The sequence below is a fragment of the Lathyrus oleraceus genome, chromosome 2, assembly GCF_024323335.1.
Source record: "Lathyrus oleraceus cultivar Zhongwan6 chromosome 2, CAAS_Psat_ZW6_1.0, whole genome shotgun sequence".
Classification (NCBI taxonomy): domain Eukaryota; kingdom Viridiplantae; phylum Streptophyta; class Magnoliopsida; order Fabales; family Fabaceae; genus Lathyrus; species Lathyrus oleraceus.
In genome coordinates this window covers 238,826,509-238,970,687 of record NC_066580.1, presented here as the reverse complement: position 1 = coordinate 238,970,687, position 144,179 = coordinate 238,826,509, and the positions used below count along the sequence as shown (strand labels likewise).

The following is a 144,179-nucleotide window of genomic DNA, read 5'->3' as shown; positions in this document are numbered from 1 at the left end:
CTCACAGGTTCAACATAGTCAAACAAACTTTGACTAATTTTTCCATAAATTTTTGAAATCAGAAAGTAATTCAAACCAATTAAAAACAACCAAAAATAGCATGATATGAATTAAAATCTCAAATAATCTCAAAACAAACAAGAAATTGTTAAGACTATTTTTTATTGACTTATCATGATCTATAGATGCTATAAAAATATTTTTTGTATTTTTTAAAAGTCAGAAAATATTTTAAAATGAATTAAAATCATTAAAAAACAAGTAATTCATAAAAAAAATATCAAATGAAGTCACAAAAATAATTAAAAATCATAATATGAAACTATATTTTTCAAGAAAAATTTTGGAGTTGGTCTCATATTTTTTTGACTTCAAATGAATTTTTAATGAACTTTTGAAAATAGAATGAATTAACAGAAAATAAAAAGAAAATGAAAATAAGCGAAAAAGCCTGAGCCACATGATGCAATTCATTAATTGACATGGCACTTGTGGATGGCTTAGATCTGATGGCACACGCTACACATAAGTCAAACGCGACACATGGAGAACTAAATGAAGTATTTAAAACGGATGCACACGATTAGATCCTGAGAAGGAGATCCAAGGGCCCTGGTCAGAACACGTGGTGGAGGTGGTGGTGGAAACCACCATCTTCTCCGGCCAGACACATAAACTCCGGCCACATTTGCAGAGAAATGAAACTTAATGAAAATTAAAAACAAGGTCATGGAAATAAAGCTCTCGTGATGTAGATCATCACTGTACCAATGGATTTATCTCACTCTTCCTATATTGAGAGAAAGGTAAAGGAGAAAATCATGGTGTCCACACGGATTGCTCATGAAATGGAAAATTGAATGCATCAACAGAAACACAAGCAAACTACATTGAATTAAGAGATTCAGATCCAAAAAGTTTAAGATTATACCTTTGAATTGATGAACTTCTGGCCACGAATTCTCCAAGATCTTTGCTCCTTCTTGATCTATGAATGTAAGGGAAGTGATAGGCTAAGGAATCTGGCTTTAAAACTCAGCTAATGATACTGAATTTCAAGCTTGAAAGTATGAAAAATTATGAGTGATTCCTTTGGTGAGGGTTATGGTATCAGTTCTGCAGCACTTGGGATCTCCAAAAGGTCTTTCAAATGAAGCTCATGAAGTGTTTATTTATAGTTGAATATGGTTGAGTTCACACTTCTTTCATGTGCATGGAATTTGAATTTTTGATTGCATGGGCCTTTATGGACGTGTGAAAGGCCCATGGATGGCTGAAGCAACTTGCTGATATCACATGAAAGGCATTTGGTCGTGTTCATTGGACTGAAGAATGCTTGCAATTCAAGTTTCACCATAAAATACCAAAATGCACCTAAATGAAAAGAAATTCGAATCTCCTAAATGGTTAATCCAAAAGACAATTGTGAGTAATGGTTGGAAAGCTCTTGAAATAAGGAACAAAAGTCATGTTGGGCAAAAAAAATCATTTGGCATGTGCAAATTGATCAAAACTGGATGGGAAAATTCAAGTAAAAAACATATTCAAATCACTTTGAAAAATTAACCCAAAAGTAAGCTTGATCAAACCCTTCTGTCCTCGTGATACAAGCTTCAAATGAAAAAATCTCCAACATCAAAGTTGTATATCTTTTCAATATGGTCAATATAGACTCAAATTTTGCATCATTTGTATTTTCTATGACAAGGTTATGGGCATCTGAAGTTGGGTACATTTTCAAATTCAATGAATTAGGTCCAAGATGACCTATAATTTTTTGCATTATCACATGTATTTCTTTTAGGATTATGAAATTTTGTCCAACATAACATTTGAATTATACGTCTGAAGCTTTCCAATGCCTTTGTTCTCACCTCAAAGTCATAAAAATTAAGGAAGTTATGCCCTTGGTAAGTTGACCCAAAATTAGGGTTTCAGTCAAAATGACCTACAATGTTTTCAAATTAATGATGACCTTCCAAGATTTAAATGGATTTTATATGAACATTAAAGTTGTTCATATGGTTCTTAGGAATATTTTTTCTCTTGGGGTCATCTTCATTTTACAAATACATCAAAAGTTATATTTCATTTATCCTTAGTTTAGTCAGATGACCTTACTAGTCAACTTTTCAAGGCCAAACATCCAATCTTGATGAATAAATGATTGAGGGGCCTCAAATAGGCTCAAACATGAATAAAATGATAAATTAAATAACTTCCCTTGATTAAATTTGATCATAGGTTGAGATTGCTTCATGGGCAAGGCACAGTCAAAGCACAGTGAAATTAGGGTTTCCTTGGGAAACAATCTTTAAGCCCTTTGGGTATCTTGATGAAATTGGCAAATTGAGATACTTGGGAGACATATATGATGATTAGGAACTTTGTGGACCATTATCATGCTTTTTCTCATCTTCGTCTAGCCATTGCATTGGGCTTAGGAGCATTGTAGAGCACATGATCACTTGAGCTTCAAAACAAAAAGAGTTAGTGATATATTTGTGTGCTTTTGGTTAGTAATCAAATAAGAAAAGAAATAATATACAATACAAGCATGCTTGGTGATCTCAAACCACTCAAACAAGTCCCAACCCTAGGGTTAAGGAGCCAAACATACTATGATCCTTGAGGCAATGCACTTGTGCAATAACATGATGCCATGAGGGATCTTAGGGTCAAAATTAGGGTCTTACAAATGCCCCTATTTAAGGTCGTTCTAGCCGGAGATATGAAGGTTAAAATTTTCGTCTCGACGAGATAGAATGAGCTTAAATAATAACAAAGAGACGAATTTTGGTCCCTAAGAGACCTCGTGATGCAAATGTATGCATGCAAAATAAAATATTCATGGTGAATAATTGCCACAAAGAAAAAGAAATCAGGTGAAACTGAATATCCATAGGAGTAACACACTCACTAGGGAGACAGAGACTCTGGGGGGAAATAAGGTAAAATGCGTGAGCAGGTCACGACTTGAAAACTTGCTGGGAGACACGAAGGGATTCCACGAAAAATAAATCGATGGAAAGACTCGAGCTGACGCAAAGATGCATGTATTGGGGAATATGCCAATACAACAAACCTATCCACAAAGGATACATCGGATAAAAAATCTAGACTCAGACGGGGATGTCCACAAAGGACTTAACTGAGGAAGGAATAACGAGATATTACTGGTTACTGGGTAATAAACTCAAAGAGAGACATGTTATCAAAACACCGGTTACTGGGTGTGAGAACAACACGCTCAGGGAGAAAGAATATCTAAGACCGGTATAAGGGTGAAAGATATCAATCATCTGAAACATCTGAGGAGGACCCAAAAGGCACATCTCAACTCAGGAAAATCTGATTCCATAGGGGACGAAAAGTCATAATAGGAAGCTGAAGGAAGGAACACCAAGGATACCGGTTACTAGGTGTATAATAGGTGACCAACCAGACGTGAATTGGGAACATATCCAAGACACTCATCATCCGAAAGGAGGGCTGAAAAGCAAACTCGACTTACAGGATGGACATTCGATTCCACAAGGAAATACGAATCTTACTCGATTGGGGAAGAAAAAGACTTAGACTGAAGAACGCATGAGATATATTATCTACTATCGTTATATGGGTAAAAACGTAGACAACATACTCGCATGGAAGATTATCCACAACCGGTTACTGGGTTAATAAAGGATAAATCGACCGAAAAGAAAGGACATCGGGATACCGGTTACTGGGTATAAAATGATGACCAATCAGAAGGAGAAACAATCATTACCAAACAAAGGTAAATGAAAAATGACTTGCTAGGGACAAATTGTCTGACAAAAGCAATTATCCAAGAGATATATCACCGGTTACTGGGTGGTATACTAAAAAAAGAAGGAATATCAATACCGAATACTGGGTAGAGATAACCAACAAAGAGGGGATTACATCTACCGGTTACTGGGTAGAAAACCACAGAAATAGGACTTACAACTACCGGTTACTGGGTAGAAGGCCACAAAATCCGTTGGGGAAAGGATGAACAATTACTGGTTACTGAGTAATTGAACAGCTGAACCACAGGGAACTGCAGGGGATAACAAGAAAGGAAATCAATCTAGGAACAAACTAGAAAGACACCATCAAATAAGACTCAACCCGATGAGGATATAACTCAGGGGAGTAATTCCATCCCGATACACAACTGGGGAGGAAACTGAAACAATAATCATCCACGAGAAGATAACTCAGTGGGGAAGGAAGAAGGAAAGATAGACACTTTTTGCCTATGGGGCTGACTCTATATGGAGAGATCAGACTCAAACATTTGCTTGGGGAAGAACATTTCACCAATAGCAGGAGATAGCAAGCAAAGATATATGGCAAAGAATGCTTCATGAATATCTTAATGCTATGATTATGCATGTATATGCATGATTTGTGTATGATTAATGCTGACAAACAGACATATTTAACTCAAACAAGTCCAAGAATCACGAGCAGACACTCGGCCAACGTCTTGACAAGAAGGGCGAAGCCTACTGGAGAATTCAGCTTAGGAATAACCCGAGAAGGATGAAAATAAATCATCAGGGATATCACACTCTATCCCAAAAGCTACACTCGCTGAGGATACAAAGAAGACGTATTCAGGAGCAGCGGAAGAAGATGATCGAACAGAGAACTCAACTCTGGCGGGGAATCATCTTTAAAATAAGAGTAATCAAGGGAAGACTTTAACCACAACTAGGAATAGGCAAATCAAAGCTTCCAACTGCAGGAGGCAACACTCTGCACAGGAGAAGTCTTCCAAGAGCAAATAATCCTGTCGTGCAGAAAAATCCATCGGGGGGTTTCCATCAACTCTCGCAGGGACAGGTGGTCAAATAACAATAAGATCCGTCGGAGAAGAAACTCTACTGGGGAAACTTAGCAAGGGATGATGTAAAACTCCATGGGGAACAACCACCAATCAGATATACATCAATTGAAACACTCCATTCTATCCTCCGGAGAGGAAACTCTGCAAAGGGGGGAAATAGCATTTTACTCTACTGGGGAAGGAAATAAACATTTTCACCACCAGCTCTAAATGCTAGAAGAAATCTCCAGACTCGGAGGAGATACAAACATCAACTCTGATCTGGCAACCCTACTGGGGACAAGCTGCAAATGCTCTTGAGGAAACTACCCTTGTTGGAGAAACTGGAAATGGATCCATCATCAACAAGCAACATACCAGGGATACCTCTTTTCAACATAAATGAAAAGGGAAACAAGCCCTTCATCAACTACACTAGGAAACTTCCTGCTGAGGAAACAATTATCTGAAAAGGTAGCTCTGCAGGGAACACATGCTTACTCCGCTGGAGACTCTTACTCAGGCTAGGGAAAGACAAACTTCCTCGTGAGTAGACAATCAGGATAGTGAGACCAGGAATATTCAAAAACTTAAAGCATATCAACTTTTATCAATCTATAAGGGATTTTAGGTCAGTCCATACAAGGGATGACAACCATACAAATGATAAAAAAAACAAATGCTAGTGCCTGATAAAGAGGGATACACATCTCTAAAGTATTGAGGAAAAAATTAGAACAGAAGGGATCATTCATAGATCAAACATATACCAAATCATGGATTGCTAAAAACTCCACGGGAGAAACAAGTATGCATACACAACAAACTACCAGGAATGCATTGGATGAACATCCAAAAAATCCTGCTAGGGAAAAGTAATCCAACAAGACCGATCAAACCACTGCCATCAAGGAAAACTTCTCATACCAGACTCTCTGTGAAGTTGATGATGGATCATTCTTTCTGCGCTCACTGGGGAGACAACTTGAAAGCTGATGAAGAGGATATAAGGAGCAAGAATTCAAGAAGATGCACAAATGTCTTACCCTTTGGTAATCATACTATCCTTGGGAAAGCACTAAGGACATCCCACTTATCCTTTCAGTCATTATGAATGTTCACTTTGTTTAAAACAGTTTATTTATGAAAACTTTATTTGTTTAAAATAATGATATTCATTAATTAAAACATGCAAACGTTTGTTAAATAGAAACAAATAAGAGTGCAAAGAATTAGATAAAGGCTCAAATTTATTTAAGAGAATGGTAGTCCTCAAATGGCGAGACTCCATGGATCTTTACAAATTTGAAATTGGTGATATACATGGAAAAAGGGATACATTGAACATAATTACCGTTTCTCCACCAACTCTGAATCCACTGTATTTGAAACTTCAATTGATGATGACTGAGCGAGAATCTTTGATAGACGACAATTGTAGAACAGAGTCTTGTCAGGATGCAGTTACTTGCGAAATCCCTAATTTTTGCCTAGATTGCCCCAGGGTGAGGTACTCAATCTAGCGGGATATATATTCATTTTTTCATGTCTCTAACTTTTGCCTGGGTCGCCCTTTCGGGTTTTCAATCCACCGAGATGCTCATTTTTGCCTAAGCTGCCCTTTCAGGTTTTCAACTTAGCGAGTTATTCTGTTTTTATTTTTAGGCGAAGTATTTCTTGACTGCATCTGAATTCATAGGACAAGTGAAATCCTCCCCATCCATAGTTGTGAGCAACAGAGCACCGCCTGAAAAACCTCTCTTAACAACGGATGGACCTTCATAGTTTGGAGTCCACTTGCCCCTGGAATCGGGCGCGAAAGACAAGACTTTCTTGAGTACGAGGTCACCTTCTCGGAAAACACGAGGCTTGACCTTCTTATCAAAGGCTTTCTTCATCCTTTGTTGATATAACTGACCATGGCACCTGGCAATTAATCTCTTCTCTTCAATTAAATTCAGCTGGTCATAACGACTCTGAACCCATTCAGCCTCAGTCAACTTGGCTTCCATCAAGACTCTCATTGATGGGATCTCGACCTCTACGGGGAGCACAGCCTCCATGCCATATACAAGAGAGAAAGGGGTTGCCCCTGTTGAAGTGCGGACGGATGTACGATATCCATGCAAAGCAAATAGCAGCATCTCGTGCCAATCTTTGTATGTAACAACCATCTTCTGAATAATCTTCGTAATGTTCTTGTTAGCAGCTTCAACAGCCCCATTCATCTTGGGTCTATAGGGAGAAGAAATATGATGTGCAATCTTGAACTCGCTACACAGCTCTTTCATCATCTTATTGTTCAAATTAGATCCATTATCAGTAATGATCTTGTCTGGCACACCATATCGGCATATGAGTTGGTTCTTGATAAACCTCACAACCACCTGCCTGGTCACATTTGCATACGATGCCGCTTCAACCCACTTGGTGAAGTAATCAATGGCTACGACAATAAAATGGTGACCGTTTGACGCATTAGGCTCAACCATGCTAATCATGTCAATTCCCTACATGGAGAAAGTCCATGGTGAGGAAATAACATTCAGAAGCGTCGGGGGAACATGAATCTTATCTGCATAAATCTGACACTTGTGGCATTTCTTCACAAACTTGCAGCAGCCAGACTCCATTGTCAGCCAGTAGTAGCCTGCTCTCAACATCTTTCTTGCCATGGCATGTCCATTGGAATGAGTACCAAATGAACCCTCATGGACTTCAGTCATCAACAGGTCTGCTTCGTGTCTATCCACGTATCTGAGCAGAACCATGTCAAAATTCCTCTTGTAAAGCACATCACCATTAAGGTAGAAACTGCCAGATAATCTCCTCAAAGTCTTTTTGTCTTTAACAGATGCCCCGGGCGGGTAAGTCTGACTTTGGAGAAAGCACTTGATATCATAATACCATGGCTTATCATCTTTCACCTCCTCAACTGCAAACACGTGAGTTGGTCTATCCAAGCGCATCACAGTAATATTTGGGACTTCATTCCAATAATTGACAACAATCACTGAAGCAAGCATAGCGAGAGCATCCGCCATCCGATTCTCATCTCGAGGAATATGATGAAATTCAACTTTAGTAAAGAAAGTTGAAATCTTCCTCGCATAATCTCTATATATCGGATGAGGCCAGGCTGATTCGTCTCCCATTCACCCTTAATCTGATTAACAACAAGGGCCGAATCACCATAAACATCAAGATGTTTGATCCTAAGATCAATACATTCTTCCAAACCCATAATACAAGCCTCATACTCCGCCATATTATTCGTGCATTTGAAAGTTAGCCTTGCTGTAAAAGGAAAATGTGTGCCTTGAGGAGTAATAATCACTGCCCTAATACCATTTCCATACTGATTGACAGCGCCATCGAACACCATACCCCATGGGAAACCAGGCTTTGGCCCTTCATCGAGCGTAGGCTCATCACAATCTTTCATTTTCAAATACAGAATGTCCTTATCAGAGAAGTCATATTGCACAAACTGATAATCTTCAATTGGTTGATGCGCCAAATGGTCAGCCAAGATACTACCTTTAATAGCTTTTTGAGCTCGATATACTCAGATAACAACATCTGCCAACGGGCAATCCTCCCAGTTAAAGCAGGCTTCTCAAATATATACTTGATCGGATCCATTTTGGATATCAACCAAGTTGTATGATTCAACATATACTAGCGTAAACGCTTAGCAGCCCAAGCCAAAGCACAACATGTCTTCTCAAGCATTGAGTACCGAGACTCACAGTCGGTGAACTTCTTACTCAAGTAGTATAATGCATATTCTTTCTTTCCTGATTCATCTTGCTGACCAAGGACACAACCCATGGAATCATCAAGCACAGTTAAGTACATAATCAATGGTCTCCCTTCAACAGGCGGTAATAGAATCGGAGGCTCAGACAGATACTCTTTGATATTGTCAAAGGCCTTTTGGCAATCTTTGGTCCAATCATGATGCTGATCTTTCTGGAGGAGCTTGAATATAGGCGCACATGTGGCAGTCATGTGGGATATAAATCTCGAAATGTAATTCAAGCGGCCAAGAAAACCTCGGACTTGCTTCTCTGTTTTGGGCGCAAGCATCTCTTGTATTGATTTGACCTTGGCAGGATCAACTTCAATACCTCTCTCGCTGACGATAAAGCCCAATAACTTGCCGGAACGGACTCCAAATGTACACTTGTTCGGATTTAAGCGGAGTTTGTACTTCCTCAAACGCTAGAAAAGCTTCAGCAAGTGTTCTACATGTTCAACTTCTGCTTTTGACTTTGCAATCATATCATCGACATACACCTCAATCTACTTGTGCATCATGTCATGAAACAAGGTATTCATAGCACGCTGATACGTGGCTCCGGCGTTCTTCAAACCGAAGGGCATCACTCAATAACAGAATGTTCCCCAAGGTGTGATGAATGTTGTCTTCTCCATATCCTCGGGTGCCATTTTAATTTGATTATAACCGGAAAATCCTTCCATAAATGAAAAGACATTGAATTTAGCCCTATTGTCTACCAATATATCAATGTGTGGTAGAGGAAAATCATCTTTTCGACTAGCTTTATTCAAATCACGGTAATCCACGCACATTTGGACTTTTCCGTCTTTTTTAGGTACAGGCACAATATTGGCCACCCATTGAGGATATGTAGAAGTCACCAGAAACCCCGCATCAATTTTCTTCTGAACTTCTTCTTTAATCTTCACTGGCATATCAGGATGAGTTCTTTTGAGTTTTTGCTTCACAGGCACACACTCAGGCTTCAACAGCAAGAAATGTTGCACGATATCAGTATCTAGACCAGGCATGTCTTCATACGACCAGGAAAAGACGTCGACATATTCTCGTAGCAACTCAATCAACCCCTTCTTAACAGACTCTTCAAGGAGTGCCCCAATCTTCACTTCACGAATGCAGTCTTCAGACCCCAAGTTGACTGTTTCCAGATTCTCAAGATATGGCTGAATGATCTTCTCCTCGTACTCAAGTAGACGGGTAATCTCATCGGGAATCTCTTCAACATCATCTTCTTCTGCCTCAAATACAGGGAACTCAAAGTTGGGAGATGGTGTTAGATCATTATGTTCAATGGGTTTGATCAAACTGTATAATGATTTTAAGTATAAAAGAGACTTCAGAATTCAAACAAGGCAAATCATTATGCAGATGAAAAGATTGATTTTATTTTCTTTTTTAGGGTTTTATAGTGATCACCAATTTCATGCAAAAAGCAAAAATGAAAAATAATTTGACAAACAAACATTTAACATGCGATTACTGAATGAATATCATTGTATTAATCAATTATGCCAACAATGTCTTCACTTCTCCTTTTGGCATGGGAGAAGGGTTTTTAAACAAAATGAACATATTACGTTGACTTATGGATAACTGTTGGAACATCAACAGCGACCCAATTATTGCAGATCCCTCCAGGTATGACAAAGTTATCGAGGTCTTCCTCTTCATCTTCTTCAACGATGGAAGCAACTTCTTGATCTCCCTCGGTGTGGATGAAACCTCCACTCTGGAACAGCCCAAGATCATTAGAAACACCGGAAGAATACCCTATACCATCCCGGGATTTATTATCTTCCATCTTTATCATTTTCCCCAAACCATTAGTTGCACCATGCTCAATGGCCAACTTCGCGTCATTATAGGAGACAAATGAAGAAAGTCTTTTCCTAGAAGGCTCGACAATAGACAAGGCTTGGAACGGAGTTCCAACCTCATCCTCAGCATTAATGTAGGAAAAGGAAGATAAATGGATGACCAAGAGAGCCTTCTCTCCCCCTATCACCACCAACTTCTTGTTCTTGACGAACTTCAACTTTTGGTGTAGGGTGGATGTCACGGCACCTGCCTCGTGAATCCATGGTCTACCAAGTAAACAGTTGTACGACGGATGTATGTCCATAACTTGGAAAGTGATCTAAAAAAATCACTAGGTCCAATCTTGATCGGGAGGTCTAATTCACCGATCACGGTCTTGCGCGATCCATCAAACGATTTTACTACCACTCCACTCTGCCTCATGGGAGGCCCTTGGTATGAAAGTTTGGCGAGAGTGGACTTTGGCAAAACATTAAGTGATGACCCTGTGTCCACCAACACATTGGACAGGGCATCGTCTTTACAATTCATAGAGATATGTAAGGCCAAATTATGGTCTTTTCCCTCCTCGGGAAGATCATCATCGCAGAAGCTCAAATTGTTGCAGGCAGTTATATTTGCAACAATGCTATCAAACTGTTCAATTGTCACATCGTGATCCATGTATGCCACGTCCAACACCCTTTGCAATGCTTCACGGTGCGGTTCTGAATTCATCAACAAAGATAGGACAAATATCTTTGATGGAGTTTGAAGCAACTGCTCCACAACGTTGTACTCGCTCCTCTTGATGAGCCTCAGCATCTCATCACCATCCTCTCTCAATATGCCAGACTGGCCAACCAGGATAGGAGCTTTATCAGCTTTGACAACAACAGGGTCAACACCCTTCACAATAGGAATAGATTGATTTGAAGAAGTCCCCACATGACCGACAGAACTGAGAACATCTCTCTTCACGACGTCTTCATGGGATTTCGGCTGAGCCGAGAAAACACGACCACTACGGGTCACTCCACTAACGTCGGATATGCTTACAACAGAGGTTGAGGGAAACGGAACCTCCTTCCCATCTTCCAGCATAACGACATTGTAACGGTACGGGACCGTTCTATCTGACACATACGGGACAGGGCCCGCTGGCTTATTCACAAGAGTGGGCACCACCTTCTTTTTGCTACCATCATACTTGATGACAACAGGATCAGGAATTGTGAACACTAGAGTGATAACATCAACTTCATCCTCATTACGATTTTTAAGTATCTCAATCATTCCTTGGTCTAGCATCTCTTAGATGTCCCTCTTATCTTGCGGCATCCTCTTTCATTGACAGTGCACTCATGGCACCTATCGTGATCGTGCTCATAGTGATTGTGCTCACACAACAGCCTATGCATCTCTACCAAGGCTTGCCTTATGTCATTCATATAAAGGACTTTATACTTGCCAGGGCAACCCTGAACCATATTGACAGCTGCCTTCCCATGCTCGGGCAATGGGTTCTTCTTGACATTCGGGCCTACATCCTCAAAGAATAGCATCCCACTCCTCACAAGGTCTTGCACCTTGGTCTGCAACGGAAAACAATTCTCCACATCATGTCTGGGAGCACCGGAATGATACACACAATGAAGTTCAGGCTTGTACCACCATTGAGGATTGGCTGGCACAGCAGGAGGATCACGTGGAGTGATCAACTTCCTATCAATCAAGGAAGGATACAATTCAGCATAGGTCATAGGAATTGGGTCAAAAGTCACCCTCTTCCTCTCATAGTTATTGGTGGTGTTATTGTTATTGTTGCGAGGCTAGTAAGCCTGTTGTTGTTGACGAGGTTGTTGTTGTGGTTGTTGAGCTTCTCTAAAATTAGGTGCTATATGAGCCACCTGGTGTTGGTTGACAGCTGGTCGGACTTCCTTCCTCCTCACAAAGGGTCTTCTCTTATTATGGGAAGAAACAACATGAGTCTCCCCTTCCTTCTTCCTGGCAAATCCTCCATACTTCTTTGTCAAAGAATCATCACGGGACAGACGTCCTTCGCGGACTCCCTCTTCTAGCATCATCCCTATATTTACCATTTCGGTAAAGTCTGAGGGAGCACTAGCAATCTTGCGCTCATAATATAAAGAGCTCAAAGTCTTCAAAAAAATCTTTGTCATCTCCTTCTCCTCCAAGGGTGGCACTATCTAAGCTGCCAATTCTCGCCACCTCTAGGCATATTCCTTGAAGGTTTCCTTATCTTTTTGGGACATCACCCTCAGCTGATCTCTGTCCGGAGCCATGTCCATGTTGTATTTATATTGTTTCACGAAAGCCTCTCCTAGATCATTGAAAGTGTGGATGCTTGCACTCTCTAGCCCCATATACCAACGGAGTGCAACACCTGTCAGGCTATCCTGGAAATAGTGAATCAGCAGTTGATCATTATCTGTCTGGGTCGACATCTTACGGGCATACATCACAAGATGACTGAGTGGACACGTGTTTCCCTTGTACTTCTCAAAGTCAGGCACTTTGAATTTGACTGGGATTTTCATATTGGGCTCTAAGCACAGTTCAGCAGCACTCTTCCCAAACAGATCTTTGCCTCTCAGCGTTTTCAGTTCCTTCCGCAGCTCAAGGAATTGGTTCTTCATCTCATCCATCTTCTCATAAACGTCCGGGTCCTCAGATGGCTCGGAATGATAGATGGTGTCTTCAACACGCGGCAAAGTATGCACAATGGGAGGTGGCACAGACATGAACAGGCTAGATGTCGGCATGGAGGCAAAAGTGGGAGCGAAACCCTCTGGTACGAAATTAGGTGGCATTCCCCAAGGGAATCCAGCAGGCAGAGTCGGAGCAAAGTGGGCGGTGGCAGCAGCCACTGTTGAGGTAACCACTTCAGAAATGACTGTCCTCGCGGGAGGAGTTGCAGGAGTTGGAGAAGCTTGACTCTGAGCAGCAAGAACTGACTCCATCATGGCGGTCAGTCGAGCAATCTACTCTTTCAAATCTCGGTTCTCTTGCTCAAGGTGTTCCGTGATCTTAGAATGATTTGCTCGAGTGTTGTACCGGTGCGTCAGCTTGTATTCAAAATAAATGAAGAGCAAAGAGTTAGACCACTATATCAAGGGCTCGGAACCAAAACCTGCTTATGCATATGATGCATGCAATGCTCATGCATATGATTTGTTTTTTATCTGAGGAACTTTATAAAGATCTATTTGCAAATGTTTTGAAAATATTGAACTTTTTTAAGACATGTGTGGAATACTCATAGCAATATAATATTTGGAAACTTTTTACACCAAAGAAGTAGTACAGTCTCGGTAACCAAATACAATACAAGAGAAAAGGAGAATAAACATCCTATGGAGCCCTAGAAACAGTCGTCCAAAGCTTTCGAGATCGGAAGATACGTTGCACGAAGCCTCTTCACCTCTCTCTCATAAGCTGCTTCCATGTCGGCCTTCTCCTTGGCGAGCTGATCGTATCTCTTCTTCCAAAACCTATACGAGTGAGGCAGGAGAGAAGTAACCACATCATCGGGCTCATCAATAACCCTATTCTCTATAAACTCGATCATTGCATCCTTATCCTTAAGCTGCTGAAGAAGCTCCTCACGCTCTCGAACCCAAGCACGCGAACAGTCTTTGTCTCTCAACTCCTCTACTCCTTGATTAGGGAGGGTTGAAGGCCCAACCATAACCATAGGGGTAGGTCTCAGATACTCGTACGGCATGCGGTACTCGAGGGCTCTCTTCCTTACCCAAGAGGTGTAAGGCTCCAAAGCAACATAATTCTTCGGACCAAGCTCATTCCTCCCTTTCCTATGAACCCTGCGCCAGGCGCGGACCATCCTATCCTTGAAGTTTTGGGGATCTTTAACCTCTTGAAATAATAATCATTCCAACAAAATGTTGTTAGGTTTATCCTTTAAGGGGAACCCAAGCTGACGGCGAGCCAAAGCAGGGTTGTAGTTAATTCCACCACATGTACCAAGAAGAGGTACATTGGAGAACTCACCACAAGAATCAATAATCTTAACACCATCATAAACACGATTATACCAAGAGATATCATCATTAGTGAGAGACATAAGTCTCGTGGACAACCGTAGACATCCCTTGTTCTCCTTGAAGGCGAGCGTCTGAGGCAAGTGCGAAATAAACCACTTGTACAACAGAGGAAAACAGCATACAATGGAACCACCACCCTTCGCATTCCTCATATGCAAAGAGAAATAAGTGTCACCCTACAGAGTCAGAACGGGATTAAGAGAAGAGAAAATCCTAATAGCGTTCACATCCACGAAGTTGTCGATGTTGGGAAATAACACTAGCCCATAGATGAGGAGTACAAATATGGCTTCAAAAGCTTCCTTAGTCATGGCCTTCCCAAACAAGGTAGCTTTGGCAATCAGAAAATTAGACGGGAGACCTTGAATTCCACCCTTGGTAGTCATATTGGCAACAATGTCAGATACCTCCACATGAAGCATGTCAGCAATCTCTTGAGAAGATGGAATCTTCTCCAAACCACTGAACGGCAATCAGCCAAGAATAGGTATACCCACATGATAAGCATACTCCTCCAATGTAGGCAAAAGCTGGAAATCCGGAAAAGTGAAGCACCGATATAGAGGATCGTAGAACTGCACCAATACACTCATCAGACCTTCATCCACCTTGGTAGAGAGAATAGCTAGAAGCTTCCCATGGCGAGCTTTGAATTCCAAGGGCTCTAATACATAAGATGTCATACGCCTTAACTCTCTCAAGTCGGGTTGTCTGAAAATGTACTTCTTCGTATTCCTTCTTTGCTTATCCATGTCTGAAAATTTGCAAATAGACCCTTTAAGTTCCTTGTAAAATCCTTATTTGTTGATGACATGAATGCAAATGAATGCATGGATGCAACAAACACACTCAAGGATCAAGCAAGTCACACCACACAAAGGTCACGAGATGGCTCAAGTCATCGTCAATATCAATCATCCATTTTGGTGGATTATGGTTTACACCTTATCAACGCCCAAGTTCCATTGATTTTGAGGATATACGAGAGCGGATCAACCGCGAATCACGGGTTTGTTGTGAGTCACGAGCATGGAGTCTCGGTTAAGAACCACCCAACAGGAGTGTATTATGGTTAAACCTGAAAATCATGTTCTAAAAGGTTCCCATAGTCATCATCCCATCTTTCGAATATTATCGGATAAAACGACTACTCGTCCTCCAAAAATATTCTCAAGAGGAACTCTTATGAGTGTAGTGTCGCGTAACAAACGTATCAAGTCTTACACGTGAATGACCTTCGCACTACGTCCTAAAATAGGCCAAGATGGGCTAGGTATCTAAGGTCTTTGGCTTCTAAGGTCCCTATTGGGAAGAGTAATGCCTAACCACGACTACTCGTGTGACATTAGTGATCCCAACAAGACCTCCACCAAGTGAATGGACTTGCAAGTTAACTTGTTAAGGAATAACTCCACACAAGTCAACAAGACTATGCCATTCTCCTATCATAAGTGCACTCGAGTTTGGGTATAGAACTCATCTCACAAGAAACCACCAAGCATACAAACGATTAATATATCAAGCAATTCATGCATTACAAACAATACATTCATCCCAAATTTGCACAAAAATATGCCACAAATAAATATAAACACACAACACATACAAGCAAAAAGTAGGCTAACCCACTAGAGATTTTCTTCCCCAGCAGAGTCGCCACTTTCTGTAGCGGGGTTTTCGTTACCTTTAGGTTTATTGACTAAACCAAAAGTCAACATATAATTCGAGTCGCCACTGCACTTTTATTTGTCCAAAGGAAAGGCTAAAAAGCGAACAAAAGCCAAGTAAGAAGTTTTTCAAATCAAAAACTAATAAAAATGTCAGAGATCTATGTAAGGGGGTTGGTTATGAAATGGGAAGGTTTTACGCACCTAAAACATCCTTAGTACTCTAAGGGAATCCTTTTTGCAAATATGTGTTGTAGGTTGGTATTTGTGAAAAGATTTATGCAAAATATTGGGGGGATGAGAAGAGAATAGATTATATTTACAAATTTTGTTGTTTGAATGGATGAACCCATTGTCTACGTACCATCACAAAGGAGGATCAAAACCTCGTAGTTCGGGGTAAAAATCTCAAAGATTGGTGAATTGATTTTAATCAAAAGCCTTAAGGTCTTTTGTTATCAAAGGGAGAAAACTCAACCTAAACCAACAATCCACCATGTGAGGAAGGCTTCAACATGCTAGTGAGGAGTTAACCCTATAATAAGCATGGAAGACTTATAATCCAACACTAAGGATGAGGTGAGATTTACATAAACCACTATGATAACTCAAACCTATGACTAATGTTTCTGAAAAGATTTTAACAAAGTGGCCATTGGAACCACAAAACAACTTGAAATGGGTTATATTTACAAGTTAAATTTATTTACAAAATGAAGTCAAAGTGGGATTAAAGTTTATTCACAATAGTATTTATGAAAATGGTTTTGAAAAGTCAAAGGCTTAAGGCCTAGGTTTCTAATTTGAAATAAAGTCAAAGCTTTGAAAAATTATTTTGGCTTGGTTAGAGTGGGGAAAAGAGAGAAGGGCTATTCCTAAAGTATACAAAGATAAGAGGGGAGAGAAAACCCTTGGAGTTCCTTTTCTTGGAGTCATAGAGGTGACTTAAGATGCTCCTTTCCTTTGGACTTAGCACACAAACAAGCAATCAATAATTTGAATTCAAGCTCCTAGTCTCTCCATTTGGCTTGACTCTTAACTTGGCTACTCATGACAATGGTCCTCTTTCACAATCTTAAGATGGGATCCCTATCACACAATAGCAAACATCAAAAATCTCACAACACAATAAAGGGAATGGACAAAGAATAAGTTTGAGGAGAAGTCCTTTGAAGTCAACATTGAATTTTAGCATTCTAAAGGCATGAGGCCTAGTTGCTCTTCAACAAATTTTGCATTCTAAAGGCATGAGGCCTAGTTGCTCTTGAACTCCTTTAAGCATGGGTAAATCCTAATTCTAAGTCCTTTCTCCTTTTTCATTTGGTTCACATCAAAACAAACACAAAACAACACAAAATAGCAATATATTTATATACATTAATGGGCTCAAGTGAGCAAAAGAAAAATGACATAAACATAAAATATGTGCTCAAGTGAGCAAAGATAAAAATCAAGATGAATAATGAACAAGAAATAAATGACATTAAAAGTAAATGACAAGAATTTAAAAGATCAAATTAAAGTTAGTAGTTAGTAACGTTATGTTAGCTTGTCATAAGACAATGTAGCGCCATGTTAAGCAATCGTAAATGGACTAATGTAGTAGTCACACCTATCTGAGGTCGGTCAATAAGAATATAGGCAAGGAACACAAGTTAGAGGTCATGACTAGTAAGCCAAGCTCCATAAACTTGCCATGCCAAACAAAAGGGGAAGGGCTTTGTATTTACTTTTGGATATTTGCTTGACCAAGAAGCAACCTATCTTTGACACAAAATAACTAAATTGATCATGGATCAAGTTGAATTTGGTTTGTATCAAAGAAGATTAAACCTCCATATTTGTCAAGATCAACCTTAAGACTTTAACTCATTGGCCTTTGAAGGGAAGAAAAGGATGAAGATGAAAGGGAGTGGGGTAATAAATCAACAACCAAACCCAATTGATCAAGGGATGACTCATCCTTGATCAAATTCATTCATCTTTCTAGGTGATGATCCTTAAGGATTTCAAACCACAAGATTCAATGAATTTGATCAAAGTTGAATCAATTCAACCTCAACCAACACCAAACAGAAGAGAAATGAATATAACAAGTCAAGAAGTCAACAATATTTTTTTGGTATTTTTTGAATTAAAAGAAAATACAAATAAAAAATAAACAAACCAAATGGAACCTCAAATTCAATTCAAAGTAACTTCAAAAAGTCCAAATAAATTCTCATAGGTTCAACATAGTCAAACAAACTTTGACTAATTTTTCCACAAATTTTTGAAATCAGAAAGTAATTAAAATCAATTAAAAACAACCAAAAATAGAATGATATGAATTAAAATTGTTGGTTCTAAGTGTTGGCAGTAATTTTGGTAAAACAAAGAGTGTTCACAAGATGTTGCATGTGATGTCTTAACATAAGATATCTAGTACCCGATGGAGTTTAAAAACATAATTATGCAGGATTGTTTCAGGATGTAATACACGATGTCATGACATCTGATATTATGTACCTGCTGGATAATTAAAATGGAATTATGCAGGATTGTTCCAGGATGTCAGACCCGATGTCATGACATCTGTACACAGAACATTCAGGGTGAATGTTATGTGTTGTCTGATTGCACATTTAATGGCAATCTATGTATGATTGAAGATCTGATTTACAAACACATTCAATCATTAATTACAACCTGATTTACTTATTTTCCAAAGAGATCTAATCAGCTGTCATGAGAAGATTTGAATGGAAAATAGTTTTAGGGTTTCAAGATGTCCAAGCCCAGCTGAATGCTTCTATAAATAGGACATGGAAAACCTGATTTGATACACAACCAATACAGAGCGAAATATTGAGAGAGAGCAAGGGTTTGTGTCTTGTGTGGTCGTGTGACTTGTAAGCCATTCAATTCATCCATAGATGATTGAATTGGTCTGATTTGTGAGTTGTAATTTGTCACTCAATGTTTTTATGCATGAGTGTGTGTCTACTTGATTGAAGCTGTTAAGTAAGATCAAGTGTGTGTCTACTTGATTGAAGCTGCTAAGCAAAATCAAATGTGTGTCTACTTGATTGAAGCTGCTAAGCAAAATCAAGTGTGTGTCATTGAAGAGTGTCTTCTTGTCATAAGTAATTGTTGTTTAAAATCACAGGTGTGAATTAGGGAGAGTGAGTGGGTTCTCATATCTAAGAGTGCTTAGGTAGAAATCACACGGGTAGAGATTAGGTGAAAAAGACTGTAACTTGTGGAGTGTACTAAGAGTCTTTGAACTGATTCTATTTAGTGGATTTCCTTCCTGGCTTGGTAGCCCCCAGACGTAGGTGAGTTGCACCGAACTGGGTTAACAATTGTTGTGTCTCTTGCATTACTATTCTTTATCTTTATCCTGTTTGTTTTACTCAGATATTAGTGTCGTGACATTACCTTCGACATCTCATATCTAATACCAGAATTTCAATTGGTATCAGAGCAGGCATCCTGCTCTGGTTTTGGGTGAGATCTAGGGACAATACTTTCTGGTACTATGGAGAGAGATGGAGGATCTGTTCACAGGCCACCAATTTTGGATGGATCTAACTATGACTATTGGAAACCTCGAATGGTAGGTTTCCTAAAATCTCTTTATAATAAGGCTTGGAAGGCCGTGTTAACAGACTAGGAACATCCAGTAATTACTAAGGAAGGAGAAGCCACTACTGATAAGAAGCCTGAAGAACAATGGTCCAAGGTGGAGGATGATCTAGCCCTTGGAAATTCTAAAGCATTGAATGCCATATTCAATGGAGTAGACAAGAATATCTTCAGATTGGTAAACAACTGTGAGGTAGCTAAAGATGCTTGGGACATTCTCAAAACCACTCATGAAGGCACCTCTACAGTGAAGATGTCTAGACTACAGTTGCTCATTACCAAGTTTGAAAATTTAAGGATGAAAGAAGATGAAAATATTCATGAATTTCACATGAATATCCTTGAAATTGCAAATGCCTCTGGAGCTCTAGGAGAGAAGATGTCAGATGAAAAGCTAGTAAGGAAAATACTCAGGTCACTCCCTAAGAGATTTGATATGAAGGTGATAGCCATAGAAGAATCTCAAGACATCTCAAATATGAGAGTTGATGAGCTAATTGGATCCCTCCAAACATTTGAGATGGGAATATGTGATGGATCTGAAAAGAAAGCCAAAAGCATAGCCTTCATGTCAAACACTGAAGGGGAAGATGAGGAAGGTGGTCAAGAGATTGATGAAGATCTGGCAAATGAGGTAGCAATGCTGGGAAGACAGTTCAACAGACTTATGAAAAAGATGGATGTAAGATCTAAGGCCAATGTCAAGAACATCGCATCTGCCATCAGTAAATCCAACAATATTGGAAGAAGAACAAGGTCAGAAGAAAAGCCCAAAGAAGGAAAAGGAGTTCAATGCTACGAATGTGATGGGTATGGTCACCTTAGAACTGAATGTGGGACCTATCTCAAGAAACAGAAGAGGAGTCTTGCTGCCTCTTGGTCTGATGAAAGTGAAACAGAAGAAGTTGCAAATCTTGTGACTGCATTGACAGGAAGATGGGGTTCTGATGAAGAGTCAAGTGATGATGAAGTAACCTTTGAAGAACTGGCCACTACCTACAGAGAATTGTGTCTCAAAAGTGCAGAAGTGTGCAGACAAGTTGAAAGCCAGAAGAAAGTGATAGCTCAGCTGGAGAATGAAAAGGGGGAACATGTGGAAACCATCTCCAAGTTGAAAACTGGAGTTGTACTCTTGAATTCCAAACTAGATGAGATGACCAAGTATGTAAGAATGCTCAACAATGGATTTGACATCTTAGACAAGATTCTCCAGACTGGTCAAACAACAGGAGACAAATCTGGCATTGGGTTCAATGAATCTAAGGTTGATTGCAGTTACATAAATAGCAAACCTAAATCCAAACCTAAGTGCAGCCATATTAATAACAAACATGCAATGTCACATCACATATCACAACACCAGAAGGGAAGACAGCAGAGAGGAAAACACCAAAGATGGAGATGCCATTACTGTGGAAAATTTGGCCACCTGAAGCCCTTCTGCTATAAGTTGTATGGTTATCCTAGCCCTGTTCATCATCAAACCCACTATCAACCAAGACCCAAACATCACAGGCCTATCAACAAGAAGCTATGGGTTCCTAAGACTAATGTTTCAAGTTTAATAGCTCACACTTCCTTCAGAGTTTCAGCCAAAGAAGATTGGTATTTTGACAATGGTTGCTCCAAACACATGACTGGAAACAAAAACCTGCTGACTGACCTTCATCCCCATGCCACAAGTTATGTAACCTTTGGTGATGGAGAAAAGGGTGAAATCAAGGGAATTGGTAAGCTTGATTACCCTGGAGTTCCTGACCTTGACAATGTCCTACTTGTTAAGGGATTAACTGCTAATCTAATAAGCATCAGTCAACTGTGTGACCAAGGTCTAAATGTAAACTTCACTAGAACTGAATGTTTGATTACTAACAATGAAAATGAAGTAATCATGAAAGGAGTTAGGTCTAAAGACAACTGTTACATGTGGAGTTCTCAAGAAATTGGTTACTCTTCAATGTGTACCTTGGCCCTGGAAGAAGTGAAGATATGGCATCAAAGATTGGGCCATCTGCATCTTAAAGGTATGAAGAGGATCATATCTGTTGAAGTTGTTAGAGGAATTCCCAACTTGAAGATTGATGAAGGAAAAATCTGTGGAGAATGTCAGATTGGAAAACAGACAAGGATGTCACACTAGAAGCTCAGACATGATACCACTACCAAAGTTTTGGAACTCCTACATATGGATTTGATGGGACCCATGCAAGTAGAAAGCCTTGGTGGGAAGAAGTATGCATATGTAGTGGTGGATGACTTCTCTAGATACACATGGATAAATTTTATAAGAGAAAAATCTGATGTTTTTGAAGTCTTCAAGGAGCTTTGTCTAAAACTTCAAAGAGAAAAGGAAAGTCCTGTTATCAAAATTAGAAGTGATCATGGGAAGGAATTTGAGAACAGCAAATTTGTTGAGTTTTGTTCTTCAGAAGGAATTCATCATGAGTTCTCATCTCCCATTACTCCCCAGCAAAATGGTGTGGTGGAAAGAAAAAATAGAACTCTTCAAGAATCAGCCAGAGCTATGATTCATGCTAAGAAATTGCCCTACCATTTTTGGGCTGAAGCCATGAACACAGCCTGTTATGTTCACAACAGCGTGACATTGAAGAAAGGAACTCCTACAACCCTATATGAAGTCTGGAAAGGAAGAAGACCTACAATCAAATACTTCCATGTATTTGGTAGCAAATGCTATATCTTGACTGATCGTGAACAAAGAAGGAAGTTGGGTCCCAAAAGTGATTAGGGAATATTTCTGGGCTACTCAACAAACAACAGAGCTTACAGAGTCTTTAATTCAAGAACTAATGTATTGATGGAATCTATTAATGTTATGGTTGATGACCAACAGACTGATGTCACAGACGATGTCGAGACATCTCTGAATGATTCCCCAGCTGACTTCTCAGACAAAAATGAGGAAAGTGAACCTCCTCAAGCTGAACCTGAAGATGACAAAATCAACAAGGGACCCTCCATCAGAGTTCAGAAGGATCATCCCAAAGATCTCATTATAGGAGATCCAAATAAAGGGGTCACTACTAGAGCAAGGGAAGTGATCTCGCATGGCTACTTTGTGTCAAAGATTGAACCTAGGAATGTCAAGGAAGCCTTGACTGATGAGTTCTGGATCAATGCCATGTAGGAGGAGTTAGGTCAATTCAAGAGGAATGAAGTATGGGAACTGGTTCCTAGACCTGAAGGAGTAAATGTCATAGGTACAAAGTGGGTTTATAAGAATAAATCTGATGAACAAGGGGTTGTTACTAAAAACAAAGCAAGATTAGTAGCACAAGGATATACTCAAGTTGAAGGAGTGGACTTTGATGAAACATTTGCTCTTGTAGCTCGCCTTGAGTCCATTAGATTATTGCTTGGAGTGGCATGTATTCTGAAATTCAAACTATTCCAAATGGATGTAAAAAGTGCCTTCTTGAATGACTACTTAAATGAGGAAGTATATGTTGAACAGCCTAAAGGATTCACAGATCCAAATATTCCAAAGCATGTGTACAGATTGAAGAAAGCTCTATATGGGTTGAAGCAAGCTCCCAGGGCTTGGTATGAGAGACTCACAGTGTTCCTCACTAACAATGGATACAGGAAAGGAGGTATTGACAAAACTCTATTTGTGAAGAATGGAGGAGGGAAGCTCATGGTGGCACAAATATATGTAGATGACATTATGTTTGGTGGGATGTCGGATCAGATGGTTGAACATTTTGTTAGACAAATGCAGTCTGAGTTTGAGATGAGCCTTGTTGCAGAACTGACCTACTTTCTTGGGCTACAAGTCAAGCAGATGGAAGATTCTATCTTTCTATCTCAAAGCAAGTATGCCAAGAACATTGTTAAGAAGTTTGGCATGGAGAATGCAAGTCATAAAGGGACACCTGCTCCTACACATGTGAAAATCTCCAAAGATGAAAATGGTGTTAGTGTAGATCAAAGTCTATACAGAAGTATGATAGGTAGTCTGCTATATCTCACAGCAAGCAGGCCTGACATTGCATTTGTTGTAGGTGTTTGTGCTAGATATCAAGCTGAACCAAAAGTCAGTCACATAAACCAAGTAAAGAGAATATTGAAATATGTCAATGGCACCAATGACTATGGGATGTTATATACTCATGGATTTGGATCTATGCTGACTGGTTACTGCGATGCTGACTGGGCTGGAAGTGCTGATGATATGAAAAGCACATCAGGAGGATGTTTCTTCTTGGGGAACAATCTGATATCATGGTTTAGCAAGAAACAAAATTTTGTATCTCTATCCACTGCTGAAGCTGAATACATAGCAGCTGGGAGTAGTTATTCTCAACTGGTTTGGATGAAACAAATGTTGACTAAATACAATGTCACACAAGAAGTCATGACATTATACTGTGACAACCTGAGTGCTATAAATATTTCCAATAATCCTATTCAGCACAGCAAGACAAAGCACATTGATATTCGTCATCACTTCATTAGAGAACTTGTGGAAGAGAAGATCATAGCACTGGAGCATGTTTCTACTGAAAAGCAATTAGCTGACATATTCACAAAAGCTTTGGATGCTAATCAATTTGAATGTTTAAGAGGGAAATTGGGGATTTGTATTCATGAGAATCTATAGCAATCAAAGGAGTTTGTGGTTACTTTCCCAGAGGATATTTCTGACAAAAATAACAAGGATTTTAGCAAGGTGGTTATAAGAAGAAGATGTTACTTCCTCAGACTGAGTAGTGAAGGTCCCCCTGTTATGAAGACTAGTCCCCCTGGTGTTTTGGCTACTTTTGATGCTGAAGAATTTGTTGTTTTTTTCTGTTGAAATGTTTGTAATTTGTGGCAGTCCTTACTGATGCCTTGATGTAATATTTGGGCTCTTGATGAGTTCCATGGATTTCTAATTATCTCAGTTATCACAGCTGTGTATAATTATGGTTTGTATCTCCTAACATTTATGTTTTAACATTTTATATCTTATAACATCTGTTGTGACATTCTCTGCTAGGTTGATTGACATTTATTTTGTCTAATTGGTCACCTTTGGTCTATTTTGACTAAAAAAGGGGAGAAGGGTTTATGTGGAGAGCTGCAGTTAAATGTGTGGATTATGGAGATCTACAGTGCTGGTGTAGCTGAACAGATGAATAGCTATTATTGAAGGAGATGTGTTTGATGTAAGACAGAACGTTGTTCTGTTTATAGATGTTGGAGGAGATGTCTGATGTGGTGCACAGGTGATGTTGAAGCAGATGTCAGAGGGTGACTCTGATTGTTACAGGTGTTGTTATTATAGGTGTTGTTATTGTTAAAGGAGATGTTTGTATAGAACAAACTTAGGGGGAGAAGAAGTACCCTTGTGCATTTGTGTATTTTACTAGTTGCTATCATAGCTAGTAATTATGTTTGCTTCTGCTGCTGCTTAAACTGTTGTTATGCTATTTAACTGTTGATAGTTTTTCTTGTGAACAAAATGGACAGATATATGTTTTAGCCAAAATTTGTCAAATGGGGAGTTTGTTGGTTCTAAGTGTTGGCAGTAATTTTGGTAAAACAAAGAGTGTTCACAAGATGTTGCATGTGATGTCTTAACATAAGATATCTTGTACCTGCTGGAGTTTAAAAACATAATTATGCAGGATTGTTTTAGGATGTCATACACGATGTCATGACATCTAATATTATGTACCTGCTGGATAATTAAAATGGAATTATGCAGGATTGTTCCAGGATGTCAGACCCGATGTCATGACATCTGTACACAGAACATTCAGGGTGAATGTTATGTGTTGTGTGATTGCGCATTTAATTACAATCTATGTATGATTGAAGATCTGATTTGCAAACGCATTCAATCATTAATTACAACCTGATTTACTTATTTTCCAAAGAGATCTAATCAGCTGTCATGAGAAGATTTGAATGGAAAATAGTTTTAGGGTTTCAAGATATCCAAGCCCAGCTGAATGCTTCTATAAATAGGACATGGAAAACCTGATTTGATACACAACCAATACAGAGCGAAATATTGAGAGAGAGCAAGGGTTTGTGTCTTGTGTGGTCGTGTGACTTGTAAGTCATTCAATTCATCCATAGATGATTGAATTGGTCTGATTTGTGAGTTGTAATTTGTCACTCAAAGCTTTTAAGCATGAGTGTGTGTCTACTTGATTGAAGTTGTTAAGTAAGATCAAGTGTGTGTCTACTTGATTGAAGCTGCTAAGCAAAATCAAGTGTGTGTCTACTTGATTGAAGCTGCTAAGCAAAACCAAGTGTGTGTCTTTGAAGAGTGTCTTCTTGTCATAAGTAATTGTTGTTTAAAATAACAGGTGTGATTGAGGGGGAGTGAGTGGGTTCTCATATCTAAGAGTGCTTAGGTAGAAATCACACGGGTAGAGATTAGGTGAAAAAGACTGTAACTTGTGGAGTGTACTGAGAGTCTTTGAATTGATTCTATTTAGTGGATTTCCTTCCTGGCTTGGTAGCCCCCAGACGTAGGTGAGTTGCACCGAACTGCGTTAACAATTGCTTGTGTCTCTTGCATTACAATTCTTTTTCTTTATCCTGTTTGTTTTACTCAGATATTAGTGTCGTGACATTACCTTCGACATCTCATATCTGATACCAGAATTTCAAAATTCTCACATAATCTCAAAACAAATAAGAAATTGTTGAGACTATTTTTTATTGACTTATCATGATCCATAGATGCTATGAAAATATTTTTTGTATTTTTTAAAAGTCAGAAAATATTTTAAAATGAATTAAAATCATTAAAAAACAAGTAATTCGTAAAAAATATCAAATGAAGTCAAAAAAATAATTAAGATTCATAATATGAAACTAGATTTTTCAAGAAAAATTTTGGAGTTGGTCTCATAATTTTCTGACTTCAAATGAATTTTTAATGAATTTTTGAAAATAGAATGAATTATCATAAAATAAAAAGAAAATGAAAATAAGCGAAAAAGCCTGAGCCACATGATGCAATTCTTTAGTTGACATGGCACTTGTGGATTGCTTAGATCTGATGGCACATGCTACACATAAGTCAAACGCGCCACATGGAGAACTAAATGAAGTATTTAAAACGGATGCACATGATTAGATCCTTAGAAGGAGATCCAAGGGCCCTGGTCAGAACACGTGGTATTGGTGGTGATGGAAACCACCATCTTCTCCGGCCAGACACACAAACTCCGGCCACATTTGCAGAGAAATGAAACTTAATGAAAATTAAAAACAAGGCCATGGAAATAAAGTTCTCGTGATGTAGATCATCACTGTACCAATGGATTTCTCTCACTCTTCCTATATTGATAGAAAGGTGAAGGAGAAAATCATGGTGTCCACACGGATTGCTCATGAAATGGAAAATTGAATGCATCAACAGCTTGCCTCAAGTATGAGGACTTCAGAGAACCACAAAAACACAAGCAATTTACATTGAATTAAGAGATTCATATCCAAAAAGTTTGAGATTATACCTTTGAATTGATGAACTTCTGGCCACGAATTCTCCAATATCTTTGCTCCTTCTTGATCTATGAATGTAATGGAAGTGATAGGCTAAGGAATCTGGCTTTAAAACTCAACTAATGATACTGAATTTCAAGCTCGAAAGTATGAAAAATTATGAGTGATTCCTTTGGTGAGGGATCTCCAAAAGGTCTTTGAAATGAAGCTCATGAAGTGTTTATTTATAGCTGAATATGGCTGAGTTCACACTTCTTTCATGTGCATGCAATTTGAATTTTTGATTGCATGGGCCCTTATGGACGTGTGAAAGGCCCATGGATGGCTGAAGCAACTTGTTGATATCACATGAAAGGCATTTGGTCGTGTGCATTGGACTAAAGAATGCTTGCAATTCAAGTTTCACCATAAAATACCAAAATGAACCTAAATGAAAAGAAATTCGAATCTCCCAAATGGTGAATCCAAAAGACAATTGTGAGTAATGGTTGGAAAGCTCTTGAAATAAGGAACAAAAGTCATGTTAGGCAAAAAAATCATTTGGCATGTGCAAATTGATCAAATCTGGCTGGGAAAATTCAAGTACAAAACATATTCAAATCACTTTGAAAAATTAACCCAAAAGTAAGCTTGATCAAACCCTTCTGTCCTCATGATACAAGCTTCAAATGAAAAATCTCCAACATCAAAGTTTTAGATCTTTTCAAGATGGTCAATATAGACTCAAAGTTTGCATCATTTGGATTTTCTATGACAAAGTTATGGGTATTTGAAGTTGGGTACTTTTTCAAATTCAATGAATTAGGTCCAAGATGACCTATAATGTTTTGCATTATCACATGTATTTCTTTTAGGGTTATGAAATTTTGTCCAACATAACATTTGAAGTAGGCATCTCAACGTTTCCAATGCCTTTGGTCTCACCTCAAAGTCATAAAAATTAAGGAAGTTATGCCTTTGGTAAGTTGACCCAAAATTAGGGTTTCAGTCAAAATTATCTATAATGTTTTGCTCTTGGGGTCATCTTCATTTGACAAATACATCAAAAGTTATATTTCATTGATCCTTAGTTTAGTCAGATGACTTAATTGGTCAACTTTTCAAGGCCAAACTTCCAATCTTGATGAATAAATGATTGAGGGGCCTCAAATAGGCTCAAACATGAATAAAATGATAAATGAAAGAACTTCCCTTGATTAAATTTGATCAGAGGTTGAGATTGCTTCATGGGCAAGGCACAGTCAAAGCATAGTGAAATTAGGGTTTCCTTGGGAAACAATCTTTAAGCCCTTTGGGTTATCTTGATCAAATTGGAAAATTGAGATACTTGGGAGACATATATGATGATTAGGAACTTTGTGGACCATTGTCATGCTTTTTCTCATCTTCATCTAGCCATTGCATTGGGCTTAGGAGCCTCCTAGGAGCATTGTGGAGCACATGATCACTTGAGCTTCAAAACAAAAAGAGTTAGTGACATATTTTTGTGCTTTTGGTTAGTAATCAAATAAGAAAAGCAATAATATACAATACAATCATGCTTGGTGATCTCAAACCACTCAAACAAGTCCCAACCCTAGGGTTAAGGAGCCAAACATGCTATGATCCTTGAGGCAATGCACTTGTGCAATAACATGATGCCATGAGGGATCTTAGGCTCAAAATTAAGGTATTACAGCTGGGCAATAAACTTTTGGTGTTAATGTATGTTGGAGACATAGTATTATGAACTATGCTCATTAAACATACCACACACAAAAAATATGCAAAAGGTGTGGCCTAATCTCATCCATACTCATGTTAATCTTTCAATCAACTAGCATTAGGACTTTGAGATGTCATTGGCCAAATAGAAATGAATGGATGAAGAAGGGGAATTAGATGAAGAGGAAGGGGATGAATGAGATCACAAATTGGTCAAATGAGGACTTTTACCAAATTAATATCATTCATTAATTTTGAGAGATGGAATGTACATTCCATCAATCCCCTAAATCCAATGATATTAACTTGACAAAGTCAAATCAACCTTGACCAAGCCCCAACAACAAATAAAAAACTCAAACAAGTCAATACAAATGGTCAACACAATAAAAATGGCATTTATTCAATTAAAAATAATAAAATAATGCATTAAATTCAAATATGTTTTGTCCAAATCCTAAAACCTCATCAAAACACCAAAGAAATGGCCATGAGATTTATCATAGGTAAAACAAGGTCAAAGGACCTTGGAGAAAAAAATTCATGATTTTTGGACACTTAAAAATATTTTTAAACAATTAAAAACAAATGCAATATCAATTAATTCATGAAAAATATTAATAATGATCCAAAAATTAATTTTAATTCATAATATGAAAGAGAAAAATATTTGAATTTTTTTTGTGAAAGTCCCATATTTTTTGGATCAATATTGAATTTAATATGAATTATTGAAGAAAATCCAATTAAAATAAAATTCAGAAAATGCTAAATTACGTGGACCATCAGATCTCCCTCATTAATTGAGGTGGCAGATCTGATGATCCAAAACACGCGTTCCATGTACACCTGAGTCAACTGCATGGCACCGTTGGTAACTAAAACAAACGCTTCAGATTAAAACGTGGCTTGAGGATCATGTGGTTTAGATGTGAGACACATCATCGCCGGAGCCAGAGCTCTGATCATCTTCCCCGGTGAGCTCCACCGGACTGGTCAAGATGAACCATCACCAAAATACAAAACATGGACATGATCTTAAAGAAAAAACATCACTGAGCACGAATATGACCTCCAATTCCTCCAATTCCAAATATATTAAGAGATATGTGGAATTGAAAAATGAGGTTCATGATCTGAGTTGCTTCGATTTGGCCTCAAAGCAACTCAATCTTCTAGCCTACATTGGTAGGACTTCAGACAACTCAAGAATCAATGGAATTGAGCAATAAATTGAGAGAATCAAAGAGTTTAAAATTTCTGCAAATTACCTTCAATGGAGGTCTGGACACTATGGATCTTGATCTGAATTATGCTTGGCTTCACTTCAATTGCTTGCAGGAGAGGAATGGAAAGGTTTAGAAGCAATGGACTCCTGGGGAATTGAATTCGAAAACAGTGGAGATTCAAGCTCAAATTCAAATGAATTTATCAGGGTTATCCTATGAGAGTGAAGGGTTTTCAATGGAGATTCAAAGTTGGCGCAATATGTGTGTGATTTCTGAGCAAATGCAGCTGTATTTATAGCCAAATCCATGTGATATTTGCACACTCTCTGAAACCTTCCAAATTTGGCAAATGATGATAGCATGGTGCATGGGCGCGCATAGGCCCATGAACTGATAGCTTGAAGTCCAAAATGAATGACCAGATGCGTTGAAGCAAGCTTGGAATGCAAGGTAATAGAACATTGATGTTTGAAGTTGGATCCATGCCAAATGATATCAGCATTTTTAAGCCATGCGCAGCCTATGCATTTCTCATCCAAAATGAATGACTTTGAGCTCTTTGGAAAGGTGAGATCAAGAGAAACATATTTGATGTTGAACACTTTTTCATTTGGAGCTTGTAACTTGGAGAAATTTGAGGTGGAAGTTTATAAAAATTTGACATATCAAAAATTTTCTAAGTGTCAAGCCATATGTCTCAATGTTCCACCTTGCTTAACTTTTTATATGAGCTTCAAATGAGAAAAGTGTCTTCATCAAAGTTGTAGCTCTCTCAAAGACCTTAAACATGGTCACCCATTTAATGTCATTTGGATTTTAAATGATAGAGTTATGCATTTTTGAAGTTTGGAAAATCACTTGATCAATAGTATAGGTCAAAAGTGACCTATAATATAGCCTCATATCACATATTCAAAAAAGTCGAATTAGCTCCCACTCCAAACATCAATGTTGAAGTAGACACATTGAATTTGATTGTGAAACTTGGAAATATTTCATCTCATAAAAATTGAGCAAGTTATGGCCTAGGGAAATTGACTTTCAAATTAGGGTTTAGACAAAATGACCTATAATGTTTCAACATAGAAAATGATTTTCCAAGAAAAACTAGCTCTAGGTTTCAACATGAAAGTTATTTATAATGTCATTTAGAGTAAGTTTTCTCTTGTAATCATTTTCATATGGTGAAAATTGTAGGAGATAGGGTCTAGGGAGACCCAGTTTTGATCAGATGAATTCATCTAGCCAACCACCATCAACCAACTTGCTAATTTCCAATTCTCTTTATTTTCTTGGCTCATGGTAGATCATATATGTATAAGATAATTAATTTTGAAGTGTCCCTTGATAAATTTGATCAATTGGTGAGGTAGCTTGTTGGAGAAGTTACTCAAGATACCCAGTCAAACTAGGGTTTCCAAGGCAAATCATCCTCAAACTCTTGAAGAAAACTTGATCAATATAACATGTAGAGATCATTGGGACTCATACATGATGTTCATAACCATCCTTGCATCAATTCTTGGTTGTGCTCTTTGTTCATGAGGGTATCAAACCCTATATGTGATCTTGATGAATCAATGAGATCATGCCCTACCTACAAAAGAGTTAGACAACTACAAAGACATATTTTTGGTTTTTTGGTTAGTGAAATGATAAAATACAAGTATGATATAATCACAAAGTGCTTGGTGATCTCTCCCAAAACAAACCCAGTGAAAAGGGGTAAGGAGGATGCCAAGGTATGATCCCAATGCTTATGCTTATGATGGAATTGCATGAGGGATCTTAGGGTCAAAATTGGGGTCTTACAGCTGCTCCTATTTAAGGACATTCTAACTGAGGAGGCGAAGGTTAAAATCTTCATGTCGACTCAGTAGAATGGGCTTAAATAACAACATAGAGAAACAAATTTTGGTCCCTAAGAGACCTCATGATGCATATGATATGAATGCAAAAGTTAATGCTCTGTGGGGAAATATTGCCACAAAGGAAAAGAAATCAGAGAGACCGAAAGTCCGCAGGAGTATAATGCATTCCATAAGGAAAACTCGCTGGGGAGACAGAGAGTATAGTGGATAAAAAGGGACTTATGCGTAGTCCAGGCTACGACTTAAAACTACTAGGGGACTCGAGGAATTCCATACAAATGGAAAGACTCAGCCGGGGAAATAAACATCTGCAGGGGATACGAATAAGTCAGGATAAAACTGAAATACTCGACTCGTGCAGGGGAAAAATGATTTCACTACGGAAATGCGCACTCAACTCAACTGGGGAAGATAACTTCAACACAGGAGGAGCAGAAATCTATTATCTTCTACTTGTTATTGGGTAAGGAGATGATAAAGATCTGACAGAGAGAACATCTGTCAATTGTTAAGATGAACATATCAAGGATGACTCGCTGAGGAAAGGCTAGGAGGGAATATTCATTACCGGGTACTGGGTAAGAATAACCTTGCTGGGAAAAACTGCAGAAAATAGGATTTACAACTACCAGTTACTAGGCAGAAGACCGAGGGGTGAGAGTATCTGTCATTGGTTAGGATGAACATATCAAGGATAAACTCGACAAGGAAGAAAATCCGGCATCGGTTAAGATGAACATATCAAGGATAGACTTGCCTGAGGATGTCAAGGAGGATACCCGTCATTGGTTAGGATGAACATATCAAGGATATACCAACTGAACAAAAAGGGAGGAATTACATTTATCGAAAACTGGATAGAAAACCGTCGGAGTGAAAAAATATGTCACCGGTTAGGAAGAACATATCAAGGATTAACTCTGCGGGGGACAAAGTAGGATTTACAACTACCGGTTACTGGGTAGAAGACCAATCAAAGAGAAAATTCGTCACCGGTTAAAGTGAACATATCAAGGATATACTCTGAAAAGGGGAGCAACAATAGGGATTACATCTATCAGTTACTGGATAGAATACCAAAGGAGAGAAAATCCGTCACTAGTTAAAGTGAACATATCAAGGATAGACTCTGCACAGGAAAAAGTAGGATTTACGACTACCGGTTACTGGGTAGAAAACCAACAAGGAGAAGAAAATCCGTCATCGATTAAGATGAACATATCAAGGATTAACTCTTTGAGGAACAAAATAAGGATTACAACTACCTTTTTACTGGGGAGAATACCAAAAGTGAGAATATTCGTCACTGGTTAAAGTGAAGATATCAAGGATAAACTCCTACGGGGGAAGAAAATATATATGTCACCGGTTAAGATGAACATATCAAGGATATACTTTCCTCGGAATAGATCCGTTGGGGATTCTACTAAGGGGTGAAAAAGGGTACTTTTGTCGGGTATTGGGCAAGAAGTAACACACTGCAAACTAAGAAGCATATTACCAGTTACTGGGTAATAAACTCTTAGGGGACCAAAATATCTATCTAGGTAAGAGCTAGAAAGAAACAGTCCACCAAGACTCGACCCAATGATGACATAACTCAAGGGGAGTAATTCCATCCAGAAAATTTACTGGAGAGGAAACTTAAATATCAATCATCCACGAGGAAACAAACTCAGTGGGGAAACAGAGAAAGGTTAAAGTATTTCTGCTTAAGGGGATGACACTCTACAATTGAAGGAGGACAGACACCAGATTTGGTATGAGAATAAAGTACCACCATAACAGAGAATGAGAATCTCAAACAAATCAAATATGAAGATGCAGGATATGCAAATTATGAACTTATATGGATGTATGTATATGTATATATGGTGATTATGCTGACAAAACGATCACGAAGGATACGGAGGTGTCGCGAAGAAATTAAACCATCGGTATAATCCTCGGCCAATCCATAAATCATGGAGACAAACTACTGGAAAACAGAGAGATCAACATCCCAAAGACTCAACCCTGGCTGGGGAAAGACGGAGGAGATCTGTTGAGGATAGAACATCCAAATCTGTGGGGCATTTTAGGTCAACACCATAAAAATGGGAGACAACCCTACTGGGGAAGAATAAAAAATTTGCTCAGGCACCAGGAGCAAACTCTAACTGGGGAGCAAAGATACGCCGATTGGTGGGGACACCAAAGCGATCTACTGGGGAAGATCAAAACATCTCCTGATGATGATCCACCTGCTGAGGAAATACGAACTCCGCTAAGGAAGGCCGAAATTCTGTTGGAGACAAGGACACGCCACAACCAACTAAGTTGGGGATAAAGAAAGAAGCTCCATTAGGGATCGAACACTCCGCCGAGGAACTGAATCAACACAAACGTCTAGGGATACCCGAAGAGTTAACTGCTTGGGGAACCTCAGATACTTCGCACTTAAGGACTTGCTATTTACTGAAATGCTGTTGATATTCTTTTTACTTGCTTTTGGGAAAAATCTTGCTTTTATATATTAAAGAAAATTGATTTTGATTAAAAAAAATAATTTCAAAATGATCATAATAAAATTTAAAACTATTGGCTGAAGTAAAATCAGAGTAGAAACAATTTGGATAAAGGCTCAACTTTATTTAATATAATGGTAGTCTGTAAATGACAAGACTCCATAGATTTTACAAAGTTAAAAATGGTAATTTACATGGAAAAGGGTTACATTGAATACAAATGATCCTTAATCCTTCTACCAACTCTTGATATCCACTGTGCTCTTGACCGCTGCTGGAGATGAACTTATGTCAACCCTTGTGCTCAAAAAAAAATTCAAAACCTTGAAGATCAGCAGAATGCAGTTACTTGCCATAATCCCTAATTTTTGCATAAGTTTCCCCAAGGTGGGGTACTCAACTTATCGAGAAATTCTTTCTATTTTATGTCTCTAATTTTTGTCTGGATCGCCCTTTCGGGTTTTCAATCTACCAAGACGCTCATTTTTGCCTAAGCCGCCCTTTCGGGTTTTCAACTTAGCGAGTTGTTCTTTTATTATTTTTTTAGGCAAAGTATTTCTTGAATGCATCTGCGTTCATAGGACGAGTGAACTTTTCACCATCCATAGTTGTAAGAATCAATGCACCGCCTGAAAAAGCTCTCTTGACAACATATGGGCCTTCATAATTGGGAGTCCATTTTCCTCTGGAATCTGGCTTGAATGATAAAATCTTCTTGAGCACAAGGTCTCCTTCTCTGAACACTCGAGGTTTGACCTTCTTATCAAAAGCTTTGTTCATTCCCTACTGATATAACTGACCATGACACATGGCAGTCAAACTATTTTCTTCAACTAAATTCAACTGATCAAACCTGGTCTGACACCATTCAGCTTCAGTCAACTTGGCTTCCATAAGCACACGCAATGAAGGAATCTCAACCTCTATGGGGAGCACTGCTTCCATACCATATATGAGAGAAAAAGGGGTTGCCCCTGTTGAAGTGCAGGCGGATGTACGATACACATGCAAAGCAAATGGGAGCATCCCATGCCAATCCTTGTATGTGACAACCATTTTCTGGATAATCTTCTTGACGTTCTTGTTCGCGGCTTCAACAGCCCCATTCATCTTGGGTATGTAGGGAGAAGAATTATGATGTGCAATCTTGAAGTCTTTGCAAAGATCTTCCACCATATTGTTATTCAAGTTCGATCCATTATCAGTAATGATCTTGTTTGGCGCACCATGACGGCATATAATCTGATTCTTGATAAACCTTACAACAACTTGCTTGGTTACGTTTGCATACGATGCTGCTTCAACCCATTTTGTGAAGTAGTCGATTGCCACTAGAATGAAACGATGTCCATTCTAAGCTTTGGGCTCAATCATCCCAATCATATCAATTCCCCACATGGAGAAGGGCCATGGGGAAGAGATAACATTCAAAAGTGTTGGAGGAACATGAATCTTATCAGCATAAATTTGACACTTGTGGCACTTCTTCACAAATTTGCAACAGTCAGATTCCATTGTCAGCCAATAGCAACCTGCTCGCAACATCTTCTTCGCCATTGCATGTCCATTGGAATGAGTACCAAAGGAACCTTCAGGCACTTCGGTTATCAACAAGTCTGCTTCGTGTCTATCCACGCATCTGAGCAAAACCATGTCGAAGTTTCTCTTGTACAGTATATCACCATTCAAGTAGAAATTCCCAATTAATCTTCTCAAAGTCTTCTTATCTTTCAAAGATGCCCCAGGTGGGTAAATCTGACTTTAGAGGAAACATTTGATGTCATAATACCACGGTTTCTCGTCTTTGATCTCTTCAACAACAAACACATGAGCTGGCCTATCAAGATGCATCACAGACAAATTGGGAACTTCATTTGAAAACTTTACTACAATCATTGATGCCAACGTTGCAAGAGCATCTGCCATTCGGTTTTCATCTCGAGGGATATGATGAAATTCAACATTTGTAAAGAAAGTTGAAATCCTCCTCGCATAATCTCTATACGGTATCAAACCAGGTTGATTCGTCTCCCATTCTCCTTTGATCTGATTCACAACCAAAGCGGAATCACCGAAGACATCCAAATACTTGATTCTGAGATTCATGGCCTCCTCAAGCCCCATAATGCAAGCTCCATATTCTGCCATGTTGTTTGTACACTTGAAAGTCAATCTAGCTATAAATGGTATATGCGTGCCTTGAGGAGTAATAATCACTGCCCCAATGCAATTTCCATATTGATTAACAGCTCCATCAAATACCATGCCCCAACGAGAACCAGGCTCTGGCCCTTCTTCTAGCAATGGTTCATCACAATCTTTCATTTTCAAGTACAAAATCTCTTCATCTGGAAAATCATACTACACTGGCTGATAATCTTCTATTGGTTGGTGAGCCAAATGGTAAGCCAAGATACTACCTTTGATCGTTTTCTGAGATCAGTACTCGATATCATACTCTGATAGCAACATCTGCCAACGGGCAATCCTCCCAGTTAAAGCAGGCTTCTCAAATATATACTTGATTGGATCCATTTTGGATATCAACCAAGTGGTATGATTCAACATATATTGGCACAGACGCTTAGCAGCCCAAGCCAATGCGCAACAAGTCTTCTCAAGCATAGAATACCGAGTCTCATAGTCGGTGAACTTCTTACTGAGGTAGTAAATTGCAAATTCTTCCTTTCCAGTCTCATCTTGCTGACCAAGAACACAACCCATACTATATTCTAGCACAGTCAAATACATGATCAACAGTCTTCCTTCAACAGGTGGAGACAAAATCGGAGGTTCAAGCAAATATTCTTTGATACTATCAAATGCTTTCCGGCAGTCTTCGGTCCAATCACAAGACTGATCTTTCCGAAGAAGCTTGAATATAGGTGCACATGTGGCAGTCATGTGGGAAATGAATCTGAAAATATAATTCAAGCGGCCGAGAAAACCTCTGACTTGCTTATCAGTTTTGGGCGCAGGCATCTCTTGTATTGCTTTGACCTTGGCATGATCAACTTCAATACCCTTATCGCTGATAATAAATCCCAACAACTTACCAGAACGAACACCAAAAGTACACTTATTGGGATTCAAGCGGAGTTTATACTTCCTCAAACGCTAGAATAGCTTCAACAAATGCTCAACATGTTCCTCTTCATCAATTGATTTAGCAATCATGTCATCGACATAAACTTCAATCTCTTTATGCATCATATCATGAAAAAGAGTAGTCATTGCTCTTTGGTAAGTTGCACCAGCATTCTTTAGACTGAAAGGCATCACTTTATAACAGAATGTTCCCCAGGGTGTAATGAATGTGGTCTTCTCCATATCCTCGGGTGCCATCTTAATCTGATGATATCCGGAAAATCCATCCATAAACGAAAAGACTTTGAATTTAGCAGTATTGTCTACCAACATATCAATGTGTGGCAGAGGGAAATCATCTTTCAGATTGGCTTTATTCAAATATCTATAATCAACACACATGCGGACTTTTCCATCTTTCTTCGGCATAGGCACAATATTGGCCATCCATTGTGATACTCAACAGTCACAAGGAAACCGACATCAATCTGCTTTTGAACTTCCTCTTTGATCTTCACAGCCATATTAGGATGCGTTCTTCTCAACTTCTGCTTGACTGACGGACATTTTGGCTTCAACGAAAATCTATGCTCCACAATATCATAATCCAACCCAGGCATGTCTTGATAGGACCAAGCAAACACATTTGAATACTCTCGAAGAAGATCAATCAACCCCTTCTTAGCATCTGGGCATAGTTGAGACCCAATCTTGACTTCCTTCACATCATTCTCGGAACCCAAGTTGACTAGCTCAATTTGTTCTTCGAATGGCTGAATAATCTTCTCATCTTGCTCAAGAAGACGAGACAATTCATCACTCACCTCTATATCACTTTCCTCCTCGGCCTCAAACACAGGGAATTCAAAATATGGAGAAGGAGAAGGATCATTATATTCAATGGGGTTATGAACCAACCTGCATAATGATTTGATATTTTGATTTTAGAGAAGTGAATTTGTGACCAAATATTATGCAGATGGACAATTATATTGTTTATTTTTTTTGTGATTACCATTTTCAGAATAAAGCAAAAAGTAAAACAAACATCAAAGGTGTGGATGAATAGAATTAATTTTATTCATGATCAATTTAAAATGCCCAAACAATGTTCATTTCTCCCTTAGGCATAGGAGAAATATTTTAAAATATAAAGCAATTACTTAGATCGATGCAAAATAATAGGAATATCAACAGCAGTCCAATTGTTGCATGTCCCTTCATGCGTAACAAAGTTGGTGCAGTCTTCCTCTTCATTGTCCTCTAGCACAACAGCTAAGTGTTGTTCATTCCCATGAACGAACCCTCCGTTACGGAAGCTGAGTTGCATCTCTTCAGATCTAACGGTCGACAAGCCCTTCTAGAACCCCAAACCAGTTCTTCCCTTATTGTCGGAGACCTCTACCACGCGCCCCCACTGATCAACAGGACCTTCTTCCACAATCTTCCGTGCATCTTTCAGAGAAGACATAGGTGCCCTAACTCTCTTCTTAGCAGCAATAGATAAGGCTTGGAACGGAGTTCCAACCTCATCCTCAGCTTCCACATATGAGAAAGATGACAGATGGCTAACCAACAGCGCTTTCTCACCTCCCACAATTACTAGCTTGCCATTCTTGACAAATTTGAGCTTTTGATGCAGAGTGGAAGTAACAGCCCCTGCCTCATGAACCCATGGCCTTCCCAATAAACAACTGTAGGTCGGGTGAATATCCATTACCTAGAAAGTAATTTGAAAATCACTCGGACCTATCTTAACTGGGATGTCCACTTCTCCAATAACTGTCTTGCGCGAGCCATCGAAGGCTTTGACAATTACTCCACTGTACCTTATGGGAGCTCCTTGATAAGATAACTTTGACAAAGTTGACTTCAGAAGCACATTGAGTGACGACCCGGTGTCAATAAGCACATTTGACAAAGCATCTTCTTTACAATTCAACGAGATATGCAAAGCCAAATTGTGATTTCTTCCCTCCTCAAGGAATTCTTCATCGCAAAAGCTCAAATTATTGCATGAAGTGATGTTAGCCACAGTGTGATCAAACTGATCCATGGTAACATCTTTCTCCATGTATGCCTGTTCAAGAACTCTCTGGAGTGCTTCTCTGTGCGCTTCAGAATTCAAAAGCAGAGACAACACGGAAATCTTCGAGGGAGTATGGAACAGCTGCTCAACCATATTAAATTCGCTTCTTTTGATCAGTTGGAGTACCTCATCATCATCATTGGCTTTCAAATGGCTGGATTCACCAGACTTATCCTTCGAACAGTAAACAGGATCTACAATAGGCACCTCCGCCTTCTTACCAACCACTATTTCTTCTCTACTCTCCGTGAATACCGGTCCAAAAACTCGACCACTGCAGGTCACCTTTGTAACATCTGCAATGCTCACCACTGAACTGGTCGTAGGTAATGGGAACTCTTGACCATTATCTATCATCATAGCATTGTATTGATACGTTACAACCTTATCAGATGCATACGGGACTGGGCCCGCTAACCGTATTACCAACGACGATACTGATCTATTGCTGACGTTCTTGTTGCTGCTGCTATCATATTGGATCACCAACCGCTCTGGTTGCTTGAAAATGGGCACTATGACATTGACGTCTTCATCTATATGACGGGATTGAACAATCTAGATCATGCCTTCATTCATCAAGCGCTGGATGTCCCTTTTCACCACAACACATCCTCTTGGGTTCACGCTAAAAATATCACAACCACCGTGATCATGTTCACAGTCACTCACCAAACAGATCTCTTTATGCATTTGCACCAAAGATCTTCGGATAAACCGGACATCAAAAACTTTGAATTCACCGGGACAACCGTCCACCATGTTAACTAAAGAATTCCCATGAGCGAGCAAGGGATTAGCTTTCACATTAGGCGTGCGGTCTTCAAAAGACACCATGCCACTCTTCATAAGCTTTTGCACCTCATACTTCAGCGGATAACAGTTCTCAATATCGTGCCCAGGTGCACCCTGATGAAAAGCACAATGAAGCTCGGGTTTATACCACCAAGGAAGTGGTTCCAGGATCTGCAGTGGGTTCCTCGATTGAATCAAGTTTTTGAGGACTAATGATGGGTACAATTCTGCATATGACATAGGAATCGAGTCAAAAGAGACCTTCTTCCTCTCGAAGTTCTATTGCTAGTGATGACTGTTGTTGGAATTGTTGTTGTTGTAGGTGTTCGTTCTTTGTTGCGGTTGTTGTTGTTGACGTTGATTTTGATATTGGTGTTGTTGTTGTTGAATTGGTGTTGCTTGCTGATTAGAGAATACTGGAATAATGGATGATACTTGGTGATGATGATGTTGACGGGGTGGTGGATTTCTTTTGACTTGAGGCCTCCTCTGCCTCCCACTGGAAATTGCGTTGGTCTCACTATCCTTCCTCTTGCCGAAACTACTCCCATATTTCTTGCTTGTCGACGCCTCATCTTTTGAAAATCATCCTTCACGGACCCCTTCTTCAAGTCTCATCCCCACATTTACCATTTCGGTAAAATCACTGGGGGCACTAGTGATCATGCGTTCATAGTAAAATGAACTCAGGGTTTTCAGAAAGATTTTTGTCATCTCTTTCTCCTCCAAAGGATGAGTGATCTAGGCAGCCAACTCCCTCCAACGTTGGGCGTACTCCTTGAATGTATCCTTATCTTTCTGAGACATGGACCTCAGTTGGTCCCTATTCGGCACCATATCCACATTGTACTTATACTACTTCACAAAAGCCTCACTTAGGTCATTGAAAGTGCGGATGCTTGCACTATCTAACCCCATATATCAACGAAGCGTAGCACCTATCAAGTTATCCTGGAAGTAGTGAATCAGCAGTTGGTCATTATCTGTCTGGGTTGACATCTTGCGGGCATACATCACAAGATGACTGAGTGGACAAGAATTCCCCTTGTATTTCTCAAAGTCAGGCACTTTGAATTTCACTGGGATTTTCACATTGGGCACTAAGCACAGTTCAACAACACTCTTCCCAAACAAATCTTTGCCTCTCAGCATTTTCAATTCCTTGCGCAGCTCAAGGAATAGGTCCTTCATTTCATCCATCTTCTCATAGATGTCCGGGCCCTCAGATGGCTCGGAATGATAGATGGTGTCCTCTACACGAGGCAAAGTATGCACAACTGGAGGTGGCACGGACATGACTGGGCTAGATGCCGGCATGGAAGCAAAAGTAGGAGTGAAACCTTCTAGCACAAAATTCGGAGGTATTCCCCACGGGAATCCAACAGGCAAGTTTGGAGCGAAGTGGGCAGTGGCAGCAGGCACAGTAGAGGTAACCACTTTAGAAATAACAGTCCTCGCGGGAGGAGTTGCAGGCGTTGGAGAAGCTTGGTTGTGAGAAGCAAGAACTGACTCCATCATGGCAGTTAGTCGGGCAATCTCCCCTTTCAAATATCGGTTATCTTGCTCAAGGTACTCCGTGATTCTTGGATGATTAGTTCTGGTGTTGTACCAGTGAGTCAGCTTGGCTAAAGCACAGAAGAACATCAATCAGACACCTGGCAAAAACCTACTTATGCAAATGATGCATGAAATGCAATGCTTGATTGTTTTTATTTCCAAGGAACTTACTATATCATTTACAAATATGTAATATTTAAATTGCAACAATTTGATATGACCAAAAATCTCTTTTTATTTATATAAATTGGAAGGATTACACTGAATACAATTTCAAAAACCAAAGTAAAAAGATACAAGAGAAAAGGAGACTAGTCATCCTAAGGATCCCTAACAACAGTGTCAAAAGATTTGGCTGAAGGCGCGTACTTCCTTCGAATATGACGAATCTCGGTCTCAAAAGAAGCCTTCATCTGAGTCTTCTCGAGGACAAGCTGGTCAATAATCTTCTTCCAAGCAACGGAAGACGGAGGCATGCTAGAAGATGAAACCTCTGGCTCTCTCTGTCTCTTTATCACTCGGTATTCAAGTAGCTCAATCAGTGCATCTTTGTCCTTAGACTCCAACTGCAACTCTTCATGCTTCTTGCTCAAAGCACGGAAATGCTCTTCCCACATATCCTTCTTGTAACACCTCAAAATTTGCCCTCCTCTTCTTGAGACTAGTTTGGGGCATTGCATTTCATGTTTTAGGGCATTAGGCATTGCATTTTGCATCTCATATGAAAATAAGAAGATCATCCTCCAAGGTCTTTTCAAAAGATGGAGAAGTTACGAGATTCAAGCCTGAGGGTCTCTATGAATTGATCATCAACCATATGAGGGAATGGGCTTCAATTAGGGTTTCTTAATTCTTTAAAGGTTTTGAGCATCATCTCATCTGTAAAGATATGTCACCATCATCATGGTTCTATCATCTTCAAGGGTTTCAGAGTTTATCCTCAAGTTCCTCTGGATTAGGGTTGTGACCTCTGGTCAACCCTAATCAATGCAGTTCTTCCAACTAGGGTTTCTCAAAGAGATGAGGTATTTTCTTGGTATGAGGATCACATGATTATTATAAGGAGCTTACATGAGCTAGGGTTTCATTTTGAAGCAATTTCACCAAGTGGCAGAGGTTCAAGTCGATCAAGGCATTTCAAGGTCATCTGAGGATCAAAAGTCAACTGTGCAGTCAACTGAGGGCTATGAGGTGGGGAAATGAGTTGAGACACCTCAATCATGTTCAAATGGGGTCTATTAATCATTCTAAACATCCATCTTGAAGATTCAAAGGTCATGGCAAAAGTTACTAAAAATGGAAAATGACCTATAATTCAAAGTTTCCAAATTTGGCAAGTTTTTGGTCCACTTTCAACTTGACTTTTCAATATCAAATAAGTTTCAAATGGATTTTTGGTGTACATGAAAATTGTAGATCTTTGTATCCCCTTTCCAAAAAGTCCTAATTCATGTCCATATGATGAATGGTTGAGGAGTTATGGTCATTTGATCACCAAGTGTGCATGGAAATTCAAAATGGCATAACTTTTGATACAATGCTTCAAATTGGTTCATTCTTTTTGCAAAATGCTTCTCATGTTCAAGAAATCTCAAAATGACATTATTTGACTCAATTGTGCAAGCTAAGCCTCAAGGGATTATGGTCAAAAGTCACATTATTTCACATTTGTTCTAAGGATGATATCATGCTACAAATCATAATTCACAAAGAACCAAGGCAAGGCTTCACTTCAGCCTTCTTCATAGACCATATTTGAGTGAAAATGAGCTTTTGCCATGCATGGGAGAAGAGTGTATGTTCATTATTTCACACATGTTCAAATTGAAGCAAATCTTCACCATTCATTCTTGGCTTAAGATACAAGCAAAGTGATCTTAAAATCCTAGCCCTTGGTTGTTCATGAGTGAATTAAAGCCCTAGCATGGGAGATCACACGTGCATTATGGCCATGGGAGGTTAATTTTCATTTTTTGCAATTGGTTTAATAACTCACTAATCATGTTTAGTGAAGGGATAAAATTATTGTCAGTGTGATTAGTAAGGAGTATAAATAGGAAACCCTAATTATAACTGCCATAACTACCATTTCAGATCTAGAATTCAAGAGTCTCTCCAAAATTTTCTCTCAATCAAATTTGATTTTTCTCCACACAAGCCACAAATATTATTACATATTCTTGATCCTCATGCTTCACTGATCAAGAATCATCCATTGTTTGGTGTCATACCTCAAGAATTCGAGCAGTCCAAGCACATTCTCAAGTTGATCGGATTTGGAAATTGAAGCATATTCAAGTGGTTTCAGCCATTGCTTTTTGCACAAAGCTTCAAAGGAAGTTCAAGGAGGTTGATCTGGAGCAGTAGAGCTTGAGAGATCGCGGTTTCAGAGGTCTTCAATTTCAGGTGACTCGAATTTCACTTTCTCCTTTTGCTGTTTTTAGGTTATAGGATGGTAGATCGTGTTGTGTAGATCACAAATATATGTTTAGAATTAAGATTGAGTGATAATTGAGGATGTTATGATGATTGAAAGTTTAGATCTAAAAACTTATTCCCTTCGAATTGCAAAATCTAGAAAGAACTAGGAGAATCTAGTGTGATATTTGGAATCAGCATGGAAAAATGAGTGGAATGGTGGTGGTTTGGTGAATTTCTGGGTGATTTCATGGTGAGAGTCACCGGCGACTCGTCGGAGAAAACGACCGGAGTAGAGCTCTGGCGTCTGTGTCATTTTTAGGGTTTGCTGAGTGTGTTGCATCGCGTGGAAGAATGGTTGGTTGAAATTGTTTGACCAAGGCCACGCGTGCGTGGAGCGCTGGCTGGGAGGCTGAGTAGATTAATGAAACACTGCGTTTCATTAGTTTAAATGTGGAGCGTTAATCTCCAAAGCGCGCCAGATCCTGTGGCTTGGATTTTTTCTGAGTTTATTCAAATATTTCATTTCCCTCCATTTTATTTTATATTTTAATTATTTTGTTCATTTTGTTTAATTCATAAAAAATACAAAAATTGTCCAATTGATCCCAATTTTTTTTCATAGTTTTGTATTGATGTCTACTTTTTTATGGTGTTAAACTCATGAATTTTTGATGTCTGGATTTTTATATGGGAATTTTTGAAGCAATATTGTGCCAAATTGATCTAGTACATTCAATGCATTGTGAAATCCTCAATTTTGAGCTTTCTGATCCAATTTTTTGCATACATTACATTCATACATGACATGAATTATTGGTCACTGGTTTGGATTTTTTCTCACATGTTATCATCATTTTTGACACATAGAGAAAAATGTGACAATTTGTGTCACATTTTTGACATTGAATTGGTGCATTTTTGTTCACATAGCATTTGCATCATTCTAGACTTGATCTTTTGCATATTGAATATTCATGGCATAAAGAACTTATACAAAAAATCCCAAAGTCATTGCATGCATTTCTGATTTGATATGAATTTTCTAAATTGGAAGTTCATTTTGTGCATATTTTTGGTCATTCCATTACATAGACCAGTTGAGATACTTGACCATTGATTTGATGCTGGTTCTTTTGAGGACATTGGAGGTAGTGTTTGAAGGTGTGATGTGCAAAAGGTTGGGTCCTGGATTGGTCATTTGGTTAGGTTTTGAGTCTTGTACATAAACTAACTTTGTTTTGTGTTTCAGGTGGATACTCATCATTGACGATTGGGTTTGTTCTCACCTTGTGAGATACAAAATGCATTGAGTTCTGACCTATTTTTGTTTTGTAGGGTTTTAATTGATGTGGTGAGCTCATGAGCTTGTTTGAGTGTTAGGGCACTAATGCATTGAATTGTGTAACTATTAGAGGGTTTCACTGCTTGTTTTCTGGTTTTATGACTGAAGTACTGACTGTTTAGTCTTTGTACAGGTACCTTAGTTGCTTACTTGCTTTAGCTCTTGCTTGAGCATTGGATTGTGGTTGACACACCACTCAGGTAGTTAGCTTCTTACTTCATGTAGTCTGAAGTCCTGTCACCTTTTTGGCAGGCATTTTGCTGGCAAGTCCTCCTTCAGTGGCTTTGTTTGTGTTTTGTTTAAAATTATGCCCAAAGACCTCCAAGAAGAGGCATGTGTTATTTGATAAGACCTCCAGAAGAAGAGGCAATTGACGGATAAAAGGGATTAGTATCCAATCCCCTGTTATTCAGTGTGTCGTTCTTTATGCTCGCACTACGTGCTGATGCTTCTGAACATGTGCCCCAGATCTTTTGTCTAGAGTCTGTCAAGTGGAAAAGGATCCCACTTTCTGGATCCCCACGCTTTCTGTGTCATAAGCTCACCCTGGCCAGGGTTAAGAGCTATGAGCTCCCATCCTCATTACCATTTTGATCTGCTCACCCTGACGTTCAATGTCAGTGGTTAAGTGCCCATTTGATTACCCTTATAGTTTGGCTTGTTTGTCGAGGTTGATATGAACCCTCTTGACTAAAGCCCACCCATTGTTTGAGACTCCTGTATGGATATCGTGTGTGATGCTTGTTCACTTGTGTTGGTGTGTTTATTTGTTTTCCTCTTCTCATCTCCTTTTCTGTAGGAGTCGTACGATTAACTTTTGAGGAGGTTGACCGTATGTAGAGTTTAGACTTGAGTTGACTCGCTTCCTGTGTGAGTTAAGTTCTTGTTAAAGACCTCAACTTAGGGATGTTGATTGCATGACAACTATTAGGCTCGAGTTTCAGTCTCCCTATTAGTTTGTTGTTTCCCCGGTCTCTGGTGAGGAGAGTGTTTTACCCCTGGTAAGGGGAACTACGTCGCCCTGATTCTCATACCAGATGAGATACGTAGGCAGGAGGTTGAGAGCAATCTCTCCGAGCACCCTTTTCTTTGTTTTCGCGTGTGTTCACCTTTATTCTCGAATTGTGTTTACCGTTTTGAGTCTTTTGTTTCCGACATTTGCTGGCGTTGGTGTGAGTATCCGTTTGTTCAGCGTGTGTGTGAGTGGTATGTTCATACCTTGGGGGATTTTTTCTGTTATTAGTCGGGGTTCACTAATTGGGGTTCACTTTGGTTACCTGTTATCCGTTCGGGGTTCATCTTTGGGGTTCATCTATGGGGTTCATTTGTGATGATTATTATTCACTTGGGGTTCATATTGGGGTTCATCTTTGGGGTTCATTTGCAGTGACTGGTTATACATATCGGGAGTTTATTCAGGATATTTGGTTACTTTGTTGGGGTTTGTTCTGATAACCTTTCTCTTTGGTGTTCGCTGGTTAGCGTTTGTTATTGTTAGGAGTCGGGTGTAAGTCCAGGTATTGGCATTCTTTTTCCTTTTTGTTATTGTTAGGAGTCGGGTGTAAGTCCATGTATTGGCATTTTGTTTCCTGTTTGTTATTGTTAGGAGTCGGGTGTAAGTCCATGTATTGGCATTCTGTTTCCTTTTGGGTGTTTCTTTTGACGTCTCAGCGTCCCTTTTTGGTGTCTTGTTTCAGCGCGCGTTAGCTGAGCTACGAGTGCTCTGATTCTCCTCTAGATAGAGAAGATATGTAGTCATAAGACGCGATGTCTTAGCGAGCATGTCTCCCTTTCCCGAACTACGTTGACTCTGATGTTTGTTTCTGACAAACTACGTAGGCCCAGGATGTGACATCCTGCCGAGTCCACTTCCTCCGTTTTCTTTCTCTTCCCCACCTATTTATTGTTCTAGTTTGTGCAATTTCTTTGAGCAGTTTAGCAGCAACCCTTTCCTTTCCTTTGAGCTATCTTTTAAGCGTGGATCCCGTCGAGTACGGCGGACGTGAGGGGTGCTAACACCTTCCCCTTGCGTAACCGACTCCCGTACCTTGTAATCTCTGGTCATAAGACCGTTCCTTTCCCTTTCTTAGGTTAGTCCTGCGCTCCCTTTCCGTCATAGGATGAATAGCGTCGGTGGCGGCTCTGTATTTTCCCCGCCGGTTGTTTTTTCGCGTTGCGACAGCTGGCGACTCTGTTGGGGACCTAGTTGACCTCTTGCTGGTCCATCTTCCCTAAGCGAGTCAATCCTAGCGCTCTCTAGCGTAGTTTTCAGGGTAGTTTGGGTTGCTTTTTACTGATTTATTTATTGCATGTGTGATTATTATACTGTGATTATATGTATATTTTCATATATGTTTGCATGCATCATGTTATCACTGTGTTGGATTCTGGACAGGTGTGGTTCCTCTGATTTGGGGGTGGGTGTTCTGAGTGGGGCTAAAACCCAAGCCCGAGTATACACTTAGGATTAGTGTGGTCTCATGTCTCCTCACATGTTAGATCAACATGTTGTTGCGACGTGACATACCACAGCCGGACGAGGTTCTTTTGAGAGAACTCTTCCTTGTGGAGTTTCCACTATGGTTGGGTTATCTCTTTTGAGCTGTTGACTTTGGTGACCGTTCTTTCCTGGATCTTTGGTTTAGATGATCTTATGAGAGCTGCACGGCACACCCGAAAGGGCAAACCCGTTGAGTATCTCGTCCGATTGTCGAGACCGATTATCCGCCTTAGGATGACCTTATTAGACTTCACCTGTGAGGGGAGGGGTTTGGTTCCTACAGGTACAGGTTCTATTGGTGACTCTTTGATGGTGACTTTGGTTCGGTTCGTGATCCGGGTTCAATTTATAAGTTGGATTCATGGATATTTATTTCTGGCACGCCGGAGTTCTGTCTGTGGATTTTATTAGTGGGTTTCGTTTATTTCGGATCCCCCGGGTTAAAGGTGGGGTTACTTGTTTAGATGATCTTGTTGTCGTCCGTTCAGTGATTTTCCTGTGATGATGGTGATGCATTCTCCGGTTCCGTTTATTTCGGATCCCCCGGGTTAGATTTGTGGTTACTTAGTCCCTTGGATGGTTGTGATCAGTTCTGAGACCGGAATCCAGTACAGTTGATGTTCAGATGTCTTGGAGGATGGCACTATGCATTGCATTCATGCATCTACACCATTCCCATTTTGCATTCATCCACATTTAACTCATGTTTATCCATATGCAGGGTACATTCTTGATTGAGATTCTGGTTGAGAGACATCCTTGTTCCTGATATGAAAGCACGACTTTCTGTTCTGTACGGCAAAGCCAGATGATGTATGTCAGAATGCTGCTGTCGAATTATTATCCGTCTCAATGAAGCCAGGATCGAAGGACAGAATGTTCCTCATACGAATAAACATTGCATTCATGCCTGAATCATATTAACTTGTCCTCTATTTTGCAGGTGTCGGTTTCTAACGTGTTTGGTTGTTACAGGAATCATTGCTCGCGTACGCAGAATCATCCCTCTGCATGTAACTCGTCCGCACAGATACTTTACCAGACGCAACAAGCCCAAACTGATGGATCCATCCAACGCTGACATTCTCGAGCTGAAAGAGAAGATGAGTGAGTTGATCAACGCCATGCAAGGGTTCGCCATGGAGCAGAAAGCAATCACTGAGAAGGTGGAGAAGCTTGAGCTGGCTTCGATTGCCAATAATGGCAATAGTCAAGAGGGTAACTCCAACCATGGTCCTGGTGGTTCTAGGGGTGGTGGAGATCCCAGAAGGAAGGCAACTAATGGTGGTGTATTCATCAATAATGGTGGTGGTCTTGGTTTTGCTGCAGGCAGTGGCCCAGGTCATGTTGGCAACATTCTGAAGGAAACTCAGTTTTCTCCTTTCTTTGGGGCTGTGGAGGATAAAGAAGAGGATCAGTTCTCTGTGCTGAATGAGCAGTTCAGTTAGTATGGTTTTCAACCGCCGAACAAAGAGATTCAGGTACTAGTAGAAAAGATTAGGGCTCTGGAAAGCCATGCCACTCCTGGGGCTATTAACATGACAAATATGGGGCTGGTTGAGGGGATTGTGATCCCACAGAAGTTAAAGGTGCCCACGTTTGATAAGTACAATGGAAGTTCTTGCCCGGAAACTCATCTTCAGGTCTTTGTTCGAAAGATATCTGCCTACACCATGGATCAGAAGCTCTGGATGTACTTTTTCCAGGATAGCTTATCTGGCGGGTCTCTCGAGTGGTATACCAAGCTGAGATCGTCAGATATAAAGAGCTGGCAGGATTTGGGGGATGCTTTCTTCAAGCAATATCAATTTAATGCTAACATGGCACCAAGCCGTACCCAGTTGCAGGGTATGTCTCAAAAGCCGAACGAGGGTTTTAAAGAGTATGCACAAAGGTGGAGAGAGTTGGCTGCCAGGGTTCAACCCCCATTAGTGGATCGGGAGATGTCATATTTGTTCATGGGTACTCTTCGGGGGGCTTTTGCTGAGAGGATGGTGGGATGTCCAGTTACTGGTTTTACAGACATAGTAGTGGCTGGTGAGAGGATTGAAAGCTGGTTAAAAATGGGAAAAATACAAGGAAATGCTCCGTCGTCTGGAGTGAAGAAGCCCTTCGGAAATGGTCAGTGCAAGAAAGAGGGTGACTCGAGTGTTATGTATGCCCAAAGAGGACACGGTAGGAATCATTACTACCAGCATACTGCTGCAGTAACGATTCCTGCTGATAATCAACCCGCACAACAGCAACAGCAACAGCAGCCACCTCAGCAAAGAACACAAAGGGTTGGGTACCAAGTTAGGGGAAGGATGGCAGATCGCCAGTATGATAGGTCACCCATGACATATGCCCTTTTGTTGAAGAAGTTGAAGGATCTCGGGTTGGTACAATTGAGGACGTTAGCTCCGTTAAGACCAGATCAGAGGCCTGCAAGTTATGATGAGAATGTTAAGTGTGAGGTCCATTCTGGTGCCCCCGGGCATAATGTTGAGGGTTGTAAAGCCTTTAAGCATGTTGTCCAAGACTTGGTGGATTCCAAGGCCATCAATTTTGCACCATCGCCGAATGTTAATGCTAATCCCATGCCGATGCATGGTCAGATGATGGTGGGTGTAATTTCTAAGGATAAAAGTGAAATCGGGGTGACGGATGTGGATCAGTTGAGGACCCCAATGGCTGTGGGTGAAGAGACTGACAGTGATTGCAAGCTCGACTCGTGGATAAAACCGTGCGTACCAGGAATGGAGATCCAGAACTGGAAGGCCGAAAAGATCATCACTGTCACTCTGCGTGAAGAGTAATATTTCTGTTTGTTAATTCTGTTTGCATGAAAGCCATACATTTTGCCCGAAACGTAATGGTCCATTGTAAGGGCCATCTCATGTGTTTCATTTTGCATTATTTGCATCATTAATAAACGGATGTTTTTCGCATTAAAAGCGGTGTTCTCTGTTTTTCATTTATTTTTGCAGTTAAAAAAAATAACATAATAAAAATGGCAATGTTTATTTTCATTTTCCTTCCTTTTAATTTGTCTCGTTCCGGCTCTAAAGCAACGCATGAATCAACATTCATGCAGATGCGATTATTCTCCCGATCTCATTGATAACAATCCTGTTACACCCCTATATGACTTCGACAACCCGATCTATCATGCCGAAGAAGAAGGCGAAGAAGATTGTGAACTGCCGGAAGAGTTAGCCAGGTTGTTGAAACAAGAGGAGAAGGTGATTCAACAGCACGAGGAGCAAGTTGAGATTGTTAATCTGGGTACCGAGGAGGTCAAAAAGGAAGTAAAAATTGGGGCCACTTTGAAGATGAATGTCAAAAGCAGAATGGTGGCACTGTTGAAAGAGTATGTTGATATCTTTGCCTGGTCTTATCAAGATATGCCAGGGTTAGATACCAATATTGTTGTACATAAGTTGCCATTGAGAGAAGATTGTCCTCCAGTAAAGTAGAAGTTGCACAGAACTCGACCCGAGATGGCCATGAAAATCAAAGAGGAAGTACAAAAACAGTTGGATGCTGGTTTCCTAGCTGTCACTAATTATCCGCCTTGGGTCGCGAACATTGTGCCAGTGCCGAAGAAGGATGGAAAGGTGAGGTCGTGTGTGGACTACCGGGATTTGAATAGAGCTAGTCCGAAAGATGATTTCCCGTTACCTCACATCGATGTGTTGGTAGATAATACAACTCAATTCTCGGTGTTTTCCTTCATGGATGGCTTTTCTGGCTATAATCAAATTAAAATGTCGCCAGATGATATGGAGAAAACAACGTTCATTACACCATGGGGAACTTTTTGTTATAAGGTGATGCCATTCGGTCTCACGAACGCCAGTGCCACGTATCAAAGAGCTATGGTGACCTTGTTTCATGATATGATTCATCATGAGATCGAATGCTATGTTGATGACATGATAACGAAGTCACAAACAGAAGAAGGGCATCTGGTAGACTTGGCCAAGTTGTTTGACCGGTTGAGACAATTCAAATTGAGGTTGAATCCGAATAAGTGCACTTTTGGAGTGCGGTCCGACAAGTTGTTGGGGTTTATTGTAAGTGAAAGGGGAATTGAGGTTGATCCTGCTAAAGTAAAAGCGATACAAGAAATGCCTGAACCGAGAACAGAAAAAGAGGTTCGTGGTTTCTTAGGTAGATTGAACTACATTTCGCGGTTCATATCTCATCTAACAGCCACGTGTGAACCCATATTCAAGTTGTTGAGAAAAGATCAAACGGTCAGGTGGAATGATGATTGTCAAGTGGCATTTGAAAAAATAAAGGGATATTTGCAAGAGCCTCTGATTCTGATGCCTCTTGTGGAGGGGCGACCGTTAATCCTGTACTTGACAGTCCTCGAGGGGTCTATGGGGTGTGTACTGGGGCAGCATGACGAGTCTGGTCGAAAAGAGCATGCAATTTACTACCTTAGCAAAAAGTTTATCGACTGTGAAACAAGATATTCACTACTCGAGAAAACTTGTTGCGCTTTGGCATGGGCTGCTCGTCGACTGAGACAGTATATGTTGGTTCATACCACTTTGTTAATTTCCAAGATGGATCCGATCAAGTATATATTTGAGAAGCCAGCATTGATCGGACGGGTTGCGAGATGGCAAATGATTTTGACTGAATACGATATCCAATACACTTCTCAAAAAGCAATAAAGGGGAGTGTATTATCTGATTACCTCGCCCAGCAACCCATTGAGGATTATCAACCGATGAAATTTGAGTTCCCTGATGAGGACATCATGTTTCTCAAATCGAAAGATTGTGAGGAACCTATCCCGGAGGAGGGGCCTGACCCTGAGTCCGAATGGATTCTGATGTTTGATGGGGCCGTTAACATGAATGGTAGCGAAGTTGGTGTTGTTTTGATTACGCCGAAGGGATCCCACATTCCTTTTGCTGCCCGACTAACATTTGAATGCACCAACAATGTGGCTGAATACGAAGCTTGTATCTTGGGTGTCGAAGAGGCGATTGATTTGCAAATCAAGAACCTTGTTATTTATGGAGATTCAGCTTTGGTTGTGAACCAGGTTAACGGGAAATGGTATACGCATCAATCCCATTTAATTCCATATCGGGATTATACGAGGAGATTGTTGACGTTCTTCACCAAGGTGGAATTACACCATGCGCCGAGGGAAGAAAATCCATTAGCAGATGCCTTGGCTACTCTGGCCGCTTTGATTAAAATGCAGTGGTGGAATCAAGTTCCTAGTGTTGAGGTGGGACGGCTGGATAGACCGACTTATGTGTTTGTTGTCGAAACAGTGCCTGATGATGAAAAGCCGTGGTAGTATGACATCAAGCGGTATCTGGATACCCAAGAGTGTCCCGAGGGAGCGTCTAAGAAGGACCGAAAGACTCTGAGGAGGTTGGCCATGGCGTTCTATCTGAATAAAGATGGGGTTTTGTACAAGAGGAATTTTGATTGGGTTTTGCTCAGATGTGTCGATGACAAAGAAGCAAGTCAATTGATGAAAGAGGTGCACGAGGGATCGTTTGGTACCCACGCCAGCGGAAATGCGATGGTGAAAAGGTTGCTAAGGGCTGGATATTACTGGATGACAATGGAGGCTAAGTGTTTCAACTTCGTACGGAAATGTCATAAATGCCAGATTTATGCTGACAAGGTGCACGTGCCTCCATATCCGTTGAGTTTGATGTCGTCTTCGTGGCCGTTTGCTATGTGGGGCATTGATATGATTGGAAAGATCGAGCCTACGGCTTCGAATGGGCACCGGTTCATATTAGTGGCTATTGATTACTTCACCAAGTGGGTGGAAGCGGCGTCTTATGCAAACGTGACGAAACAGGTCGTGGCCAGGTTCCTGAAAAGAGACATTATTTGAAGATATGGGGTTCCCGAGAGGATTATCACTAATAATGGTTCTAATCTCAACAACAAGATGATGGCAAAACTGTGCCGGGAGTTCAAGATTGAGCATCACAATTCTTCTCCTTATCGTCCAAAGATGAATGGCGCAGTCGAGGCGGCTAATAAGAATATTACTAAGATTGTGCAAAAAATGGTCGTGACCTATAAGGATTGGCACGAGATGTTGCCGTTTGCATTGCACGGGTATCGAACCTCAGTGCGTACATCTACTGGGGCAACGCCTTTCTCGCTTGTGTATGGGATGGAAGTTGTGCTACCAGTTGAGGTCCATATTCCGTCATTGAGAGTATTGATGGATGTGAAATTGGAAGAGGTTGAATGGGTAAGGACTCGGTATGAAGAGTTGAGCCTGATTGAGGAAAAGATGTTGGCGGCCATTTGTCATGGGCAGTTGTACCAGCAGCGAATGAAGCGTGCTTTTGACCGAAAGGTGCGACCTCGTGTGTACCATGTGGGAGACATGATGTTGAAAAGGATCCTTCCTCCTCAGAACAATCGTCGGGGCAAGTGGACACCCAATTATGAAGGTCCATTCGTGGTCAAGAAGGTTTTCTCTGGTGGAGCCTTGTTGTTGACGACCATGGATGGTGAGGATTTTCCATCCCCTGTGAATGCGGACGCAGTTAAAAAATACTTTGTATAAAAGACCCGCTGGACGGAAAGAATAAAATAGTCCAGGCAAAAATGGGCATCCCGGCGAACCAAAAAATAAAAAATAAATGAAAATGAAAGGTTCGGGCAAAAATTAGGGATAAAAAGGAAAAAAACTGTACACCTGGCAGGTCGAAAACCCCACAAGGGCGGCTTGGGCAAAAAAGGGTATCCTGGTGGACTGAAAACCCGAAAGGGCGGTCCAGGCAAAAGAGGGAGTGAAACGAACAACTGCGTCTAGCATGGTCGTTTGTACTTTGGAGTTGACACCTGGATAATTTGAAAGCAAAGATCGGTCGGAAGCGTCTTGTTTCGGAAGGCAGAAAGCGCGGAGAGTCTTGAGGACATATGGGTTGTAGCCGGGTTGAAACTCGAAGAGATCACGGGTTCACATTGCCGTTAGGGTAGATTTTCCTTTTGTGCACAATTACCTCTTTTCAGGGATTGCTTCCTGTGTACTACTCAGTTAAGAGCCATCTTTTTCAATCAATAAAATGCATATTCAGTCAAATAATTTTGTTTTTGTTTTCATTACCGCTTTGATTGCGAAAACATCCGTTTATTTTGATAAGAATATTTGCATTTTGAGATATAGGGGTCTCTTCCGATGCATTTTTAGAGGATTGAAACTTGAAATCTTATTCAGAAGGTAGAGTGGCATGGGTGTTGAAATTTTGGCGCGCCTGGGGCACGTTTTATCTAACGATATCTTTTGTAGGTGCTGTTGGTTATTTTCATTCACTTGTAGGTGCTGTCAGCTATCTCTTGAGAAGTAGGAATACTCTCCAAGCCACTGAACGACAACTGGTCTAGAATAGGTATACCCACGAGATAAGCATACTCCTCAAGGGTAGGCAAAAGCTGGAAGTCCGGAAACCTGAAGCAACGGTACAAGGGATCATAAAACTGCACCAATACACTCATCAACCCTTCATCCACCTGAGTAGTCAGAAGAGGAAGAAGCTTCCCAAAGCGAGCCTTGAAACCCAAGGGATCTAATACATAGGATGTCAGATTCCTTAACTCTTTTAAATCTGGTTGTCTGAAGCTGTACTTCTTTGTATTCCTTCTTTGTCTTTCCATGTCTGAAAATTTTGCAAATAAACCCCTTAAGTTCCTTGAAAATTTCTTTTATTATTGATGATATGGATGCAAATGGATGCATGAATGCATGAATGCAACAATCACACTCAAGGATCAAGCAAAGCACACCAAACAAAGGTCATGGGATGGATCATATTATCCTTAATATCAATCATCCATTTTGGTGGATTATGGTTTACACCTTATCAACACCCAAGTTCCATTGATATTAAGGATACATGAACGGATCAACCATGAATCAAGGGTTTGTTGCAAATCACGAGCATGGAGTCTCGGTTAAGAACCACCCAAAGGGAGTGTACTAGGGTTTAAACCTGCCAAACATGTTCTACAAGAGGTTCCCATAGTCATCATCCCATCTTTCGGATATTATCGGAGAAACGACTACTCATATTCCAAAAATATTCTCAAGAGAGACTCTTATGAGTGTAGTATCGCGTAACAATCGTATTAAATCTTACATTTGAACGACTTTCGCACTACATCCTAAAAATAGGCCAAGATGGGTTTGGTAAACTAAGGTCCTTGGCTTCTAAGGTCTATATTGGAAAGAGTAATGTCTAACCACAACTTACTTGTGTGACATTATTGATCCCAACATGACCTCCACCAAGTGAATGGACTTGCAAGTCAACTTGCTAAGGAATAACTCCACACAAGTCAACAAGACTACGCCATTCTCCTATCCTAAGTGCACTCGAGTCCGGGTATAGAACTCATCTCACAAAGATCACCAAGCATACAAGGAATTAATATCAAGCAAATCAATCATTACATACAATACAGTAATCCCAAATTGCACAAAAATATGTCACAAAACAATACAATACAACAAGCATGAAAAGTTGGCAAAACCCACTTTAGAGACACCTTTTCCATCCCCAGCAGAGTCGCCATTTTTCTATAGCGGGGTATTCGTTACCATTGGAGATATTGACTAAATCCAAGGTAAATCATACAAGTCGAGTCGCCACCGCACTTCTATTTATCCAAAGGAATGGTTAGAAAGCGAACAAAAACCTAAAAGTTTTAACAAAACTAATAAAAGAAACAGAGATCTGGGTAAGGGGGTTGGTTATGCAATGGGAAGGTGTTAGGCGCCCAAAACATCCTAGGTACTCCTAGGGAGCCCTTTTCACACTTGTTGTAAAGGTTGTTTGTTTTGTGAAAATTTTATTTGTGCAAACATGATTGAAGAGATGAGAAGAGAATATACAAGTTATTTACATTTTGTGTTTGGATGGATAAATCCATTGCCTACGTACCCTCTTATAAAAAGATTAGGATCAAAACCTCGTAGTTCGGGGTAAAAATCTCAAAAACAAATGAGTGGATTGATTGGTCCAAAAGCCTTAAGGTCTTTTGTTATCAAAGGGAGAAAACTCAATCTAAAACCACAAATTCACCATGTGAGGATAGCTTCAACAAGCTAGTGAGGGGTTAACCCAATAATAAGCATGGAAGACTCATTGTCCATCACTAAGGATATAGGTGAGTATTACGTCTACCACAAAGATAACTCAAACCTAATAGCTAAAGGTTATGAAAAAAATTGATTAAGAAGTGGCCACTGGAACCACAAAAAAGACATTTGAATGGGTTATATTTACCAATTAGAAGTATAGACAAAAGTGGTCAAAGTTGACTTAAAGATTCAATTCAAAATAAGTGTTATGAAAAGAAAGTTTGAAAATCAAAAGCATAAGGCTTAGGTTTCTAATGTTGAAAACAAAGGTTAAATGTTTGCACAAAAAAGGGTTTTTGGCTTGGGTTAGGGTGGAGAGATGAGGAAAAAGGGCTAAGTCCTAAGGAAAACAAAAAGATGAGGGATATGAAATGAAACCACACTAGGAGTTCCTCTCTTGAGATCATTTGATGATCCAAGTAGCTCCCATCCTTTGGAATAAGCAAGCACAAAGCATAAGCAATCAAACAAGTCTCATAAGAGATCCTTAATGTATCTTGTATCTTCCACTTAGATGAACATGGTAATGATCCTCCAATTAAGCTCAAATGGAAACTCCTAGTTCAAGAGCACACACATCAAAAGTTCCACAAGTAAACAAACATCACACACTATATCCATACAAGACGCTCAAACAATGGGTGGGCTTTAGTCAAGAGGGGTCATGTCAACCTCGACAAACAAGCCAAACTGTAGAGGGTAATATGTAGCTCTTAACCACTAACATTGAACGTTAGGGTGAAGCTGATCAAAATGGTAATGAGGATGAGACCTCATGCTCTTAACCCTGGCCAGGGTGAGCTCATGACAAAGAAATCATGGGGATCCAGAAAGTGGGATCCTTTTCCACTTGACAGACTCTGGACAAAGATCTGGGGCACATGTTCAGAAGCATTAGCACGTAGTGCGAGCATAAAGAATGATACACTGAATAACGGGGGATTGGCTACTAATCCCTTTTATCCGTCAATTCCCTCTTCTTCTGGAGGTCTTATCAAATATAACATGCCTCTTCTTGGAGGTCTTTGAGCATAATTTTAAACAAAACACAAACAGAGCCTCTGAAGGAGGACTTGCCAGCAAAATGCCTGCCAAAAAGGTGACAGGACTTCAGACTACATGAAGTAAGAAGCTAACTACCTGAGTGGTGTGTCAACCACAATCCAATGCTCAAACAAGAGCTAAAGCAAGCAAGCAACTAAGGTACCTGTACAAAGACTAAACAATTAGTACTTCAGTCATACAACCAGAAAACAAATAGTGAAACCCTCTAACAGTTACACAATTCAGTGCATAAGTGTCCTAGCACTCAAATGAGCTCATGAGTTCACCATATCAATTAGAACCCTACAAAACAACAACAAGTCAGAACTCAATTCATTTTGTATCTCACAAAGTGAGAACAAATCCAACCATCAATGATAAGTGTCCAAACCTGAAACACAAAACCAAGTTAGTTCATGTACAAAACCCTAGTACAAAGACAAGATTCAAAACCCAACCAAATGACCAAAATAGAACCCAATCTTCTACACATTACACATTCAAACACTCCTTAAAATGTCCTCAAAAGGACCAGCATCAAATCCATAATCAAATGCCTCAAATGGCCTATGCCATGCAATGACCAAAAAATAGCACAAAATGAACTTCCAACTTAGAAAATTCATATCAAATCAGAAATGCATGCCATGACTTTGAGATTTTTTGTACAAGTTTCTTATGCCATGAATGTTCAACATGCAAAAAATCAAATCCAGAATGATACAAATGCGATGTGAACAAAAATGCACCAATTCAATGTCAAAAATGTGACACAAATTGTCACACTTATCTCCATGTGTCAAAAATAATGATAACATATGAGAAAAATTCCAAACCAGTGACCAATAATTCATGTCATGTATGAATGTCAAGTATGCAAAATATTGGATCAGATGGTTCAACATAGAGAATTTCACAAGGCATTGAATCCAATAGGTCAAATTGGCACAACATCAATTCAAAAATTCACAAATAAAAATCCAGACATCAACAATTCATGAAATTAACATCAAAAAGAAGTAGACATCAATACAAATCTATGAAAAAAAATTGGGACTCATTTGGATCATTTTTGGATTTTTTATGAATTAAACAAAACAAACAAAATAATTGAACATGCAATGGAAAATGGAGGGAAACAAATATATTTGAATAAATCCAGAAAAAAAACACGCCCTCTGATATGGCGTGCTCATCAATCCAACGCTCCATATTCAAATAGTGAAACGCACCGTTTTACTAATTGACTCAGCATGCACAATCAGTGGTCAAACACACGCGTGGCTCAGTCAAGGCAACAGCATCCAATCGTTCTCACACGCAAGGCACACATGGCACACAGTCATAAAATCCTAAACATGCAGACGCCGGAGCTACAGCTCCGGTTGTCTTCTCCGGCGAGATGCACGGTGGCTCCGCCCAAAAAAATTCCAGAAATCCACAAGGCTTATATCATTCAACTCAGTTTTCAATGTAGATTCCAAATATCACATCAATTCAACCTAATTCCTTCTAGATTTTGCAGATCGAAGGGAAACATTTTTGAGATCCAAACTTTCAGTTCACATAACAACCTCAATACTCAGCCAATTTCAATTCTAAACATATGTACATGCTCTACTCAACGAGGTCTACAAATCTATGATCTAAAAACAGCAAAAGGAGATGATGAAAATTGAGTCACCTTGAAATGGAGGTTGCTGTACACGCGTTCTCACAAGCTCAAAAGCTCCAGATCTACTCCTATGCACCTCCTTTGAAGCTTTAAGCAAGAATCAATGGTTGAAACCTCTTGAATCTACTTCAATTTTCAAATCCGATCCATATGAGGAAGCTCTTGATCTGCATGAAATCTGGCTGAATTGCAACAAACAGATGATGATTCTTGATCAGTGAAGCATGAGGATCAAGAATATCCAATAATATTTGAGGCTTGTGTGAAGAAAAATGCAAATCAAAGAGAGAGAATTTTTTGATAGTTTCTTGAATTTTGATCTGAAAAGTTCTGTTATGGCAGTTATGATTAGGGTTTCTGTTTATATACTCCATGCTAATGACAATGCTAATCATATTTTCCATTGGTTAATCATGATTAGGGAGATATGAAGCAATTTGCAAAAATGCAACATGAGCTCATAAGGCCATAATACACGTGCAATCTCCCATGCTGAGCTTTTAATCCACTTAAGAACATCCAATGGTCATGATTTGAAGATCAATTTGCTTGCATCTTAAGCCAAAAATGAATGTTGAATATTTTCTTCAATTTGCACATATGTGAAATAATGAGCATACAAGCCTCTCTCATGCATGGCAATGGCTCATTTTGAGATGTCTTTAACATGAGAAGAATTTTGCAAAAAGAATGAACCAATTTGGAGCATTATATCAAAAGTTATGCCATTTTGAATTTCCATGTACACTTTGTGATCAAATGACCATAACGTCTCAACCATTCATCATATTGACATGAATTAGGACTTTTTCGAAAGGGGAGACAAAGATATACAACTTTCATGTTCACCAAAAATCCATTTGAAACTTCTTTGACATTGAAATTTCAAGTTGAAAGTGGACCAAAAACTTGCCAAATTTGGAAACTTTGAATTATAGGTCATTTTCCATTTTTAGTAACTTTTGCCATGACCTTTGAACCTTCAAGATGGATGTTTAGAATGATGAATAGACCCCATTTGAACATGATTGAGGTGTCTCGACTCATTTCCCCACCTCATAGCCCTCAGTTGACTGCACAGTTGACTTTTGGTCCTCATATGACCTTGAAATGTCTTGATTAACTTGAGCCTTTACCACTTGGTGAAATTGCTTCAAAATGAAACCCTAGATCATGTAAGCTCTTTATAACAATCATGTGATCCTCATCCCAAGAAAATATCTCATCTCTTGCACAAAGGATCTTCTTGAAGCTCTTGACCTGGTGATTGCTTAAGCTACAAACAAAAGATGTTAGTGACATATTTTTGTGCTTTTGGTTAGTAAATAAAACAAGAAAAGCAATGATATACAATTCAAGCATGCTTGGTGATCTCAAACCACTCACAAGAGATCCCTACCCAAAGGGAAAGGGAGCCAAGATGCTAAAAGATCCTTGAGGCTATGCAATGCAATGTTATGATGCCATAAGGGATCTTAGGGACAAAATTGGGGTCTTACAGATGCCCCTATTTAAGGTCATTCTAGCCGGAGAAGTGAAGGTTAAAATCTTCGTCTCGACGAGGTAGAATGGGCTTAAATAATAACAAAGAGACAAATTTTGGTCCCTAAGAGACCTCATAATGCAAATGTATATATGCAACACAAACAAACTCTGTGGGGATATGTGTCCACAAAGAAGAAAAGATCAGAAGGAATTTGATAATCCCTATGAGTTATCCACTCCATGGGGAAGGGGACTTTACCGGGGACTCTTATGGGGATAGAAAAGGAGATAAATTGCGCGAGCAGGTCACGACTTGAAACTTGGGAAAAGAGTCTCCAAAGGGAATAAACCCAATGGAAGGACATCAAGCTGACTCGAAGGTGCATGTGTTGGGGAATATGCCAACACAACAAAAGGCGATCCACAACAGATACCTCGTTGGGGATGTCTAAAAAGACTCTCCTGGGGAAGCAGCGGGATGAGGTGTTACCGGTTACTGGGTAACAAGCTCAATGAGACATGTGATCTGATCACCGGTATAAGGGTGAGAGAACAACAAGCTCGGGAAGAATGAATATCTAAGACCGGTATAAGGGTGAGAGATATCAATCAACCAAATCATCTGAGGAAGACCTAAAAGGTATATCTCGACTCAGGAAAATCTGACTCCATAGGGGACCAAAGTCATAATAGGGAGCAGAAAGAAGGAACACCAGGGATGCCGATTACTGGGCATATAATAGGTGACCAACCAAAGCATGAATTGGGGAATATTCCCAAAACACTCATCATCCAAAAAGAGGGCAGAACACAAACTCGATTATGGGATGGACATTCGATTCCAAAACAGGGATATGAATCTTACTCGACTGGGGAAGAACAAAAGGCTTCGACCAAAGAGTGCATGAGATATATTATCTATTACCGTCGGAACATAGATAATATACTCGCATGGAAGATTATCCACAACCGGTTACTGGGTTAATAAAGGATAAATCGACTGACAGAGAAAGGCATCGGGATACCAAAACTAGGTATATAATGATGACCAAACAAGGGGAGCAACAAACATCACCGGCAAACGGTAAATGAAAGAGGACCCGTTGGGGATAAAATTGCTTAATCATAGCAATTATCCAAAAGAATGAGGGAATATCAATACCGAATATTGGATAATGATAACCGTCAAAGAGGGGATTACATCTACCGGATACTGGGTAGAAAACCACGAAAGAGTAACCGTCATCAACTAGGATGAACAACAATGGTTAACTCTGCAAAAGGGGGAAATAGGGTTTACAACTACCGGTATAAGGGTAGAAAACCACAAACTCCGCTGAGGATAAGGTGGATAATTACTGATTACTAAGCAATTATTCATTTACCACAGGGAAACACCAGAGACAGTCACAAGAGGCCAATTTAGGATCAAACCAAAAAGGCAAACTGAATCGAGACTCATCCTAATGAGGATATAACTCAATAGGGGAACCCATCCCAATATATGTGTTGGGAGGATGCAGAAACAACCGTCGTCCACGAGGATATAACTCAGTGGGGAATATGGAAGGAAAGATAAACACTTTCTGCTTAAAGGGGCTGACTCTATATTGAGGGATCAGACATCGACATCTGCTTGGGAAATGTATTACCAACTAGCAGAGGATAACAAACAATAGATATATGGCAAAGAATGCAACATGAATATCTGAATGTTATAATTATGCATGTATATGCGTGATTTATGTTTGATGAATGCTGACAAACAGACATATCTAACACATACAGGTCCAGGAATCAACCACCCGGTACTACATCTCAAGAGAAGGAGCCAGGATCACCGGAGAATATCCAATCTGTCGGGGATCAGAGACAACAATATCTCTGCAGGGATGAATCATCAGTCTCAGCTGGGGAAAGGAGTTCAGTGCACAGGTAGAATCTGCCACATAAGCAACTCTACTAGGGATCTATATGAGGAAATGAAGGAATTCTGGGGATCAACCACCAAATACCGAACCTTCCAAAGAGGACACATCTGCTGAGGAGGGAAGACCACTGCTCTGCTGAAGGGAGGGGAGGTGAATAACCTTAACAAGCACTCCACTCGGTGGGATAAACCACAACACATATTCTGGGAGAAGAGGATACAGTCATGCCAGGAACATGAACAAATGTCCTACCCTGTTGGAAATCATGCCACCCTTGGGAGAGCACTGAGGATCTCCTAAGCATCCTTTTGTCATTGTGAATGTTCACTTTGTTTAAAAACAAGTTATGAAAAATTCATTTATTTAAAACAATGATATTTTCTCAATTAAAAGCATGCAAAACATTTGTTGAATAGAAACAAATAAGAGTGCAAATAATTGGATAAAAGGCTCAAATTCGTTTGATGGAATGGTAGCCTGCAAATGGAAAGACCCCATAGATCTTTACAAATTTGAAATTGGTGATATATATTGGAAAAGGGCTACATTGAACATAATGACCATTTCTCCACCAATTCTGAATTCGATGTATTCGAAGCTTTGGTTGACGACGAATGAACAAGAATCTCTGATGGATGACAGTTGTAGAACACAGTCTTGTCAGGATGCAGTTACTTGCCAGATCCCTAATTTTTGCCTAGATTGCCCCAGGATGAGGTACTCAATCTAGCGGGATGCATATATTCATTTTTTATGTCTCTAACTTTTGCCTGGATCGCCCTTTCGGGTTTTCAATCCACCGAGACGCTCATTTTTGCCTAAGCCGCCCTTTCGGGTTTTCAACTTAGCGAGCTATTCTGTTTTTATTTTTAGGCGAAGTATTTCTTGACGGCATCTGAATTTACAGGACGAGTGAAATCCTCCCCATCCATAGTTGTAAGTATCAAAGCACCACCTGAAAAGGCTCTCTTAACAACATATGGACCTTCATAGTTTGGAGTCCACTTGCCCCTGGAATCGGGCGCGAAAGACAAGACCTTCTTGAGCACGAGGTCACCCTCTCGGAACACACGAGGCTTGACCTTCTTATCAAAAGCCTTCTTCATTCTCTGCTGATACAACTGATCATGACACATGGCAGTCAATCTCTTTTCTTCAATCAGATTCAACTGGTCATAGCGACTCTGAACCCATTCAGCATCAGTCAACTTGGCCTCCATCAAGAATCTCATTGATGGGATCTCCACCTCTACTGGGAGTACGGCCTCCATGCCATAAACAAGAGAGAAAGGGGTTGCCCCTGTTGAAGTGCGGACAGATGTACGATATCCATGCAAAGCAAATGGCAGCGTCTCATGCCAATCTTTGTACGTAACAACCATCTTTTGGATAATCTTCTTGATGTTCTTATTAGCAGCTTCAACAGCCCCATTCATCTTGGGTCTATAAGGAGAAGAATTATGATGTGCAATCTTGAATTCACTATACAACTCTTTCATCATTTTGTTATTCAAGTTAGATCCATTATCAGTAATGATCTTATCTGGCACACCATATCGGCATATGAGTTGATTCTTGATAAACTTCACGACCACCTGCCTAGTCACATTTGCATATGATGCCGCTTCAACCCACTTAGTGAAGTAATCAATTGCTACGAGAATAAACCTGTGTCCATTGGACGCTTTCGGTTCAATCATGTCAATCATGTCAATTCCCCACATAGAGAAAGGCCATGGTGATGAGATCACATTCATAAGTGTCGGAGGAATATGAATCTTATCCGCATAAATCTGACACTTATGGCATTTCTTTACATATTTGCAGCAGACAGACTCCATTGTCAGCTAATAGTAGCCTGCTCTCAGCATCTTTCTAGCCATGGCATGTCCATTGGAATGGGTACCAAATGAACCTTCATGGACCTCAGTCATCTACAAGTCTACTTCGTGTCTATCCACGCATCTGAGCAGAACCATGTCAAAATTTCTCTTATAAAGCACTTCGCCATTGAGGTAGAAACTGCCTGACAATCTTCTCAAAGTCTTCCTATCTTTCACAGATGCCCTAGGCGGATAAACCTGGTTCAGAAGGAAACACTTAATGTCATAATACCATGGCTTATCATCTTTTACTCCTTCAACCGCAAATACATGAGCTGGTCTATCCAAGCGCATCATAGTGATATTGGGAACTTCATTCCAATATTTAACCATAATCATTGAAGCGAGCATGGCGAGAGCATCTGCCATCCGATTCTCATCTCGAGGAATATGGTGGAAGTCAACTTTAGTAAAGAACGTTGAAATCCTCCTTGCATAATCCCTATATGGAATAAGACCAGGCTGATTCGTCTCCCATTCACCCTTAATCTGATTGACAATGAGGGCCGAATCACCATAAATATCAAGATGCTTGATCCTTAAATCAATGCATTCTTCCAATCCCATAATACATGCCTCGTACTCAGCCATACTATTCGTGCATTTGAAAGTTAGCATTGCTGTAAAAGGAATGTGTGTGCCCTGAGGAGTAATGATTACTGCCCCAATACCATTTCTGTATTGATTTACAACGCCATCAAACACCATACTCCATCTGGAACCAGGATCTGGCCCTTCATCGAGTGTAGGCTCATCACAATCTTTCATTTTCAAATACAGAATCTCCTCATCTGGGAAGTCATACTGAACTGACTGATAATCCTCAATCGGCTGGTGTGCCAAGTGGTCAGCCAAGATACTACCTTTAATAGCCTTCTGAGCTCGATACTCAATATCATACTCAGATAACAACATCTGCCAACGGGAAATCCTCCCGGTTAAAGCAGGCTTCTCAAATATGTACTTGATTGGATCCATTCTGGATATCAACCAAGTTGTATGATTTATCATATACTGGCGTAAACGCTTAGCGGCCCAAGCCAAAGCACAGCATGTCTTCTCAAGCATTGAGTATCGAGACTCACAATCAGTGAACTTCTTACTTAGGTAGTAAATAGCATACTCTTTCTTCCCTGATCCATCTTGCTGACTAAGTACACAACCCATCGAGTCTTCAAGAACAGTCAGATACATGATCAAAGGTCTTCCTTCTACAGGCGGAGACAAGATTGGAGGTTCAGACAGATACTCTTTGATACTATCGAAAGCTTTCTGGCAATCCTCGGTCCAATCATGGGACTGATCTTTCTGGAGAAGCTTGAATATCGGCGCACAGGTGGCAGTCATGTGGGATATGAACCTGGAAATATAATTCAAGCGACTAAGAAAACCTCGGACTTGCTTCTCAGTTTTGGGCGCAGGCATCTCTTGTATTGCTTTGACCTTTGCAGGATCAACCTCAATACCTCTTTTGCTGACAATAAAGCCCAATAACTTGCCAGAACAGACTCCAAATGTACACTTGTTGGGATTCAGACGAAGCTTATACTTCCTCAAACGCTGAAAAAGCTTCAACAAGTGCTCTACATGTTCTACTTCCGTTCTCGACTTAGCAATCATATCATCAACATATACCTCAATCTCCTTGTGCATCATATCATGAAACATGGTGGTCATAGCTCGTTGATACGTGGCTCCGGCGTTCTTCAAACCGAAGGGCATCACTCGATAACAAAATGTTCCCCAAGGTGTGATGAATGTTGTCTTCTCCATATCCTCGGGTGCCATCTTAATTTGGTTATATCCGGAAAATCCATCCATAAATGAGAAGACATTGAATTTAGTTGTATTATCTACCAACATATAAATGTGTGGTAGAGGGAAATCATCTTTCGGACTAGCTTTATTCAAGTCTCTATAGTCCACATACATCCGGACTTTTCCGTCTTTCTTAGGCACGGGCACAATATTGGCCACCCATTGAGGATATGTAGAAGTCACCAGAAACCCTGCATCAATTTGCTTCTGAACCTCCTCTTTGATCTTCACTTCCATATCAGGATGAGTTCTTCTGAGCTTCTGCTTCACAGGCACGCACTCAGGCTTCAAGGGTAGGAAATGTTGCACAATATATGTATCTAGACCCGGCCTGTCTTCATACGACCAAGCAAAGATATCGACATATTCTCGTAGCAATTCAATCAACCCCTTCTTAACAGATTCTTCCAGGAGTTCCCCAATCTTCACTTCTCGCACACAATCCTCAGACCCCAAGTTGACTGTTTCCAGATTCTCAAGATGCGGCTGAATGACCTTCTCTTCATGCTCAAGTAGACGGGTGATCTCATCAGGAATCTCTTCAACATCATCTTCCTCTGCCTCAAATACAGGGAATTCAAAATTGGGAGATGGTGTTGGGTCATTATGTTCAATGGGTTTAATCAACCTGCATAATGATTTTGGATATGAAAAGCTTTTAGAAATCAAGCAAGGCAAATCATTATGCAGATGAAAAGATTGATTTTATTCTTTTTTAGGGTTTTATGTGATCACCAATTTCATGCAAAAAGCAAAAAGGGAAAATAATTGGAAAAACAAACATTTAACATGAATTTATTGAATGAAAATATCATTATATTTATGTTGCCAACAATGTCATCACTTCTCCTTTTGGCATGGGAGAAAGGTTTTTTAAACAGAGTGATCATTACGTGGACTTGTGGACAACTGTAGGAACATCCACAGCGACCAATTGTTGCAGACCCCTCCAGGGATGATGAACTTGCCAGAATCATCTGCATCCTCTTCCAAGACAGCAGCAGCTTCTTCCTCCTGACCAGCGTGGATAAAACCTCCACTCTTGAACAGCCCTTTCTCATTGAAACCCCCAGAAGAAAAGCCAATGCCAGCTCAGGACTTATTGTCTTCCAACTCAATCATTTTTCCTAGACCAGCAGTTGCACCACACTCAATGGCGAACTTCGCATCTTTATAGGAAGTAAATGAAGGAGTTCTCTTCTCAACAGGCTCAGCTATAGATAAAGCTTGGAAAGGAGTTCCAACTTCATCCTCAGCATCTATGTATGAGAAGGAAGACAAATGGCTAACCAGGAGAGCCTTTTCTCCCCCTACCAGTTTCTTATTCTTCACAAATTTCAGCTTCTGGTGTAGGGTGGATGTCACGGCACCAGCCTCGTGAATCCATGGTCTGCCTAGGAGACAGTTGTACGATGGGTGAATGTCCATAACCTGGAAGGTAATTTGGAAATCACTTGGTCCAATCTTGATAGGGAAATCAACTTCCCCAATCACAGTCTTTCGAGACCCATCGAAAGCTTTCACAACTACCCCACTCTGCCTCATGGGAGGCCCTTGATAAGACAGTTTTGAGAGAGTGGTTTTTGGCAATACATTCAAGGATGACCCAGTGTCCACCAGAACATTGGACTTGGCGTCGTCTTTACAATTCATGGAGATGTGTAAAGCCAAGTTGTGGTCTCTTCCCTCCTCAGGGAGATCAGAGTCACAGAAACTCAAATTGTTACAAGCAGTAATGTTTGCAACAATGCTATCAAACTGTTCTATAGTGACATCATGATCTACATATGCCACATCCAAAACTTTCTGCAGAGCCTCTCTATGTGGTTCTGAATTCAGGAGTAATGATAACACGGATATCTTGGATGGCGTTTGTAGAAGCTGGTCTACAACATTATACTCACTCTTCTTGATGAGCCTCAGCATCTCATCACAATCTTCTTTCACATTGCCGCTAGGGCCAACAGAAGTAGGAGTTTTCAGTATAGAGGAGGGCTTAACAACAGGTGCCGGATTCGGGGTGCTCACAGCGTTCCCAATCGGGCGTTCAACAAAATCAGCCTTAGCCTGGGGCTTCGGTGGTGCTGAAAACACACGACCGCTGCGGGTCAAACCACTTACGTCAGCAATATTCACAATAGAGGAGGATGGCAAAGTCACCTCTTTCCCATCTTCTACAGCAACAGCATTGTAACGGAAGGGAATTTCCTTTTCAGAAGAGTACGGCACTGGACAGGCAGGCTTAATGATCAGGGAAGGAGAAACCTTCTGCTTGCTACCATCGTACTTGATGATAACAGGTTCGGGTATCCGAAACACTGGGGAAATTACATTGACCTCTGGTTCATCTTCGTCAACATTCCTATTCTGAAGAATCTCAATAACTCCTTCATCCAGCATTTCCTGAAGATCTTTGCGCACCTGGCGACAACCCAATCGGTTAACAGGGCAGATTCGACATCTATCATGATCGTGTTCATAATGACTGTACTCGCATAGCAAACGATGCAACTCGACCAACGATTGTCGAATATGACTAACATATTTGACTCTGTACTTGCCAGGGCAGCCCTGGACCATGTTAACAGATTTCCCATGCTCGGGCAATGGGTTCTTCTTCACATTAGGACCTACGTCCTTGAAACACAGAATGCCACACCTCACAAGGTCTTGAACCTTGGTCTTCAAAGGATAGCAATTCTCCACGTCGTGGCCGGGAGCACCAGAGTGGTATACACAATGCAATTCAGGCTTATACCACCACTGAGGGTTAGCAGGTATAGCTGGTGGGTCTCTCGGAGTAATCAACTTCCTCTCTATTAAAGAGGGACATAATTCTGCGTATGTCATCGGAATCGAATCAAAAGTGACATTTTTCCTCTCGTAACTCGTGCTGGTTTAATTACTATTTCGAGGCTGATAGGCCTGCTGTTGTGAACGGAGCTGTTGTTGTTGATATTGCTGAGGTGATTGTTGCTATGTTGCTGATACTGTTGATTGTCTCTGAAAACAGGTGCTATATGAGCCACTTGGTGCTGGTTACTGGCGGGACGCACAGTCTTCCTCCTCACAGAGGGTCTTCTAGGTTTCACATGGGAGGTCACAGCATGTGCCTCTCCATCTTTCTTCTTTGCAAACGCCCCATAACGTTTGGCAGAAGAGCCTTCTTCCTTGGTCAGACGTCCTTCTCTAACCCCTTCTTCTAGACGCATCCCCATATTCACCATCTCGGTGAAGTCAGAAGGAGCGCTAGCAATCATCCGCTCGTAATAGAATGAACTCAAGGTCTTCAGAAAAATCTTGGTCATTTCCTTCTCTTCTAGCGGAGGCACGATCTGTGCTGCCAACTCTCGCCACCTCTGGGCGTACTCTTTGAATGTTTCTTTGTCCTTCTGGGACATGGCCCTTAGCTGATCCCTATCAGGAGCCATATCCACATTTTACTTGTACTGCTTGACGAAGGCCTCGCCAAGGTCGTTGAAGGATCGGATGTTCGCATTGTCCAGCCCCATATACCATCTCAGGGTAGCACCGGACAAACTGTCCTGAAAGTAGTGGATGAGCAACTGGTCATTATCAGCCTGAGTGGACATTTTTCTGGCATACATGACCAGGTGGCTGAGAGGACAGGTGTTCCCCTTGTATTTTTCAAAGTCAGGGACCTTGAATTTCACAGGGATCTTCACATTGGGAACCAAGCATAATTCGGCAGCAGACTTGCCAAAGAGATCCTTTCCTCTAAGAGTCTTCAATTCCTTGCGAAGCTCAAGAAATTGGTCGTTCATAGCGTCCATCTTCTCATGGACATCTGGGTCCTCAGATGGCTCAGAATGATAGATGGTGTCGTCTACCCTAGGCATGGTATGCACGACAGGTGGAGGAACAGCTAGGACCGGGCTAGATGTCGGCATAGAAGCAAAAGTCGGAGCAGGGCCCTCAGGCATGAAATTGGGAGGCATCCCCCACGGAAACCCGGTTGGCATGGCTATCGGAGCAAAATATGCACTAGCTGCAGGCACAGTTGAAGAAACAATCTCAGAGATGACTGTCCTCTGGGGAGGAGTTGAAGATGTTGGAGAAGACTGGCTCTGGGCAGCCAGGAATGATTCCATCAAAGCACTTAATCTGGCGACTTCTTCTTTGAGTTCACGGTTCTCTTGCTCTAGATGATCCATCAGTCTTGAAGAGTTGGCTCTAGTGTAGTACCGGTGAGTCAGCTTGTCTTCAAAATAAATGAAGAGCACAGAGTTAGACCACATGACCAGAAGCCGGGAACGAAACCTGCTTATGCATATGATGCATGCAATGCTTGTGCATATGATTTGTTTTTATTTCAAAGGAACTCTAGGGTTTTATTTGCAAATTTTGGAAATATTAACTGTTTATCACATATGGAAATATCTCATCAAATAATATCAGGGAAAAGAAGTACAGTATTTGTCAATCGTATACAAGAGAAAAGGAAAATAATCATCCTATGGATCCCTAGAAACAATCATCTAAAGCTCGGGACACAGGAAGATAGGATGCACGAAGCCTCTTCACCTCCCTCTCGTAAGCTGCCTCCATATCTGCCTTTTCCTTGGCGAGTCGATCGTACTTCCTCTTCCAAACCTTGGAAGACTGGGGAAGTAGAGAAGTCCATGCATCATCAGGATCATCAATAACCTGATGCTCGAGGAACTCTATCAAAGCATCCTTCTCCTTAATCTGCTGAAGCAACTCTTCCCTTTCACGGATCCAGGCACGTGATAGGTCTTTGTCTCTCAACTCCTCTACTCCTTGGTTAGGGAGGGTTGAAGGCCCAGCCACAACCAAAGGTGTAGGTCTCGGATATTCGTAAGGCATGAGATACTCAGATGCTCTCTTCCTTACCCAAGCAGTGTAAGGCTCCATAGCAACACAATTCTTAGGACCCAACTCCTTCCTTCCTTTCCTATGAACCTTGCGCCAAGCGTGAACCATTCTGCCCTTCAAGCCTTGGGGATCTTTACCCTCCTGAAAGAACACACCCTCTAACAGAATGTTATTAGGTTTATCCTTTAGGGGGAACCCAAGCTGACGACGTGCTAAAACAGGGTTGTAGTTAATCCCACCACATGTACCAAGAAGAGGCACATTGGAGAATTCACCCCAAGAGTCGATCATCTGCACACTATCATATATACGGTTATACCAAGAGATATCATCATTAGTGAGAGACATGAGTCTCGTGGACCACCGTAGACATCCCTTGTTCTCCTTGAAAGCAACCGTCTTAGGTAAGTGAGAAATAAACCACTTATACAACAGAGGCAAACAGCACACAATGGCACCACCACCCTTTGTATTCCTCATATGCAAAGAGAAATAGGTATCACCCAACAGAGTCGGAACGGGATTAAGAGCGGAGAAGATCCTAATAACGTTCACATCCACAAACTTGTCGATGTTAGGGAACAATACCAACCCATAGATGAGAAGTACAAATATGGCTTCAAAGGCATCCTCACTCATGGCCTTCCCATAAACAGTAGCTTGAGCAATGAGGAACTCAGAAGGGAGACCTTGAATTCCACCTTTGGTAGTCATATGAGCACCAACCAGAGATTCATCTATGTGCAACATGTCAGCTATCTCTTGAGAAGTAGGAATACTCTCCAAGCCACTGAACGACAACTGGTCTAGAATAGGTATACCCACGAGATAAGCATACTCCTCAAGGGTAGGCAAAAGCTGGAAGTCCGGAAACGTGAAGCAACGGTACAAGGGATCATAAAACTGCATCAATACACTCATCAACCCTTCATCCACCTGAGTAGTCAGAAGAGGAAGAAGCTTCCCAAAGCGAGCCTTGAAACCCAAGGGATCTAATACATAGGATGTCAGATTCCATAACTCTTTTAAATCTGGTTGTCTGAAGCTGTACTTATTTGTACTCCTTCTTTGTCTTTCCATGTCTGAAAATTTTGCAAATAAACCCCTTAAGTTCCATGAAAATTTCTTTTATTATTGATGATATGGATGCAAATGGATGCATGAATGCAACAATCACACTCAAGGATCAAGCAAAGCACACCAAACAAAGGTCATGGGATGGATCATATTATCCTTAATATCAATCATCCATTTTGGTGGATTATGGTTTACACCTAATCAACACCCAAGTTCCATTGATATTAAGGATACATGAACGGATCAACCATGAATCAAGGGTTTATTGCAAATCACGAGCATGGAGTCTCGGTTAAGAACCACCCAAAGGGAGTGTACTAGGGTTTAAACCTGCCAAACATGTTCTACAAGAGGTTCCCATAGTCATCATCCCATCTTTCGGATATTATCGTAGAAACGACTACTCGTATTCCAAAAATATTCTCAAGAGAGACTCTTATGAGTGTAGTATCGCGTAACAATCGTATCAAATCTTACATTTGAACGACTTTCGCACTACATCCTAAAAATAGGCCAAGATGGGTTTGGTAAACTAAGGTCCTTGGCTTCTAAGGTCTATATTGGAAAGAGTAATGTCTAACCACAACTTACTTGTGTGACATTATTGATCCCAACATGACCTCCACCAAGTGAATGGACTTGCAAGTCAACTTGCTAAGGAATAACTCCACACAAGTCAACAAGTCTACGCCATTCTCCTATCCTAAGTGCACTCGAGTCCGGGTATAAAACTCATCTCACAAAGATCACCAAGCATACAAGGAATTAATATCAAGCAAATCAATCATTACATACAATACAGTAATCCCAAATTGCACAAAAATATGTCACAAAACAATACAATACAACAAGCATGAAAAGTTGGCAAAACCCACTTTAGAGACACCTTTTCCATCCCCAGTAGAGTCGCCACTTTTCTGTAGCGGGGTATTCGTTACTGTAACACCCCAAAATTTTCCCTCCTCATTCATGCATTCATTTAGCATTTCATATTGCATTTCATCATGTCAATCAGAATTAGATCCGAAAAAAAAAAAAAAAAAAAAAAAAAAAAAAAAAAAAAAACGAAAAATAAATAAATAAATAAAAAAAATAATAAAAAATAAATAAAATATAATAAAAAAAATTTGGACTTGGGTCTCTCTCATTTGAGTCCACAAAACCATGAAATTCATTCTATAAATACCAAGGCTTCACTTGAGAAAAAGGAAGAGAAGCAAAATACTCTGAGGTTTCCTTGGAACAAAACCTTGAGGAAAAAGATAGTGAGAGAAGACCTAACGGAGTTCAGAGCAGCCTCCAAACCCTGAAGGGAACTCAACTGCACAGAATCACTTTTGCCTCACGGGTGCAACTCAATTTCAATCAAGCTCTCCAATCAGGCACATGACTCTTGCAGAGATGGTTTGTGTGGTTTTCCCACTTTATTTGTGGGATAACCCCTGGAGGTTCATTCCGATTACCTGTACTGACTCACTTTTCTTTGATGGCATTAGCTTGGGAGGTCCCTGGGTTTCTTACTCCTTTAATTGTTGTTACTTCGGATCTTCATTCGTGTGGTACTTTTACCTCTTTTCCGCATTTTATCGCTTTCTTAGCTGGAAGACCTCAATAGGAGGCATTTGTTTTCTTTTGTTTATTTACTTCTGAGCCCCTTGTTGGCACATTTACTTTATATATGTTTGTTTTGTATGTGTTCGTATCCCTGCAGGTAGCGCGGTTCCTTCATCAAGGACTGCCTTTTTGCCCTTGAGCATCCCAAACCCTAAAACCCAAAGCAACACGTTAACTCCTTCTAATACAGGCGAGTAAGTCTCCAAAGGTCGAGCATCCGGTAGATTGCGTAGTGACGCCGTTCGTCCAAAACCCAATCCATAACCCCATAGTTAGCCGAACTACGTTTTGCTCTGATTCTCAGGCCAGATGAGATACGTAGGCATAAGACGCGATGTCTTAGCGAGCACACATCCCCCCAACCCATAGGCAACCGAGCTACGAAGACTCTGATTCTCATATTTAGATGAGATACGTATGCAGTGGATGCGACATCCGCGCGAGTCATTTTCATTTAACCCTTTTTTTTTTGGCAAACAGCACAAGATAAACTCACACCCTTTAGACGAAAACTACAAAAGTGGATCCCGTAGAGTACTACGGATGCGTAGGGGTGCTAATACCTTCCCTTCGCATAACCGACTCCCGAACCCAAGATTTGGTTGCGAGACCCCGTCTTGTCCTTTCCTTTTTCAGGTTTACTTCGAGCGTTTCCTTTCCCTCCTTTGGGATGAATAACGCACGGTGGCGACTCTTCTGTCATTTTCTTTCGCCGGTTGTTTTTTCGTGCACTGTATTTTTCAGGTTGCGACAGCTCGCGACTCTGCTGGGGAAATAAGAAGTTGACCTCTTGCTGGTCCATCTTTCCTAAGCGAGTCCCTCCTAGCTTGTGTGATTTCTTGTTTATTGGGTGTTCATGCTTTTGTACATTTATTTGCTTACCTGCTTGCATCTGTTGTATCTATTGGATCTGTTTTGTTTGTTTGTTGGGATGGGATGTTCTATGAAAGATAAGCCCATTACCCAGGCTTGAGTGTACACACAGGTTTTAGAGTGGATGATCATGAGGCTTGCGTGGCATGTTTCTACGTTAAGTCGTTCGTGAAGAACCACACCCAGACGAGGTTTCTTTTGGATATATTATGTCCTACGGATGTTCCGTAACGACATGGTGTTCCTTTAGAAATCGTCGACTCTGGTGACCATTTCCCGAGAACTCAATCGAGGCCTCTCCTCCGAGACGTGATTATGTTAGCTCTGGTGGGTGCATTCTCGCTGATCAATCCGAGGACCCCGAGACTGGGAACTTGCTTTAGGATGTCCTGTTGAGGGGAGTCAGTGGAGGTCTTTTATCCCGTAATAATGCCAAACCTTCAGTGGTAAACGTATTATTCGCGACTGAAGGGCTGAAGCTGACGAACTTCTGTTCTTAGAACCTACCAGTGAGGGGTGAGCTAAATTCAGGAAACCTTAACCTCACCACCAACCCGGTTTTCTGGAGCAGAGTTTTGGTCTTGTATTATATTCCTCAGTGAATTTCTCTCCAGATGTTCAAGCGGATCCATCAATTCTGATTGACATGCCTTTGCATTGCATAACATCATCTGCATATTTGCATCCAACATCTCATGCTTATTCATTTGCAGGGTATTCCCTTTCAAAATGGGGGTGCCTTAAAACTGAATAAGCAGTGCATCGCATACCATGCATATTAACCCTTGTCTGTTTTGCAGGTGTCACCGCAGTGTCTAATGTTTGTTCCCTGTATCAGGCAGTTATTGGTCCCAAGCGAGTCCACAGGTACCCGACAAAGGAAAATCGTCCACAGCTAGCGATGGACCAAGTACAGAAAGAGCTGGCTGATATGCGTGAAAGGATGGATCAGTTCATGACATTGATGACTGGTATGGCAGAAGGCCAAGCGAAGCTGAGGGAATTGGTTGAGCAACCGAGACCCGATCCGGAGGTGGAGATACCAAATGCTGAGGGAAACCCTGGTACCCCTGGGAATGCTGATAACCCTATGAACACTGGTAACACGGGTAACGCAAATGCTGATGGAAACTCGGGTAATGTTGGCAACACAGGGAATGTTGGGAATGGTATTGGCGGAAGGTACGATGTGAATCAAGGAATTCGGATTAACGGGTGCCCCGTTACTGAAGATTATCAGTGTGATCAATTTTCTTTGCACGACGAGGCCCTCGAGACCACTCGCCGTATGGATGAGCTTGCTGAGAAGCTCAAATCTTTGGAGTCTCAAAATTCCTTAGGCTTTGATGTCACAAATCTTGGTCTGGTTCAGGGAGTAAGGATTCCTCACAAGTTCAAACCCCCTACTCTTGAGAAATACAACGGGGCTTCTTGCCCACGCGCTCATCTCCAATCTTATTTGGGAAGGTTGGGAGCTCACACGGAAGATGAAAAGCTGTGGATGTACTATTTTGAAGACAGTCTAACTGGAGCTTCTCGTGAATGGTATTCTCATTTGTCTCGTACTACCATCAAGAGCTGGAAAGACTTGGCAGAGGCTTTTATCAAGCAATATCAATACAACTTGGACATCGCTCCAAATTGGACCTTGTTGCAAGGTATGTCCCAGACTGCCAAGGAGACCTTTAGAGAATATGCTCAGCGTTGGAGACATATTGCTGCGTCCGTCCAACCCCCTATGTCTGAAAGGGAGATGGCGGACATGTTCATGAACACTCTTCAAGGCAATTATATTGAGAGATTGGTTGCTTGCCCGTCAATCAGCTTTGCAGAGATAGTAATTGCTGGAGAAAGAATCGAGAGTCTGTTGAAGATGGGCCGAATTCAAGACAATAGTGTTTCCAACCCATCAGGTCCCAAGAGACCGTTTGCTGGTAACGGTCAGCGAAGAAAAGAAGGCGAGGCAAGCGTTGTGTATGCCGGCAGAGGCAGGGGTAGAGGACGCCCTAATTATTATCAAGATCAAGTGGCCGCAGTCACTATTCCAACACCTGTTCCTCGACCGCAATATCGTCCGCAATAACAACCCAGGTACAACAATCAACAACAAGGAGGTAATCCGGGTCAGCAGAGGCACTATCAACAACGTCCAAGGAAGACGGACCGGGTCATCGAGCCAATCCCAATGCCTTATTCAGTATTACTTCCCAAGCTGATTGACATGAATCTAGTTACGTTGAGAACTCTGGCCCCACCAATCGATCCCAATAATTTGCCTAGAGGTTATGATGTCAACGCCAAATGTGCTTTTCACTCCAACGCACCTGGCCATACTACAGATAATTGCAAGGCTCTCCAGTTAAAGGTACAAGATTTGAGAGATGCCCAGGCTATCAATTTCGCTCTGGTGCCTAATGTTATCCAGAACCCGATGCCGGCTCACGGCGGGCAGAGGATTAATGCTGTTGATAGTGGGGAAACTTTGAATTTGGTTTCTGATGTGACTAAGGTGAAGACTTCGCTATCGGTGGTTAAAGACCGACTTCTGAAAGGACAGATTTTCCCGGGCTGTGGGGAAGAATGCAGAAATTGTCAAGCTGCCGAAAACGGATGTGACAGTTTGAGAAGGGGTATTCAGCAACTGATAGATGAAGGTTGTCTGCAGTTCGATCAGGCCCGTCCAGTGAAGAATGATGTATCGACGGTGACGTTTTATTTCACTCCTGAAGAAATATATTTTCCCGAGAGACTCGCTCCGACAACAATATATTTCCCAGAAAGTACAGAACCAACAGCGATGAACATCGAAAGTTCAGCACCAGTCGCAATTTACTCTGACAGCCCTCAACCGACTTTGGTTGGTCCAATCACCATCACGGTACCAGGACCTGTTCCGTATGAGAAAGACAGTGCTATCCCGTGGCACTATGGGGCTGATATCTACTGCCAGGGGCAGAAAGTTAACGAAGAAGACATTGACATTGGTAGCTCCGCTATAGACAATGTTACTCGCAGTGGACGCCTATTTGCACCATCAACATTACGCGCGAATACTGAAGCCGAGGCAGCTGCCAAGGCTAAAGGGAAACAGGTATCCACCGAAGAGGTTACTACTGAGGAAGATCCTCCTAAGACCGCATTCGAGAAGGAAGTGGATGAGTTTATGAGGATTATCAAGAAAAGTGACTACAAGGTAGTCGACCAGCTAAATCAGACACCCTCATAGATCTCCATTCTCTCACTATTGTTGTGCTCTGAGGCGCACAGAGCAGCCTTGTTGAAAGTACTGAATATGGCCTATGTTCCACCGGAGATAACTATTAACCAGCTAGAGTCGGTAGTTTCCAATGTAAACGCTAGCCGGGGGCTAGGTTTCACCGATAATGACCTGACACCTGAGGGCAGGAATCACAACAAAGCCTTGCATATCACAATGGAGTGCAAAGGGGTGGTGCTTTCCCATGTTTTGGTTGATACAGGCTTTTCTCTGAATGTTCTTCCAAAGAAAGCCTTAATGAAGTTGGATTGCGATGACACCATCCTGAGGCCAAGTAACTTAGTTGTGAGGGCTTTTGATGGCTCTAAGAGAGCTGTCTTTGGCGAAGTTGAGTTGCCAGTTAAGATTGGACCGTAGGTGTTCAAGAGCACCTTTTATGTGATGGATATCCAGCCTGCCTACAGCTGTCTGCTAGGTCGGCCTTGGATTCATGCTGCCAGTGCTGTTACTTCTACCCTCCACCAGAAGCTCAAATATGAACTAGAAGGTCAGATCGTCACTGTATGTGGTGAAGAGGATATTTTTGTTAGCCACCTGTCTACATTTAAGTATGTAGAGATGGACGGCGAGATGCATGAGATGCTGTGTCAGGGCTTCGAAACTACAAACATCAATGAGGTCGCGCCCGAAGCTATCTTTTCACCTGAGTTTGAGAAGGTCGGGACTTCTATCTCTTCATACAAGCAAGCTGTCGAAGTGGTTAAAGCTGGTAATGCCCAAGGCTGGGGCAAATTTGTGGAGCCAGTCATCAAAGAAGACAAGTTTGGATTGGGGTATGCTCCGGGATCTCAGAAGAATGAATCTGGTACTCTCTCCAGCGGGGGTTTGGTTTCCCCCCACATCGTCAATGCTACAGATGAAGACAAGGCTGACAGCGACTGTGACTTAGATAGCTGGATTCGCCCGTGTGTCCCGGGAGAAAAGCTCGACAATTGGTCGTCTGAAATAACCGTTCGGGTTACTCTACTGAAAGAGTGATTTTTATTGTTTTCCTTTATTACATGCATAATAAAGTCTTACACTTTGCCCAAGGTGTAACGGCTCATTTGTAGGGCCATCCATTTAGTTACGTTTCGCAATTATTTTTATCATCAATAAAGGACGGCTTTTGCAAACAATTTTGTGTTCTCTTTCTTTCAGTTTTTTTTACTTTTTACAAAAAAAATGGCAATGTTTCTTTTTTCGTTTTTCCTTTCTTTCAAAAAAAAAACTCTCATTCTAAGGTAAAGCATGATCCTCCATCATGCAGAGCCGACCACTCGGATCTCACTGCTAACGACACTGCTATGGCCAAGTATGACTTCGACAATCCTATCTATCAAGCCGAAGAAGGGGCTGAGGAAGATTGTGAATTGCCTGAAGGGTTAGCCAGATTGTTGAAACAGGAGGACCGAGCTATTACACCTTATCAGGAGGTGGTTGAGACCATCAACGTTGGTACCGAAGACGACAAGAAAGAGATCAAGATCGGGGCCAGTCTACAGGCCGAGAGGAAAGACCGTTGATCATGTACTTGACTGTGTTAGAAAGGTCAATGGGTTGTGTGCTCGGTCAGCATGACGAGTCAGGTCGAAAAGAGCATGCAATATACTACCTTAGCAGAAGTTTACCGACTGTGAACAAAGATACTCATTGCTCGAGAAAACTTGCCGCGCTTTGGCATGGGCTGCTCGCCGACTAAGACAGTATATGTTGACTCACACGACTCTATTGATATCAAAAATGGATCCAGTCAAGTATATTTTTGAAAAGCCATCACTTACCGGAAAGGTTACTAGGTGACAAATGATACTGACAGAGTATGACATCCAATACACTTCACAAAAAGCCATCAAGGGAAGTGTCTTGTCAGACTATCTTGCAGAGCAACCGATTGATGATTACCAACCTATGAGGTTTGACTTTCCTGATGAGGACATCATGTTTCTCAAATTGAAGGATTGAGAGGAACCACTCCCGGAGGGAGGGGCCTGACCCTGAATCCAAAGGGGTTATGATGTTTGATGGGGCGGTCCACGTCAATGGTCGCGGAGTTGGTGTAATGTTGATCACACCAGAAGGGGGTTCATATGCCATTTGGTGCCAGAATAACTTTTCCCTGCACCAACAATGAAGCCGAATACGAAGCTTGTATCCTAAGACTTGAGGAAGCCGTCAATATACAGATTAAAACCCTGGATGTATACGGGGATTCAACTTTGGTCATCAATCAAACCAACGGGAAATGGTATACACCTCAGCCTCATCTGGTTCCTTACAGAGACTACACGAGAAGATTGTTAACTTTCTTTTGAAGAAAACCAATTTGCTGATGCTTTGTTTACCTTGTCTTCGATGATTAAGGTGCTATGTTGGAACTACGTACCCAGAATTGACGTATCTCGGTCAGAGACGAATGAAGAAAGCATTTGGTCAGAAAGTGCGCCCTCGGGGGTATCAAGTCGGTGAATTGGTACTCAAAATATTTCTTCCTCCCAACACAGATCACAGGGGCAAATGGACACCGAACTATGAGGGTCCGTACGTGGTTAAAAGGATTTTCTATGGCAGAGCTTTGATGCTAACAACCATGGATGGCGAACGATTCCCGTCCCCTATTAACTCAGACGCAGTTAAAAAAATATACTTCGCATAAAATAGACCCGCTGGACGATAAAAAGAATAGTCCAAGCAAAAAAAGGGCATCCCGACGAACCAAAAAAAAGAGAATAAAGAGGTTCGGGTAAAAATTAGGGATATAAAAAAAGAGTACACCCGGTGAGTCGAAAACCCAAAAGGGCGGCTCAGGCAAAAATGGGTATCCCGATGGATTGAAAACCCGAAAAGGGGGCGATCCAGGCAAAAGTTAGGGAATAAGCGAACGACTGCGATCTGAGTTCATCAGTGTTATATCACCGTTTCATTCAATCCGGCAATCTTCGAAGGTTAAAGATCGACTAATCATCCACTTCAGAAAGCAAGATGAGCAGAGCGTCTTGAGGACATACGAGTCATAGCAGAGTCGAAACTCAGTGGGACCCCGTATCCCCATTGCCATTAGGATAGTTCTCTTTTTATAGCGATCACCTCTTTTCAGGGATCAGCTTCCTGATACCCTCGCCTATTCCTGGCACAAATTTTCTCCCCAGTAAGAGTCGAATAATTCAGTTAAAGAGCCTCTTTATTTTTCATTTATCAGTTTGTTTGCAAAAATGTCCGAATTTTTGATAAAACATATTGCATATGAACATAATGGTGGCTTTTGCAGATGATTTGCACAGGAAAACATTTAAAATTGCTTTGAATGTGCTTAATCCCGAACGGTGAATTCAAACCGAGTAATTCCCCCGAGGCACACGTGTATTTTTGGTTGCAGGTCACAGGAATCGGATGCCAAGTCATGAATCCTCATCCCCAAGCGGTTGACAAAGTCTCTCCTCAGCAGAGCATGTTCCCCAACAGAGTTGACAGTATCCAGACTGTCTATCCCCAGTAGAGTTGACAGTATCCAGACTATATATCCCCAGCGAAGTTGATAGTGTCAGACTGTACCTTCCTAGCAACAGCGGAGTGGTTGCATAACCAACAGATGAGAGGGTGGTGTTCCCAGTGTTCATCTCATTCCCTAGCAGATTATTTTTAACAGATTTGTTAATCCCCAGCTTGAGGGCGATTAGCAAGTTCATATCCCCAGCAAAGGCCGTTTCCTACGACATTTCCCCAAGAAGTGTTTTCCCCACAGACTCTCCTCACAGAGCCTCGCCGAACAAAGTTTCCATAGTTGATACTCCCCCCGCAAGGTCAACTTTTCAAGCAGCCAATTTATTTTTGGTGGCTCATTGGTCCCGGCAGATGGATCATTCCCCACAGAGCATTCAAGGATTGATACAGTGATCTGTTCCCTACCGGAGTTTGCTTCCCCAAGCAGATTTCTTTTTACACCATGCATAACATTTGCATTTGCATGCATATCATATCAAGCATACACATAAGCTGATAAACAGGTTCTTCCAAGCAGACTGAAGAATTACTTTACAACTAAGGTCATGAGATCCAGCCAGAGGATCAAGCGTGAGTGATCCAGCCTGAGGGTCGTTTTGAAGATTCAGCCTGAGAATCGTGTTCCAGTGATCCAGCCTGAGGGTCATTTCGAAGATTCAGCCTGAGAATCGTGTTCCAGTAAGCCAGCCTAAGGCTCAATTTGAAGATTCCCCAGTGAAGTCGCCTACAAGCTTTATTTCCCCAGCAAGCCAGCAAGTCTAATTGAGGAGTCGTTACAACATGTTCTAGCCCGAAGAATATGTACGAAGCCCAAAAGTGGAATATGCTCGAAGCTGCATATCTAATATGAAGGTTGGGTGTAGATTTCAAAAGAGGGTCAGCCAGCGCATGCCTTAGATGCGGGATCCTAATGATGGGAATTTATCATCAAAACAATTCAGATCTAGCCAGAAGATCGAAGTAGATTCAGCCAGAGAATCAAAGGAAATAGATTCAGCCAGAGAATCGAAACAAAGGAGATCTAGCCAGAAGATCGAAGAAGATCTAGCCAGAAGATCGAAGTCAGGTCTAGCCCGAAGACCGGAAATAGATTCAGCCAGAGAATCGAAACAATTCAGATCTAGCCAGAAGATCGAAGTAGATTCAGCCAGAGAATCAAAGGAAATAGATTCAGCCAGAGAATCGAAACGGAGGAGATCTAGCCAGAAGATCGAAGAAGATCTAGCCAGAAGATCAAAATCGTATCCAGCCCGAGGATCAAAATTAATATCCAGCCAGAGGATCGAAACTCCAGATTAAGCCAGAGGATCGGAAGAAAAATAAACAGCACGATGTATTTCCGCGTTTTTGTGGTGTTCTCGGAGCGCAAATTTTCGGTCTATCTTTGGTATTCAATCACAGCTCACCCCGTTTGTCTGATAAGCTGTTCGCTTTCATCCTACTCGGTTTAGCTGATGATTGAATAGGGGCAGCTGTAACACCCCAAAATTTGCCCTCCTCATTCATGCATTCATTTAGCATTTCATATTGCATTTCATCATGTCAATCAGAATTAGATCCGAAAAAAAAAACGAAAAAAAAAAATTTACAAAAAAAGTTAAATAAATAAAAATAATAATAAAAAAATAAATAAAATATAATAAAAAAAATTTGGACTTGGGTCTCTCTCATTTGAGCCCACAAAACCATGAAATTCAGTCTATAAATACCAAGGCTTCACTTGAGAAAAAGGAAGAGAAGCAAAATACTCTGAGGTTTCCTTGGAACAAAACCCTGAGGAAAAAAATAGTGAGAGAAGACCTAACGGAGTTCAGAGCAGCCTCCAAACCCTGAAGGGAACTCAACTGCACAGAATCACTTTTGCCTCACGGGTGCAACTCAATTTCAATCAAGCTCTCCAATCAGGCACATGACTCTTGCAGAGATGGTTTGCGTGGTTTTCCCACTTTATTTGTGGGATAACCCCTGGAGGTTCATTTCGATTACCTGTACTGACTCACTTTTCTTTGATGGCATTAGCTTGGGAGTTCCCTGGGTTTCTTACTCCTTTAATTGTTGTTACTTCGGATCTTCATCCGTGTGGTACTTTTACCTCTTTTCCGCATTTTATCGCTTTCTTAGCTGGAAGACCTCAATAGGAGGCATTTGTTTTCTTTTGTTTATTTACTTCTGAGCCCCTTGTTGGCACATTTACTTTATACATGTTTGTTTTGTATGTGTTCGTATCCCTGCAGGTAGCGCAGTTCCTTCATCAAGGACTGCCTTTTTGCCCTTGAGCATCCCAAACCCTAAAACCCAAAGCAACACGTTAACTCCTTCTACTACAGGCGAGTAAGTCTCCAAAGGTCGAGCATCCGGTAGATTGCGTAGTGACGTCGTTCGTCCAAAACCCAATCCATAACCCCATAGTTAGCCGAACTACATTTTGCTCTGATTCTCAGGCCAGATGAGATACGTAGGCATAAGACGCGGTGTCTTAGCGAGCACACATCCCCCCAACCCATAGGTAGCCGAGCTACGAAGACTCTGATTCTCATATTCAGATGAGATACGTATGCAGTGGATGCGACATCCACGCGAGTCATTTTCATTTAACCTTTTTTTTTTGGCAAACAACACAAGATAAACTCACACCCTTTAGACGAAAACTACAAAAGTGGATCCCGTAGAGTACTACGGATGCGTAGGGGTGCTAATACCTTCCCTTCGCATAACCGACTCCCGAACCCAAGATTTGGTTGCGAGACCCCGTCTTGTCCTTTCCTTTTTCAGGTTTACTTCGAGCGTTTCCTTTCCCTCCTTTGGGATGAATAACGCACGGTGGCGACTCTTCTGTCATTTTCTTTCGCCGGTTGTTTTTTCGCGCACTGTATTTTTCAGGTTGCGACAGTTACCATTGGAGATATTGACTAAATCCAAGGTAAATCATACAAGTCGAGTCGCCACCGCACTTCTATTTATCCAAAGGAATGGTTAGAAAGCAAACAAAAACCTAAAAGTTTTAACAAAACTAATAAAAGAAACAGAGATCTGGGTAAGGGGGTTGGTTATGCAATGGGAAGGTGTTAGGCACCCAAAACATCCTAGGTACTCCTAGGGAGCCCTTTTCACACTTGTTGTAAAGGTTGTTTGTTTTGTGAAAAATTTATTTATGCAAACATGATTGAAGAGATGAGAAGAGAATATACAAGTTATTTACATTTTGTGTTTGGATGGATAAACCAATTGCCTACGTACCCTCTTATAAAAAGATTAGGATCAAAACCTCGTAGTTCGGGGTAAAAATCTCAAAAACAAATGAGTGGATTGATTGGTCCAAAAGCCTTAAGGTCTTTTGTTATCAAAGGGAGAAAACTCAATCTAAAACCACAAATCCACCATGTGAGGATAGCTTCAACATGCTAGTGAGGGGTTAACCCTATAATAAGCATGGAAGACTCATTGTCCATCACTAAGGATATAGGTGAGTATTACGTCTACCACAAAGATAACTCAAACCTAATAGCTAAAGGTTATGAAAAAATTTGATTAAGAAGTGGCCACTGGAACCACAAAAAAGACATTTGAATGGGTTATATTTACCAATTTGAAGTATAGACAAAAGTGGTCAAAGTTGACTTAAAGATTCAATTCAAAATAAGTGTTATGAAAAGAAAGTTTTAAAATCAAAAGCATAAGGCTTAGGTTTCTAATGTTGAAAACAAAGGTTAAATGTTTGCACAAAAAAGGGTTTTTGGCTTGGGTTAGGGTGGAGAGATGAGGAAAAAGGGCTAAGTCCTAAGGAAAACAAAAAGATGAGGGATATGAAATGAAACCACACTAGGAGTTCCTCTCTTGAGATCATATTGATGATCCAAGTAGCTCCCATCCTTTGGAATAAGCAAGCACAAAGCATAAGCAATCAAACAAGTCTCATAAGAGATCCTCAATGTATCTTGTATCTTCCACTTAGATGAACATGGTAATGATCCTCCAATTAAGCTCAAATGGAAACTCCTAGTTCAAGAGCACACACATCAAAAGTTCCACAAGTAAACAAACATCACACACTATATCCATACAAGACGCTCAAACAATAGGTGGGCTTTAGTCAAGAGGGGTCATGTCAATCTCGACAAACAAGCCAAACTGTAAAGGGTAATATGTAGCTCTTAACCACTAACATTGAACGTTAGGGTGAAGCTGATCAAAATGGTAATGAGGATGAGACCTCATGCTCTTAACCCTGGCCAGGGTGAGCTCATGACAAAGAAAGCGTGGGGATCCAGAAAGTGGGATCCTTTTCCACTTGACAGACTCTGGACAAAGATCTGGGGCACATGTTAAGAAGCATCAGCACGTAATGCGAGCATAAAGAATGACACACTGAATAACGGGGGATTGGCTACTAATCCCTTTTATCCGTCAATTGCCTCTTCTTCTGGAGGTCTTATCAAATATAACATGCCTCTTCTTGGAGGTCTTTGAGCATAATTTTAAACAAAACACAAACAAAGCCTCTGAAGGAGGACTTGCCAGCAAAATGCCTGCCAAAAAGGTGACAGGACTTCAGACTACATGAAGTAAGAAGCTAACTACCTGAGTGGTGTGTCAACCACAATCCAATGCTCAAACAAGAGCTAAAGCAAGCAAGCAACTAAGGTACATGTACAAAGACTAAACAATTAGTACTTCAGTCATACAACCAGAAAATAAACAGTGAAACCCTCTAACAGTTACACAATTCAGTGCATAAGTGTCCTAGCACTCAAATGAGCTCATGAGTTCACCACATCAATTAGAACCCTACAAAACAACAACAAGTCAGAACTCAATTCATTTTGTATCTCACAAAGTGAGAACAAATCCAACCATCAATGATAAGTGTCCAAATCTGAAACACAAAACCAAGTTAGTTCATGTACAAAACCCTAGTACAAAGACAAGATTCAAAACCCAACCAAAGGACCAAAATAGAACCCAATCTTCTACACATTACACATTCAAACACTCCTCAAAATGTCCTCAAAAGGACCAGCATCAAATCCATAATCAAATGCCTCAAATGGCCTATGCCATGCAATGACCAAAAAATAGCACAAAATGAACTTCCACCTTAGAAAATTCATATCAAATCAGAAATGCATGCAATGACTTTGATATTTTTTGTACAAGTTTCTTATGCCATGAAGGTTCAACATGCAAAAAATCAAATCCAGAATGATACAAATGCAATGTGAACAAAAATGCACCAATTCAATGTCAAAAATGTGACACAAATTGTCACACTTATCTCCGTGTGTTAAAAATAATGATAACATATGAGAAAAATTCCAAACCAGTGACCAATAATTCATGTCATGTATGAATGTCAAGTATGCAAAATATTGGATCAGATGGTTCAACATAGAGAATTTCACAAGGCATTGAATGCAATAGGTCAAATTGGCACAACATCAATTCAAAAATTCACAAATAAAAATCCAGACATCAACAATTCATGAAATTAACATCAAAAAGAAGTAGACATCAATACAAATCTATGAAAAAAATTGGGACTCATTTGGATCATTTTTGGGTTTTTTATGAATTAAACAAAACAAACAAAATAATTGAACATGCAATGGAAAATGGAGGGAAACAAATATATTTGAATAAATCCAGAAAAAACACACGCCCTCTGATATGGCGCGCTCATCAATCCAACGCTCCACATTCAAATAGTGAAACGCACCGTTTCACTAATTGACTCAGCATGCACAATCAGCGGTCAAACACACGCGTGGCTCAGTCAAGGCAACGGCATCCAATCGTTCTCACACGCAAGGCACACATGGCACACAGTCATAAAACCCTAAACACGCAGACGCCGGAGCTACATCTCCGGTCGTCTTCTCAGGCGAGATGCACGGTGGCTCCGCCCAAAAAAATTCCAGAAATCCACAAGGCTTATATCATTCAACTCAGTTTTCAATGTAGATTCCAAATATCACATCAATTCAACCTAATTCCTTCTAGATTTTGTAGATCGAAGGGAAACATTTTTGAGATCCAAACTTTCAGTTCACATAACAACCTCAATACTCAGCCAATTTCAATTCTAAACATATGTACATGCTCTACTCAACGAGGTCTACAAATCTATGATCTAAAAACAGCAAAAGGAGATGATGAAAATTGAGTCACCTTGAAATGGAGGTTGTTGTACACGCGTTCTCACAAGCTCAAAAGCTCCAGATCTACTCCTATGCACCTCCTTTGAAGATTTAAGCAAGAACCAACGGTTGAAACCTCTTGAATCTACTTCAATTTTCAAATCCGATCCACATGAGGAAGCTCTTGATCTGCATGAAATCTGGCTGAATTGCAACAAACAGATGATGATTCTTGATCAGTGAAGCATGAGGATCAAGAATATCCAATAATATTTGAGGCTTATGTGAAGAAAAATGCAACTCGAAGAGAGAGAATTTTTGGAGAGTTTCTTGAATTTTGATCTGAAAAATTCTGTTATGGCAGTTATGATTAGGGTTTCTGTTTATATACTCCATGCTAATGACAATGCTAATCATATTTTCCATTGGTTAATCATGATTAGGGAGATATGAAGCAATTTGCAAAAATGAAACATGAGCTTATAAGGCCATAATACACGTGCAATCTCCCATGTTGAGCTTCTAATCCACTTAAGAACATTCAATGGTCATTATTTGAAGATCAATTTGCTTGCATCTTAAGCCAAAAATGAATGTTGAATATTTTCTTCAATTTGCACATATGTGAAATAATGAGCATACAAGCCTCTCTCATGCATGTCAATGGCTCATTTTGAGATTTCTTGAACATGAGAAGCATTTTGCAAAAAGAATGAACCAATTTGGAGCATTATATCAAAAGTTATGCCATTTTGAATTTCCATGTACACTTTGTGATCAAATGACTATAACTTCTCAACCATTCATCATATGGACATGAATTAGAACTTTTTGGAAAGGGGAGACAAATATCTACAACTTTCATGTTCACCAAAAATCCATTTGAAACTTATTTGACATTGACAAGTCAAGTTGAAAGTGGACCAAAAACTTGCCAAATTTGGAAACTTTGAATTATAGGTCATTTTCCATTTTTAGTAACTTTTGCCATGACCTTTGAACCTTCAAGATGGATGTTTAGAATGATGAATAGACCCCATTTGAACATGATTGAGGTGTATCAACTCATTTCCCCACCTCATAGCCCTCAGTTGACTGCACAGTTGACTTTTGGTCCTCAGATGACCTTGAAATGTCTTGATTAATTTGAGCCTCTACCACTTGGTGAAATTGCTTCAAAATGAAACCCTAGCTCATGTAAGCTCTTTATAACAATCATGTGATCCTCATCCCAAGAAAATATCTCATCTCTTACACAAAGGATCTTCTTGAAGCTCTTGACCTGGAGATTGCTTAAGCTACAAAAAAAAGAAGATGTTAGTGACATATTTTTGTGCTTTTGGTTAGTAAATAAAACAAGAAAAACAATGATATACAATTCAAGCATGCTTGGTGATCTCAAACCACTCACAAGAGATCCCTACCCAAAGGGAAAGGGAGACAAGATGCTCAAAGATCCTTGAGGCTATGCAATGCAATGTTATGATGCCATGAGGGATCTTAGGGACAAAATTGGGGTCTTACACATAGCATATTGCATAACTAATTTCATAGCATTTCCATGGTTATGGAGCATTACGCTGTAAAACTCATGCATCGGCATTGCAAGCATAAGCTAGCCTTAAGCCGTGGTTACCGTTTGAGGGTTGGTTTAGCTGGTTGGTGAAGATGTTACTCTGAGGAGCTTGGCATCGTGGTTTTGAATCAACAGTATTCCCCAGTAGCGCGATATTGGAGGAAGAGATCTTGTCGTGCGGAGATGGAAATGAAGATTGGAGAACGTTACGCGATCAACGCGGAGATTGGGGTTCACCAGGAGAAAAGGAAGTGTTAGGCATTTTCTAGAGAACGGGGTTCAACTGGAGGCTGGAGTTGAAGATTGTATCCGGGATGAGGTCCTCAGGATTGTCTTCTGATCATGTGTCACCTTAGACTTTGGCGAGGCCAGCAGAAGTCGTTATGGGTGTCTTCAAGGGAAGAAATGCACATGTTACCTTCCTTTTGTGAAGGTGTACCCTCTGGTATGTCGCCATCAGAGTGGTGGTTGGTGTTATTTCCGACGTTGCCAACAGAATTAGCACATGAGAATGGAGAACGGGGTTCAAATGGAGAAAAGGAGATACGGGGTGTCTTCTGGAGAATGGGGTTCACAATGATGATCGAGAGTTATCGTCAGGCGACTGGGGTTCAAATGGAGAACGTGGTTCATTGTTTGGCAGTAAGAGTGACATGAAGTTGTCGGGGTTCAAATGCAGTGATCAGGGATCATCCGCGCAAAGAAAATATTTGTGTAGGGGTCCAAGAAAAAATCAAAGAAGTTTTTGGGGTTCAAGAAAAGCAAAAGAAAATTTCCAGTGGAGCGCAAATTGTTCGTTTGTTCTTGGTATTCAACCACTATTCACCCTGATCATCTGAAAGCCGAGGCTGTTCATATCGACAGGTTCACAGTGGATTGAATAGGGGTAGCATCGAAGAAGTTTCCGACGTTCAGGTCGATGCAACTTGTGGCATTCAGGCCAGGTTTTCGGTATTCAGACCGAAGTGGCATTCAGGCCAATTTTCCGGTGTTCAGATCGAAGAAGTTCCCGACATTCAGGTCGATGCAACTTATGGCATTAAGGCCAGGTTTCAGGTATTCAGACCGAAGTGGCATTCAGGCCAATTTTCCGATGTTCAGATCGAAGAAGTTCCCGACATTCAGGTCGATGCAACTTGTGGCATTCATGCCAATTTTTTCCCGGTATCCAGGTCGAAGTGGCATTAAGGCCAGTCTCTCGATGTTCAGACCGATATAATAATCTCATATCGTCCGATGCTCAGATCGAAATCATTTCCAGTATTCAGACTGATGAGCGGCATTCAGGCCATGGTTATTTCTGTGTTACCATTTATTTTGGTATCCAGGTTAACATTCTTTTTCGGTATTCAGACTGACTCTCACCGTATCAGACGGATTCTTCTTTCAAGACCACCTCTTTGCCGATTCTGACAGGCATTGTTACTTCACTTCACTCCAATGCAAATTTTCAGGCTTTTATTGTATTCAATCCCTTGATACCTCGAAAGTGCGAAAGCCGCTGCTATCTTCTTTTCGGGTCTCTAGTGGATTGAATAGGGGCAGCTGTAACACCTCAAAATTTGCCCTCCTCTTCTTGAGACTAGTTTGGGGCATTGTGTTTCATGTTTTAGGGCATTAGGCATTGCATTTTGCATCTCATATGAAAATAAGAAGATCATCCTCCAAGGTCTTTTCAAAAGATGGAGAAGTTAGGAGATTCAAGCTTAAGGGTCTCTATGAATTGATCATCAACCATCTGAGGGCATGGGCTTCAATTAGGGTTTATTGATTCTTCAAAGGTTTTGAGCATCATCTCATCTGCAAAGATATGTCACCATCATCATGGTTCTATCATCTTCAAGGGTTTCAGAGTTTATCCTCAAGTTCGTCTGGATTAGGGTTGTGACCTCTGGTCAACCCTAATCAATGCAGTTCTTCCAGATAGGGTTTCTCAAAGAGATGAGGTATTTTATTGGTATGAGGATCACATGATTATTATAAGGAGCTTACATGAGCTAGGGTTTCATTTTGAAGCAATTTCACCAAGTGGCAGAAGTTCAAGTTGATCAAGGCATTGCAAGGTCATCTAAGGACCAAAAGTCAATTGTGCAGTCAACTGAGGGCTATGAGGTGGGGAAATGAGTTGAGACACCTAAATCATGTTAAAATGGGGTCTATTAATCATTCTAAACATCCATCTTGAAGATTAAAAGGTCATGGCAAAAGTTACTAAAAATGGAAAATGACCTATAATTCAAAGTTTCCAAATTTGGCAAGTTTTTGGTCCACTTTCAACTTGACTTTTCAATATCAAAGATGTTTCAAATGGATATTTTGTGAACATGAAAGTTGTATATCTTTGTCTCCCCTTTCCAAAAAGTCCTAATTCATGTCCATATGATGAATGGTTGAGGAGTTATGGTCATTTGATCACCAAGTGTGCATGGAAATTCAAAATGGCATAACTTTTGATACAATGCTTCAAATTGGTTCATTCTTTTTGCAAAATGCTTCTCATGTTCAAGACATCTCAAAATGACATTATTTGACTCAATTGTGCAAGCTAAGCCTCAAGGGATTATGGTCAAAAGTCACATTATTTCACATTTGTTCTAAGGATGATATCATGCTACAAATCATAATTCACAAAGAACCAAGGCAAGGCTTCACTTCAGCCTTCTTCATAGACCATATTTGAGTGAAAATGAGCTTTTGCCATGCATGGGAGAAGAGTGTATGTTCATTATTTCACACATGTTCAAATTGAAGCAAATCTTCACCATTCATTCTTGGCTTAAGATACAAGCAAAGTGATCTTAAAATCCTAGCCCTTGGTTGTTCATGAGTGAATTAAAGCCCTAGCATGGGAGATCACACGTGCATTATGGCCATGGGAGGTTAATTTTCATTTTTTGCAATTGGTTTAATAACTCACTAATCATGTTTAGTGAAGGGATAAAATGATTATCAGTGTGATTAGCAAGGAGTATAAATAGGGAAACCCTAATTATAACTGCCATAACTACCATTTCAGATCTAGAATTCAAGAGTCTCTCCAAAATTTTCTCTCAATTGAATTTGATTTTTCTCCACACAAGCCTCAAATATTATTACATATTCTTGATCCTCGTGCTTCACTGATCAAGAATCATCCATTGTTTGGTGCCATACCTCAAGAATTCGAGCAGTCCAATCACATTCTCAAGTTGATCGGATTTGGAAATTGAAGCATATTCAAGTGGTTTCAGCCATTGCTTTTTGCACAAAGCTTCAAAGGAAGTTCAAGGAGGTTGATCTGGAGCAGTAGAGCTTGAGAGATCGCGGTTTCAGAGGTCTTCAATTTCAGGTGACTCGAATTTCACTTTCTCCTTTTGCTGTTTTTAGGTTATAGGATGGTAGATCGTGTTGTGTAGATCACAAATATATGTTTAGAATTGAGATTGAGTGAGAATTGAGGATGTTATGATGTCTGAAAGTTTAGATCTAGAAACTTATTCCCTTCGAATTGCAAAATCTAGAAAGAATTAGGAGAATCTAGTGTGATATTTGGAATCAGCATGGAAAAATGAGTGGAATGGTGGTGGTTTGGTGAATTTCTGGGCGATTTCATGGTGAGAGTCATCGGCGACTCGTCGGAGAAGACGACCGGAGTAGAGCTCCGGCGTCTGTGTCATTTTTAGGGTTTGCTGAGTGTGTTGCATCGCGTGGAAGAATGGTTGGTTGAAATTGTTTGACCAAGGCCACGCGTGCGTGGAACGCTGATTGAGAGGCTGAGTAGATTAATGAAACGCTGCGTTTCATTAGTTTAAATGTGGAGCGTTGATCTCCAAAGCACGCCAGATCCTGTGGCTTGGATTTTTTCTGAGTTTATTCAAATATTTCATTTCCCTCCATTTTATTTTATATTTCAATTATTTTGTTCATTTTGTTTAATTCATAAAAAATACAAAAAATGTCCAATTGAGTCCCAATTTTTTTTCATAGTTTTGTATTGATGTCTACTTTTTTATGGTGTTAAACTCATGAAATTTTGATGTCTCGATTTTTATATGGGAATTTTTGAAGCAATATTGTGCCAAATTGATCTAGTACATTCAATGCATTGTGAAATCCTCAATTTTGAGCTTTTTGATCCAATTTTTTGCATACATTACATTCATACATGACATGAATTATTGGTCACTAGTTTGGATTTTTTCTCACATGTTATCATCATTTTTGACACATAGAGAAAAATGTGACAATTTGTGTCACATTTTTGACATTGAATTGGTGCATTTTTGTTCACATAGAATTTGCATCATTCTGGACTTTATCTTTTGCATATTGAACATTAATGGCATAAAGAACTTATACAAAAAATCCCAAAGTCATTGCATGCATTTCTGATTTGATATGAATTTTCTAAATTAGAAGTTCATTTTGTGCATATTTTTGGTCATTCCATTACATAGACCAGTTGATATACTTGATCATTGATTTGATGCTGGTTCTTTTGAGGACATTGGAGGTAGTTTTTGAAGGTGTGATATGCAAAAGGTTGGGTCCTGGATTGGTCATTTGGTTAGGTTTTGAGTCTTGTACATAAACTAACTTTGTTTTGTGTTTCAGGTGGATACTCATCATTGATGATTGGGTTTGTTCTCACCTTGTAAGATACAAAATGCATTGAGTTCTGACCTATTTTTGTTTTGTAGGGTTTTAATTGATGTGATGAGCTCATGAGCTTGTTTGAGTGCTAGGGCACTAATGCATTGAATTGTGTAACTATTAGAGGGTTTCACTGCTTGTTTTCTGGTTTTATGACTGAAGTAGTGACTGTTTAGTCTTTGTACAGGTACCTTAGTTGCTTACTTGCTTTAGCTCTTGCTTGAGCATTGGATTATGGTTGACACACCACTCAGGTAGTTAGCTTCTTACTTCATGTAGTCTGAAGTCCTGTCACCTTTTTGGCAGGCATTTTGCTGGCAAATCCTCCTTCAGAGGCTCTGTTTGTGTTTGTTTAAAATTGTGCCTAAAGACTTCCAAGAAGAGGCATGTGTTATTTGATAAGACCTCCAACAGAAGAGACAATTGACGGATAAAAGGGATTAGTAGCCAATCCCCCGTTATTCAGTGTGTCGTTCTTTATGCTTGCACTACGTGCTGATGCTTCTGAACATGTGCCCCAGATCTTTTGTCCAGAGTCTGTCAAGTGGAAAAGGATCCCACTTTCTGGATCCCCACGCTTTCTGTGTCATAAGCTCACCCTGGCCAGGGTTAAGAGCTATGAGCTCCCATCCTCATTACCATTTTGATTTGCTCACCCTGACGTTCAATGTCAGTGGTTAAGAGCCCATTTGATTACCCTTATAGTTTGGCTTGTTTGTCGAGGTTGATATGATCCCTCTTGACTAAAGCCCACCCATTGTTTGAGACTCCTGTATGGATATAGTGTGTGATGCTTGTTCACTTGTGTTGGTGTGTTTATTTGTTTTCCTCTTCTCATCTCCTTTTCTGTAGGAATCGTACGATTAACTTCTGAGGAGGTTGACTGTATGTAGAGTTTAGACTTGAGTTGACTTGCTTCCTGTGTGAGTTAAGTTCTTGTTAGAGACCTCAACTTAGGGATGTTGATTACATGACAATTATTAGGCTCGAGTTTTAGTCTCCCTATTAGTTTGTTGTTTCCTCGGTCTCTGGTGAGGAGAGTGTTTTACCCCTGGTAAGGGAACTACGTCGCCCTGATTCTCATACCAGATGAGATACATAGGCAGGAGGTTGAGAGCAATCTCTCCGGGCACCCTTTTCTTTGTTTTCGCGTGTGTTCACCTTTATTCTCGAATTGTGTTTAACGTTTTGAGTCTTTTGTTTCCGGCATTTGCTGGTGTTGGTGTGAGTATCCGTTTGTTCAGCGTGTGTGTGAGTGGTATTTTCATACCTTGGGGGATTTCTTCTGTTATTAGTCGGGGTTCACTAGTTGGGGTTCACTTTGGTTACCTATTATCCGTTCGGGGTTCATCTTTGGGGTTCATCTTCGGGGTTCATTTGTGATGATTGTTATTCACTTGGGGTTCATATTGGGGTTCATCTTTGGGGTTCATCTTTGGGGTTCATTTGCAGTGACTGGTTATACATATCAGGAGTTTATTCAGGATATTTGGTTACTTTGTTGGGGTTTGTTCAAATAACCTTTCTCTTTGGTGTTCGCTGGTTAGCGTTTGTTATTGTTAGGAGTCGGGTGTAAGTCCAGGTATTGGCATTCTTTTTCCTTTTTGTTATTGTTAGGAGTCGAGTGTAAGTCCATGTATTGGCATTTTGTTTCCTGTTTGTTATTGTTAGGAGTCGGGTGTAAGTCCATGTATTGGCATTCTGTTTCCTTTTGGGTGTTTCTTTTGACGTCTCAACGTCCCTTTTTGGTGTCTTGTTTCAGCGTGCGTTAGCCGAGCTACGAGTGCTCTGATTCTCCTCTGGATAGAGAAGATACGTAGGCATAAGACGCGATGTCTTAGCGAGCATGTCTCCCTTTCCCGAACTACGTTGGCTCTGATGTTTGTTTCTGACAAACTACGAAGGCCCAGGATGTGACATCCTGCCGAGTCCACTTCCTCCGTTTTCTTTCTCTTCCCCACCTGTTTATTGTTCCAGTTTGTGCAATTTCTTTGAGCAGTTTAGAAGCAACCATTTCCTTTCCTTTGAGCTATCTTTTGAGCGTAGATCCCGTCGAGTACGGCGGACGTGAGGGGTGCTAACACCTTCCCCTTGCGTAACCGACTCTCGTACCTTGTAATCTCTGGTCGTAAGACCGTTCCTTTCACTTTCTTAGGTTAGTCCTGCGCTCCCTTTCCGTCATAGGATGAATAGCATCGGTGACGGCTCTGTATTTTCCCCGCCGGTTGTTTTTTCGCGTTACGACACTTCTCTTGCTTCATCTTGATGAGCGCGTCTTCCAACTCCTCTACATCTTGGTTGGGGAGAGTTAATGGCTCAACCACAACCATAGACATAGGTCTTTCACAAGGATAAGGCATCTTCAACTCCATAGCTCTCTTCTTCACCCAAATAGTGCAAGCTTCCAAAGCTACACAATTGCGCGGACCAAGCTCGGATCTTCCTTTCCTATGCACATTATGCCAAGCAAGCACAATCTTATGCTTCAAATGTTGGGGATCTTTACCCTCTTGATAGAAAAGACCTTTTAACAACATGTTATTAGGTTTGTCTCTCAAGGGGAACCCAAGTTGACGACGAGCCAATGTAGGGTTGTAGCTAATTCCTCCTTATGTACCAATGAGAGGTGTCATACCCCAAAATTTGCCCGTTAATTTTGGGCTTCATTCTGAGCCCATTAGGTCACAAAAAAACTATTATAAATACCAAGACCTCATTCAGAAAAAAGGACGGAGAGGAGACGGACATCAACCCTAGCAAGGAAACCCTAACAGAAGCAACCGAGCAAACCCTGGAGGCTAACCAAGAGAATTCAGAGAAACCCTAAAGGAAACCCTGAGGGAAACTCATCTGCACAAAGGTTACCTCCGCCCAACTCAATCCGACACCAACTCTAAGAGTGATCTGCCAATTCAACGTTGCAATTCAATTGCAAACAGGTTTGCATTACCACCACCGTATTATGCTCCCAATTTACACGTGACATGATTTCTAAACGTATCTTAGGCTTTGCATGTGGGTTTAAGTATATCTGAATGTGAAAAAATAATATCTTGAATGTTTAACCATGTAATTACCGTAAGGGATGCCATAGGGTTTGGGCTTTGCTCCTCTGGCATGTTTTATTATAACCATGCATTGTTTACGTGACACTATTACTGTTGTGATTCCTTTGTTTGGTGCAACTCTTGATTGCACACCGTTTGGTATTCTGACCTATTTGCTGAATTTTGAAAGGACTCACATACTCCCGGAAAAGGTAGCTTGCTAGGTATTCCACTTTATTTGTGGGATACCTTTGTGGAGATTCATCCTAATTACCTAACTGATTACAAATGTTTTTGGAGATTCATCCTAATTACCTAATTGATTATAATATGGAGATTCATCCTAATTGCCTAATTGATTATAAAATATTGCCTTTGAATATGTGATCTTGGCCCTCTCTTTGTTGCCTTACGGTATTACGGTATTATGGTCTTGTCCCGCGAATGTGGGGATACATTTAGCAAAGACCCTTCGATTAAATCATCATGTCCCTATAAAATAAATCATCATGTCCCGCGAATGTGGGTATTATGCTTTTGTTTTACTTTCTCTGTTTTGTTTGCATAAACGTCCATTGATTTAATTCGAATTGATATATGCATTTGAATATGATCGATGTTTACCGAAAATACATGCATAAAATAGAAATAGCAAATACAAAAGACTTCAGAATCGAGGAGAAGGTCTAACCATACTTTCCAATGAATCCGGTTGCTAATTCTATCCCCCAGCAAAAACCAGTTATTTCCCAGAAGAAATTGGCATCACTAGACAGACTGGCCATCTCTTCCATCCCCAGCCAGGCTCTGTTGAATATTTCTACCATCAGACAGAAATCAAGTATCCCCGGCTAAGAAAGGGTCATCAATACAAATATCTTCAACCAGAATGTTGGGATTTATTTTCCCCAGGGGAGTCGCCAGGAAAAACATTTCAGACGCATAATTCATTCATTACACCATTTCACAGCATACGCATGCATGCAATGTTCGCATTTATTTTCAAAAGCATAAAACATCTCATGCATCATGACATGGCATGAAGCTAACTTTATTTTTCAGGTTAATTATCCTCCTGGTGCAGTCAAAATAAAGACCCATTCAGACGGGCATCTTTATCAATTACATTCAGGATTCAAATACATTCATTCTGATAAGCACTTTGATATCCTCCTAATGGTGGTATCTTTAAGCCCATCCCAGACATTTATTGCAAATACAACATATACCAATATTATCAGATATAGCCTAACGTACGGTTCATTCTGATTCAGCACAACATATGACTCCTTCAACAAGTCCAATAGGTCTAGCGTACGGCCCATTTGGATGTTCTTTCCTCAGATACTACCTAGCGTACGGTACATTCCAAGATCTCAGATACGATCTAACGTACGATCCATTCTGATCTTCTTTCCACAGATACTACCTAGCGTACGGTACATTCCGAGGTGTAGTCTAGCGTACGACTACTTTTTGTCAGATACAGCCTAACGTACGGCTCATTCTGCAACTCAGATACGATCTAGCGTACGATCCATTCTGATTCTTACTTCGTCAGATACAGCCTAACGTACGGCTCATTCTGCAACTCAGATGCGATCTAGCGTACGATCCATTCTGACCTCTATTTCTCCAGATACAGCCTAATGGACGGCTCATTCTGCTACTCATATACGATCTAGCGTACGATCCATTCTGATCTTTCATCCCCAGCGAAGTTACCCGCCTAATGGACAACTCATTCTGCTACTCAGATACGATCTAGCGTACGATCCATTCTGATCTTTACCTCTCCAGATGCAGCCTGACGGACGGTTCATTCCGCGATTCAGATACGATCTAGCGTATGGTCCATCCTTTATCCCCAGCAGCGTACGATCCATTATGATCTTTCATCATCAAACTTCCCGGATGGCATCTCTAAGCCCATCTCCATCAAGACTAACTTTTAATTAGCAAGTGCAAATTTTTGGGGCATTCTAAGTGTTCAATAATCTTCCACCTCCAGACCATGAATGACGTACATACCATTCTAACTCTCTCGGTTTAAGAATATTGAACAGGGGCAGCTGTCATACCCCAAAATTTGCCCGTTAATTTTGGGCTTCATTCTGAGCCCATTAGGTCACAAAAAAACTATTATAAATACCAAGACCTCATTCAGAAAAAAGAAGGGAGAGGAGATGGACATCAACCCTAGCAAGGAAACCCTAACAGAAGCAACCGAGCAAACCCTGGAGGCTAACCAAGAGAATTCAGAGCAACCCTAAAGGAAACCCTGAGGGCAACTCATCTGCACAAAGGTTACCTCCGCCCAACTCAATCCGACACCAACTCTAAGAGTGATCTGCCAATTCAACATTGCAATTCAATTGCAAACAGGTTTGCATTACCACCACCGTATTATGTTCCCAATTTACACGTGACATGATTTCTAAACGTATCTTAGGCTTTGCATGTGGGTTTAAGTATATCTGAATGTGCAAAAATAATATCTTGAATGTTTAACCATGTAATTGCCGTAATGGATGCCATAGGGTTTGGGCTTTGCTCCTCTGGCATGTTTTATTATAACCATGCATTGTTTACGTGACACTATTACTGTTGTGATTCCTTTGTTTGGTGCAACTCTTGATTGCACACCGTTTGGTATTCTGACCTATTTGCTGAATTTTGAAAGGACTCACATACTCCCGGAAAAGGTAGCTTGCTAGGTATTCCACTTTATTTGTGGGATACCTTTGTGGAGATTCATCCTAATTACCTAACTGATTACAAATGTTTTTGGAGATTCATCCTAATTACCTAATTGATTATAATATGGAGATTCATCCTAATTGCCTAATTGATTATAAAATATTGCCTTTGAATATGTGATCTTGGCCCTCTCTTTGTTGCCTTACGGTATTACGGTATTATGGTCTTGTCCCGCGAATGTGGGGATACATTTAGCAAAGACCCTTCGATTAAATCATCATGTCCCTATAAAATAAATCATCGTCCCTCGGATGTTGCCTACCAATATATGATTTTATCCTTCGATGACCCGTCGTTGTAGCCTACGGTTAAATGATGATTGTCCATTTGAATGCTAAAGTATCCTTACAAATGTTGCCTTCAATGACCAATCAATGACCCTACGATGTCCCTTTTACATCCAAAGGATAAAACTACTTACTTCTCAATAGTAAGGACAGTTTTACCCTCATAAGGATAGGAAATACCCATAAAGACCTTGGGTAGGTATAACTCTTAATTGCTGACTCACAACCTAAAACATTTTTCATACATCACACTTCGCAAAACATCTACTAGAAAATCACCACTTGGTATACATTCATACTAGAATCATTGCCAAGTTATATTTTTCTAAACAACTTTCAAAATTAAATGAGATAAATACTTTGTATACATTCGGACAAGAATCATTACAAAGCTAAATTCTTTTTTCAAAACATTTTCTAAGCCGTTCACAAACACTTTTTTCAGACAAGAAAAACATAAGTGATCAAGCAATTAAGAGCCCATGGATAACCATGGATACAAAGGGTGCTAACACCTTCCCTTTGTATAATGTACCTCCCGACCCAAAATCTAATTAAGGTCTTTCCTGTTCTTTTCCGCCTTTCCTTATTGGATAAAAGAAAAGTCGGTGACGACTCTTGCTAACCGCGACATTTGCTTTCCAAAGCAAAAACACACAAAGTCAGTTCACCGTATGACAGAACTGGCGACTCTGCTGGGGACAACAAAGAGAGGTTACCTTAAAAAAAAAAAAGATCACTTATTTGAATTATCTGATTTACTTTTAAGGGATTGCTTGGGTATCCTATGCTTGAGTGAAAGATCCTACACCCGGATCTAGTGTACCTTAGGTAAGTAGCAAGAGATCATCGCGACTATCCAGCGTATACTGGAATGGTTAAAATGATGGCTACGGTTAATGTGACACTTTGGATGTCCTGATGTTCCTCATGTTTACTTGAGGAAAAATTTGGCGTCTGCGTGGTGTCATTAAAGCATTAACCAGACCATTAGAACCCTAATTGACTCATCCTAGCCATTAGAAAGTAGTGAGATAACTGACTTCGGTTCCGACTGGGGTTTGTTGAGACTCGATACTACACTCTTTGAGATTGGACTTTAGGGAAATTTCGGTCAACCGCTTGGTGTTGCACTGAAGTGGACTTAAGGAAAGGTCGATGATTTGAGATCCTTCTAGAACCCGGTTACTATTCTAGGACAGGTTGAACCAACCAAACTTCAGTGGGGAGGGTACTTACCTATGGAACTCATGCAAGCCTTAAAACTTAGGAATGATTGTTGTGTGACTTGCTCGTGCTTGTTATTTACTTAACATCATAACATCATAACATCATAACATATGGCATTGTACTAACCATTTCAAGGACTTAGGGATTCATCTTTGCTCTGTTTAACAGGCTATGGCTCCCAGGAAAACCATCCGGATCAATCTTGTAGCGATCTCTCCTCAACTCAAGGATTTAGTGTCAGAACTTCCCGATCATGCTCAGTTCATCAAGAAACATGGTTCTCTTCTCAATTTGGTTACCACTGGTTTCAAAGAAGACATGATGAGAGTTCTATTCCAGTTCTTCGATCCTAAACATCATTGCTTCACCTTCCCAGATTATCAGTTGGTACCCACATTAGAAGAATTTTCCAGGCTGCTTGGGATGCCTATCCTTGATCAAATACCTTTCAGTGGCTTAGAAAAGATTCCGAAGTCTGAAGAAGTTGCCGCGGCTTTACACATGACCAAGTCTGACATTGAAACTAATTGGGTAACAAGAACTGGAGTTAAGGGTTTACTAGCCAAATTCCTGATAAATAAGGCCCGAGAATTCTTAAAAGTTATGGATGTCCATGCTTTCGAATATGTCCTAGCATTGCTAATCTATGGTTTGGTGTTATTTCCTAATCCAGACCAATTCGTAGACATGAATGCTATTAAGATATTTCTCACTCATAACCCTGTGCCTACCTTGCTTGGAGACATTTTGCATTCCCTTCACACTCGTACTATGAGAAGGCAAGGGACTCTCATGTGCTGCGTACCTTTATTATCTAGGTGGTTTATTTCGCACCTTCCTCAATCAGTCCTGAAGAACGAGCAAAATCTGAGATGGTCTCAAAGGATAATATCGCTCTCCCATTTAGACATCCATTGGTGTCCCCAACCCAAAGAAAATGTCATCATCATTGACCGTTGTGGAGAGTTCCCTAACGTACCACTCCTGGGGATAAGAGGAGGCATTACTTATAACCCCGCTTTAGCCCTACGTCAGTTCGGTTATGCTCGAAGAGATGGTCCACATGAAATAATTATCCAAGGCATTGTGTTTGACTATGACAACGACTCTCAAGGTCTCCGTCAAAAGTTTGTACGAGCTTGGGGCATGGTGAAAAGAGGTACTTTAGAAAAGAAAAACTCTATTCCTATGGAACCTTATCTCAGATGGGTACGCGCCAGAGCTCGTGAGCTTGTCATGCCATATCTTGTCGTCAGACCGCTGATTGTTGAAACAGGAGTTGAAGGAGGTACTCCTTAGACCATTCCTTATCCAGATATGCCTACCAACGTTGAAGAATTGAAGAAATCTTGGATCCAGTTGAGAGAGGAAAGGGATACTTTTGAAGCTCAGTTCGGGGCAGAAAGGAAGAAAGTATTGGAGCTCACCAGCCAGCTTAATGAGGAACGAAGACTCAATGCGTATCTCCGTCCAAAAAGAAGCCGTCCCTGGGAGACTTGAGCTTTCATTGTATTTTGTTATTTTGTTGTAATGAACATTGATTAAAGAAATTATTAATAAAAATTCCCTTTTTCTTCTTTGTTGGTTTACGCAAAGTTAAATTCCAAAGTCCTTGAAAACATACATTGCATAGCATAACATAACATTGCATAACAGGTATTCTAAAGAATCAGTGTTCTCACGGTCTTCCTATTGCAAACAGAAAAATGGCCCTCGAACAAACTGTCAAGGATCTCCAGGCTCAGAATGCTCAATTCCAGGAAATGATCTTGAGCTTATCCAAGGGGCAGGAGGAACTGAAGGCTCTTTTGCTCGAGAAGAAGAAAGACAAGAAAGTTGTGAGTTACATTAACTCGGGAAGAAGGCTTAAAGGATAGGCCGCAGGAGTCAAGATCAGAATGCCGAAAGACCAAGAAGAGGAGACAAAAGATGATTCGGAAGAGGAGGATGTTGATCCCTTCAACCCTGAAGACGACGATGAAGATTATGAAAAGGAACAGTACTCTCCAAAAGATGATAAGTATAAGTTGCTGGAAGAACGCATGCTAGCTATGGAGGGTCAGAAGGCGCCCGGTCTGGATTTCGAAAGCTTAGGTCTGGTCTCAGATGTGGTCATTCCCCACAAATTCAAGGTCCCCGCTTTCACTAAGTACGATGGTGCGTCTTGTCCTCAGATGCATCTGAGAGCTTATGTGAGAAAGATCCAGCCGTATACCACTGATAGGAAGCTATGGATCCATTTCTTTCAAGAGAGTCTGTCTGGCACCCAGTTAGAGTGGTATTATCAGCTCGAGAGCTCTAACATCCACACATGGACTGATTTAGCGACAGCTTTCTACAAGCACTACCAGTATAATTCTGAACTGGCACCTACTCGGCTACAGTTGCAGAATATGACTATGGGATCTAAAGAAAGCTTCAAAGAATATGCTCAAAAATGGAGAGATTTGGCTGGCAGAGTCAAACCCCCTATGACTGATCGAGAATTAGTGGACATGTTCATGGGTACACTGACTGGCCCATTCTACAGCCATCTATTGGGAAGTTCCTCATCGGGTTTCACTGAACTTATATTGACAGGTGAACATGTTGAAAGTGGTATTCGAAGTGGAAAGATACAATTGGCTACCTCGGCAAGCACCAAAAAGTCTTATCAGGGGATGAATGAATCAAATGCTGTGTACAGTCAAAGGGGTCATAACAAGAAAAATCGTGACCGTACTATGGGAGCAGTTACGATTGCCGCACCGCAATCTCAAAACTTCCAACGCCGACAAGACAGACCAAGAAGACAGTTTACAAAGATCAATATGACTTTAGCACAAGCACTGCAGGGTATGCTGAAAGCAAATTTAATTACCCTCAGAGATCCTCCTGCAAATCCCAACACTACTTCTCCTCGTTATAATCCCAATGCCAGGTGTGCATATCACTCCGATAGCCCCGGGCATGATACAAACGATTGTTGGTTGTTGAAGAATAAAATTCAGGATATGATCGACGCTGGAGAAATTGAATTTGATCCTCCGGAGACTCCTAATGTCATCATTGCTCCTATGCCTAATCATGACAAGACTGTTAATGCTATGGATGACGGTTCTCACATCTCTAATGTAGCTGACTTAGCATCTCCTCTCCTGACCATCAAGAAGAATTTGTTGCAAGCTGGTTTATTTCCAGGTTGTGCTGAAAATTGCGATCTTTGTATACTCCGACCCAATGATTGTTTGAAGTTGAGGAATGGTATTCAACAACTGATGGATGATCGTACAATTCTCTTTGAAAAGACTCCTAAGGTGGAAAACCCTATTGAAGAAATATCTGTGATTGCTAGGTCCAAAGTTCCAGTGAAGATTACTGCTACTAGAGTGCCCGTGAAGATTACTGTTGAGCCCAAGGTAGCTCCCCTAATTATTACTGCACCTGGCCCAATACCGTATTCCTCAAGCAAAGCCATTCCATGGAATTATGGAGGGGATGTTTACATCCACGGCATAAAGCAAGTTGATAATTCTGCTAATGACATTGTTGGGACTAGTAAAATTACTCGAAGCGGAAGGATCTTCTCTCCCATCTCACCTCTCGTCCCTGAAACTCGAGGAAAGGAACCAGTAATCAATACTTCTCAGTCAAGGACGCCGGTCGAAGTCACTACCGAAGATGTTGCCAAACAGGAAATGGAAGAAATGTTGAAAATCATCCGCAGGAGTGATTTTGATGTGGTAGAACAGTTGGGGCATACTCCGTCTAAAATTTCGATGTTATCCTTGTTGTTATCTTCTGAATCTCATGCCAATGCATTGATGAAATTCCTGAAGACCGCCCATGTACCTCAGGAGACATCTGTCGATCAGTTCGAAAATTATGTTGCTAACTTGGCTGTTGACAATGGCCTAGGCTTTTCCGATGCTGACCTGACACCAGTAGGAAAGAATCACAATAAAGCTCTGCATATCTCCATTGAGTGTAAGGGGATCACCTTGTCTCATGTGCTGATCGATAATGGCTCTTCTTTAAATGTGCTACCGAAAGTTGTGCTCGATAAACTTGACTGTAAAAGCATCAAACTGAAACCTAGTGACGTTGTGGTACGTGCTTACGATGGTGCGAAGAGCGTTGTCCATGGTGAAGTAGTTCTCCCTATCAAGATAGGACCTCAAGTTTTCAACACTATCTTTCACGTAATGAACATTCGTCCTGCCTATTCTTGCTTGCTGGGACGCCCTTGGATTCATGGGGCAAGTGCTGTAGCGTCATCTCTCCATCAAAAGTTGAGGTATCCAATAGAGGGTAAAATCGTCATTGTGTGTGGGGAAGAAGAGTATATTGTCAGTAGTGTGCATACCTTCAGATACGTCGAGATGGATGGCGAATTCTTTGAGACTCCTTCTCAGTCATTTGAAGTAGTTCCTCCAACTGGTCCTGTCCTTAAGCCAAATGCCCGTATGCCCAAGGTTATTCGTGCTCCTCCTGCTATGATTTCTCTGAAAGATGCCCAAGCCGTGGTTGAAGATGGTGGTCGTACTGGCTGGGGTCCACTGATTGATGTACCGTACAAGTCTGATAGATTTGGCTTGGGATTTAGCTCTGAAAAGATAGTCAAGGATCAGATTAATGCTGTAGAAGATGCTGATAGCGATTGCGACTTGGATAGCTGGATTTTCTCAACAATTGGTGACGGACTCAATAATTGGAAGGCTGAAGACACTATCCCGATTTCCTTTAGTCAGGAGTAATTGTTATTGCCTATTTTAGTATTGCAATTTTTTAATTTTACAATTGAACTTCTTAAAGCATTGTGTCTATGCCCGGGGCACAATAGCTAATTTGTTAAGGGTTTTGTCATTTTCATAAGCATATTCATATTCAATAAATCAATGGACCTTTTTGCATTCAAATATTGCGCTCTTTATCTTTCCTGTCATCTTTTAAACAAGCTATGCTCTCTTACACACACTCACGTAACAAACTGCAGATCCATATCCACTCTGGGTCCTGTTGATAATAATTCTGCTACTATTCATTATGACTTTGAAAATCCGATCTACCAAGTCGAGGATGGAAGTGAGGAAGATTGTGAGGTACCTGGGGAGCTTGCCAGACTGTTACTGCAAGAAGACAGGACTATACAGCCGCATGGGGAATCAATTGAAACTATAAATCTGGGTACTGAAGTAGACAAGAAGGAAGTCAAAATAGGAGCAGGCTTGAAAAACAGTGTCAAAGAAAGATTGATTCAGATGTTACATGACTATATAGAGATTTTTGCTTGGTCTTATGAAGACATGCCAGGACTGGATACTGATATAGTAGTGCATCGTTTGCCAATGAAGGAGGATTGTCATCCTGTTAAGCAAAAAGTTCGTCGCATGCGTCCTGAAATGTCTGAGAAAATCAAAGCTGAGGTTATGAAACAATTTGATGCAGGTTTTTTGGCTGTTACTTCTTATCCTCAATGGGTTGCTAATGTGGTACCAGTGCCAAAGAAGGATGGTAAGGTGCGAATGTGTGTAGATTACAGAGATTTGAATAAAGCGAGTCCCAAAGACGACTTTCCACTTCCGCACATTGATGTTCTGGTAGATAACACCGCTCAACACAAGGTATTCTCATTCATGGATGGATTCTCGGGTTATAACCAGATTAAGATGGCACCTGAAGACATGGAGAAAACTACGTTCGTGACGCAATGGGGCACTTTCTGTTACAAAGTAATGCCATTCGGTTTAAAAAATGCAGGGGCAACATACCAGCGTGCTATGGTGGTTTTGTTCCATGATATGATCCATCATGAAATAGAGATATATGTGAATAACATGATAGCCAGATCTCATACTGAAAAAGAACATCTCGATCATTTATACAAACTGTTTGAGAGGTTGAAGAAATATAAGTTGAGATTGAACCCGAACAAATGCACCTTTGGAGTAAGATCCGGTAAACTCTTGGGCTTTATTGTCAGTGGTAAAGGAATTGAGGTTGACCCGGCTAAGGTAAGAGCTATTCAAGAAATGCCAGTTCCCCGTACAGACAAAGAAGTCAGAGGTTTTTTGGGACGCTTGAATTACATTGCTCGATTTATCTCCCATTTGACTGCTACCTGCAAACCCCTCTTCAAATTACTGAGGAAAAACCAAGAGATGATATGGAATGATGAATGTCAAGAAGCTTTTAACAAAATCAAGAAGTATCTCCAAGAACCTCCAATTCTGATGCCACCGGTTGAAGGAAGACCTCTAATCATGTATTTGACCGTGTTAGAAAATTCAATGGGGTGTGTGTTGGGGCAACATGACGAGTCTGGTCGAAAAGAGCATGCCATATACTACCTTAGCAAAAAGTTTACCGACTGTGAAACAAGATACTCATTGCTCGAGAAAACTTGTTGTGCTTTGGCTTAGGCTGCTCGCCGACTAAGACAGTATATGTTGAATCATACCACTTTATTGATTTCTAAGATGGATCCTATCAAATATATATTTGAGAAACCTGCCCTCTCCGGAAGAATAGCAAGATGGCAGATGATTTTAACAGAGTACGATATCCAATATACTACTCAGAAAGCAATCAAAGGAAGCGTGTTAGCTGATCATTTGGCTCATCAAGCAGTTGATGATTACCAATCTATGAATTTTGAGTTCCCGGACGAGGATGTCATGCGTGTTACTGATTATGAAGGACCTGGACCGGATGAAGGACCCGAACTGGGATCCCGATGGACTATGGTTTTTGACGGATCTTCTAATGCATTGGGCAACGGTGTTGGTGTTATAATTATTTCTCCCAGGGGTTGTCATACGCCTTTCACTGCTAGACTATGTTTTGACTGTACCAACAATATGGCTGAGTATGAAGCATGTATTTTGGGACTCAAGGCTGCTATGGACCTGAGAATCAAGTTTTTGAGTGTGTACGGGGAGTCGGCCTTAGTAATCAGTCAGATCAAAGGAGAATGGGACACTAAACATCCGAATCTCATCCCTTATCGAGAGCGGGTGTTGACATTAATCCCATACTTTGAAGAGATTACATTCGAACATATTCCACGAGAAGAGAATCAGTTGGCAGACGCATTGGCTACCATGTCATCTATGTTCAGAGTCAGATGGGACAATGAAGCTCCCATGATCACCATTGAACGATTAGATGAACCAGCATATTGTTATGAACTTAATATTGATGAAGTAGAGGAGAAACCTTGGTTCCACGAAGTAAAAATATATCTAGAAACTCAGGAATACCCTGAAGGGGCATCCATCAATGACAGAAAATTTCTGAGGAGGTTCTCCGCTAAGTTCTTTTTGAGTAATGGAGTATTATACAAACGTAATCATGATTCGACTTTGCTGCGCTGTGTGGATAAAAGGGAAGCGGAAAAGATTATGGAAGACATACATGACGGTATTTTTGGGACTCATTCTAGTGGACATACGATGGCCAAGAAGATTCTGAGATCAGGATATTATTGGTCTACCATGGAAGCTGATTGTCACCATCACTCCAGAACTTGTCACAAGTGCCAGATATATGCGGACAAAGTACATGTACCTCCTACTCCATTGAACGTGTTGACAGCACCTTGGCCCTTTGCAATGTGGGGCATTGATATGATTGGAGAGATTAAACCTACTGCTTCTAATGGACATCGTTTCATTCTTGTTGCTATTGATTACTTTACGAAGTGGGTAGAGGCAGCCTCATTTGCTTCTGTCACCAGGAATGTGGCGGCACGGTTCATCAAGAATAGTCTCATTTGTCGGTATGGCATCCCTGAAATAGTTATCACTGATAATGGTACTAATTTGAACAACAAGATGATTACTGAACTCTGCACGCAGTTCAAAATAAAACACCATAACTCCTCTCCGTACCGGCCAAAGATGAATGGCGCCGTAGAAGCTGCTAATAAGAATATTAAGAAGATCATACAAAAAAATGACAGTAACATACAAAGACTGGCATGAGATGTTACCCTTTGCCCTTCATGGTTATCGCACTTCAGTACGCACTTCGACAGGGGCAACTCCTTTCTCTTTAGTCTACGGAATGGAAGCCGTTTTACCAGTGGAAGTTCAGATTCCCTCTCTAAGAATTATGAAAGAGGCAGGCTTAGATGAAGATGAATAGATTCAGACTAGACTCGATCAGATAAATTTAATTGATGAAAAGAGACTTGCGGCTGTTTGTCATGGGCAGATATATCAGAAGCGCATGACCCAGGCATTTAGTAAAAAAGTCAAGAGACAGGTGTATCAAATTGGCGACTTGGTGATGAAGTGTATCATTCTACCACGAAGTGATCCTAGAGGCAAATGGACTCCCACATACGAAGGGCCATTTGTAGTTAAGAAGGTATTCTCTGGTGGAGCCATGATGCTTGCTACAATGGATGGCGAAGACTTCCCGCATCCCGTGAACGCGGACATAGCTAAAAAATACTACGCATAAAAGAGACCCGCTAGGTCGACGTATCTAGGCAAAAGTAAGGGCATCCCGGTGAACCAAAAGGGTTCGGGCAAAAATTAGGGATAAACATATAAAAATGTACACCCGGCAAGTCGAAAACCTGAAAAGGCGGCTTGGGCAAAAAAGGGTATCCTGGTGGACTGAAAACCTGAAAAGGCGGTCCAGGCAAAAATTAGGGATAAAAGCGTATGACTATGTCCCGTTCTCAGTCAGCTTCACCCAAGTCAAAGGGACTGAACAAGCCAATCACTTTTATCCGACAACAGGAGATGAGAGGCTTAAAGACATGATGACAGTAGTGGAATTAAAATCAATAGGACTTTTTCTTCATAGCTTCTTCTTTGTTTTCTTGACAATCTCCTCTTACTAGGATTTTTGTCCCCTTGTCCACAAATTGCCTGTTTATAGGCCCTCTTTCAAAATCAATACAATTTTATTTCCAAAAAAAAAAATGCTTTTGTTTTACTTTCTCTGTTTTGTTTGCATAAACGTCCATTGATTTAATTCGAATTGATATATGCATTTGAATATGATCGATGTTTACCGAAAATACATGCATAAAATAGAAATAGCAAATACAAAAGACTTCAGAATCGAGGAGAAGGTCTAACCATACTTTCCAATGAATCCGGTTGCTAATTCTATCCCCCAGCAAAAACCAGTTATTTCCCAGAAGAAATTGGCATCACTAGACAGACTGGCCATCTCTTCCATCCCCAGCCAGGCTCTGTTGAATATTTCTACCATCAGACAGAAATCAAGTATCCCCGGCTAAGAAAGGGTCATCAATACAAATATCTTCAACCAGAATGTTGGGATTTATTTTCCCCAGGGGAGTCGCCAGGAAAAACATTTCAGACGCATAATTCATTCATTACACCATTTCACAGCATACGCATGCATGCAATGTTCGCATTTATTTTCAAAAGCATAAAACATCTCATGCATCATGACATGGCATGAAGCTAACTTTATTTTTCAGGTTAATTATCCTCCTGGTGCAGTCAAAATAAAGACCCATTCAGACGGGCATCTTTATCAATTACATTCAGGATTCAAATACATTCATTCTGATAAGCACTTTGATATCCTCCTAATGGTGGTATCTTTAAGCCCATCCCAGACATTTATTGCAAATACAACATATACCAATATTATCAGATATAGCCTAACGTACGGTTCATTCTGATTCAGCACAACATATGACTCCTTCAACAAGTCCAATAGGTCTAGCGTACGGCCCATTTGGATGTTCTTTCCTCAGATACTACCTAGCGTACGGTACATTCCAAGATCTCAGATACGATCTAACGTACGATCCATTCTGATCTTCTTTCCACAGATACTACCTAGCGTACGGTACATTCCGAGGTGTAGTCTAGCGTACGACTACTTTTTGTCAGATACAGCCTAACGTACGGCTCATTCTGCAACTCAGATACGATCTAGCGTACGATCCATTCTGATTCTTACTTCGTCAGATACAGCCTAACGTACGGCTCATTCTGCAACTCAGATGCGATCTAGCGTACGATCCATTCTGACCTCTATTTCTCCAGATACAGCCTAATGGACGGCTCATTCTGCTACTCATATACGATCTAGCGTACGATCCATTCTGATCTTTCATCCCCAGCGAAGTTACCCGCCTAATGGACAACTCATTCTGCTACTCAGATACGATCTAGCGTACGATCCATTCTGATCTTTACCTCTCCAGATGCAGCCTGACGGACGGTTCATTCCGCGATTCAGATACGATCTAGCGTATGGTCCATCCTTTATCCCCAGCAGCGTACGATCCATTATGATCTTTCATCATCAAACTTCCCGGATGGCATCTCTAAGCCCATCTCCATCAAGACTAACTTTTAATTAGCAAGTGCAAATTTTTGGGGCATTCTAAGTGTTCAATAATCTTCCACCTCCAGACCATGAATGACGTACATACCATTCTAACTCTCTCGGTTTAAGAATATTGAACAGGGGCAGCTGTCATACCCCAAAATTTGCCCGTTAATTTTGGGCTTCATTCTGAGCCCATTAGGTCACAAAAAAACTATTATAAATACCAAGACCTCATTCAGAAAAAAGAAGGGAGAGGAGATGGACATCAACCCTAGCAAGGAAACCCTAACAGAAGCAACCGAGCAAACCCTGGAGGCTAACCAAGAGAATTCAGAGCAACCCTAAAGGAAACCCTGAGGGCAACTCATCTGCACAAAGGTTACCTCCGCCCAACTCAATCCGACACCAACTCTAAGAGTGATCTGCCAATTCAACATTGCAATTCAATTGCAAACAGGTTTGCATTACCACCACCGTATTATGTTCCCAATTTACACGTGACATGATTTCTAAACGTATCTTAGGCTTTGCATGTGGGTTTAAGTATATCTGAATGTGCAAAAATAATATCTTGAATGTTTAACCATGTAATTGCCGTAATGGATGCCATAGGGTTTGGGCTTTGCTCCTCTGGCATGTTTTATTATAACCATGCATTGTTTACGTGACACTATTACTGTTGTGATTCCTTTGTTTGGTGCAACTCTTGATTGCACACCGTTTGGTATTCTGACCTATTTGCTGAATTTTGAAAGGACTCACATACTCCCGGAAAAGGTAGCTTGCTAGGTATTCCACTTTATTTGTGGGATACCTTTGTGGAGATTCATCCTAATTACCTAACTGATTACAAATGTTTTTGGAGATTCATCCTAATTACCTAATTGATTATAATATGGAGATTCATCCTAATTGCCTAATTGATTATAAAATATTGCCTTTGAATATGTGATCTTGGCCCTCTCTTTGTTGCCTTACGGTATTACGGTATTATGGTCTTGTCCCGCGAATGTGGGGATACATTTAGCAAAGACCCTTCGATTAAATCATCATGTCCCTATAAAATAAATCATCGTCCCTCGGATGTTGCCTACCAATATATGATTTTATCCTTCGATGACCCGTCGTTGTAGCCTACGGTTAAATGATGATTGTCCATTTGAATGCTAAAGTATCCTTACAAATGTTGCCTTCAATGACCAATCAATGACCCTACGATGTCCCTTTTACATCCAAAGGATAAAACTACTTACTTCTCAATAGTAAGGACAGTTTTACCCTCATAAGGATAGGAAATACCCATAAAGACCTTGGGTAGGTATAACTCTTAATTGCTGACTCACAACCTAAAACATTTTTCATACATCACACTTCGCAAAACATCTACTAGAAAATCACCACTTGGTATACATTCATACTAGAATCATTGCCAAGTTATATTTTTCTAAACAACTTTCAAAATTAAATGAGATAAATACTTTGTATACATTCGGACACAAAGCTAAATTCTTTTTTCAAAACATTTTCTAAGCAGTTCACAAACACTTTTTTCAGACAAGAAAAACATAAGTGATCAAGCAATTAAGAGCCCATGGATAACAATGGATACAAAGGGTGCTAACACCTTCCCTTTGTATAATGTACCTCCCGAACCCAAAATCTAATTAAGGTCTTTCCTGTTCTTTTCCGCCTTTCCTTATTGGATAAAAGAAAAGTCGGTGGCGACTCTTGCTAACCGCGACATTTGCTTTCCAAAGCAAAAACACACAAAGTCAGTTCACCGTATGACAAGAGGCACATTAGAGAATTCACCACAACTGTCAATAATCTCCAAACTACTTAAGGACGGATCATACCAAACTATATCATCATTAGTGAGAGACATAAGTCTCTGAGACCACCTTAGACATTGTTTGTTCTCCACAAAAGCATGTGTTTGAGGCAAGTGCGAAATAAACCACTTGTACAGAAGAGGAATGCAACAGACAATCGTTCCACCACCCTTAGAATTCCTTTGATGCAAAGAGAAATACATATCACCCAACAAAGTAGGCACAGGATTCCCAATCAAGAAAAGTTTAATGTCGTTAACATCAACAAAACTGTCAATGTTAGGGAACAAAGCTAATCCATATATGAGCAACACAAAGATAGCTTCAAAAGCATCCACACTACCAACTTGAGCAAAAGTGGTAGCTTCCTTGATGAGGAAAACAAATGGCAACCCAAATAACCCTCATTTCTTCACCCAATGAGCCTCTATCTCAGACTTCTTCAAGTGAAGAGCTTTAGCAATAATACTAGACTGGGGAATCTCCTCCAATCCACTAAAAGGCACTCTACTAGAAACAGGTATCCTCAAAATATGAGAATACTCCTCCAAGGTAGGCACAAGCTGAAAATTCGGGAAAGTGAAACAATGGTAGAGAGGATCATAGAACTGCACTAATACACTCAAGAGTCTTTCAACCACATCATCAGACAAAATGGACAAAAGCTTTCCATGACGTTGTTTGAAGTCCAAGGTATCTAATACAAAAGATGCTAGCTTCCTTAACTTTTTCAAATTGGAACATCTGAAACTGTACTTCTTAGTGTTCCTTCGTCCACAGTCCATGGTCTGAAAATATTTGCAAATGATATCTTAGTTCCTTGAAACTTTGTATGATGAATGTTATGATGCGTATGAATGCATGAATGCAACAATCACAAGTAAGGGATCACACACAAGGAAAACAAAGGTCAAGGGATGAATCAAGTTTTTGTCAAGATCAATCATCCATTTTGGTGGATTATGGTTTTCACCTTATCAACACCCAAGTTCCATTGATATTGACAAGACTTGATTGGATCAACCAAGAATCAAGGATTTGTTGCAAGTCACGAGCATGGAGTTTGGGTAAGAACCATCCCAAAGGAGTGAACTTAGGATAAAAACCTGTAGATCATGTTCTAAAAAGTTCCCAGAGTCTTAATTCCATCTATCGGATATTACAGGTTAAGATGAATGACTCGTCGACCCATAATATTCTCAAGAGAAACTCGTCTGAGTCTAGTATCATGTAACAACTGTTATCAAGTCTACACTTGAACAATTTCCGCACTACGTCTTAAATAGGCCAAGATGGGTTAGATGTTCTAAGGTCCTCGGCTTCTCAGACCCAATTAGAAATAGTAATGCCTAACCACAAATACTTGTGTGACATTTCCAAATCTAAAGGAGTCTCCACTGAGCAGATGGATCTCAAGCCAACTTGTTAAGGACTACTCCACACAAGTCGAACATGACTATACCATCCTCCTATCTTAATTGCACTCAAGTTCGGGTTAGAACTTATCTCACCATTCAGAGATCACCAAGCACAACAATCAGATTATATCACACATACATATATACAAACATCACATATATACAAATATATTCACACAAAAAGTAGGCTAAACCCACTGGAGACTACTCCCTAGCAGAGTCGCCACTTAATTTCTATAGCGGGAAATTCATGACCATCAAGCTATTGACAAGTTAGAGATTAATTAACAAGAGTCACCACCGCGTTTTTATTGTTTCCAAGGGTAAAGGGAAAAAGTATGAACAAAACCCAATAATTAAGAAGTTTTCAAATAAAAACTAATAAAAGTCAGAGATCACAGGTAAGGGGGTTGGTTACACAGAGGGAAGGTGTTAGCACCCAAAGTGTCCTAGGTACTCCTAGGGTGCCCTTTTAGTGTGCATATGTATTTTGTACAAAGTGATGTTTAGAAACAAATGGAATGGGGGATGAGAAAAGAATTCATTAATTATATTTTTGTGTTTGACAAGACCTTCGGTCTTGTGCCTACGTATCAACATAAAAATGGGGGATCAAAACCTCATAGTTCGTGCTATAAATTTCAAAATGAGTGTGTTGGTTTTAACAAAATTTAAGTTTGAAAGGCACAAAGGCCTAAAAATGGTTTGATTGAGTTAGTTATTTTTTGGCTTTTTGAAAGTTTAAGTCAAGTATAGTTAAGTTCATTTACAAGTTTGATTTAAGAAAATAAGTTTGAAAATGCAATGGCATAAGGCCAAAGTTTCTATCTCTTGAAAATGGTCAAAGTTTAGAACAAAAGTAGTTCACACAAAGAAGGTTTTGAAAATGGAGGGAGAGATTTTTAAATTAAAGAAATGGGGAGAAGATTAAGAGATTGCCCTATGCACAAAACTTAAAAGTTTAAAGTTGAAAAGATCTGACCAAATGGGTAGCAATTGAATAGACGAGTATGTCAATAGAAACCCATAATCCCCTTGGACTTTTAGATTCAAACAACACACAAATGCACAATCATATCAATCTTGAAGAGCAAAGGCATCAAATAAAGATGGCCTCATCCAAGCTTATCCACTTCATGATCTTATTCAAAATAGCCCATGTAGCAGATGAATTCCACAAGTCACAGGTTCAACATAACAGCTTAACAATGATCAATGTTGTAGATGAACTGGAGAGATCTTGAATGATGTATCAGATGAACTTCAAATTGCAAGCACTTGGTTCTTCAACAAATTGGCATTGGACAAGTCCATTAGCAAGGGAATGTTGCCTAAGTTCTAAGTCCAATTGGGCAAGATCAAACCAACAGTCCACTCAAAAGTCTTTTAGGGTTTTTGTTATTATTATGTGCATTAATGGTCAAAGACCACACAAACAAACAAAGTATACACAAACAAAATAATATCACACAATATGGTCCAAATGGACAAAGTGAAAATTACATTAACATAAACAATTAGAATGATATGTATAATGACAAACGATAATAGAGTGCTAAAAGTAAATTGCATTGAAAGTAAAAGTTAATAGTTAGTAAGTTAGAAGTTAGTTTTGTTTTGCTTTTGATTTCAAGACATTCTTTGGAGAACACTCAACTCACTTGCCACAAGCATGGATCCTTGAACCAAAATATCTTCTAAAGGAAGGAAAGAAGGTCAAGTTTCCACGCAATACCATGGAAGAGGGGAGACTTACAATCTCACTAACTAGAATGTTTATGCCTTTTATGTTACAAATTTAGCGCTATGTTAAGCAATCGTAATTGGACTTATGTAGAAGTCACAACTATTTGAGGTCGGGCAATAAACTTTTGGTGTCAATGCATGTTGGAGACATAATATTATGAATTATGCTCATTAAACATACCACACACACAAAATATACAAAAGGTGTGGCCTAATCTCATCCATACTCATGTTAATCTTTCAATCAACTAGCATTAGGACTTTGATATGTCATTGGCCAAATGGAAATGAATGGATGAAGAAGGGGAATTAGATGAAGAGGAAGGGGATGAATGAGATCACAAATTGGTCAAAGGAGGACTTTTACCAAATTAATATCATTCATTCATTTTGGGAGATGGAATGTACATTCCATCAATCCCCTAAATCCAATGATATTAACTTGACAAAGTTAAATCAACCTTGACCAAGGCCCAACAACAAATAAGAAACTCAAACAAGTCAATACAAATGGTCAACACAATAAAAATGACATTTATTCAATTAAAAATAATAAAATAATGCATTAAATTCAAATATGTTTTGTCCAAATCCTAAAACCTCGTCAAAACACCAAAGAAATGGCCATGAGATTTATCATAGGTCAAACAAGGTCAAAGGACCTTGGAGAAAAAATTTCATAATTTTGGACACTTAAAAATATTTTTAAACAATTAAAAACAAATGCAATATCAATTAATTCATGAAAAATATTAATAATGATCCAAAAAATAATTTTAATTCAGAATATGAAAGAGAAAAATATTTAATTTTTTTTGGTGAAAGTCCCATGTTTTTTGGATCAATATTGAGTTTAATATGAATTATTGAAGAAAATGCAATTAAAATAAAATTCAGAAAATGCTAAATTACGTGGACCATCCGATCTCCCTCATTAATTGAGGTGGCAAATCTGATGATCCAAAACACGCGTTCCATGTAAACCTGAGTCAACTGCGTGACATCGTTGGTAATTAAAACAAACGTTTCAGATTAAAACGTGGCTTGAGGATCCTGTGGTTTAGATGTGAGACACATCATCGCCGGAGCCAAAGCTCAAGTCATCTTCCCTAGTGAGCTCCACCGGACTAGTCAAGATGAACCATCACCAAAATACAAAACAGGGACATGATCTTAAAGAGAAAACATCACTAAGCACGAATATAACCTCCAATTCCTCCAATTCCAAATATATTAAGAGATATGTGGAATTGAAAAATGAGGTTCATGATCTTAGTTGCTTCGATTTGGCCTCAAAGCAACTCAATCTCCTTGCCTACATTGGTAGGACTTCAGACAACTCAAGAATCAATGGAATTGAGCAATAAATTAAGAGAATCAAAGAGTTTAAAATTTCTGCAAATTACCTTCAATGGAGGTCTGAACACTAGGGATCTTGATCTGAATTGTGCTTGCCTTCACTTCAATTGCTTGCAGGAGAGGAATGGAAAGGTTTAGAAGCAATGGACTACTGGAGAATTGAATTCCAAAACAGTGGAGATTCAAGCTCAAATTCAAATGAATTTATCAGGGTTATCCTATGAGAGTGAAGGGTTTTCAATGGAGATTCAAAGTTGGCGCAATGTGTGTGTGATTTCTGAGCAAATGCAGCTGTATTTATAGCCAAATCCATGTGATATTTGCACACTCTCTTCAACCTTCTAAATTTGGCAAATGATGATAGCATGGTGCATTGGCACGCATAGGCCCATGAACTGATAGCTTAAAGTCCAAAATGAATGATCAGATGTGTTGAATCAAGCTTGGAATGCAAGGCAATTGAACATTGATGTTTGAAGTTGGATCCATGCCAAATGATATCAGCCTGTTTAAGCCATGTGCAACCTATGCATTTCTCATCCAAAATGAATGAATTTGAGCTCTTTGGAAAGGTGAGATCAAGAGGATCAAGCTTGATGTTGAACACTTTTTCATTTGGAGCTTGGAACTTGGAGAAATTTGAGGTGGAAGTTTGGAAAATTTTGACATATCAAAATTTTTCTAAGTGTCAAGCCATATGTCTCAATGTTCCACCTTGCTTAACTTTATATAGGAGATTCAAATGAGAAAGGTGTCTTCATCAAAGTTATATCTCTCTCAAAGACATCAAAAATGGTCACCCATTTCATGTCATTTGGATTTGAAATGATAGAGTTATGCATTTTTGAAGTTTGGAAAAATCACTTGATCAATAGTATAGGTCAAAAGTGACCTATAATGTAGCCTCATATCACATGTTCAAATAAGTTGAATTATCTCCCACTCCAAACATCAAAGTTGAAGTAGACACATTGAATTTGATTTTTAAACTTGGAAATATTTCAACTCATAAAAATTTAGCAAGTTATGGCCTGGGGAAATTGACTTTCAAATTAGGGTTTAGACAAAATGACCTATAATGTTTCAACATAGAAAATGATTTTCCAAGCAAAACTAGCTCTAGGTTTCAACATGAAAGTTATTTATAATGTCATTTAGAGTAAGTTTTCTCTTGGAATCATTTTCATATGGTGAAAATTGTAGGAGATAGGGTCTAGGGAGACCCAGTTTTGATCAGATGAATTCATATGGCCAACCACCATCAACCAACTTGCTAATTTCCAATTCTCTTGATTTTCTTAGCTCATGGTAGATCATATATGCATAAGATGATGAATTTTGAAGTGTCCCTTGAGAAATTTGATCAATTGGTGAGATAGCTTGTTGGAGAAGTTACTCAAGATACCCAGTCAAACTGGGGTTTCCAAGGGAAATCATCCTCAAACTCTTGAAGCAAACTTGATCAATATAACATGTAGAGATAATTGGGACTCATATATAATATTCATAACCACCCTTGCATCAATTCTTGGTTGTGCTCTTTGTTCATGAGGGTCTCAAACCCTATATGTGATCTTGATGAATCAATGAGATCATGCCCTACCTACAAAAGAGTTAGACAACTACAAAGATATATTTTTGGTATTTTGGTTAGTGAAATGATAAAATACAAGTATTATATAATCACAAAGTTCTTGGTGATCTCTCCCAAAACAAACCCAATGAAAAGGGGTAAGGAGGATGCCAAGGTATGATCCCAATGCTTATGATTATGATAGAATTGCATGAGGGATCTTAGGGTCAAAATTGGGGTCTTACAAACCCTTTGTGCAGACAGTACAAAATGCACTTCTGATTCGTATTAATGTAGTCAGAGAAGCTGGACGCTGGATGATGGTGGATAGTTCCTAGAATGATATTCAACCAAACTCTCAGATTTTGGTGAAGTTCTTTGTTCTTTGAAGTTTTCCCTTCTGGGTTCTAATAGAAAATAGATGGGATGATTTCTTGGGACATATACTTTTCCCTAGGATTGATATTGTATATTCTGCTGCCCCTACTATTTCCATGTTCAGCAGCTTAGCAATGGACTTCTCTGTGATCACAGTCTTGACCCCCATAATGTAGGATACGATGCAGTGGTCATCGCAGTCAGTAAACCTCCAGAATTCCTTAACCAGGAATGCGTAAACTGGACCATACAATCATTTGAAGTAGTTTCCCCACCCTTGGTTCTCCAATTCTTTAGTTAGGTCTATTCCATTTCTTTTGAGGTTGTTAAAATCAACTAAGAGTTCACACAAGACTTCCAGTTTTTCAAAAGGAGTGGCAAGATTGATGTGAGGGGGGAGATCAAGAACATGAGGTTCTTGATATGAAGTTGTTAAGTGCGTAGCAGTTAGGGTTGTAACCTATTATGGAGCTTCAACTAGTTGCTCAACAACATTCATTTATTGACAATATTCGAAAACCTGTTATTGTTGAGGATTCATGTTGCAGTTGTTGAAGGAGCTGAAGTTGCAAGAAGGTTGAGGTTGCAGAGAGAATAAAAGCAATGGGTTTGTGTATGTTGTAGGAGTGAAGAGTGTGAAAGTGGGAATTGTGGTAATATATACACATATAAAACACATGCAAAACGATAGCGTTGGACGATAAAAAATAATTATGATTTATAAAATTTGAGTTGACAAGCGTGGGGAGAATTAAATGCAGCTAATGATGGTTGTCTAATCTCAAAAATATGTACACTGCTCGAGGGGATCTCAATAGTTTGGCTCTTGAGTTTTGAGCTAGACAGTTGTCTAAAAGATCCAAAGCCACACGTGTAAGAGACCACGTGTTGATGTTTCTGGAGTCAAGAATACCAAGAGGTTTCTGACTCAAAAGGACTCTAATCCAGATATCATCTAACTTATAGAAATATCAGAACCAGAACCAGATAAACAACATATGTTTAAGTCAAAGTCTATTTTAACATTAAAGAGGAAAAGCACAAATTCAGATTCATTCTGGGAAATTTGCCATATTTAAATGTTTTAGAATGGAAAGAAATTTATCCTCAGCTAAGGGTTTTGTGAAGATGTCAGCCCATTGATGGTCTGTATCTAGGAATTTTAAAATTATTATCCCTTTATGAACATAGTCTATGATAAAATGATGTTAAACTTCTATGTGCTTCATTGTGGAATGTAAAATTGGATTCTTACTTAAACATATAGCAACAGTATTGTCATGAAAGATAGGGATGTTACTCTCATTGATCTGAAAGTCCTTGAAGCTAGCGGAAATATACCCGAACGTATCGCACGCTCGAACATACAATAGAGTCACCATCGAACTTTATTTATTCCCAAAGGAAAGGGAAAACATCGATAAAACACGGGGGAAAGAGATATGTTAGGTAAGGAAGTCGGTTATGCAAGGGGAAGGTATTAGAACCCCTAACATCCATGGTACTCCATGGGAACCGTTTTGATTGTTCTCGCTCGAATGGGTGTGATATCTAAAGATTACTCGCAAAAGAATGGGAAAAGGAAAGAAAATAGATAAAGTGCTCAGTGAGGATTAGGGCCCTCATGCCTATGTATCCTCATAGTGAAATGAGGAATCCAGAGCTCCGTAGTTCGAAGAACTAGTGGTAGGAGATGAAAATAAGTGTGATCAAAGTATGGTCTAAACCAAAGAATGGTGTTTTGAAATCCAACAAGGGGTGAAAACATGAACGCAGGAGTAAGGTAACTCTTACCAGTATGTGGGCTAGCATGGCTGTCGCTATAGGGTAATGCCGAAAATACGAAGAAATAAGTGTTTGAGGGTATGAACCAAGCATCTCTTGGTTCACAAGGGGACGCAATAAGGAGAACAAAGAAGTAGTGTATTTGGCTCAAGGGTTACTGATATATCACGTGAAGTGAATGAAGGTAGATTACGAATATATCATGGAAATGAATAAAATAAAGTGACCAAAGTCACATAATTGAATATTTGGTGACAAGTGACTGAGGAAGTATTGTTTGAAACCGAAGGTAAAGGTGTATTGGAATCCATAAGAGAAATGGGATTTGTACCATAGAGGTAAACGATGTTAAATGATACGTGGAACATCATGGTTGCCACTATCTAATATTTAGCCAAAAAAGAAGGAATTAAATGTATGGGTATAAGCCAAATAACTCTAGGTACAAATGTGGACTGTCGATATATCGTCCTAAAAGGGTGTATATGGAATTCCAAAGAAAACTGTGTTTCGATGTCAAAGAAATAGTATGTCACTGGGTGAACAATTTATTATCGAAGGTAGATAGTGGATCGTGAAAGATATGAATGGTGACCTAAGGCAGAAGGAGGAATAATTAGAAGTATGCTCGCCAAGGATTCGCATCCTCGTGCCTACGTATTCTCATTGTGCAATGAGAAAATCAAAGCAATCATAGTTCTTGGAACCACGAGAACAAAGAGAGAGAAGAGCGATGAGAAGTATAACTTGCACCAACATAATGGTATCAAGGGAACCAACAAATGGATGGAACTTGGAACCAAAGAGTAAACAGGCATTTACCAGTACGTGGGCTAGCATGGCTACCTCTATAGGGTAAAGCCAAAAACAAAGACTAAAATAAGTGTTTCGGTGCCAGCCAAACAATTCATAATTCACAAGATGGATTGCCTCTATATCGTCCTAAAAGGGTATAGGCGGGGTCCGAGAGAAAGTATTGTTGTGTACAAGGAACAATATATCATTGGATGGGGAACAAACAGTTTGTGATCAACTAAGAATAGTATCTTGGATCCAAGAAGAGATAGACTCTGAATCGACGAGCAAGGTGGTGTCTAAACCCAAAAAGACTAAATTAAATGTTTGGGGGTATGACCCAAACAACTCTCAATTGATGAGGTGGACTGCCGCTAAATCGTCCTAAAAAGATGTACAAGGAGTCCAAGGAGAAGTATATTTGATCTCAAAAAGATGATATTGATTTATGAATGAAGAATGAATTCAATAAATAGGGTAGCTCACAAAGAATATGGGTTCTCCTACCTACGTATCCTTATAGTGCAATAAGGAAATCAAAGCTTTCGTAGTTCAACCCACTGGGGTTGAGAACAAGGTGATTGAGGAGGTAAGAGGAGTTATAAAATGATTGAATGAAAGAATGGAATATACTTGATATTTATCGGATAAGAATCACACTAAAGTCTATGAGTAAAGGTGGATACGATAAGCAACGGGCCAGACATCCCGCACCCAAAGATATCCAGAATGAGTGTAGGAAAGCTCCGGTCTCATTCCTTCTTTACTACTTAAGGCTCGTGGCATGTAATTATCATCTTAACTTTCAAGTTGCTGGAGGAGAATCTTTGTCATTTCTTATATTGAAGATGACCTTATTAATTGCTCGATTCGAATTGCACTGAAGTCTATGAATGGAGGTGAGCACAATGAGCAACTGGGTCAAGCGTCCTGTATCCAAAGATATTCAGAATGGGGGTAGGAATTCTCCAGTCCCATTCCTTCTCCATTGCTTAAGGCTCGTGTCGTACAACTTGAATCATGATTGATAAGTTATTGATATAGTTCTTTGCTTGTTGCATTACTTTGTGAAGAGAGAGAGACTTGCCAATCGTATGATTTGAATTGTGCTAAAGTTTATGAATAGAGGTGAATACGATGAGCATTGAATCATTCGTCCCATACCTAAAGATATTCAGAATGGGGGTAGGAGTTCTCCAGTCCCATTCCTTCTCTAGTACTTAAGGCTCATGCCACACAATTCTAACTTTGATTTGACAAGCACTTGAAGATGTCACCTTTGATGTAGTTTATATTATCCATTGCTTGGTATGACTGAGGATGCCTTGATTGAGAATCTTGACTTGAGGCCTCGAGCTCCACAACTTAGAAGAAAAAGTCTTATTAAGTGACCAAGGGTCTTTTGGTCACTCAAATCAGACTGTGGGATTATACATGTTCAAAGGATTTAATTGATCAAAGTAATTTTGATCAATTTGAATCAAGGGCTTTGATGTAATTTGAAAACTAGGTTAAACCTAATCTAAAGGTAAGAATTTAATCAAACTATCCTAAGAGATCATATTATGGTTAATCAAGGTTAGATTAAAATCTATGTTAATAATTTCTATGGGAACATGCAATTATATGGTTAAAATACCAAAATACTCCCTAAGGAGTAAAATGGTCAATTACAAGAATATTCGATTGTGAATACAAATTTATCTCTAATTAACATCTAATTAGAAAGTTACTAATTGATTAATTCCTAAATTCTATAATTAACCTAATGTTGAAATTCTAAAATTCTACAGTAAATTAAATCTAACTATTTTAATTCCTAAAATCTACTTAAGCCCTAAATTCTAATTAAAAGCTAATTAAGAACCAAAATTTATTAAGTTCCAAAAACACTATCCTAATTAATTCAAGAAACCTAATTATTCTTACTTCTAAAATCACCTAAATATGATATTCTAATTAACCTAATGACAACCAAAAACTAACTAATTCTACCAAAACAAACTGTTTAAAAAAAACCTAATACTCTAATTAAACCTAATTAACCCCTAAAATCCAATTTAACTAATCAAAGCTAAATAACAAGTGAAATAAAGAAAAGGGAAATGAAAAGGATCAGACCTGGGGTGTGAGCCCAATTTATGGGGTACAAGCAAGCAAAAAAGGTGGAAGGAAATTTGGACTGCAAACATGCCAGGTCCAATAATCCCTAGAGAGGAGGGGTGCAGATGGAAGAAAAGGTGATACCGTCGAACCGTGGGCCTCGTATCCAACGGATTTCCCTGACCCAAACTTCTTGAAATAGGTCAAGCATGGCGCCTCTAACACAGATGGGAGATGAACGAGAGAAGACTGCAGAACGGCGAGTGGCGCTTTATCCTTGGACTGCCTTTTGCATTTTGGAGCTCATCGCCGTCGTCACGCACATCGCCATGGCACGTCTCGTCCTCGGGTTCAGCTCTTCTTCATCACTTGAACATGTATCATTGGGGAACTGAAAAAGCTCGTCGAAGAAACGCGAACACCTCCGTATTGACGTCTTTTCCACATCATCCGCCACAACTTTAAAGGTTCGCCATCCAAACCACTTCATCGTCGCTAACCCATAAACAGAAGGAAAACAAAGGTTGAAGACGACTTGAAACTTACCAGATCAAACAGGTTCCTTCCATTTTGATTGCTGTACTTTTTCCATTTCAAAAACTTGCTTCTGAAATGAATCTTCTGATATGGATTGTACTCTTCAATGCCGTATTTGAGGTAGCATTGGCTAGTTTTGAGCTTCCACACTGAAATGTTGAATGAAGATTGGCGTTCACGGTGGGAAAGATGCGATTGGAAGTGGAAGAAAGGATCTGCAGAAGCGAATTCAGAAAGTTCTGGTTTTTGGAAGCTAGAGATTGAACCTGGAATTCTGTTGAAGATCACTTTTCGGGCCAGTGATTCCAGAGCATGAAGTGAAGTGAGTTTATAATTATATAGCCTCTCATTCTGTTAGATTTCCATTGCTTCTCCATCTCTCTCTATTTCAATTTTGTTAGAGTTTGTTATAGGTTGTTAGGTTAGTTGGATTCAGTTGGAAAAACAGTTAGGTTAGTTGGGTTGGAAGGTGACTTTCTGTTACAATGAAATTGTTAGTGACATGTTATTACAAATAAATGGTGTCATGTTAGCCTATTAATGAGGGAGTTAGTCATGTTGTAACTTCTGTTAGATTGATGTTTATCAGTTAACTAATTTATGTGAAATGGATTGGAAATTAAGTGACAAAGCTGCTATATGGATTTGGTGAATGACTTGTACATGACAGTCTGAACAGAACCATGAATTGTATGTGGACTTGCTTTGAAATCTTTGTTGTGATTGTTTATTAACTCAATGTCGACTGCTAGTTGTTTGAACAGAACCATGTTATGTGAGTATGTGAATGTATGTGATGAACTATGCTATAGAAATTTGCTATCAATTGGAATACTAACATGTTATGGTAAAGTTATGTGGTGTGCTTATGCTTAAGATATGGATGTATGGTCAAATTGGATGAATGTTAAGCTTGTTATGGTTATGTATGTATTAGATGAAATTGGTGAAATGGTTGAATTTATAATGATAGTTAGATTAATGTTGCTTTCATTTTAATTTGCAATCAATGGTTAATGATCATGTATTTGGATTGATGTTTGAATTGATGACCATGCCATGTTTTGAAATGAATGTGAATCTAAAGAATGTGGTTTTCTCCTTGGTTTTGTAGGTGTTTCATGGAAGAGAAAAGCTTGATCTTTGAAGATTGCATGAAGTCAGGAAAGCATGAAGATGTGGATGTCTTAGAACTTAATCTAGAATATTAGGACTTGTTTGAATCTTGAGATGGATTTGTATTGGTAGGATCACGTGGTTATGCTTTAGAGTTTAGTACATGTGAGAAATGGTTTTGAATTATTTATTATGTAATGAGGTATAGCTTGAATTTTGTTCATGGGATTCAAATTGTAAATGGAAGCAAATATTGAATATTGTAAAGTGAATGGAATTGGTCTTATGGACTTGTTTTTGAAATGTGTATGAAATGTATGTTGGATTTGAATGATAATTATGTAAGGTTACGAATGGAATTATGAAAGTGGGATTAGATATGAGGATTAAACACAAGTTAGGTTCAAAAGTGTGTAACAAACATGAAAGTTAAAAATGATGGAAATCAAAAATGGCATAGAGGGTTAGTCAATATTACCAATGTCAAAACAATATGGATTTAGAAATGGATGGTTGACTTTGGTCAACTAGTTGACCAAAGTCAACTGTAGGCTAGAAACTAGGGATTTCTTGTGTGGAATAGTCTTATGTAGGTGAATATGACTTTTACCTGGTTCAAATACAAGCAACATGAATGAATGCATAGATGGAATAACAAGGATGACCTAAAATGGTTCAAGAATCTTGATAGACCAAAAGTCAATAGTTGACCAAAGTCAATTGTAGGCTAGAAACTAGGGATTTCTTGTGTGGAATAGTTTTATGTAGGTGAATATGATTTTTACCTGGTTCAAATACCAAGCAACATGAATGAATGCATATATGGACCAACAAGGATGACCTAAAATGGTTCAAGAATCTTGATAGATCAAAAACAAACCGAAGGCCCAAAAGATCAATGTATTGATGGAAGCATGAACCCAAGAACCAATGACCAATGATTAACACCATGTGAATAGGATACATGCCCATGAATCAAATCTTAAAATCTTGAAAGAAACATAAGAAAAGAGGTGTATGGTTTCAGTCAAGATGTATGACAAAAACTCCCCTAAATGGGCTAGGTTTTCAGTCAATCCATGATCACGAGTCAACCTTTGCTAGCATATAACTTTAAGCATCTGGGATTAGGGTTTCAATGAACCATACCATTCAATAAAGGCCTTTGTATGGATCAATATGCTTTTACAAGCAAGTCTTCATTATATAAGCCCCAACTAGGGTTTTGATGGTCAAGACAAAGGCCAAAGAACATCCATGAAGCTTCACAACCAAATCATTAGGAAATTAGGGTTTGAGACCCTTTAGGGGTACCGTGATGGAATCTTGTTGAACCCATGCTTCAAAGATCATTCTATTAGGGTTTCACATCCCCCATGATCAGATGAATAGCCAAGTCACACCTTTAAGGTTTGATCCACACACAAACCCTAGCTTTGTAAGCCCAGAACTTTGAATCTATAATGATCAACTACTAAGTATGAATGATTGAATGATGCATATGAATGAAACATGAAAGCATATAGATGATCCCTAAGTCATAAGTTAAATAAAAAACAAAAAATTGGGCAAATTTTGGGGTATGACAGCTGCCCCTATTTAATCATCTTAAACCTGAATGAACGAATTGTGACAGCTTTTTAGGTATTCAAGGTAGAAGAAGATTAAATACAAAAAAATATCCAAATTTTTTCCTATTGAGAATGGATGTAATGTAACAGGAGTTTTTTTTATGATTTTCCAAGCAAAGATTGGGCTTTGGCTGAGTCAATAAGACTATATTTTTGGTTTTTATCGTTTGCAAGGTTTCATGTTATGCTATATGAATGATATGCATGGGTGAAGCGACATGATTGATACATGATGATGATTTATGCAATGGTTAAGCCATATGCTCATATAGAGGGCGGTGAGAATTTTGGACTAGGATATGGGATCATTCAGACATGATTCTTCTGTTGGTGTAAGCCCTAGAGGCCAATACTTTTGATACTTGTATCGAATTATTTATTAATAATAAAAGGCATTTTCTTTATTATGGTTGATTAATAAAGTCCCTGGAATAGATAGTCCGTTTAATGTATTAAGTGTGACTTAATCATGAGAGCACATTAAACATAAGGACACTATTCTTAAAGTATCCGTAGCCGAACTTTAGTGTGAAGTGGGATAACATTAAAGCATTAAGACTATTATGTTTGTAGACTGATGATCACATCTCATGGATCATGGATAAAGAGTTATCAAGTCTTAAACATATGTATGAATATTAGGAGTAATATTTATACCGGATTGACCCGCTATGAGAATACTATATAGAAAGTTATGCAAAGTGTCATAAGTTATTCTCATGGTGATAATAATGTATACCACTCTTCGACCTGAAACCACTATGGATCCTAGATGTAGAGTCGAGTGCTTTATTGCTGATCCAATGTTGTCCGTAATTGGATAACCATAAAGACAGTTGATGGATACTCCATAAAGTATGCTGAGGGACATGAGTGTCCTAGATGGAATTTGCCCATCCTGCGTAACAGGATAAATGTCTATGGGCCCAATATTGAACTGGACAAGGATGACACGGTCTATACCTTGTGTTCAATATAGACATAAGGGAAAAGGGGTAATTATACACATAATTATTATCACAGGAGGTTTTGTCAGATCACATGACATTTTCGTGTCTTGGGTAGCAGTGATGTGTTGCTAGATACCGCTCACTGTTTATTATGTTAAATGCGTGATTTAATATAATTGCCAACGTCGCGAAAACCTACAGGGTCACACACAAAGGACGGATTGATGGGAGATAGAGTAACTAAGGAACATCGTAAGGTACGGTGTACTTAAGTAGAATACGAAGTATGGTAAGGTACCAAATACTTAAGTGATTTTGGCATATTATGAGATATGGGCCAAAATACACTTAAGTGGGCTTTTTGGCTTGAAGCCCACACAAGTGGTTCTATAAATAGAACTCTTGTGCAGAAGCATTGTATGGGAATACAACACAACTGAAGAGTTGGAATTTCGTATCTCTCTTTCTCTCACTCAAAGCCTTCATTCATAACAGCTAGCACTGCGATTGAAGGAATCCGTTCGTGTGGACTGAGTAGAGACGTTGTCCTTGTTCAACGTTTGTGATCGTCCCGTGGATTTGTATCCAAGGTTTTGATCGTTACAAGAGATCTGCACCAAAGGTTTGAATCGCCACAAGAGGTAACGATTCTATCACTGATCATGCCCATTCGTAAGGATCACTAAATGGAGAAATTTTTAAATACCGCTGCGCCTTGGATGGCAATTCTCCTTCAGTGGTATCAGAGTCACTTACGAAACCATGAATCTGATAACTGCTTTTGTTCTGTATTAATATGATTAAAGACAGAATGAATCAAAAATTAAATTGAGATCGATCAAGTCATATATATGATATATGTAATCTTGATGCAAAATACATTATATATGATATAGTGTTCTCGTTTCGTTCATTCAAACACTCAATGATTGTTTTCCTTTGAGTGATCAATGGTCATTTGCTTCTTGATCCAACATTAGTATGGTGAAGCAATGACGTGTTGATCAATCATACTGAATCAACAATCGAGATGTGTTTGACGGTCTGAAATTGGTGTATCAGGGTTAGTGACGGCACAAGGGTTGTGTTGTCAGAGAGTTATGCGATTGGGGTTGTGACTGCACAAGAGTTGTGCTTTCCAAACACTTTTCCGAACAGTGTTAACCGGTTAACGCATATGGTTAATCGGTCAACGCAATACAAAATAAAATTTTGAGATTTTCAAACAGTGTTAACCGGTTAACGCTTTTGGTTAACCGGTTAACGCAAGGCAGAAAAGAATTTTCTAACAGTTTTTCAAACAGTGTTAACCGTTTAACGCATATGGTTAACCAGTTAACGCAAGACAAAATTCACCCGTTCGGCTAACTCAGTGCTTTAAAAGTATCAAGTGTTGATGCGAAAAACGACGTCGATTTTAAATGAATTGTTCATTAAAATTTCGGCTCTGCGTAGTGTGATCGGTCGTCGAAATTTAATTTGGTTTTAATTAATTAAAGGAATTAATAATAATAATAAAGTGTTTATTATTGTCTTGTGGTGATCAGTTATGGCCTTAGTTTTCCTTTATTCTGCTTTGGGTTTTAAAATACGACCTGCGTGTCGTGCCTCTCTCTTTATCTCCCAAATGTAACTTCTTTTCTCATCTCACTCCCTCGTATGTAAAACGAGTTTCTTTTATGTAATGTAATGATATGAAGAAAGCAAAGAAGTCAGTGCCAAAGAAGGACAACCTTGAAGATCTTGCTTGGAGAAGCTTAGATCGTTGTTAGGTTAGCTTAGGTTCTCTCATTGGCCTGGGAGAACAATTGCGCTAGGGGCCATAACTGTTTCATTATGTTTGTATGTATGTTGATGCATATGTGCCGCAGCTTGAAAAAAACAGAGGTGCGAAAAAAACAACCGGCGAAGAAGGAATGACAGAAGAGTCGCCACCGTGCGTTATTTATCCCAAAGGAGGGAAAGGAAACGCTCGAAGTAAACCTGAAAAAGGAAAGGAAAAGACAAGGTCTCGCAACCAAATCTTGGGTTCGGGAGTCGATTATGCGAACGGAAGGTATTAGCACCCCTACGCATCCGTAGTACTCTACGGGATCCACTCTTGTTGTTCTTGTCTAAAGGGTGTGTGTTTATCTAATGTACTATTTACTAAAAGGGTCAAGAGAAAAATGACTCGCACAAATATCGCATCTATTGCATACGTATCTCATCTGAATATGAGAATCAGAGTCTTCGTAGCTCGGCTACCTATGGGTTAAAGAGATGTGTGTTCGCTAAGACATCGCGTTTTATGCCTACGTATCTCATCGGGAATGAGAATCAGAGCAAAACGTAGTTCAGCTAACTACGGGAACAAAGGTCTCGATTGCAACTAGGGCAAGAGAAAGGGAAGGTCTCGATCGCAACGAGGACGAGAGAAAGGATCGCAACAAGGGCGAAAGCAAACAAGGATTAGTTGTTAGTCGTTAGTCAAACTCGACAAGACATCGCATCTTGTGCCTACGTATCTCATCTGAACATGAGAATCAGAGTTGCCGTAGTTCGGCTACATAGGGATTGCCATCTGAACATGGACTTACAAAGGAGGACACTAGTTGTGTCAAAGGAAAGTGGGCAATGTGTTCACGTCCTAGCAGTAGGTGTCGCAGCTCGCTGAATCGAGTCTTAGGCAGTTACCTCTTTGCAATAGGATGGATTGACATGCCACAAGATCGGAGACGCACGGAAGGTCTAAAAGAAATGGGGAAGTTCTGCCCTAGAGTTGTCATGCAATGTATACTTAGGTGTTAGGATTTTACAAATGGGAATATCTACCTAATGTTAACATGCAAAGAATATGGGAATCTTACCTATGTTATCATACAAAAGGATATGGGAATCCTACCTATGTTATCATACAAAGGGTTCTATCTAATGGGTGCTACCTAATCGGAACAAGAATTGACGAGTGGAGCAAGGAGAAGTGTTAGGGATAAGGGTTTGATTGGTTGGATGTGCTTTGAGTGATGGCGAGAACTTGGATGAGCGAGATATATATCTCGAATCCTAGCCTCAGGAGTGCATGGTATACACTATGTTCCATTTCCATCTTTATTTGCAAAAGTGTTTAATAGAGATTAAGTATTTTTAGGTTTGATTGAGAAAGGGTTTGAAGAAACCGCATTGACAATTTTAGACGATGGCGAGAGCTAAGATTGGCGAGATATACATCTCGAATCCTAGTCTCAGGAGTGCATGGTATACACCATGTTCCATTTCCACCTTTATTGAAAAAGTGTTAAATAAGAATTAGGTATTTTGAGTTTTGTTGTGAAAATGACTTGACCTAGATTAAGTATTGATGGACGTTTGAGAAAGATTTGAATGAGTGTTTGATAGAGCAAAGTGGATAAATTTGGATGATGGCGAGAGCTAGGATTGGCGAGATATACATCTCGAATCCTAGTCTCAGGAGTGCGTGGTATACACCACGTTCCACTTCCATCTTTATTGAAAAAGTCTTGACTATGAATTAAGTTTTTTTTGATTTTTGATTATGAAAAATGGCTTGACATTGGATCAAGCATTTGATGAAGTTTTTGAAAGAAATGGAATAGAATGGGAAAAAGAAATGGATTGATTTGTTTATTGAGAAAATACTCGACGTTGGATCGAGTCTTATTTTTGATATCTTTTGGAAATGGTTGATTTTATTCTTGTGTTAGTAGCTAACTAAACAGTCAAGCAAATAAAGAAATGAAAAGCAGTAAAATTATTACACATCGGGGGAGTGGGGTACATTTTGCCAAATGGGGATTCAAAGTATTGGAATAATTAAATCGGGTCCAAACAATAAATAATGCAATGTATGAGTGTAAGTGCAAAGGAACTGTCTCATTGTAAGAAGGGCCAAGAGTAAGCCATGTGCAGAAAATAACACAACAAGTTATATTTACAACACACTTAAAAATTAAATCGAAAAAAAGATAAAATCGGGATTTGCACGGATGGAAATTTAGGGACACACAAAACCTAAATAATATGCTCAAAGCCTGTTTTCACATATTTACAACAAATGGAAATGTCATATGTGATTAGTTAAAACGCGACGAAATACTATCACTATGTCGATAAAAATAATCATGGATAAATAACAAGAAAAATGTCAAATCCATAAATTAAAAAATCGATGTTTAATTAATAAATCAAGGAAAAACATTAAAATCAACAAGTGTTTTGAAAATGAGAATAATAAAATAAAATAAAAAGGAGTAAAAAAATAAAAATAAGAATAAAAACAAAGAAAAAGAAAAAGAAAAATAAAAATGAAAACAAGAAATATGATACAAGGTATCGAACCCGTACCACAGGGCTTGCCAAATGACACCCTTACCAACTCAACCAACTTTGTTTGTTGATGTTAATTTGTATTCATTAATACATATATTCAAAACTTGCGTTGTATTGGTTAAAAGAAAAACAAGTTAACAAACCAGAAGCATTAACAACAGACAAGTTCAACTTAACACAGAAATCATGTTTCTTTTCATTTTTTAAGAACAAAGATTTAACAGCAATAACCACACAAATGGAAGCATCAAGGAAGCGGATATGGAAATAGAAACTCGAAAAAGAAACTAACCGGTTGCGGCGAGATTGACCGACGGATGTAGGTAAGGTTCCATCTGAACCGGTTTTTGATCTTCCACTCTTCACCACCAAGAACCACTATGGTTTTCGTTTCTCCTTGCCGTCGACCTCTTTTTCGTTGGTGAACAGTAGCGCGGCTCCTCCAAAGAAATTAGGGTTTTTTCAGCTCCCTCCCTCATGAACAGTGACCTCCTATTATATACCCCCATCCTCTTTCTCTCTGCTGCGTTTTCAGAGTAGTGGTCGTACGGAGGATGCTGGGAGGTTTTTTTCTTCATTCAAGCTAGTGGTCCCTCCCCTCACGTTAACCTTTGTGTTAGTAACAAATGCATTTACCACTGTGAATTTTTTCAAAATGTTTTAATTACACCTCAACTAACTGAGTGCTAAACCAATATTGTAGAGCCGACTCGGACACGATACCGTTAACTTGGCTTCACTACGGTAGCCTTTGCTGAATTGAAATTGGTTCGCTGGAATAGCCTTGGTGAGCTGCTCCATAATCTCTCCGTGCAGGTCGGTAGTGCTTCAACATTGTTGTTGCTGCTGGTGACGGAGATGAGAGTGCATGTCATCAATCATAGAGTGTCGGCGTTGGATGTTACAAAGGTTCCACTTGGGGGAGATATATTCTTGGTGACATCTACTGCAGCTGCAAAAACTTCATCATGGAGAGAAGGAAAATACTCTGGACTTCATAGCTCATTTTCGCAGGGAAATAGTGATAAGAAAGGAGCTTCATTTTTGTCCGCAAGGCGGATAGCATTTTCCATAGATTTATTGGATCTCAGGGGGCATGACATAAAGGGAGTCTTGATGTTATTTGAGGCTGCCACCACAATTTCGTGCAAACGGGGAATTCTAAGTGTCACATTCATTTCACCTCGACCAGCAAGATGGAAAGTATTCAAAGTCATTTGTGTTGCTGGTTCTCCCACAGAGTGAGAAGCTAACACACCAACTGGTTCACCCGGTTGAGCAAGACTTGAGACGTACTTGTGCTCCATCAACCGTAGGAAATCTTCTTGTTTCAATGAACTGGAATTTCTCTGTGTTGAAGAGAAATCACGACTGAAGTTTTCTGTTTTTCCTTTAGGAGCATCAGGCAACTTGTTAATATAAGGGCTGGATTTATCTAGCTGACGACAACAGTTGCTGTAAACCAATTCTTTGACAGCAAAACTAGTTCAGGTAAGAATGCCTATCTGTCGCGCATCAGTGAACGATCTAACCATTCTATTTGTCCGCTTAATATTCTTGCAGAATCTACTGCCACATTTGCATTTAAAGAGCTCGAGTGATTGATCATCTTCATCAAAGTCAATGCCGTAATCCCAGGTCAACTCTTCCTGTGCTTCAATTTTTCTGGATGTGAAGAAGGCAATATGATAATAGTGATGAGATGGGCTCTCAACTTCAACCGGGATCTCAATCAAATTTGCATCCAAACATCTGTGATTAATAAACCGAGCAGCATTTCCATATGATGCTGCATATAAGCAAAAAGCTTGGTTATCCTTTACAACTCCTGAGCCCCATTCTGCATCCAATAAAATTGGTAACATATATTTTCTAGCTTTGTTCCTCTCATGCAGCTCTTTGACTGTCAGAATTTCTCCAACAAACTCGCATACAAATGCACCTTTTGGAAGTTCCTCTAAGGTGCGAAGACCCCATCATTTTCCATATGAAGTTAAAAACACCTGAAAGTTGCAAGTTAATCCACGCTGGACAATCTGATTTCCACAATGATTCCTACAGCCACATTTGCTCCAGCATTCTTTAATAAATTTCCTCTTCAAATGTCCTTTACATGGTTCTAACACTAGTTTCACTTTGGATTCATGAATGCCAAAGTTCGTCATTGCGCGGAAAGCCACTTTTACTTTCGGGTTGGGTGGTGCCATTGCTGCAGACCGCTTACCCAATCCTCAATCTGCTTAACTTTAAAATCCTTGTTAGGATATTCAGCTGATAAATCTTCCTTGAAGGGGTTCTCTCAACAGCTCGAACCTCCAAGCCTCCAGGGAAACAGAAAGAAAGAAGATCCTTGCATTTAAAAGGCATAGGTTTTTTTTCTGAAGGATAAACAAACAAGACCTGAGGTTCAATATTGTGTTTGTTGCAAAAGGCAACCACTTCTTTGCAAACTCGGCTGTTTCTGATAAGGCTTCAAAAGTCAGCATAGCTGAACCATCATCCGATACATAGCAGGAACCTTGTCGACAGGGTAATCAACGGAGAGTATAGACAAAACAGTATTTGCAGTGGTAAGAGGCGGCTTTTTGAGAGGGTTCTCCGTACTGACAAAAACGTCAATAAGGGCCAACTGTGATGGTTCTCCGTCACAATCATATCTTATAGCAAGCCTGTCAAGATAAATCTCACGGCTAATGGGCGACCACTTTGGAAACTGATCCAAAATCCGGATAACGCAAACCAAATCTCACAGATAGCTGATGTCAACCACAGTGGATATGCTATTTCATGGAATGGATGTACACTAGGGAGAACCGACATATTAATATGCCTTCTGATAATCCCTTCTACTTCCTTGAACAATTGGTCACGATCCTCCCAACAGCAGACACACTGAAGTGTGTGTAGGAGATTGTAAGTTTAGAACCTTTGAATTGAGTGTGACCTTGTAAGAAAACAGTGCCATTGTTAGCAAATTTTGTAGCAGAAGCAGTATTGAAGACTGTTGAGAACTTGAAGTATTACATGAGTGTTTTTTTTGTTTTTTATCATCATCTTGGTGGGAGGAATTTCCTCCTCTCTTCTCTACAGTAATTGAATAACATCCAAACATTTTTCATTATTATTTTTTTTTAAATCTCCTGCACTGTGAATCATCTTGAAGGGTACACATCACCTAAAGAGTTTTTCACCCTCATGGTTAAGTCCAATAGAAGCAGAATAAATGAAATGAACTAATGTCTCATCAAACTCTTCAAGTTCACTAGAATCCCGTAACTGCCAAGCCAACAAAGCTCCACATATTGCTTTTATGACTTGTGAATGACTCTCTTGCATTCCTAATCTTAACAAAACCTGTAAATAGTCACAGCCAGACTGCAATATAACTTTGTGAGCATGCAAATGCAGTACTAGGTGAGAACATATATTACATGTGCATCCAACAAACTCATTCGATTCAGCTTCTATTACGACATAAAAAAAAATAACTTCTGGCTGATTAATGTTGGGGAGAAAGGTGCACCCCACTTTGGACACTGTCTACAAAGTAGTTGCAAGAGAGGTTGTAGATTGCAACGCTTAGCAAGAATTTTGAGCTTCTTTACAATTTCTTCTTCTGCTGCATGCAAGTGTTCCCAATACACATATTCCAACACTACATTGAAATCAACTTTCCCCTGACTCAAAACTACATTATGGTACCTGATATACCAACTCGTCCACAGGACAACACAAAACTTAAATCCAATCAAACCTTGGGCCATCATCTGAGCATGAAGCAAAATTTTATGACCATACGGGTGATTGACTGGGAAAAAATTTCAGGGTCAAAATCGGGGTATGACAGTTGCCCCTATTTAAGTATCTTCAACTAGAGAATATGAGGCAAGACACTCTTCATATGATCATAGCGGGAGATGGTTAAATACTAAGAAGACCCGGATTTTGATCCTGAATCCCTATGAAATAATTAACAATGCCTGTCAGAATCGGCAAAGAAGCAATCTCAAAAGAAGAATCCGTCTGGTACGGTGAAAATCGGCCTGAGTACCGAAACAGAAAGTTGACCTGGATACCAAGATAAATGGTAACACAGGAATACCCATGGCCTGAACGCCGCACATTAGTCTGAACACTAAGCATCGGAATATGAGAGTATCAATGTTGGTCTGATCACCGGAAATCTGGCCTGAATGCCACTTCGGTCTGGATACCGGAAACTGGCCTGAATGCCACAAGTTGCATCGACCTGAATGTCGGAAACTTCTTCGATCTGAATATCGGAAACTGGCCTGAATGCCACTTCGGTCTGGATACCGAAAACTGGCCTGAATGCCACAAGTTGCATCGACCTGAATGTCGGAAACTTCTTCGATCTGAATATCGGAAACTGGCCTGAATGCCACAAGTACTTCGACCTGATTGTCGGAAACTTCTTCGATCTGAAAATCGGAAACTGGCCTGAATGCCACAAGTACTTCGACCTGATCGTCGGAAACTTCTTCGATCTGAAAATCGGAAACTGGCCTGAATGCCACAAGTACTTCGACCTGATCGTCGGAAACTTCTTCGATTTGAATATCGGAAAAACTGGCCTGAATGCCACTTCGGTCTGGATACCAGAAACTTCATGCCTGTCAGCCTCGGCAGAAATAGGGAAAATGATAATTGAGGCGGCACGTGGGCCAACGACCCATGCTGGGGATAATAAGTCATGAACAAACTTTCAGTCTGAGCACCGGAGACAAACTTCTGGCTTATCACTTGGGATACCGAGAATGTTTTATGCTTACATGCGTATGTTTGAATTTTGCGATGGCGTAATGCTCCATGAAAATGGAAATGCTACGCGATTTGGGAGGATGCAATGCAATATGATTCTACATGCAGGGATGCGAAATGCTGGGGAAAATGCCAAGCTGAAGCAAGGAATCCTGTTGGGGAAATGATCACAATCTTCTGGACCCTAGCAAGGCTGCTGGAGATGCACAACGCAAAGGACTATGTGGGGAAATGACCCGCCACACGGTGTTCTAGCAATGACGAGGTACCGAGACTCTGACTGGGGAGAGAACGGCGCTGAAAACCTATTGTTGGGGAAAGTGATAGTGGTTCTGGCAACCATAATCTACGAGAGATGACTCAGCAGGGGGGGAAACACCGATACGGTACCGAGATTATGTTTCAAGGAAAGAGATCATCGATCTGGCATCGAGATCATCGATCTGGCATCGAACTCTGAGGAGTAGCTGCTTCTGCTGGGAAGATACAGTCTGGCACTGTCAACTCCGCTGGGGATATACAGTCTGACACTGTCAACTCTATTGTGGAGTGTATAGTCTGAATCACATGCTTGGGGAAGCACCAAAGTGAGAACCTGCTGGAATCTTAAGGAAATGCCCCAAGTGTACCTGTTCTGAATAGACGATTCAAAGTACTTAAAATTTACAGCAATTTTAAATGTTCATTGAGCATGTACCTGTAAAGCTCTTATGTTTCATGATGCAATGTTTATCAAAAATTCGGACGTCATTTTTGCAAACAAAACAGTAAAATGAAAATGAACACAGAGATGTACTGAATAACATGATTTTATTGATTGAATGGCCTCTGAATAGGCATTTACATCAGGAAGCAATCCCTGGAAAGAGGTAATCGCAAAACAAGAATTAATCCAATGGCAATGTGAAATGGATTTCTACTGGGTTCCAATTCTGCTATGACTCGCTCGTTTTCAAGATCCTCCAGATGATCATCTTTCCAAAAAAAGAGTGATTGGAATGTTTCCTACCTTTCGGAAGTTTCCGGTTATTGACACGAGATGATATTCAGAACTACTCAGAACGCAGTCATTCGCTAAATCCCTAACTTTTGCCTGGATTTCCCTTTTCGGGTTTTCAATCCACCGGGATACCCATTTTTGCCTTAGTTGCCTTTTCAGGTTTTCAAATTACCGGGTGTACGATCTTTTCATTTTTAAATCCCTAATTTTTGCCTAAACCTTTTCATTTTCTTGGTTCGTCGGGATGCCCATTTTTGCCTGGACTGTTCTTTTTACCGTCCAGCGGGTCTATTTTATGCGAAGTATTTTTTAACTGCGTCTGAGTTTACCGGGGAAATGAAGTCTTCGCCATCCATCGTTGCGAGCATTAAGGCCCCACCATCGAAAACCTTGGTGACGATATACGGTCCCTCATAGTTAGGAGTCCACTTGCCCCTGTGATCTGTCTGAGGAGGAAGGATCCTTTTCAACACTAAATCTCCGACTTGGAAACAACGAGGACGCACTTTCTGATCAAAAGCTCTCTTCATCCGACTCTGATACAACTGCCCATGACAAATGGCTGCCATTCGCTTCTCTTCAATAAGACTCAACTCGTTAAACCTTGTTCGAATCCATTCAGCTTCGTCTAGCTTGACATCCAACAGGACTCTTAGAGATGGAATCTCCACTTCGACAGGCAGGACCGCTTCCATACCATACACAAGGGAGTAAGGGGTCGCCCCGGTCGACGTACGTACTGAAGTGCGGTACCCATGCAAGGCGAAGGGTAGCATCTCGTGCCAATCTCTGTACGTAACGACCATCTTCTGCACAATCTTCTTTATGTTCTTATTTGCTGCCTCAACAACACCGTTCATCTTAGGACGATAGGGGGAAGAATTGTGATGCTGAATGTTGAAGTTCTGGCACAACTCCCTCATCATTTTGTTATTGAGATTGGAACCATTATCAGTAATGATTCTTTCGGGAATCCCATAGCGACAAATGATTTCTTTCTTGATGAAACGGGCAACCACATGTCTGGTGACATTCGCGAACGACGCTGCTTCGACCCACTTGGTGAAATAGTCGATGGCAACAAGGATGAAGCGATGCCCATTGGAAGCAGTCGGCTCAATCTTTCCAATCATGTCAATGCCCCACATTGCAAACGGCCACGGCGAAGACATCACATTCAGAGGATTCGGCGGTACATGCACCTTATCAGCATAAATCTGGCATTTATGGCACTTCCGAGCATACTTGAAACAATCTGATTCCATGGTCATCCAGTAATAACCCGCCCTTAACAATTTCTTAGCCATTGCATGTCTTCCGGCATGAGTACCGAAGGAACCTTCATGAACTTCCTGCATTAACATGTCCGCCTCGTGTTTGTCCACGCATCTGAGCAAAACCATGTCGAAGTTCCTCTTATACAGCACATCATCTTTGTTCAAGAAGAAACTGCCTGCCAATCTTCTCAAAGTTTTTCTGTCATTGTTGGATGCCCCTGCAGGGTACTCTTGATTCTTCAGAAAGCATTTGATATCGTGATACCAGGGCTTATCATCGACTACCAGTTCAGCAGCAAACACATACGCGACCCTATCAAGGCGCATAACATCGATCCTAGGAGCATGATTCCACCGAACCACCTTGATCATGGAGGATAGAGTAGCAAGTGCGTCTGCCATCTGGTTCTCATCACGAGGTATATGATACAATTTTATTGTTGTGAAGAAAGTCAACAGCCTTCTCGTGTAATCTCTATAAGGGACCAGAGTAGGCTGGAGAGTGTTCCAATCACCATTTACTTGATTGATCACTAGAGCTGAATCTCCGAAGATGTCCAGAGTCTTGATTCTCAAATCAATGGCTTGCTCAATACCCAAGATACAAGCCTCGTACTCAGCTTCATTATTGGTGCACTCGAAAGTCAGACGAGCGGTGAAAGGCATGTGGGCACCTTTCGGAGTAGTAATGACAGCGCCAATTCCACTTCCTTTGGCGTTGACGGCCCCATCAAACGTTAAAATCCACTTTTCATCTGGATCAGGTCCCTCCCCAACAACTGGCTCTTCACAGTCTTTCATCTTGAGGAACATGATGTCTTCATCTGGAAAATCAAACTTCATCGGCTCATAGTCTTCAATCGGTTGTTGAGCAAGATAGTCTGACAGAATACTCCCCTTGATGGCTTTCTGGGATGTATACTAGATATCATACTCTGTCAGTACCATTTGCCAACGAGCAACCCTTCCGGTGAGAGCTGGCTTCTCGAATATATACTTGACTGGATCCATCTTAGAGATCAGTAAGGTTGTGTGAGTCAGCATGTATTGTCTCAATCGCTTAGCAGCCCATGCAAGTGCACAACATGTCTTTTCAAGCATTGAGTATCTCGACTCGCAGTCTGTGAATTTTTTACTCAAGTAGTAGATGGCATGCTCTTTCTTACCTGTCTCGTCATGTTGACCGAGAACACAACCCATGGAATTGTCTAGTACTGTCAAGTACATAATCAGCGGTCTCCCTGGGACTGGAGGCATGAGGATAGGGGGATTCTGCAAATACTCTTTTATCTTTTCAAAAGCCCTTTGACAATCGTCATTCCACTTGATAGCCTGATCTTTCCTCAGCAATTTGAAAATTGGCTCACACGTGGTTGTTAAGTGAGAGATGAACCTTGCAATGTAGTTCAACCTTCCTAAGAAACCACGGACTTGCTTCTCTGTTCTTGGCTCAGGCATTTCCTGTATTGCTTTCACTTTGTCAGGATCCACCTCAATCCCTTTTCCACTAACAATAAAACCTAGCAGCTTCCCAGATCTCACCCCGAAAGTGCACTTGTTCGGATTAAGCCTCAGCTTGAATTTCCTTAAGCGTTCAAACAATTTCTGCAAATTCACCAAATGTTTTTCTTCTGTCTGAGATTTGGCAATCATATCGTCCACATAAACCTCGATTTCATGATGAATCATATCATGGAACAGAGTCACCATAGCTCGTTGATAGGTTGCCCTAGCGTTTTTCAGACCAAACGGAATCACCTTGTAGTAGAAGGTGCCCCATGGGGTTATGAAAGTTGTCTTCTCCATGTCTTCTGGTGCCATCTTGATTTGGTTATAGCCAGAAAAGCCATCCATGAAGGAGAATACCGAGAACTGAGCTGTGTTATCCACCAAAACATCGATGTGAGGTAATGGGAAATCATCTTTAGGGCTAGCTCTGCTCAGATCCCAGTAGTCAACACACATTCGTACCTTTCCATCCTTCTTAGGTACTGGAACGATATTTGCAACCCATGGCGGATAATTAGTAACCGCTAGAAACCCTGCATCCAACTGTTTTTGCACTTCTTCTTTTATCTTGACAGCCATCTCTGGTCTTGTTCTTCTGAGCTTCTGCTTGACCGGAGGACAACCTTCTTTGAGAGGCAAGCGGTGTACCACGATGTCTGTGTCAAGCCCTGGCATATCCTGATAAGACCAAGCGAAGACGTCAACATACTCTTGCAACAGTTTAATCAACCCCTTCTTCACATCATCTTCCAAAGCAGCCCCTATCTTGATTTCTTTCTTGACGTCCTCGGTGCCAAGATTAATCACTTCAGTAGACTCTTGATGCGGTTGAATGACCCTTTCCTCCTGTTTTAACAGCCTGGCAAGTTCTTCAGGGAGTTCACAGTCTTCATCACCCTCTTCTTCAACTTGGAAGATTGGGTTTTCGAAGTCGAAGCGAGCCATAGCAGAATCGTTATCAATAGGATCCGATGATGTGCATCTGCATGAGTGATGGTATGTGCTTATGAGTGTGAACAGTGAGTGAAAACTAAACAAAACATTGCCAAATATTTTTATTCTTTTGAAATTTTGAAAACTGCAAAAAATAGAAAGACAGTGAACAAAATATTTGAATGCAAAAGACGTCCTTCATTTATGATAAACAATGCAGGTATTCACATAGATGAGCCCTACAATGAGTCATTACGCCCTGGGCGGAACGTAAGACTTGGACATGCATGAATAAACAAAGAAAAATTACTCCTCTAGAAGAGTGACTTGGACAATTTCCTCGGAAGACCAATTGTTGATGACTTCACCAGGGATCCTCGGACACACCCAGTTGTCGATGTCGCAATCACTATCTCCATTTTCATCGTTGATCGCAGAGATCTGGCCATATTGGATGACGCCAGCACTGGAGAAAGTAATCGGTCTCTGACGAGTCTGAAGTGCTGAAGTTGTAGAAGTCAGCGCTGGTTGATACCCAATCCCGAACTTGTCGTCCTTCATTGGTAACTCCAACAGACGTCCCCAACCGGGAGCAATAC

General features: G+C 40.2%; 1 long non-coding RNA gene across 1 annotated transcript; it reads left to right on the top strand.

The window, feature by feature from the left end:
* Window positions 1–125,568: 125,568 nt before the first annotated feature.
* Window positions 125,569–127,472, top strand: LOC127119012 (uncharacterized). Its single transcript, XR_007802545.1, has 2 exons — window positions 125,569–126,375; window positions 127,168–127,472. It is a non-coding gene; the product is annotated as an uncharacterized LOC127119012 (long non-coding RNA).
* The last annotated feature ends 16,707 nt before the right edge of the window (window positions 127,473–144,179 follow it).